This window comes from Pinus tabuliformis, chromosome 6, assembly GCF_031772625.1.
Source record: "Pinus tabuliformis cultivar Carrire ecotype Pingquan chromosome 6, CPIR1, whole genome shotgun sequence".
Classification (NCBI taxonomy): domain Eukaryota; kingdom Viridiplantae; phylum Streptophyta; class Pinopsida; order Pinales; family Pinaceae; genus Pinus; species Pinus tabuliformis.
In genome coordinates this window covers 248,945,711-249,089,889 of record NC_142292.1, presented here as the reverse complement: position 1 = coordinate 249,089,889, position 144,179 = coordinate 248,945,711, and positions in this window count along the sequence as shown.

The following is a 144,179-nucleotide window of genomic DNA, read 5'->3' as shown; positions in this document are numbered from 1 at the left end:
AGTACTCCCGAGGAGGCTTATTCTGGTAAGAGGCCTGATATTTCTCATTTGAGTATTTTTGGTTCTAACGTTTACATGCATGTGACGAAGGATGCCAGGAAGAAGCTGGAGCTCATAGCTCCCCATAACTCACAGTAGAACGAGGTTGTTGAGTGGAAGAACAGAACGATCGTGGGTGCTGCACGGGCGATGTTGCATGATCAGGGCCTACCCCTTCACTTGTGGGTGGAAGCATGCAATATTGCAGTATATGTGTAGAACCGTTGTCCTCACAGGATACTTGGCATGAGTACTCTCGAGGAGGCTTATTCTGGTAAGAGGCCTGATATTTCTCATTTGAGGATTTTTGGTTCTAACGTTTACATGCATGTGACGAAGGATGCCAGGAAGAAGCTGGAGCCGACCGCAGAGGTTGGGATATTTTTGGGGTACACTGATACACCCCATAACTATCGTGTGTATTTGCCTGGCAGTCGCAAGACTACTGTTGTGCGACGGGATATAAAATTTCAGGAGGAGAAAGCCATGAAGTGTTCGCTTGAGAGGGAGCCACACTTGCATGCAGATGAGGAGCTATTAGTTCCTAAGGATGAGCTTCAAGATGTGGATCAGCCACAGGACGAAGTCCATGGAGTGGAAGAGACCACTCATGCAGTGCCAACCATCAAAGGGCGAAAGCACATTATAGAAGCTGAGCGACTGGCTCAAGATGCAGAGAAGGTTGTAGGACCACCTACAGCTCAACGCAGACAGAGACAGTCACCTGATCGGTACACTGGATACATGGCTCTTGTGAGAAAATGTGTTGTGACTGAGCCATCCTCTTTCGAGGAAACTGTGGAGGATCCCACATGGGTAGATGCCATGGTGGAAGAGTATGATTTGATTGTTAGAAACAGTGCATGGGAGATTGTCCCAAGACCGGAAGGGAAATCAATGGTGGGTTCGAGATGGATCTACAAAGTGAAGCAGGCAGCTGACGGGAGTGTGGAGAAGTACAAGGCAAGATTTGTTGCCCGAGGCTTCTCACAGATAGAGGGGATCGATTATGAGGAGACCTTTGCACCTGTCACAAGGTATTCTTCCATACGGACGATTCTTGCTCTCTCAGCGCAGATGGGGTGGCACATTCATCAGATGGATGTGAAGACTGCGTTCCTCAATAGAGTCATTGAGGAGGAGGTGTACATAGAGTAGCCCGAAGGTTTCGAGATCTTCAACAGTGAGTCGCATGTGTGTAGGCTCAAGAGAGCACTGTATGGGTTGAAACAAGCACCACGTGCTTGGTACACACGGATAGACAATTATTTCACTGGACTTGGATTCTCCAAGAGGGAGGCGGATCCTAACCTATACCAGATTGTGGTGGAGGGTAAGTTGCTTATCATTGTACTTTATGTAGATGATTTGATTTTGACAGGTGATGAGCTGTTGATACTTTCATGCAAGGAGGATCTTGCTAGGGAGTTTGAGATGAAGGACTTGGGTCTCCTTCATTATTTCTTGGGATTGGAAATTTGGCAACGCAGTGATGGACTATTTGTTTCTCAGGGTAAGTATGCTCGGGAGATACTGGAGAAGTTCAACATGCATGGCTGCAAGCCTGTTGATACTCCTCTTCCTGGAGGTTGGAGGAAGGAGGATGCTACTTCAGCGGAGGTAGTGGATGCCACTGTTTATCGACAGTTGGTGGGGTCGCTTATGTATCTGGTCAATACACGACCCGATATATGCTATGCTGTTAACCAGCTTTCACAAGCTATGGTTAAGCCAACCAAGCTCTTCTGGAAGGCAGGCAAGCATGTATTGCGTTATCTCAGAGGAACATCAGGATATGGATTGTGGTACAGACAAGAGGATGAAGTGAAGTTGTGTGGCTTCACGTATGCAGATTGGGCAGGGAGCCTAACGGACAGAAAGAACACATCTGGAGGGATCTTCAGTATCGGGTCGACAGCAGTTTCTTGGTACAACAGGAAGCAGTGATCCGTGGCACTCAGTTCAGCAGAGGCCGAGTATATGGCAGCAAGTTTGGCTGCATGCGAGGCTATATGGATGAGGAAGATCCTGGTCGGGTTGTTCAGTTCATGCTTGGAGCCTACTGCGATTTGTTGTGATAACCAGAGTTGCATTAAACTCTCGGCTAATCCAGTATTTCATGATAAATCTAAGCACATTGACATCAGGTACCATCATATCAGAGATTGTGTGCAGCGGAGAATCATGTTACTTTCATACATTCCAACAAAGGATCAGGACGCTGATATCTTGACAAAGGCACTCACCAGGAGCAAATTCGAATACCACCGAGGCAGGATAGGGGTTGCAGATAATCTATATCTTGTTGAGAGGGAGTGTTGAAAATGCAACAAGATGATGGAGCTTAGTGGAAAGGAGTCGCCTTCACCAAGTGGGCCCGGAGGCTATTTTTGGCGCAAAGTCTATTTTTATACTATGTTTATTTTTAGACATATGGATCATGGTCTATGAGTTGCAGGATGCTATTTGTGGATGATTGGTCATGTTGGTAAAAATAGATGGACTTCTATTTTTAGACATATGGGCGGAGTCTATTTTTAGACTGCCAGGCTAAAAATAGAACAGTCGAATATTATTAGCTCTTAATAATATTTGGACTATAAACATTATCTTATCCTCTTGGAGCACTTCAGTTTGAGCTACAAATGTGGCACATGTAGCTGTCAGAAGGAAATATGCTTTTCTTATGAGTCAGTTGAGCTATTGAATGGTGGACTTCAGTTAGAACTCAAGTGATTGAGTTTGGTGGAGTTGATGGAGTTGTGTTCAGTTTGACCTGGTTGAACTAGTTGTATTTAGTCTAACTGCAGAATACACTAGTGATGAGTGATGTGAATTAATTATTAATTAATTCACTAATTATTAAATCATAAAGCAACTAAATAATACATCAGTTAACTCAGTGCATGGACAGTTCAGTGGAGACAGGTGTTAGAGGTGAGTGAAAGGGCAAGATAGTTTGTCAGTTGTGACTATAGTTGTGCATGAGATTTGCACAATCAATGGATTGAGTATTGCCAATGAGGATTGCGTGGTTCAGCCAAGGAAAATACGAGTTTGGATTAGCCATACTCATCTATTCTCATGCAGGATTGCGCAGTGGAGGCAGGCAGACAATGGAGGAGATTTGAACCTGTGACTTGATTTAGATCTGAGCTAGTTTGTGTGTAACAGGTGGAGATAGTACTGAGTACTTGCGAGGAGTATTGTACTATGTATTGTTACATGTTCTCAATCAATATAATATACAGATAGTTGGGGGTTTTCAACTGTATGCTTTCCCCGGTTACATACTGTGTTAATGTGCGCATGCGATTGATGTTTCATTGTTTTTAATTCTGCAAAATTGATGATCAACATAGAGGAGGTTATGTATTATGCATGCATTCCGCAATAGTGTATAATCAGGATAATCTCTGTGAATAAGTGTTATATTATTCAAAATTTCTACATTGATGACCAAATTTTTACAGTAAAAACAATGACCAAGAAAGATAGTTTGATACCTATTTGGGTAGCTTTTTGATATAACGAACTTTTCTGGAGATGGATTCTTTTCATTCCTTGGATTGTAGCAAGTGGAATTTTGTCTTGGATTAAGAAAATCCTCTTCTTTTGGATAATTGTAAAGAATGTCAACATATCCTTTTTGAATTTTTTCATTTAAGTATTCTCCCTTGAATTTGATGATTCACCTTTGAAACTGTTGTTGCTTTAAATGGCACCCGTAGCACAGGTGCTTCGGGAGACATAGAAAGCTTCCTAGAGACAACCTTTGGGTTGATTGTAGACCAATGCCTAGGACATATTAAAGAGAGGAGTGCATGGAATATTATCAAGAGGGGATTTCGGTTGCACTCCAATTGTCACGTAGTTTAAAAGATAATAAAAGGGGGGCTTGGTTCAATCAGCCTTCATGAAGGTAAACTCGAGCCAATACATGGGTCCAAATGTTCAGGGGGTAAATCGGGCCAAACTCAAAGAGAAATGCTTGGTTCTGGTGGCTTACACACAACAACATGCATCTTAGTATTGACGTTGCAGTAAAGTGGAGAGGAGGAAAGGGAGGAGGGAAATTGGTGCGTAGGGATGATTGCAATGCAAAATCCTAAGCCACGATGTTCCAATAGAAATATGGAAGAGGGAGGAGATGAAATAGCGACAGGAGTGGAGAGCTAGTCAAGGTTTCAGGCCATGTACTCATGGGTACATTTGTATCCAAAATCTTAAGAAAATATGTGCACATTACATGTACTTAAGTAAATATGTAGCTAACACAGGTACTGTTGCTACTTGGTAACAAATATACAATCACAAATAATAGATAAACCGATAGCTTCATCACCCTATTTGACAGAAAGAAAAACACATATGGAATGAGATTACAGAGGGGAAACATACTGCACATTGATCTGCTTGGAATCACCCGAATAGTTTCATTAATACTTGGAGGGTTCAAATAACCAATCCATTACATTCGGCAGTACATGCTACGAGTCCCTTATGAAAAATCCATTAGAACCAAATGGAACCAAATAATTTGGACCACTCAGGTGCAGAGTTCCAGAACCTTTATTCAATGTTTCTTCCTCCCTTTTATAAGGAAAGGGAGAGATTTGTAAGACAGTTACAAAATATCTTGGCCTGAGCTCTAGTTGTCTCATAGACTAGCTGTCTTAGCGTGCGAAGGCCTGCTGCCTGAATTATTACAATCGAGATTTGATTCCCTTCTTGGAAATAAACAGAAATTACATATAATAAAAAATAAAGAAAACAAAAAGATGACGGGAGGAAGTATCTCTTTGATGTTCCTATAAAACCCTTGGTTAGGCCATGTCTCTGTCATTGTGCGTCCCTCTAGCTGCTCAGCTGGTCCCTATCGCTTTCGCCTTAACTGCCCGACTTCCCCACTCTCTAAAGCTGATAGCGATCGAATGTGGTTGCCTGTTATAGGGTAGAAGTTAAGGTTGTCCTGGCAGTCCTTCATTGTGTATCTAAGTGGAGCCCCATGCCAAGCCATTAAGTCTTCCTGTGTCCCATACCTCCATTTACTCTTTGAAGACGTGTAGCGAAGCAAATCGAATTCATTTATGAGGGGATTGATGTCCCGTGTTTCTTGTTGTAGAGGCTTCCATAGGATTAGCCCATATCGCTCTCCAACTGCTCCATGTCGTCATTTAATACCTCAGCTACCAACCCATACACCGTAAACTACCCTCGACATCCCACTGAGTGGGAGAAAAATAAACATTTTAATGTTGGTTGATCTGGGCCGTTGATCTGGGCCTGTTGGTATCGCAATCGCAACACAGGAGAGGGACTTTTTAACATATTTCATAGTGCTTTCCAATGGGCTAGACCCAAAACTGTAACAAACTGCAATATTAAAATATCGCATCCATCACAATCGCAAGTCGGAAGGCGCTTCATGTAGGTTTTAACCTCGTACAGAAATTACCTGCATATGAATTCTAAAACACAGAAAATAAATAATGCGAGAGCAGAACACATAAAACACATATACACAGAGATTTTCCCCTGGATCCCAAAACCGGGACTACCAGCTTGATTTTTCATTATGTTCCTTTCGATGTTATAATACATATTTATACATGCCGAAGCATCCAATACCATGGACTAAAAACCATCGCGTCCAATACCATGGACCGAAAACCATCGCGTCTAAAAAACATGTGCGAAAATCATGCACAAAACCATAGGTGGGTCCGCCCAACCTAACATAGGGTCCAAAACCAAAATTTTCCGGGCGCTGCCCCGGACCCCATAAAGTGGGGTTACGGGTGCCCCTCAAACCCCCTGTTAACTACGTGGAAAGAATATAACACAACCCAACATTCTCCCACTTGTTGTTTTCTTTTCACAAGGGGCCACAAGAGAGCTTAGTCATTTTTCTAGCCCTGAAATACCCATTGTCTCTCTACACCAAGAGAACTTCTCAGAGCTCACAGATTTTGTTAATGCATCTGCAGTATTCTTCAAAGTGTCCACCTTTATTAGCAACACCTTTTTGTCTTCTATCATATCCCTCACAAAGTGATACTGAACATCAATGTGCTTTGTCTTTGAATGATATGCGGGGTTCTTTGCCAAGAAAATTGCACTTTGGCTGTCACAGTCTATCCTTATAGCTTCCTATACTAACCCCATACTTGAACACAGTCTCTGTAGCCAAACTGCTTTCTTACTTGCATGAGTGGCTGCCATGTATTCTGCCTCTGTAGTTGACAGTGCCACTACAGATTGTTTCTTACTCATCCAACTGGATGCACCTCCAAATAGGTTAAACACATACCCACTTGTAGATCTTCTCTGATCCAGATCTCCAGCCCAGTCTGCATCAACAAAGCCATGAATATCCAACACTCTGTCCAATCCTGGTCTTCCTTGGTAGCACAAACCATAATCACTAGTGCCACACAAATACTTGAAAACCCGCTTCACTGCTGTCTAGTGCTCCTTCCTTGGTTTTGACATAAACCTGCTCAATACTCCCACTGCATGTGCAATGTCTGGTCTAGTACAGACCATTGCATACATCAGGCTACCGACTGCACTTGCAAATGGAACACGGGACATGTCCTCTTCCTCTTCTTGTGTCTTGGGACATTGTTCAGTAGATAACCTCACACCTACACGAATAGGAACCTTCGCCGGTTTACTATCCTGCATATTAAACCTCTGCAATATTGTCTCCACATAATTCCTCTGGTTTAACCAGAGCTTCCTCTTTGCCTGATCTCTTTTAATTTCCATGCCCAAAATATAGTTTGCAGCACCAAGATCTTTCATGCCGAATTTGGAGGACAATTGGGTCTTCAAATGCTGGATAAATTCTTTGTCATTTCCAACCAACAACATATCATCCACATACAAGACCAGATAAATAACACGGTCACCAATTAATTTAAAATACACACAGTGATTTGCTTTGCTTCTGGTGAAGCCAAGTCCCCGTATAAATGTATCAAATTTCTGATACCACATCCTTGGTGACTGTTTTAACCCATATAGAGACTTCTTTAACTTACATACCAGTTCTTTCTCACCCTTCACCGCAAAGCCTTCAGGTTGGTTCATGTAGATCCCCTCTTCCAGATCCCCGTGAAGAAATGTTGTCTTCACATCCATCTGTTCTACTTCAAAATCAAAAGCAACAACAACAAATAAAAGTAATATAATAGAAGTTATCTTGGCAACAAGAGAAAAAATATCACCAAAATCAATTCCCGACACCTGGGAATAACATTTTGCTACCAACCGAGCTTTGTATTTCTCCACTTTCCTTCTGCATTTGTCTTCTTTTTGAACACTCATTTGCTGCCAATGGGTTTCCTTCCAGTGGGCAACTCCACCAGATCCCAAGCCTCATTTTTGTGCAAAGATGCCATTTCATCAACCATGGCCTCTTTCCAGAGTTTTCCATCCTCTGAATCCACTACTTCCTTCACAGTTCTGGGATCATCATCAGTAAAAGACAAAGCAAAATTTGAACAGAAAGTAGATGGACTATACCTTTTTAGCTGCCTTCTTTCTCGAACTGATCTTCTCACAGCCGAGTTTGTGGCTTTTCATCTTCTAATTCCTCCTCTGCTGTAGAGTCTGATTCTACCTCCTTTAGCTCAAACTCTATATTCTCAGGTTCCTTTGGTTGGACTTCATGTTTAATAACATATTTCACCTCTCTAAACACCATCTCGGCTGTACACAACCTTCCTTGTTACTGGGTTCCAAAGCTTATAACCCTTTAAACCATCCTTATACCCAATAAAGATGCACTTTTTAGATTTACTATCCAACTTTGTTCTTTTCTCCTTTGGAACATGTACATATGCATCACATCCAAATACCCTCAGATGTGAAAGAGAGAGTTTCTTACCAGTCCATACCTCTTGTGGAGTCTTATCCTCCAACATTGATGAAGGTGACTTGTTGACCAGGTAACATGCAGTATCCACCGCCTCTGCCCAGAATTCCTGTCCTAACCTGGCACCACTGAGCATGCTTCTTGCCCTTTCCATCAACGCCTTGTTCATTCTTTCTACAACTCCATTTTGCAGAGGTGTATATGGAGTAGTCTTCTGCCGTGCTATACCACACTTCTTGCAGAATTCTTCAAATTCCTTACTGCAAAAATTTCCACCATTATCTGTCCTCAGCACCTTTAGCTTCTTCTCTGTCTCGTTTTCCACTAGAGCCTTAAATTCTTTAAACCTATCAAAGACTTCATATTTATTCTTAAGGAAATATATCCATGTATTCCTTGAGAAGTCATCTATAAATGATACATAGTACACAGACTTACCCAGTGATGGAACCTTCACAGGTCCAAACACATCACTGTGCACAAGCTCTAATATATGTTTTGCCCTCTTACCACCAGAGGGGAAACTCACCCGATTCTGCTTCTCGTATACACAATTTTCACAGAAATCAAAATCTAGAGAGCTATTACTCATACCTTCTACCATACCTTTACCGTGAAGTATTCGAAGGCCCTTCTCTCCAATATGTCCAAGCCTTTGATGCCACAACATGGTCTTTTCTCCAGAGATCACTAGATTTTCTACTCCACTTTCAGGAACCACGAAACTGTTGCACCCATCAACAACAATGCTACCTTGCAGCTTGTACAGAGTTTCAATCCGAACTCCCCGCATCAATACCAATGCTCCCCGAACCATCTTGTAGGTATCCTTCTCGAACACTATTTTTACACCTGCATCATCCATCTTACTAACATAAATCAGATGTCTGGCCAATGCAGGAATATGCAGAATATCCGGAAGTGTTCTAACCCTTCCACCTTGCAGCTTCAACTTTACTTTTCCACGACCAATGATTCTAGCCTTCCTGTCATCCCCCAAGAAGACATCACCACCATCATATTTTTCATACTCACAGAACCACTCTCTATGGGGAGTGAAGTGAAAGGATGCACCTGAGTCAATCAACCATGCCTCATGATCTACATGTGTACTAAAAGAAGCCAAGTTCACATCCCCACCTTCATCTGAGGTGGTTTTCGCCTATGCAAAAGGTGCCTCATCAAATCCATTTCCTTTGTCAGGAGCTTTAGATTTATAGTCCCTTTTGAAGTGGCCTTCCTTTCCGCATTTCCAGCACACCACCTTTATAGGTTTTCCTGGAGATTTATATCTCCCACTTGATGACTTATTTTTGTTTCTGTTCTGGGACCGTCCTCGTACAGACAAGGCATCACCATTTTGGCTCTCCATATTTTCTCGTTTCATCTCCTCCGTCAGCAAGGCTTAGACTATTTCATCAAACTGCAAGGCAGTTGCATTGCTACCTATTGCAATAACCAGACGATTCCACGAATCTGGTAGAGAACACAACAAATTGATGCACTTATCTTCATCTAAAATTTTAATATCAACAGATGCTAACTGACTTACCACAGTATTAAATGCGTTAAGATGCTCTGTCACCTAGTCTCCATCTTTCATCCTCAGGTTATATAGCTTTTTCCGCAAGAACAGTTTATTCACTAGAGACTTAGATTGGTACAAAGTCCCTAACTTGTCCCACAAAGCCTTTGCTGTAGCTTCCCCTGATACATTCAACAATATTGAATCTGAGACACACAATCGTATTGTGCTCTTTGCCTTCTGATCCAACTTCTTCCATTCTTTATCAGACACTCCTGTTGGTTTAGTACCTGGATCTACCGCGATCCACTGATGTTTATTCACCAACAGATCCTCCATCTTGAGTTTTCACAACTCAAAACTCTGACCATTAAATTTCTCGATTTTTATCTTTCCACTGCTCGCCATCTTCTTTCACCACTAGAATCGATCTCGCAGATCTCCCACTGAACAGGGTCTACCATAGGCTCGAGCGAAACCCCTCAGCAACAAAGGCGTCCCCTTGAAGCCAAATCTGCTCTGATACCAAATGTAGGTTTTAACCCCGTGCAGAAATTACCTGCATATGAATTCTAAAACACAAAAAATAAATAATGCGAGAGCAGAACACATAAAACACATATACACAGAGATTTTCCCCTGGATCCCAAAACCGGGACTACCAACTTGATTTTTCATTATGTTCCTTTCAATGTTATAATACATATTTATACATGCCGAAGCATCCAATACCATGGACTGAAAACCATCGCGTCCAATACCATGGACCGAAAACCATCGCATCTAAAAAAACATGTGCAAAAATCATGCACAAAACCATAGGTGGGTCTCCCCAACCTAACATAGGGTCCAAAACCAAAATTTTTTGGGGCGCTGCCCCAAACCCCATAAAGTGGGGTTACGGGTGCCCCTCAAACCCCCTGTTAACTATGTGGAAAGAATATAACACAACCCAACACTTCAGTGGAGGAGAAACTTGTGACTTGTGTGATCCTCGATTGCGATATCGTAATCGGTGGGGAAGGAATTATTGCAATCGGTGGGGAGAGAACTATCACAATCGGCGAGGGTAGACAAAACTTTATTGTTGTAAGCGGGAAACTTTGCGATATGCAATATCACAATTGCAAGAGGAAAAGGGAGCTGAGAAGATATGTTATAGCAAAGGAAAAACTCTGATTGCAATTTTGCGATGTGCTCCTGGACCTCCGATATGCTTTTCTCCTTCATTTCAAAGGCAACAGAACCCCTGAACTTCAACAAGTCCTATCTTCTGATCCAGGAGCCCATTTTTGTACTTCCATATATGTTGGAAAGCTCGTTCCGAGCACTATGCAATGTAGAGGGGCTAATTTAGCTTTGGATGTTTCTGCGGCTTGGAAGATGACTGCAAACTTTACTGCTCTTTTGCACTTTGGGTGACTGAAAACACAATTTGCAGTGAGTGACAACAGAAACCCAACCTTGTTTTATCACATTGAGGTCTTTGAGTATTAAGAATAATATCAAGAGTTTGAGAGATTTTCAAACCCTTATTAGCTTGATTCAACTACTCATTTAGAGAGACAATTTCGACTTCTAGTTTCTCAACCATTTCGTCTTTTTTTTTTAGTTTGTTGTTCTAAATTTCTTCTCTCCTTTTTTCTTCTTCTTTTTCAGTTTTATGAGAAATTACTTCTTTAGTTTTTCATTTTCTTCAAAAACACTAATGAGTAATTCATCCACATTTCCTTCTTCTTCTCCATTAGATTCATCATTATTTGTGAATGCCATGAATAATACTTCACTGCTTCCAGCATGGTCATCTCCTTCATCAGCATCATCATTATCCCTTTTGAGAAGGAAAGCATTTTAAGCTAAACTTTTCTTTGTCATTTTGAATTTATATTCATTGGAATCATCTTGTTTAGAGAGGAAATTAATTTTATTTGGTCCCTTCTCGTTGAATATTTTCCTTTTTTTCTCATCCTCATCATCACTATCATTCTTGAAAGGACACTTTGCAACATAATGTCCTATTCTACCACACTTAAAACAAATGAGAGGATACTTACCATTGAGTTTGGATCCTTTCCTTATCTTCTTAACAAATTGTGCTAGTTCTATTTCATCATCGGAATCGTCACTGCTACAATTACAACTTTTCCCTTTTCTTAATACTTTTGAGGCCTTGAAAGCAACTTCTTTAGGATTTGAGATTCCTTTTCTCATTTCATATGCAATTAGAATTCCATGTAGTTCATCCATTGATAGGATATCCAAGTCTTTTATTTCTTCGATGGCACTGACTTTGGAATCAAAATGTTCTGTAAGTGATCTCAAAACCTTTTGGACAATCATTGCTTCTTCAATATTTTCACCTAAACCCGTGAGTGAATTGAACTTCATCTACTTGGAGAAAATAAGCTGCAATGTCTTCTTCATCATTCATTTTTAGGCTTTCAAATTGTCTTCTAAAAGTTTAGAGTTTTTCCTTCTTGACTTTGGTGTCTCCATCATAAATGGCAACAAGCTTGTCCCACATTTTCTTAGCAGACTCACAGTTCATCACCTTTGTAAATTTTGAATAAGAAATTCCACTTGTTATAGAATTTAGACTCCCCCCCATCTCGAACAACCCCGCTGGCACGACATAGAGACCAGATGAAACCAAGTGGGGGTGACCAAGGCTGCGAAGCAGGCAGAACCGATGTGAGAGGCAAGGCGACGCTTCTACGGAAGGACTCTAGCACTGCGCCACTAAACTCCCGCTCTGGTGTTATCACTATCATCGTAGATAATAGAGACCACAAAGTAGTTGGAGGAGCACGAAATGCGGGCACCACACCAGACTTGCCATCCCCCTGAGTGCTTGATGGAGTCAATTCGTTGTGCTGTCCCACTCCAAAGTACGACTACGAACAAAGAGGACAACCATGCAACCAACGGAGACTGTCCGAAGTCGATGAGGCCTGGTAAAGGAAGATAGCCTTGGCCTCTGAGATCGATCGTGGAAGATCAACAGACCAGAACAAAAAACCCAACGCGGATTGCAACATCGAGGCCTTCCCTGTGGTACCCGGATCCCACAGGCACTCTCGGTCCAGACACTCTCCACGTCACAAACTAAGACAAAACCTACATTCCCCCTCCGCCAAGAGCCATAGCCATTGTCGGGCATACCTCCGCTCAGAGCCACAATTCTCAAGAGTCTCCCTCCTCATCACCCAACACACAAGAATGAAGCTCTTCAGTAGTCGTAACATGCATATAACCTTGCTGCGAGTGGGCAGTCCGCCAACCTGTATAGCCTTAATTATGGCAATAGCCATGTCAAAAACATTAAGGGGCGCGTGGAGATTGGGCGAGCTCCGTACGCCGCCTTGCTGCCACACGTAGCATTGGATCCACACCCCATCAGGGAAAAGTTGAATCTCTTTATTTATGTTTTCTATTTTATGTTTATTTTTTTAATTTTAGGTTTGGAAACCTAAGGTTCTTATCAAGTTTAATTTAAGGTTCGAAAACATATGGTACTTATCAAATAATGAAATTAATTAAAGATATAATACATAAAATTTTAAATACATGATGATAATGATATCTATAAATTTAAACTTGAAAACATATAATTTTCATTAAAACAACTTAGATTTATCTTAAATCCAGATTTACCAAGGGTGTTGACAAAGTCAAGTCTAAATAGGCTTCATTATAACACATACCATGGGCAAAACAATAACGAATAATAGTAAAATATTAATTTTATTCTAATTGGACCAATTCAAAATGCTTATGTTTACATTACAACATCTCTTACATACTATATGTGAGAGCACCTCTTTTTTTTTGTAAGCTTGGTAGAACTACATCATCATCATGTCCAACATATCACCTTGATTGAGGCAAAGAATGAAATTAGTGACTTCACATCAAAGAGTGTCTTAACCGTATAAACAAATTGAAAAACACCTTTTAAAACAGTAATTAAATTAATTATAAATAAAAACTTTCATATATAAATTTAAATATTATTTATTAACCTTTAAATTATTAAATACTATATATATGATTTTAACATTAATGATCTTTAATTTTCTTTATTTAATTAATTTATTCTAATTTCATATTTTATTTTAAAATTTATATTTTAATATAATTTATAATATAAATAAATTTTCTTTTTTTAATCCGCTTTACAACTAATGTGATATTAATTATACAATTGATGTGATTTTGATATGATCCACAAAAATGAAGTTGTGAAGATCCTTTAGGTGAGATGAATCTAATCTATACATTTCTTTACCCACTTTACAACTATCAAATATTATAAGATAAACATATTCCATCCTTTTCCTTTTATCCACTCCATAATATTTCATGCTACTTTCCTTTTTCGTGCGATGCATCCAGATAAAACCTTCTTATCGACTTTAGGTCTGGTAAACATTACCCTATGCATCCAGATAAAACCTTCTTATCGACTTTAGGTCTGGTAAACATTACCCTCCACTTTCCTTTTTCTACTTTACTAACTCAGCCGCCTCAATTTCGTTGTCTCACACCAATGGAGTCTGGAAGCTATGTGCGCAGGCCAACAATTTGATATCTGCAACTTTTCTGTAAACGATTTGCAAGCACAATCTGGATTGCGTTTGTTTCTCAGGTGGGTAAAAATCCTCTGATCGAATGTATTTTGAAATGGGGGTATTCAAGACGCTACAGGGAAGCCAATCCATGATGGGGTTCTTCGTTACAGAATTGACTGGCTGGTTACAATGGCTATTTACCATTGATGCTTGAGGCAAATGAAACAGTGACAGATTCCGTTAATTTATGTCCAGATGTAGGAACCACGTGCACAGGCAATTTGGCAGTTTTCACTGCAAGTTTGTTCTGTGTGGGTGTATTCAAAACTTGACAGGGCAACTATTTTTTGATGCAGTGGTTGATTTTAAGGTTGCTTGGCTGCCTCGCGTGCTTGTCGAGTCTTTCTTTTAGTATAACTTGAATTGGGTGAAACGGTAACAGGTTCTTTAATTTTATTACAATCTGGCCGTTCCCATTACAAGTTTGATAAGAGGAAGGCTGGATCTGCAGATGTGGAGTCAATCCCACTGCATTTCCTTTCTTTAAAATCTGCAGTAGCCACTGCAGAGATATGTGAGTGCAACGCGAGACACTGTCTATTCTGGATTGCAAGTCAAGGTGATTGGACCAAGCTGCTGATCGGATCTTTCAGGTCTAGAGATAACCCGTCTAGAGCACTGGTGCGGCCTTATATGCCTTGGAAGATCACATGGCCCAGAGCGGATGATTCGGAGAAGGATTTGATGTGGCAGGGTTCATACAAGTCTTACTCAACCTTGTGGCCGGTTCAGAGTGGATGGTTTCTCTAGCTCTCTGGTAGCTAGAAGGACAGTCAGAGATTATATGTGGACAGTAACGTAATTCAGTTTTCTTTCAATGTGTTTCCAACCTGAACAGAAATAATAAGAAAATGAGTTTTCAGTTTATTCATGTAAATTATGTTCATCATCATCCGATTCATACATATTATGTATTATGAGTTATGTACCATTTTCATGTAAAGCTGAGATAACTGAATCAAAAGCATTAAGAAACATCTGACATAACTGAGATAATGTGAATATACTCTAATGGCAACAGGACATATCTATCTGCAACAAAACATGAAAGTAAGACAAAAGAAAATAGTCCAGAAATCTTGGGCATGACCTCACACTAATCTGACCCTAACATACTTATATCGGCTTATAATGACTTTTCCAATGCTAGGAGGGCTTCTCAATAATTTGTATTCAAATTTCTTTATCTTAATCAAAAGCATTTTTATTTCCTCATTATAAAAGAGCTTTCTGTCATAACTTTCTGATCAGTATGAACCATATTTGTTCTGGATGCTCTGTTTTCCACAATTATTACAAGGTAGCAGCAAGCTATTGTATTGGACTTTATTATGTTTGTGCTTATGATGGTCCAGCTGCTTCATTACATACTAGCTGCTCTTGTGCTTATGATGGTCCAGCTGCTTCATTACATACTAGCTGCTCAGTTCTGGTTTGGGTTAACTGACTTGGTCAGATACCAATTCATTGTTTGTCTTTGCTGGGCTAATAGATTACAGAAATTTACAATTAATTCAGTAGGAGATCAGTCGGAGTTTAGACTAAAATCATTATTATTGTTTTGGAAAATCTAGATCGTTATCTTGTTTGTTTGCAATTTTGGGTTATTTGATTTAGCTATTTGTTCTCCTTCAATTTGAATGATATGTTCCTCCAATATGCCTCAAATATTTTGAAGTGATTTGCGCAACTACAACTTTTTGGATTTGTTTACTGCAACGAGATAAATTCCTGTCATAAGTTTCAGTTGTCTGGAGATTCCTGTTTGGACAGGTGTTCACAAGATTTTGGTTATGGCAATTGATGTAAGTTAAAATCATTGCGATCTTTTACTTTTGCTTTAATTATGTTATTATTTATCATTTCCTAAGAAAATGGAGACCTTTCAAATTGGGGCAGGGGATATACTTTGTGATATCTCCAGTTTGGATAGTTTGCAAGGGTGTGGAATTGGGAAATAACTTGAGACACAATACGAACAGAGACTATATTACTCATCTCCACTTCAATTATCTCAATTATAATATAGGTTAATCCAAAAATACCTTTAAATCTCACTTAGAGTGAATACATATTTGAATGCATATTAATACCTATTTTCTTTTCAAAATAAAACACTTTATTGAATAATATATTTCATAGTTTTTTAAATTAGGAAGAATGCATATTTCACAGCAGTTTTTACATGTGAATAATAAAAATATGTTGCATATAGTTGTTATTTAATGTTTCTTATGTGTGTATATGATTTTGTAATTGGAAATATGATGTATTTTAACAAACCATAAAAAATGTTAATTTAATTTGGTTAAAATTTCATTTTATGATTACAAGGCAACAAAATGTATTTTTTATTCACACCTTGAACTCCAACACATCATTTAGAAATGCCTCTCATTAGAGATGCACAAGTGAGTCTTGTTACCTTAGTGATGGATAACTAATAAAAATATATTCTCAAACAAGAAAAAGAAAAAGAAATCTAACACAACTCTCAGACCTTACATAGACAAAGACATTGTTATCATTCACACCAAGATAATAAGGCAATTGATATTGATGCTTTCATTGCTTTCATAATTCAATACTTGGCTTTTGAAAATAGCATACACACAAATGAAATACTATAAATTATATGCATAGTGTAAGTCATTAATGGAATTATATACAAAGTGTAAGTTATTAATAAATGATCCATGTTTTATAAGAATATTGAGAATGATCATTTTCTCATAAATTTAAGTAGTCGTTTAATGATCATTGCATCATCTAGTAATGCTATTAAATGTGAAAAAGTAGGATGAGGACTAGCAAATACATGTGAAGAAGTACGATTGACACTAGCAAAACGAATCGACGCTATGGCCTGCAACCTTAGTTCAACTACATCTCATCATTATAATGGAAGCATGTCACTTAATATTTATATTAATTTATAAAATCACACAAAAATTATTTAGAAGGTAAACATACATATTGCTCTATCATAGTCATTTGGATCCCTGGTTTGCATGTCTTCATCTGCATATCTACAAGTTGCCATGTCCAAGTTGTAGCATCCAAGTAGTAGTCTCTAGGTGTATGTCTTAATGTTGCTATCTCTATATCATAAATTCCTTGTTGCAAGCATCGTATTACAAAGTTCTTTCCATTGTTGTAGCATCTTATTACAAAGTTTTTCCATTGTTGTAGTCATTAACACTACCATTTCTTTGACTAATATCTCACCAAAGTCTATCATGTTGTCTTGTCCTTAAAACAATGCCTTGGAAAAATTTCAAAACTAGAGAGACTTCTTCCAAAGTTCATTTCATTGCCTAGAAAAGTGACCCTTCACCTTAGGGATGCCTTCTAAAATGACCATCTTAATTATTGCCATGTTGAACCCTACACCGATCCCTTCCCATCTGCTAAGTGCAACCTAAAATGAACATGGGTGGTGGTTTCCAAATCCAATGTCTATTCATTGGCTAGCTTCAACTGAAGAATCACTTCTATCTCTGCATCCATCCATTTATTAAGTTCCTCCAAATTTTTAATTTGATCCATAATAAGATTTGGTAGCCCTTTGTCAGCCCTAAAACCCAATGCAGTATGCTCCATGCTCTTTGGCTTCTTTGTTGGTTTTGACAATCTACAATTTGATTATGTTTTCCCAAATAGTAGGTAGCTTTCATGATATCCAAATAAAATTGTTGAATGTAACTATTTGCCATACCCACATACCATAAGAAAATTCTACAACTTAGATAAAACTTTAAAGGAGTTAATAAATATCATTTGGGATAACTCACCAACCTTCCCCATGTAATATTGCTTCTTGATGTCTTCCATGAACTCCAAAATTAGTCTCTACTTCTTTCCTTATCTCCAATTATTTTATTGTCTTCATTGATGTCCTCTTAAATTAGTCCACTAGATTTTAAAGTAACTCATCATCGTTTGATTAGAAATCAATATTTGACTTTAGATAAAATAAAGCATTGCCCAATTTTTTCGCCCAATTAGGACTTGTGGTGTGATTGAAGCATTTTGAATTTAAAATCTTGACATAAGGAAATTAATGAAAGTGGATCTAAATTCATTTGATCAATAACTTCTTTAGCATTAGAAGGCTCCCCCAATTTTATTTGAATATAGATGGCCTAAGTCTCAATTGGGCTCGTCTCTCAACTACTCCTTTACTTATAACATGTTGTCCATGGAGCAACTTTCATGCTTTTCACTAGCAGCTTCAATTTCATTTTGCAACATAGCTGAAATGGTGATTGCACATCTTCAAGCTTCAACTACACATCATCACAAATTTTTCTATTGATTCCTTAGGTTGCACCATCCTTCCTAGCTTGTTCCTCAACATACAATCAATTGCATTTAAAGTGGCTTTCAAATATGGTACATCTTGATAATTTGCGAAATCTTGGTCCTCTTGTGATTCTCTTGTTGTTTAAGTATCCCACATTGCAAACATTTTGTGTCTAATATAATTTATTAAAAATTTCACCGAACTTCAAAGAGGAAGGATCACTGGAAGGATTTAACTCAATGGATCCATCCTCATTTGTATTGTTTTGACTTCATTAAGAATTTTTAATTCAAGATTTGTATGACACCTTGTATGGAAAAATATACTCAATACTGAATATGAGTTTCTATTATCATCAATGCACTTGTGTTCATGACTAGCCAACAAGTAGTAGGCGAAGTGGCCTTGCACCACTGAAACTTGAAATTAATAATATACTTCAACATAATCTTTATTGCATATCAATATTTGTGACTACAACCCTAGAATATATCTGCAACATTGACAATTTCACAAAATTTTGAAGAACAACACATCAACTTATTGAAAATAAACACACTCCTAGAATTACTTCGACACCTCCGATCTCCTAAGAATTAGAACGAAACATGTGCATTCCCCTATTCCTTATTACACTAACATTTCAAATTTTCAATCATTAATGGTAAAAAGGTATGATAGGTCACATGGAAAATAATTGATGGGTAAAAAAGGTGGTTCATTCTAATAATAGTTCATTGGCATAACCATTTTTTAATTGAGATGACGTTGAAGTCATTGTAACATGAATTCATTAGTGTCATGAGATGTAAGAAAATCATGAGATAGTCATGACATTGAAGCCATTGAAATACTATGTTTAGAATTTTGTCATGTAAATTTTTGAGATTATGTTATTGGTGGATTTGGCCACTTCATATGGGTAGTTGGACAAGTTATTTTAATGGTAACAACATAGATATGAAGAAGTTATTAAATATCTCAGTCTTCGTTAAGTGATTACTTGTCTAACACAAAGGATCAAGGTGTTCGTAAAAGTGACATATGTTGATACCTTTTAAAGAGACAAGATAACTTGTAATGATTAAGTGTAAAATAAAGCATATAAGTCCACTACATTTCCTAGTTGACTTCTAAGAAAAGTTCATAATCTCTATTAGGGTCCTATAATTTATAGGATCTCAAGGTATTTGAGTATTGTATCTTAGGAATCTTATATTGTAAATACTTGTCAATCTGCCAATGATTTCCAAATAAAAGAAAAAATAGATTAAAAAAATGAAAAGAGGGTATAAATAAGAAAAAAGAGAAAAAACAAAAATATTGAAAAAGAATGAAAAATAGAACCCCATCAAAAGAAAAACAAAAAAAGGGATAATACTGAAAGTGTTGCAAGTCTAAATGCCACTACTGATAGTTAGTTTTCTTCATCATTGTTAAATAAATATTGTGTGCATCTTGTTCAAAATGCCACAATGTCTAGCTACTTGTTTAATCATACAGTGTAATCATGGTTAAACTTCTTTAAATTTCTGTAAGTTAGGTTAGAGAATAAAGATTTGCCCAACAGTCTAATATGGGTAAATAAATAGTTAGGTAGAAAATGACATCGATTCAACTCTTTAATTTGAATCAACATAAGAAATAAGGGATAGAAATTAGATAGTTTTTATTATGTATAGAAGAAAATAACGTGGGTTTTCTAGTCTAAGTTCACCCTTTAGAAAAAATAAAATGTTAGTTTAGTTATGGGTAGGTAAATTAGTTGTTTTTATAAATATTTGCCTATGCCATTTTATCCTAAGTTAAAGGACATTGTAAAAAAGGCAAAATGTGCATGATAGGATAAAGTGCTTTATATATATATTTCACCTTCCATCTTTATCCTAAGTCAGAAAGGCAAAAACATAAAGCGCATATGGACAAAGCTTCTTTGTCATATATGGTTAATCGACAGCACTATCAAGGCATCGGGATCTGTTCCCGCTCATGATCCACGACTCGTATCATTCTTCGCCCCCCCCTCTCCATCCTTCCTTTATCGTCCAGGGGGGTTGTCCAAAAATGTTGTTTTCCTACCGGGCCCCATCCTACATGGCCGCTTCTCCCAATTTCACACCCCACCCCAGCCGAAACCACTTACCATTCACTACCCCCTCCGAAACCGCCTATCCTTTCACCCGCTTTGACGCGTCCCCACCACGACTCCCCCGCCACTCTCCTCCCACCACGTTGCCTAGCTGTTAACCATTTGAATGCACTCCTCGCAAACGAACATTCAACATTAAATTTATCCTTTCCTGGGTAACCGTTCAAATCCTAACGGTCCTACGCCATTTTCAATAGGACTTTCATAGCACTTGTTTAAAAAACTTCTGAAGCCATCACTCTCCTTCCTTTTACTGCTCATCCTGTCACTCTCCTCCCTTTTCACTGCTTATTCTCTGTAACAGCTTTGCACAACGCCCATTCTCAGAGCTTTTCCATGACCAGAACCAGACAGACATTGACAGTCCTTTGTCCCCTTCACCTTACAGTTCGTTACCCAAATAGTTTTCTCTGTTGGGTGTGGAGCTTGATTATCTTCTTTATTTATAGGTATCGCTACATTGGACCCCAATTCGTAATGTGGCACAATGCCACCTATAAAATGTTCGATGCAAGGGGGGTCCGGGGGGGCCGACTGCGATCTTTGGGAGCCCCCCCTAGCGGGGGATCGGTGGTAGCGCCCCTGAAGCTAAAAATAGATGTAAAATTGCCTTCTAAAATGTTGTAATTTCGTAGTCAATCCGGGCCGTTCATTATGCATATATCTAACGGTATAAGTTATGTTTAATTTAGGGTTTTTGGCCCTAGAAGGAAACCCCTCGCTATATATGAGGGAATTGTATTGCGTCTATGTAGATATGTATTCTGAGCGAGAAAGAGAGAGGAGATTATGTGAGAGCGAAGAGGGAATTACAACGGATCTGTTGTAGGTTGTATCTCTTCAGTTTGTTGGATAATATAAAATGAAGGAATGGTTGTTTCTCCGTGGACATAGCCCAAATTGGGTGAACCACGCATATATGTGTCTCTCTTGTCTTATGTGTTTTCAGTGTTTATATTTCTGCAATATATTTTACGTGTTCCATTGCTCTGTAATATATATTTTCTAACATTCTTGGTAAGCTCTTTGTCAATTTCCCTTACTGTTCCTTTCACTGCTACAATCATGCCTCCCAAAAGTAAAACCCAAGACAAGTCTATTAATCCATTAGTCCCTCCCTTTGTAGATTTAGATCACATCCCTTTAGCCGACAGTGATTATAGGATTAGTGAAACCCAATGTGACTGTGATTTTTTGGAATTATATTGTCGGTTGGAAGACAAACATGCAGATAAAACTGATGAAATTGGGATCTGGGAGTCCGATATTCCCCATTACATCTTCCCCTTGAGCTTCCAAGCCCCTGAGTTTACCAGAAAATGCCAAGCCTGTTATGTCCCTGCTCAAAGAGCTATCATGGTCCCATCAGGTGACATTCTCTTTACAACTACTGCCTAGTCCATTGACCAAATGATGTTAGCATCCCCTGTGGAAAATACTACTCCTTTCTCCTTAGAAGCCCTCGCCTAGCGTTATCAGAAGCTGGATTTCTTGCCTGAGAATGCCCAGTTACCTAAGAAGAATCCTCCATACCCTTCCTCCATCTTCCCTGATCAATCCAAGCAAATTATATCCATGATTTCCTATATTTTGGGTTATTATTCTGATCAGTGGGTAGATGAGCCCATTTTAGGTTTCCTCTCCATATTTTCAATAGACAGTAAGCCATCCATTGTGTTCAATTTCAGTCAATTCTTGGGTGAAAGCATTCATGAGAAATTTATAAAGTTTCCCACAAAGTAGGTGTTTAATTACACCTCCATTTTAATCTATATGTTTCTTTACTATCAGGGAGATAAGTTAAATTTTGCAGTGCAGAAACTTGATGATGCAGGAAACCAACAACCAGTGATCTTTTGGACATCATTGGTCATGAAAAAGCAACAAGAGTTCTCTTACAAACAGTTTATTGAGGATTTTTTTCACCCAACCATGAACATCCTTAACAGTTCAATACAACCCAGAATCAATGAACACATCAAGAGAATTTTGCATCTAACAGATCATGCGAAGACTGGGGATTGGTATTTATACCAAAAATATACAGAAATCAGAGTTTATGGTTGTGAATTGGCACCATACAAACTCCCCAAATACCTCCCAATGAGGATTTTTTCCCTGGAGTATATTAGACATATGTTAAATTTTGATGACATTCATTTTGTAGTGGCCAAGAAGAAATCACAGTTTCATATAAAGACATAGGTGGGCCCATTTGTATGTAATACCAGGACAACAGGGGAAGAAGCAGACAAAATGCTTAAAGAAATGAAGTTCAGCCTAAGTTTTACATGGTCTTATGACCCTTGTGGCATTATTTCAAAGCTAAGGGTAGAGAATAAAAGTTCTCCCTACATCCATACTTCAAGGCTTGAAATAGAAAAGTATGCTAATAAGTTGGAATGGACAAAAAACACCTTACAAGAAGCTGAAGAACAACTCTTTTCTACTTCCAGTTTGCAGACTCCCACTCCTCGGGAGAAATCAAGCAAAATACAAAGAGAGGAGGGATCATCATCAACCATTGGAAGTGAAGCCAAAGATTTCAGGATCAGTTACAGGAAGAGGACAAAATTGACTCCTAAGACGAATGTGGACAAAGAGACAGAAGAGCAGGTTGCCATCATAATTACAGATTCACCACCTGCAAGCAACAAATTTGTAACATATCCCACAGGAACTTCATCATCACAAGGTCAGAAGGAAACATAATTAGAATCTCAGAATGTCCAAGGAGGGCAGGAAAAAACAGTTTTTGATAGGTACAGGGAGATTAAGCTTAAGAGTGAGATTCTTAAAAATAGTATCTATAATTAGTTTTGGAAGTAGACCTCTAGCTCATAGAACAGGTTGTTGTTAGTCTTTGACACAAAGCATGGGAAGATGCAAATGGATTTTCTTTAAGCCCAAATTCCACAGCCAAAAACAACAGTAGATTACAGGAGCACTACATTTGAGTTCGACACCAAAGACATTCATCCCATTGATCAAATGGAAATGCACAAGAATGCTGGTGAGATGATATCTTCTACATTAACTAACACTGCTATGTCATTGTCCAAGTTGCAGGTTTCATTTGCTAATGTTCAATCTCAGTTGAACATGGAGAAGGTGTCCTCCTTAGCAAAGGATAACATGATCAAGTCTTTGGAGGATTTGATGGTAAAGATAGGGTATTATCCCAAGGATGTCAATGTTGTAGAAGAGATCATCAAAAATAAGAATCTGGACATTGCAACATTAAGAAAACAACTCAAACTGCCAGCCACCGAGGACCCATTGACCAAGGACATAGAAGAAAATGAGGCACAGAAGGCTGACATGATGAAGCTGATTATAGAAAAAAACATACGGATTAGATAGATGGAGGCCGAAATGGAGAAGATGATAAAGGAGAAAGAATAGAGTCAGAGGATGGCTATTGTCCCCTTGGATGCCATACCCATTTCTCAGCTTTCAGCAATAGGAACAACAACTGCAACCACATCTTCCACTCATACTGCAAGTGTTGAATAGGTGACCAAGACACTGGAGAACATGTCCATCTAGTCAAAAGAGATCAAGACTTTGCAGGATCAGCTCAAAGCTTTAGAAGTACAGAAGGCCAAAGCTGAAGCTTCTCATGTTACTAAAATGCAGAAATCACAGAGATTGTTGGAGAAGTTGCAGAAGGTAGAAAGGGATACCTCAATTGGTTAGACCTTGGCCCAAGCCAAGGAAACCATTTGGATGAATATTCTAGATTCTATGAATGAGATTTGGCCATCTATCCAAATCATCTTTGAGCAGAAGGAATTGATAGTAAAAGCTACAAAAACTATTGTTCAGGGAAGGGAGAAGCTTGGAGACATGCCCACAGAAGCCTCCAACATTATCAGATTCCTGAATTCTAAGTCCAAATATGAACTTGAAGAATTAGGAATCAGTGACAGAACTGCCACTATTTTGGAGGTGAAGAAAGTCTTGACTAAGAGGAACCTTATTGATTAGTTGGAAGAAAGAAGTGAAACATTGGAGCTGGGAGTAAACAGGTGCTACAACAGAATTGAAGCACTAATCTAGAAAGGATTGCCCAACATTTATGTAATAAATGATAAATTGATCACTCAGGAAGACTATGTCCTGAAGATGAAGGAAATGGCCAGAAGTAGTATCAAGTTCATTAGGATAAAAGACAATATGATAACAAAGGAATTTTTAGAAACCATGTCAAATGATTGCCACATATAGAATGAGCTAAAACATGTTTTTACTGTGAAGCCAACTTTTTCCAAATACAAAGAGGTAGATGAAATTTATCGGAGGGTGATTAAATTGACCATGCCCGATGAAAATAGATGGGAAGAGCTTTGTGATTTACTATACAAAAGAGTAATTCAGGTGCAGTAAGACAACGACCAACACATCATCCAGCACGACAGTCAGCACACCAATGCAACACATTTTCATGTTGACTCAACAACCGAATCCACCAAAATAGAGCCACCTTTCCATCCATCTGTCTACGTGGCCTATTTTTCTGCCATAGATAAATCATTGATCCGGATTTAAACTAGAACGCAACAAATTATAGAGATAACCATAAACACAGATATGCAGTGGAAATAATACTTCATTTCATTAATGTAAAATACTGAGATATGCTTACAAATAGAAAATGGAAATAAACAACTAGGGCGATGGTAGCTTATCTTTGAGAAGAGATGTGGTGGCTACATGCCTCTAAACTGTGTGACAATGAGGCTCGAAGGCTTATTTACTGTTGAGAAACAATGGAAAACCCTTCACATCCTAAAACCTAAACCTAGAAGATGAAACACCAAATTGTGGGCCCCGTTTGGGTAAATTGGTACATCAATTTCCCGAGGTCGTAACTTTGGCATACGATCTCCGTTTGACGCGTACAGTAGCTCGTTAAAAAGATCTATCTGAGCACTACAACTTCGAGAAGATGTTGCCCCCATATTTCCCAAAAAAACGTCATTTAGGGCCTCAAAACGGCTCCGGAAGTTCAGGACCCGAAAAACCGCTAAAAATAGTAAGTTGTGCTATAATTAAGGAAACTGAAAATGCTGAGAGAAACAATGGTGGGGGTTTAGGAGGACTTGGCAGGTGGCCACCAATATCCACCTAGATCATTCCTCCCCCCTTAGGAAGCAATGGTCCCCATTGCGTTGAGTTCCTCCATGAGATGAGGAAACTTTTGATGAACTTGGTCCCTGGTGAGCCACTTGCCCTGGTGAAGGAGTTGGCTTGCATTGACAACTCGATACAGTTGGATATTCTATTGGCGAGTTTTCTAGATCTGTGTGTCCATGATTCGATTAGTTGCAACTTGTTCCATGCAATCTGGATTTAATTCTGTGGGTGTGAGCTGTTCTGCAATGTCAGATGTGTCTAGTAATGGTGGAAAGTATGGCCGAAGGCGGTTCACATTGAACACTGGGTGCAGGCCAAGGAATGGGGGAATGCTGAGCTCAAATGCATTGTCTCCCACAGCCTTAGTAATGGTGTAAGGACCATATCGGAGTGGTCTCAGTTTGCGATAGGCTCCAGTAAGGTGTTCCTATTGCAAATGCAACCAGACTTTGTCGCCCACCTGAAACTTGTGTGGCACCCGATGTTGATCATGTCGTTGCTTGTACTTGGCATTTGATTTCTCTAGAATGTCATGGACCTGTTGGTGAATATGTTGGATGTGATCAATGAAGCTAGTTGCCTTGTCTGTTTCGGACTAGACATGAGCTGAATCTGTGTGAGTAGATGCAAGTGGCATGGCCACATCAATGGGGCATAGTGGCTGGAATCCCAAGCCCACCTAAAAAGGGCTCTGGCCAGTCGAGCTGTGAAGAGCTTGGTTGTAGCTGTGCTGAACATAGGGGAGGCTCCTCGTCCCATGTGCCTGGATGCTTTGAGTTGTACATGCGCATAATGTGTACAATCATCCTATTGACAACCTCTATCTGGCCATCAGTTTGAGGATGGAAGGCTGTGGACTTAGTGAGTTTGGTGTCCAGCATTGACCAGAGACTGGACCAAAATGTACTGAGGAACCGACTGTCCCGATCTGAGATGATAGACTATGGGATCCCAAAGTGCACCCACACTCGTTCAAAGAAGAGTTTAACAATGGCTTCTGTTGTGATATTCTTCTTGCAGGCCACCATAATGGCCATCTTCAAGAACTTGTCGACGACCACAAAAACACAGTCATTTCCATGCTTAGTGGAGGAAGGCTTGACATGTAATCCAATGGAGATGGATTCCCAAGGTCGACTAGGGGTAGGAAACGGGGTATAGAGGCCTTGCTTCTTGATGGTCGGTTTGGAAATGGCGTAGGCAGTACATGATCTGATGTACTTCCCGACATCCTATCGAAGATTCAGCCAATAGAAATACTTTTGCAGTACTGCCACCATTTTCTCGACCCCGAAATGCCCAGCAGCCCGACTATAATGTGCTTCCCAAATCATCTTGGCACGCTCGCTTGAAGGAACACAAAGGTGACCCAGGTGGCATAACAAGGCATCCTAGAGGTGAAAATCTAGAACATGCCAACCCTCCAAGAGTGTTTGGTATGTGTGGCCGAATTCTGGGTCGCTTTTGTAGAGAAGTGGCCAATTAGAAGTCTCGTGCCCACAAGAGTTGAGCACGGTGGTTAACGCCATGATCGATGGTCGATTGAGGCAATCTGCAACATTATTGGTGCTGCCCATCTTATACTTGATATTCAAATGGAACTATTGCAGGTATGTAGACCACTTCTGATGGTGATCATTCTGTGTTGGGTCCTTATAATACTAGTGATTACCCCATTACTATTGTAGTTATACCCCTTATTTATATTGTTGTGCCCCCATTACCCCCATATTGTTATTAATGTTCCCATAGAATCCCTCTATTGTTATTTTTGTGGCTTTATATTATTATTGTTAGGTCGGCTGGATTATATTGTGACTCCATAGACTCCTATATATAGAAAGGAGGTTTTGTCATTTGAATCATCCAAGAATTGTTCATTCATGTAATGTAAAGGAGGTTGCCCCCTCGAAGAGGCTGAATACTAAGGCGTTGATCTATCTTTTCTATCTTTTCTTGAGCTGGTTTCATAACATTTGGTATCAGAGCTTTGGATTCTAGGGTTTCGCTACTCCAAACAGGTCATCGTGGCATTTTCGCTATAACTTTTTTTCTATGACGTTTCAGAAGTAAAAAAAAAAACCCATTTGAGAAGAAATCACGCTGAACCTTGGGTCCAAATTTCAGAGCTTTTCGCGTGATATTTGCGGAGATATGATCTCAGGAAGTTGGTCTTTTTGCAGACTCCTGAATTACACTCAAAACAGGTGACCTGGGGAAAATCGTCATAAATTTCTTTCTGAGCATTGGATTGAAATTTCGTAAGAAGGTACAGAAAGAGGATGGACTTTAGTTTTCTTTTATATATTTTTCAGAGTCAAAGGTTGAAACAGTGACACGTGGCACTTCATACAAGTTCACTCTACTGAACTAGTCTATAATCAGGTCACTGCGGGAGATTGTGCATAACTCTTTCTTGGAGAATCGAATTTGGTTCAGACTAGTGGCATTGGAAAGAGGACACAGAAGGATACTACAGATCACAATTTCAGAACTGGATGATTCGAAATTACAAAGATACATCAGATTCAATATCAGGCTTCTACAAAGTAAAAAAAGGTGTGTAGTTTTTATTTTTTATTTTTGCATAAGCTTGGTTTGAAGGAATTCAAAGGGCCTAGTAAAGCATTATTATCGGTAACTGATGCCCCGAGGAAAGAAAATGCAAACACCTAGTAAGGAACCTGAAAGCTCTAGCATGACTCATGAAGAAGAGGAAGAAATGCTACATGATATATCAAAATTACAAGAACAAGTGCAACAAATGTCACGCTCACAAAAGCTAACAGATGCTAAGATAAATGGCGTGGAATCTAAGATAAAGGGCATGGAAGCTAAGATGGACGATTTGAAGATAGATTTGAAGATAGATTTGAAGAAATACATGGCAAATTTGAAGACAGATTTGAAGACAGACATGGCAGATTTGAAGACAGATTTGACAAATTTTCTACAAGAGATACTTACTAATGGTGAAAAGGTTGTAAAGGAAACTCATGATGTGAACAAAAGTAATGTTAATCATGATTCCATAGATTCTAATGTTGGATCGAAGACCCACCATATTCCAAAAATCGATATGAGGAAGTTTGATGGCAAGGATCCCGCCACATGGATATTACAGATGGAGCAGTTCTTCGATCTCAATAATGTGCAAAACACACAAAAGGTACGTATGGCAACTTTATATTTGGAACCAAATCAGAATGAAGATTGAAGAAATTCCGAAAACGGCATTTAGAACTCATGAGGGTCATTATGAATTTTTGGTCATGCCTTTTGGCCTTACCAATGCACCTTCAACATTTCAAGGTTTGATGAATTCAATTTTCAAACCATTCCTTAGAAAATTTGTGTTAGTATTTTTTGATGATATACTTATCTACAGCAAGTCTTGGAAGGATCATGTTGAACATGTTGACAGGGTGCTACAACTATTGGAAGAGAAACAATTATATGCCAAAAGATCCAAATGTTTCTTTGGAGTCCAGGAGGTGGAATATTTGGGTCATATTGTATCTCATGAAGGAGTTAAGGTAGACCCTACCAAAATTAAAGCCATTAAGGAATGGAAAATCCCCACATCCATAAAGCATTTGCGCGGATTTCTTGGGTTGACAGGGTATTATCGCAAGTTTGTTAAGAATTATGGGAGAATAGCAGCACCTCTAACGACATTATTGAAGAAAGATGCATTTTCATGGACTACGGAAGCAACAAAGGCCTTTGAACATCTTAAAGAGGCAATGTGCCAAGCACCGGTCTTAGCTACACCGGACTTCACAAAAACCTTTATTGTGGAATGTGATGCTTCAGGAAATGGAATTGGTGCTGTTCTAATGCAAGATGAAAGACCCATTGCTTTTGAAAGTCGTCCAATCAAGGGAAAGTTTCTAAGAAAAGCTATTTATGAGAAGGAAATGTTGGCAATACTCCATGCACTTAAGAAATGGCGACCCTACCTAATGGGAAGACACTTCAAGGTAAAAACAGATCATGATAGCCTTAAATACTTTTTAGAACAAAGATTATCCTCTGAAGAGCAACAAAAGTGGGTCACAAAGATGTTGGGTTATGACTTTGAAATCATCTACAAAAAAGGGAAGCAAAATGTGGTGGCAGATGCACTCTCAAGGAAGGATGAGGATGTGGAAGCATTGTTGTGCGCTATTTCTATCATCCAACCAGATTGGATAAATGAAGCAAGGGAGGAATGGAAGAATGACGAAGAAGTGTGGGAACTTATTCGAAAGCTACAACAAGATTCCAGTACGTCTGATACATTTAGCTGGAAAAATGATTCGTTATGGTACAAAGATTGCTTATACCTCTGTAAGAATTCCCAGCTAAAACAAAATATTCTTATGGAATTGCACACTTCTCCCTTAGGAGGGAACTCAGGATTTTTAAAAACTTACCACAGGGTTAAGAAGGATTTTTTTTGGGATGGCCTTAAATCAGATATTCAAAAGTTTGTGGCAGAATGTTTGGTTTGCCAACAAAATAAAGTTGAAACAATTAAGACACCGGGTCTATTACAACCTTTATCCATTCCAAGCCAACGTTGGGAGGAGGTATCAATGGATTTTATCACAGGTTTACCCAAGTCTGAGGGAAAGAGTGTCATCATGGTGGTAGTTGACAAAATTACCAAGTATGCACACTTTTGTGCATTATCACATCCATTTAAAGCCAGTACAGTTTCTACTGCATTTATGGAAACAATTCAAAATCTACATGGAAACCCAAAGATTATTGTAAGTGACAGAGATCCCATTTTCACTGGAAATTTTTGGACACAATTATTTTCTTGTCTTGGTACTCAGTTAGCTCATAGCTCATCTTATCATCCTCAATCTGATGGGAAAACTGAGATAGTAAACAAATGTTTGGAAGGATATCTTCGTTGCTTTGTATCTGATAAACAAACACAATGGGTCAAATGGTTGCCTCTGGCTGAATGGTGGTATAACACTTCCTTTCATACAGCAACAAAAATGACCCCATTTATGGCACTTTATGGGTATCAACCACCATCCATCACATCATATTTAAGAGAAAATTCTAAGGTTCAGGTAGTGGAACATCACATCGAACATCAACAACAAGTCCTCCAACTCTTAAAGGATAACCTCGTGTTGGCACAGAATAGAATGAAACAACAGGCAGCTCAACATCGCAGTGAAAGAAGTTTTGATGTACGTGATTGGGTATTCCTACGGCTACAACCATATAAGCAAATGTCCCTCAAGCAAGTTAAGAAGGATAATAAATTATCACCAAAGTATTATGGTCTGTACAAGGTGTTGCAAAAGATTGGTACTATGGCATACAAATTGGAGCTTCCTGCAGCTTCTCGATTGCACCCAGTTTTCCATGTTTCATGCTTAAAGAAGGTTATAGGCGACAAGCTCCCAGTTCAAACAATATTGCCAGAACTTGATGAGGAAGGAAAAATTATATTGGAACCGGAAGCAGTTATAGAAACAAGAACTCGACAGCTACGAAATCGATCAATTTCAAAGTACCTTATCAAGTGGAAGAACTTATCCGTTGAAGATTCCACATGGGAGGATGATAATTTTATGCAGAAGTATCCTGAACTACTCAAGCACTGAGGACAACACTTTTTTGAAGGAGAGGGGCATGTTGGGTCCCTATAATACTAGTGATTACCCCATTACTATTGTAGTTATACCCCTTATTTATATTGTTGTGCCCCCATTACCCCCATATTGTTATTAATGTGCCCATAGAATCCCTCTATTGTTATTTTTGTGGCTTTATATTATTATTGTTAGGTCGGCTGGATTATATTGTGACTCCATAGACTCCTATATATAGAAAGGAGGTTTTGTCATTTGAATCATCCAAGAATTGTTCATTCATGTAATGTAAAGGAGGTTGCCCCCTCGAAGAGGCTGAATACTAAGGCGTTGATCTATCTTTTCTTGAGCTGGTTTCATAACATTCTACAATTTCCCTTGGGTCTGTATGAACTGCAGTGGTCGGTGGTCTATGTGGATGATTGTTTTCTTCCCCAAAATGTAATGCTTCCATTGTCGGCAAGCCTACACAATGGAATATATCTCTTTGTCATAAGTGGGATACTTCCGCACTGTGTCTGAAAGTGTTTCACTGTGATATGCCACTGGATGCCTATGTTGAGTAAGGATTGCCCCAATAGCATAGTCAGAGGCATCTGTCTCAACCTCAAATGGTTGTTTCAAATCTGGTAACGTGAGCACTGGTGCCATGCAGAGGCGATCTTTCAACTCTGTGAATGCCTTCTATTGAGATTCAGACCAAAAGAATTTTGCTTTCGCTCCTCCCTTGGCGACTTGACTCAAGGGCCAAGTGATATGAGAAAACCCCAACACGAACCTGCGCTAGAAGTTGGAAAGACCTAGAAAGCTGCGAAGCTTTATCAGAGTGGTTGGAGATGGCCAATCTCGAATGACTTGGATCTTGGCTGGATCCACATGCACCCCCTGTTCATCAATAATGTATCCCAGATACTGAACCTGGGTCATGCCAAAAGTGCATTTCTCCAAATTGGCACATAGCTTGTGTTGCCGCAGTGTTTGGAGAACCTGCCGGATGTGGTGGAGGTGCTCTTCCCAACTCTGGCTGAAGATCAGAATGTCATCCAAGTATACAACTACAAATGAGTTGGTGAATGGCCGCAAGATGTCATCCATTAGCCTCATGAAGGTTGCAGGAGCATTCGTCAATCCGAAAGGCATAACCAACCATTCGAAAAGGCCCTCCTTGGCTTTGAAGGCAATCTTCCACACATCAGAGGGTTCGATTGGTGCCTGGTGATATCTTGACTTCAGATCGATCTTGTTGAAATATTTTCCCCCTTTAGTTGGTCTAGGAGGTCATCAATCCGCGGGATCGGGTACCTATTACAGACAGTGATCTTGTTTAGCACCCGATAGTCAATACAAAGTCTCCAAGTCCCATCCTTCTTCTGTACCAACACGATCGGGCTCCCACAAGGCGACGAACTCAGACGGATGTGACCTTTCTATAGCAGCTCCTGAATCTACCTCTTGATTTCATCGTTCTACAGAAGGGAGCCCCGATAAATTGGTCCATTGGGTAGCGGCACACCTGGGGTCAGATCGATGGAGTGCTTGACCTAACAGTGCGGGGAGCCCTTTATCCACATCTGGGAGTGGAAGAGACATTCCTCCTCCTCTGGATCTTCGGGTTCCTCCTTCTGTATCTTCGTGGTGGCAACGGTGGCGTTGGGCTCCGCATTGATAATCTGCGTCCCTTTGTCGTTCCCCTTGTCAGGTTCTGACTTAGAGTCGGAACATGCATTTGATTCTGAAACCTTTAGCTCAGCCACTAGTGACTTCTTGGCCCGACACTCACTTGTGTTGTGAGTGGAGCTCTTATGGAACTCACACCATTTTCCCGTGTCCTTTTTTGGCTTCGCGGCGCTGTTCTTTCTTCCAACTTTGGCGGGTTGTCTTGGGCTGCCCCGCCTTGACTTTGTCCTTTGTTTTGTGGTTTAGGGGCACCTTTCCCTTGCTTCAGATTCGCAGATCCAAAGTCTCGCTTCTTCTATTTAAACTTCTGCTCGACCTTGACGGCATATCAGTATGCTGTGTCGAGCGAGGAGATGTTCAAGAATTCTATTTCTTCTTGGATGTACTTGTGCAGGCAGCTGCGGTATTTGAGTATCAAATGCTACTCCAAATCCTTGATACCCAACTTTATGCGAAGGGTATGGAAAATATTGGTGAACTCTAGCACGTCTTGGTCCCTTCCCTACCGCCGTGATCCACTTTATGTATTGATCCTCATAGCTTCCGACAGGGTAGTACTGCTCCTTGATGGCATCCTGGAATGAATTCTAGGTGGGTGCGACCGAAAATAGTGAGCTAGTATTTTCATCCATCTGCTCGCAGTAGGTTTCCCACTAGTCCTTGACGTGGGGGGATGCTTTGAGAAGAGCGAAAACAACCTTTTCCCGACTCGAAAATTCATGAACAGAAAAATAACCCTCTAGCAGATTTAACTATTTATCTACAACATCTATGTCTATTTAACCCTCGAATATGGGGATTTCAAAATTAACTTGTACCTTAAAGGGCATGGCGTTTCCAGAGTAGCTGCTGGAAGCCTATGCGTTGCTTCTGGGTAGCCGCTAAAGGATCTGGGAAAAGCTGTCCATCATCACATTCCTTTGTCGCTTGAGGGCTTCTTCGAGCAAGATTTTGATAGGATCTCCTGCCCCCTCGTCTTTCTTCTCATTCGCCATGGGAGGCCATCGAGATTTGCGAGGCTGGTCTTGCAAAGGTTCGACCAGTTCAAGCCCTAACTCATTATATGTCGACCTCGTTGGGGACATGCAAAGAAGAACAGAGAAAAAGCAGACCGCTCTGATACCACTGGTCCGGATTTAAATAGGAACGCAACAAATTACAGAGATAACCATAAACACAGATACGCAACGGAACTAATACTTCATTTCATTAATGTAAAATATTGAGATATGCTTACAAAAAGAAAATGGAAATAAACAGCTAGGGCGATGGTAGGTTATCTCTGAGAAGAGATGTGGTGGCTACATGCCTCTGAACTGTGTTACAATGAGGCTCAAAGTCCTATTTATTGTTGAGAAACAATGGAAAACCCTTCACATCCCAAAACCTAACCCTAGAAGATGAAACACCAAATTGTGGGCCCCGTTTGGGTAAATTGGTACATCAATTTCCTGGGGTCGTAACTTTGGCATACGATCTTGATTTGACGCGTACAATAGCTCGTTAGAAAGATATATCTGAGCACTACAACTTTGGGAAGGGCAACATCCCTTGTTGCCCCCAGATTTCCCCAAAAAATGTAGTTTAGGGCCTCAAAACGGCTCCGGAAGTTCAGGACCCGAAAAACTGCTAAAAATAGTAAGTTGTGCTATAACTAAGGAAATTGAAAAGGCTGAGAGAAACGATGGTGGGGGTTTAGGTGGATTTGGCAGGTGGTCACCAATATCCACCTGGATCAATCATATTGTTTGTAACTAGGCTAATAATACACCATCGGTTTTGACAATGTTTTTTGTAATTATTTTGTATAAATACTTCACTGTTTGAAGTATTAAGTGTTGATTTCTTAATCTAATTTCCTCTGCATATTGTAATTTTTAAAGTGTTGGAGCATCAATATTACAAGGACCTTTCACAGGATTCATGTGGTGTACCAAATGGTGATGTGTTTCTTTTGTTTATTTGTTCAAACATTGTGTTTTCTTTCTCTGTTATTCTGAATATATGAATTATTTAACAGAAACTGTGATGAATAGGATTTGTTATTTAGAGCACCCTATTATGGATGTTAATAATTTTCATGTTTTCCACTGAAGTCCAATTAAGGAATTCTTAATTGCTCCTTAATTTCCACTGAACCTTACACTTCTGTTATTTCATAGTCCATTTAATTTATGAAAAGATCCAAATAGTGCAACCTAGCTTGCCCTGTGAAAATTCCTCTAAAAATTTGATGCCAAATCCAGTTTAATCTATAGACTCCATAGCCCAATGGAATTATAACAGTTAAATCAACCAAACCAATTAAATCAAAACAATCAGTACAATCATAACTAGCCTAAAATTCATATAAAACAAAGCTAAATTTAACAAAGAGATCCCTCTCTGAAGCTGGTAGGGCTAGATCCCAACTTCCAAAGTGGTTTTGATGTTGTCCTATGTGTTTACTCCCTCAACCTGAAAAATACAAAACGGCAACATAGTGGCGACCATTCTGGGGAAGAAAACCCTTTAGAATAAAAAGTCATCATTCTCTGGTATTTAATGAGTATTTCAATTAAACAATTTTTTTATTATAATAATGAAATACATGATTTGAGGTTGTTATCTTGTATATATTTGAGTGTGTTTTTAATTTTGATTTTATTATTTGTGTGATGAATTTTAATAGACCTGGCTTCCAAAAGAATTTTCACTAGAGCTCACCCTGGGATAGCTCACCCTGATCCCAACCCTATTGAATTCATAGATAATCCAGAGAAATTGGTGAGAAAGAAATTTTTTTCAAAGAGTCAAGGTAGTACTGTGCTGCGTGACAACAGAGGTAAGGGATCTACCTATGTATGACAGGTTGACAACAATGGATGAATTCCTGAACAAATTTGAAAGCACATTGCTGGAACATCAGCGGTTCAATGCTCTGAAATGGGCACTGCACGCAACGCCCGCAAGGTGGTGGGGTACGCATCAAAGAAGCTTTGGGGACTGGCGCGGATGCAGAAGGATGATGCTTATATGATTTGGAAAACCCCAAATACGAATGAGAGCCAGTTACGAGGGACAAAACAGTTTGTGCACCCACCTTTCTCGATGGATACAGATGTATGGCACACAGCCAGCACAAACACACACCACTCCCAAAATAGAAAACAGGAACAAAACACAGCGGTAGTAAAAACGAAGCGCATAAAGATTATCCGTAGAGACGCGTTTGACCGGGTGTGCAAAGTGTTGAACAGGGTCCACCAGGTGAAACACACTGACTGGGACCTGCGCGCACCATCGGTTTGATGGGCCTATAGGACCATGTGCAAAACCCTAACCGCGAGAACAATTCCAAGGCTACGGAATGAAGCAGGGACCATAATCTCTAAGGAGCATGCAAAGATGAATCCGCATGTAATAGCGCCCATAGATTTGACAGTGCGTGAATCCCAGAACGAAGAAATAACACAGCTACGCGAAGCAGAACACATAAGACTTCAAGAATCAATTTGACAGGGAAACTTTAGACTTCGCAAACTTGAAAAGGACTCGGTATGGCTAAGGGAGAAAAGCATTTTAATGGACGCAGAGGTCAAGAAGCTGGAAAAAAAATAAAGGAAGCATTTCTCGTCGAAAAATCGAGGATGGTAGGGCAAGGTGCGTACAGTCATACTGACAAATTGGAAAGCTATCACCGAGAATTGGTTAATCTGCTGCCATGGCTAGGACCGCATATCACCAAATGTAGTAACCAGGGAAGCGCATTACAAATAGCAGCGCCCGCAGCGCCGATCGCCACAATGACATATGAGGATTTTCCGCAGACTATGCTGGAGGGTGGGATGGAGCCCCGCACAGGTGGTGCGACCACCTGACTAGCCATAGGAAGAACAGTCTTAGCGCTCGAGGTAGCTGAAAGGGAGCTCGGGACTATAAATTATTCTGCTTGGGAGCTGCGCACCCTTAGAGGTGCGTGCAAGAACAGAATGTCACAGGGTTCGCGCCCACACATGGAAGGTTGCGCTACCGCGCAGGTTAGCTGGGAAGTGACCTTTGGTGTCATTGTCCATGATGGGATGTCCGATTTGAGGCTAATTGGAGCGGGGGGCGGGCATTTAAGACGCGATTTATGGGCAATATTTGAGAAAATATGCTGCCAAGAGAGCATTGATGGCCCGAAATTGGGGGGAACGGCCGCATTTGAATTCAAAAGGCACTATAAAACTCAAAAGGCTAGCCACCGAACAACACTTGGTCATTTGAGCATTGAGCAGAGCACAAAGTGTTGAGAGCCGAGCAATAATAGAGCCCCTGAGTTCGCGAGAGACAAAATACTGTGTAGAAATGATGACGACGACTAAGGATGGGTTGGGAATTGAGGAAGGAACCGCCGGTGAGGCCGTGTAGACCCACATGGTACAAGATGTTCCCGAAGGCGCTGGGGTTGTGTCAGAAATCCTCAAATCACCCTAGACGCCGAGACCAAAGAAAGATAAGCAAGCAATGGGACCAATACGTATGTCCCCAAGGAATCCGCGGCATAGTAAGTTATCAATGGAAGAAAAAGGAAAGGTAGTTACCATTGAAATAGATGAAGAGGAAGAAGACTTGCAGGCCCTGATTGCCACCGCAGAGGAAGAAGAAGACGTGGAGGAAGACATCCAACCACTGCACTCTGTAGCAAAATTGCCCGCTTATGTCCCTCCATGGAAAGGGAAAACCAAAATGCCGAAGGATCTGGATGCAACGAAGAGTGCACTCCAGACCCCGCTCCTCCCCGATGGAATTGTCTTTGAGGGCTCGCACCAAGGTCGCGTGCCCACTGTTAGAGTCGGTCTAGTAGCCCTCCATCAGCGATCAAATCTCTTTGCATTTGCATAAGTAGGTGTCTCATCAGTGTCAATTTTTGCATTCCATTAGGCATGCCATAACCCTGATGGAGGAGCTGATGTCTTTGTCCCCCTCTTGGCATTGCTGGATCAAAGTCATTTCAGTCCTTAATCTCTTTCAAGCTTGTCTTGTCTTGTCTTGAGGTCAAATTCCTAGGTCTAGGGTTTTGGTCAAGTTTGTTTACAAGGTCATGTCTCTGAAGGTCAATAAGTGCTCAGCAAGCCAGAGGGATGATTTTAAAGGTGTTTCTTCGCAAATTTCTATCTTGTACAGTTAATTTTCACCTTGGATTTAAAAACCCTGTTTTTAAAGCCAAGGTCATTTTTCAAATTTTTGTAAAAGTGGTGAAATTTCAAAAGGCTTCCAAGGACAGCATGTAACCCTGGCTCCCTTGCCAAGATCCCTCAGATGCTATCCCTGCAAAAAGAATCGAGCAAAAGCATTAAATCAGTCAATTTCAGGACAAAGGAAACCATAAAGTCAAGTTTATAAAGTGTCATGGAAAAACATTATAACGTGGGTTTGGGCATGAAATTAATTCAAATCAAAGTTATAAAAGCCCAATCTCCCTCCATAGACCCTCATTGTGTATCTAAGTCATTTGCAAGAGAGATTGGGTGAGAGATTGGACGAGTTTGTGAGATTGACAGGCGCGTGACCCGTCAGCGCCATTCCAGCAGTGTAAATTTATAACGAGCGCGACCCGTCAGAGGTGCGCGACCCGTTGGGTGAGGCACACGACCCGTCAGCGCCCTCTTTGTAAAACTGCCTGCAAATTCACTAAGGAGCCATAAATCGCCAAAATTCGTAAGGTAGGCCCTCAATCTTAAACAATTCTTGCTTGCCATGGTTAAAGGAAATCATGATTGCATTCTCAAAGGCCTTTATTTGCAAATGAAAAGCTCCACTTTGCTTTGGTTTAAAGTTGTCCAAATGGCAGTCCATGTCATCATTCAGCTGAGTGTATCATGATTCAGAGGGTTGTCATCATCATATTAGGTTCCATTGGGTCATGTTACACCTTGTTCATGCTTCAGTTGTGCCTAGGCAAGGTCATTTCCCTCTCCTAGGGTTTTGAAGCCAATTTCTCTTGGACGGTCAAATCATCGGCAAAACTTGTATCCTGATGTTCATACACCTTCCCCTATCCTTAAAGTACCTTATCAAACACTTCCCATCCCTCAGATCCGCCAAATTCCTCATTTTTGCACAAACCCTAGTTTCTAGCTACAACCTGGCAATTTTCTAGGTTTGGCCTGTGTTTTGCCCTTTTGGACCCCTTCCCCTCACTCAATCTCTGAGATTCCACTTTCCCCTGCTTCCTAACATCCCTCCCTACTTCCAAAAATTTCCCCAAGAATTTAGAAGCCCCCTATCCCCTTCATTTCGCTTCATTTCGACAAAATTCCTTGTTTCACACATCGGGACAAGTCGCACTCAAAAGATGTTTCAAAGGAATAAAAGATGAATTTTGGAAAACTGAGAGAGGTTTTTGTCCATAACATGCCAAAGAAGAAAAACCTCCTTCACTTTTTGCACAGGTGTCATGGTTTTAGAGAAATGTCAAAAGTACAATCGCTGGATCAAAGGCGGTTGACCAAGGCACTAAAACGGAGAAAGAGGCCAAATCCCCTCCGTATCTTGGCTGAGGCTTCACTCAAGGACCAAGGCACTAAATAGCCCAGCCAAAACACAAATCCCAAGAAATTTTGAGAATTTTGGGTGAATTTTGGCATTTTTAGGCAATTTGCAGGTTTTTCCCATTAACGGGTCTCACCCCCCGCGCAACCCTTCATCATGGCAACTCAGTTTGAAAAAAACTCAGCATTTCCAGTTTTTTCATGCAAAGTTACACATGCTCATGGATGGACTTTAGATTTGGTGAAGTTTTGGGCCTCCAGAAAGTCAAAAAACTAGCAAAAAATGACTTTCTGCCACTTTTTTGAACGACAGAAAGCAGTCTTGGGAGATTTGATTTTTGATAGAGCAAATGAACTCCAAATTCAAAAATTCCAGTTGGGTTGGAAAGTAGACTCATAGACCTTTCCAAAAAGCCTACTCTTTCTCAATTTTGACACCTGAAAGTGCCCCAAAGATGGCTCCAAAGGTGCGCGACCCGTCAGGCAGGGGCGCGCGACCCGTCAGGCAGATTTTGCCAAAATGCACTGTACAGCTCAGAAAACGCAGATTTGACCCAGTTTGACTTTTTGGGGTGAATTATGATTCTCTTTGATGTAATTATTGTACTTTTATGACACTTTTACTCTTATGTAACTCTTCTAGAAGATTCGTTCATGAAAAGGGTGAAAATTAAATGAATGAATTGGTTTCCTAGCTTATAGAGGCAAGTTGTTTTGACTGCCTAGTTTGTAGTGCTTAGTTTAGAAGTGGTTGAAACAGCTCCTAGGATAGTGAGATCGACCCATGGAGGCAGGGAAAGAGGTTAGATCATCTATATTATGTACTTTCTTGCTCATTTTCATGGCTGGACTCTTGAGGGATAAGCTTTCATTGTATTATTCACTGTATCTCTGCAATTTTTGGCTAAGGAAGACCAGGGTTTTGCAGTCCTCTTTGGGATTCTTGTGGACTCATGTGTTGATGGTGTGCTTCTCAATGTACTTGTAAGCTTTTTATGTGATTCATTTCCTTTCTTTTACTTCTGCACATTAAACAAATGAAGTGTTAAAGTAAGAAATCATGCCTGCCATGCTCTGCTTTTAAGTTTGTTTAATTTCAATGTTTTCTTCTGTCTAAAGAGAATTCAAAGTTATTGTTTTCTCTCTTTAGCTCTTCGTCTTTCATTCCTGACCATCCACCTCAGTTAAAGGCATCAACGCTATCTCCTACCTCGCCCCAAGGAACCCCCTGCAGAAACTGTGTCCAATCCCCGCACCCAAAATTGCCCTCTCCTCAATTTGCCACCAAAAACCCAAAAAACCCCAAATCAACCCTTTTGATCAGTTTACTAGCCTAATATCAGTGTTACCTTGTTGGTCATCTCATCCATTGAATATTTTACTGAGATAGACCGGAGAGAGCCTTCTCCTGCCCCGTAGGGCTAGCTACGAGGCTAAATGGTTTGGTGTTGCCTTGAGGTTTACCTTTCTCAGCCTGAGGTGAAATTTCAAGCGCTAACACCCACCATGAAATTTGAAGACTGGATCCTCGCGGACAGTGAGAATTTCCCACATTTAGAAACGACGAATTTGATGAAGCAGAATACGGAGGAGCCAGTGATAACATTAGAGTCGCGAAAATGGCTGCGCGGTGTGGAAAAGGCAGGGTTGCTACATTTGTTATGGATACCACATTTCCACCGCACGCCCATCACCATTTTCGTCATCAGGCAGCTGCTCAGCCTGGTGCATGATGGGTATCTATGGCTGGAGGAGCATATTCCCATCACAACGGACCTCATCCACCAAATTTCTTGGCTACCTGTAAGGGAAAGGACCCTGCGACGATAGTCGAGAAAAGCAACGATTTGGCTCTCACAGAGGCCATGAAGGCAAAGTATAAGCTGGAGAAGAAAACGAGGGTTATGATATCACTAGTATCAAGGAAACAGGGGTGTGCATAGCCACCCAACTCCTGGCCGGAAAAGTGATGAGAAAATGTCATGCCAGTGGTTGCGTTGGCTGAGCAGTGTGAGAAGGGGGTTTAGTTAAACTGGGCCAAGTTCCTCTGTGAGGAGTTTTTGATAAGCTATTGCGAGGCCTGGGAGTATGGTAAGACCTTCCACTACGCATGGTTGCTCTTATCCATCTTACTGGTAGCGAGAGAACTACCGGAGGATAGTCAGTTCCCGAACATTGACCGGGACTTACTAGAGGCCGCGAAGTATGCTTCGCTCTGGGCCACCAAGGATGCAAAACGGATTCGCAATACAGAAATTTTCTGGGTGCTCATGGAGGCGAGCATCCGAATGTGGATCAACAGGAGTTCGCGCCTGTCACCGACGATGCAAAATAGCCTGCAAAGACTTCAAGGCAGATATGCACAATATATACATCAGGGCGTGAAAGGATCCGGCACAGTAGTGGACAAAGCTACCATTTATCCCCACTAACGATTCAATCTTTATAGTGTTAGAGACATGGCATCCCGAGTGGCGATTGAAGGAAATAGAGAAGGAGACAGCATAGAAAAAGAAGGATGATGCCAAGCTGCGCATCACCCAACTGGCCAAGAGAAGATGGAACGAAAAAGTGACAGCTGAGGTAAGAGCAGCCCGTGAAGCGGCACAGGAAGCCGCGGAGCAGAAGAAGGTCGCAGAAGCAGCAACAAAAGCATAGACAACAGAGGCCGCAATGGTACAGGCATAGGACGGCCAAACAATGTACTTAGGACAGGAGGTAGAGGACACAGAAATAATAGAAGGGAGTGCGGAACCAAGAACTGCATCCACACAACTCAAATGGCCGTGCATTATAGAGAGAGCGGGTCCAAGAAAGAAGGTCAAGGCCTCAAAGCTATCCATTGACCCAATCACCTTAACTGAAGGTGATCTCCATGACATCAGCGAGACGGTCCGTGATGTCACCAACAAAGCACTCTAAGAGTTTATGACGGAGCACCAGAGTGTGTTGGGGGCCCTCAGGATGCAGCTGCAGGAGTTAAAGGTGTGGCCCCCTCAGGAAGGTATCCTGTTTACCTATGTCGTAGCGGGCACTTCAACAATAGAACAGATGCTGCATGCGAGGATGGCCAACATAATAGTTTTTCCACAGGGAGTGTTAGTATTAGTAGATGCGATGGATCAAATGAAAGTTGGCATGATGAAGGGCCTTGACCTTAATCTAATTGCCCTTTCCCGGGAAACACTATACTAGCTACAAGATGGAATAACAATAGAGTTGCACGCTAGGGAGAACCGTGCGATCCAAGTTCTTAGTGAACAAAATATCAATATGGAGTAGCTTAGCTTGCAACATAATGAGTTGGTGTCCCATAACCAAAATTTGGTACAAATGGTAGATGATTCTTGCCGACGCGTCCCAGAGCTGGCTATCACAGTTGATCTACCGGTGGAAGTGCGGATTCATAGTTTGGCAAGTGGAGTTTGCGATGCGAGAGAAGAGGCAATAAAGGTTTAGCTCGAGATGAACCTTCAGATTGTCGAGCTGCAGTTGAAGGCGCAGCCTTCCACTCCCACGGAAATGAAAGAACAACATGCCAACGCTATTACAACAGGGTTGGAAGAGATTGGAGGTGCAGTGCGTGACTACGCCAACATGTTGGAACAGGTGCTTGAGGTCCTCACGACATTGCACGAGGACCCCAACATCCAGCGGCATGAGACCGAGGCATGCGAACTCCAGCAACAATATGACAACATCAAAGGGATTGTACAGACAATAGTCCTTACTCAAATCCGTTCTCAAAACGCGCGTGCCATAAGGAAGCCGTTCTCAAAGCGTGCGTCCAACCTTGGATTGAAGAAGCCTTCAAAATCATGGTAGACATTGAAGGAAAGCTCACGTAGCTTCAAGGGATGCACGAACAGATGCAACAACATGCCGGAAACAGAGGGTTTAGAAGGGAGAATGTAGCAGGTTCAGCAAGCAGCAGCTCAGTGCGCTGGAGACATCCAGACCATTCAGGACCAGCTGGAGGGACTCCGCGCCAAGATCCTCATGCCAACCGAGTGACTCAAGGGCGAGTCACGATGTTTATGTTGGGGGCCTGTTGGGCATGGAATCCCCCCACAACATATTTTGGGGCTTAAAGCCTAAGTTTTGAGTTGTTATTATTCTAAAAACTACGTGAATTGCAGGTGCGGAGCACAAATTGTTTGTTAGAGTCATAGGACTGCCCACCCCAAGTTTTGAATGTAGTGTTGGCCTACCCATGGTCTGCAGACCATGGGATTGTATAAATAGAGCGAGGCTCTAAGTTGTAAAGAGGGAAGTGAGCAAACAGATGGAGTTTGTAAGATAACGAGCATAGAGTAAGAATCTAAATGTCTTGGGCCATAGTAGTAGGAAGAGGCTCTGTAGTTGAGTGCGCAGAGGCCTAGTAGAGTCCGCAGCTGAGTGCATGGACCCTTGCAGTTGAGTGCACAAGGCGGAGTCAAGTCTGTAACCAAAGAAGAAGAATAATAAAAGAAGTTTTATCTGAATTCCGTGCATCTGTTCTTATGTTATTTCCTATTTGATATCATTTGTAATTATACTATTTATTTATTGCGCGTAGGTATATGAATGGTGAATATTGTTAAGTATAACTGGAAGCATATAGATAAGCTAAGTTGGTCAACTAATACCGGGTTACTAATAAGGATTTGGGTAATAACACTATTTGGGCCCCGAGTAGGGTTGTGCAAGGGCAACATCGCAGGCTGCGAGGTACTGATAAGTGCGCATAGCAACATGTGTGCAGGGTCAAACCGTGGACCACTTGAAATAATCAGACATCTCTAGGGTGCATAAACATGGTTTTAGCACCCTCCCATACTACTTCAGGTGAGACCGCAATCCGCGCTTCGCAAACTGTTTCCAAAAGGGCCAATAGTACCGAGATTTGTTTGGCTAAATCACCTTTGAACCTGGGTCAGGCCCCTACAAGCCTGTCATGCGGAAAGAGTCAATTTTGCGGACAAAACTGACCTCCCTAGAAGCTAAGGCTTTCTAGTGACAAACAAGACAATCAAGCACTATCTTTCCCTAAATATGCATTTAAAATAAAAGCAACTAGGTGTTCAAGTCTTACCTTTAGTCCAACGTTGTTTGTAGCAGCCAAGCCTCTCCGATCCAGATGAGCTCCTTCTCCTGGAAGCCTGCATTCACTAACAAGCAAACGATTACATAGCACCTGAATAACTCATATAATAAAACATATTCATCATAAAGACCAAGGAGTTTATGAAACAAATTATATATAACAACTTGTTGAGAAAAATGAACTCAATTGTATTAATTGGAAACAAAAGAAACTTTACAACCAGTGCCTTGGTGTTGTGCAGGTCCCTCCCAGGGTCCAGCAAGAGTTCTCCTTTACTTTGATCAGCTCACCCACTTCCAAATGAAGCTAAGAAAGGATGGGAATCTCTCCTCTCAAGCTCTAAAAGGGAGTCCTAATTTCAGCAGCATCTACCCTTAGGAATGTTCAGCTTTCAACCTCTCCTCCCTCTGGCCCAATGCCTGTATTTATAATGCTTTGGAGGAAGTTAAATAGGTCCACCATGAATGGGATAAGCCCCTCTTTCAAAGGGATAGCTCCCCTCTTCATGGGATAAGTTCCTCTTTCTTTGGGATGCATGAACCATCTGGAGGTGCTCAATCGACGTCAAACCATCTTCTAGAATGCTTTAGAATCGACCACAAGTAAGTTTTTTGAAGTAAAACTTGCGCCTTTTGACCTTTACAAGAGTACGCACCCACCCCTTTACAGATAGAGCGTACAAGTACGCATGTATTATGTACTTGAGGTGCTTACACGCAGGTAAGGGTCGGAGAAACTGCGTAACTAGAGTTATATTGATTTTTAAAGACTTTCTCTCTTTTTTGGAGTTTGACATGAGGAGCAGAGGTATAAGACTTGCCAAGGAGGACAGTATGACTATTGATGGAGCCATACTAACTGAAAATAGTCATGGTGACAAATTTTAGTGTAACAGATTGCCCCCTAAAGTGCGAGGTCTGTAGTAGATTAGGGTTTCATATCATCTAGGAAGGGTGAAGCACTTTATCATTTTGAGGATTATCTTGTGGAGAGCCCAGTCGGAACCTGCAAATATTCAACACAAAATACATATATGAGATCATATCATCGCTGAGGTAGGCATTCCCATACTCAGATTGAAAACTTTAACTAACAAACTAACTACTGCTCTGATATAGGAATGATTTCGCAGTACATCATAATCATAGACACATGTAGACACAGTATGGACGTAGCCATCTGTTTATAATTAGTCTACTATATAATGAATACAAAACTCCTTGCAGCCTGGATGGCGAAAACTAGATCCAGGGTCTTCATTTCTACTTCACGAAATAGTACGATTCTATCCATGCGAATAAATGAGTTGATGTCGAACATGGTAGAAACCACTTGATTACCAGTCAATGATGTAAACTGTTAACAAGTGTGAGAGAGACCACCAGTGATGTCAATGGTTCTCAAAGTACCCAGTACAATCCATGAGATGTGAATGAATGTGTTGATGTCGAACATGTCACGGAATCCTTCGATCGAAAGTCAATGATGTAAACTGTCGTCAAAGGCGAGAAACCTGCCATTGAGGCATGCAGATTTCAAGGTACTGATGATTCCTAGATCATCTTTCTAGATAATGTGCTGATGTCGATAGAAAGCGATCCGTTGCAGGCAAGCCCACAACACGAAATCATAGATCAAGTTGAAGAAATGTAGCTGTAAGGACTGACTCAGGGATGGTCAAGATGGATGACAGATATTTTGCAGATGAATGGTTTATTTGCAGTGACCTCTTGAACACATAACGACACAACAGATGGCTTGGTGACAATTGACCCAAAGATAATACCCGGAAACCGGTTGAAGACTTTCAATGTGGTTTGATCAACTATTAGGCAAAGGATTTCCAAACCCAGGTGAATGAAAAGTGTCGTGTTCAAGAGTGGTGATAAGGTTTTTCTGAGACAAAGGATAACAAATAGGCTCATTTTTCTCTCTTTTCCCCCACCATTTCTAGCAAGTACCTCTTTATTTTTTACAAGCTTGAGGAGGATAACATTTGCTTGATTATAAGCTCATCCTTCGGATGAGTCCAACTTAGTTTAGATTCGAACCCTAAGAAGGAGTGGTCCGTTCCTGTTTGTAATCGAACAGGTCCTTTATTGTGAAATTTTAACGAGTCCAGTATAGGAGAAACTCGACGTTTTTCAATTTTAGAGAGTCTGAAAAACTTAAGAAGACTCCAGGGTTGACCTTTTTCGTAAATTTGTGTCTCCCAAACCCGAAAAAGTATAAAATAATACTTGAGAGAACCGCTTGATCTTTACGACCAAGGAGTACTTTCATGATTAGTGTCTCTGATCTGAAAAGTAAAAAGCGATCAAGGACACGTCGTTTTATTTCCAATATCGAATTTGAAACGAAAAAAATCCGGCTATCTTTTCATGTTTTTACGGTCAGAAAAGGGCTGTAAGAGGACCGTCTTTTAATTCCGTTTTAACGAGTGTAAAAGAAACGCTCGGCAATATTTTCATGTTTTAGGAGTCAGAAAAGGGCTTAAAAATGACTCTGATGTTTTTGTTTGTAAAAAATGACAATTTTCCCTGAAAATCCTTTATCCTGCACAAAAACCAACACATTACTCATACCTGTTGAAGATAGATAAAAATACTTTGAAAAATACCTTTTCATGGTGAAAAATAAACAAATTTACCATTTATTTACCCAAAAAACCTATAAAAAGGGCTTTTACCAATTCATTTTTACCATTTTACTGTTGAGGAGAGAAAAAGGGCTTTTGGCAAGAAACTTCCCGTGGACATTGCGGAGAATCCGACCGTTGAAACCGAACGCCGTCTCTTCCAGGTAATTTTCAACATCCTCCTCTTCAATTTCATCCATTTAGAATTCTTTTTTAGGCCCTAGATTTCATTTTTTGGAGGTTTTGGGGTTTCAAGAACCGCCTCTCGGCGTACGCAGGCACCACACTAGGGACCCGCGTACCCCGACATTTTCTCAGTTGGAAAAATGTCAGGGGTACGCACCTTGCCTTCAGAGACCCTGCGTACCCACGCTCTGTTCCTAAAGGTGGGGTGCGTACTCCGCGCAACAAGTTTTTAAACCCCAAATTCTCCAAAATGGACCAAAAACTTTTGATTTTATGAGCTCTAATGGATGTTTTCTGGTGTGTAGATTGTTCACCATGCTTGATTGGCGCGAGAGAGAGCACAAAGATGTTGATTTGGCCGCCATTAATCATCAACCGTCAATTGATGCTTTGAAGGCATGCGACCTTTATAAATACTGGGCCATACCTGGCATGAGGGCCCAAGTGAGATTTCTAGAGTGGCTGGTAGAAAGATGGAACGTTCAGGACCAGTGTTTTTATATTGGAGGGCACCAGCTTGAGATGGAGCCCGCAGATATCTACTTTCTCACTGGTTTGCCCAAGAGAGGCGAACACTTGACTCTGTTCGGGACTAGGCCGGGTGGCCAGTCCATCGCTAGTCTCCGATTAGAGTGGTGTAACACTCAGTCTCAGGAGAAGGGGATAGAGATCAAAACTATATCCCGTCCTGAACTTATGGTGATTGCTTTTATAGTTACCAGACTTTGCGAGGCTGCCGCTTTACACATTGCCACTGGAACCCAGATGCGGATGGCGATTGATTGCTATCGAGGTACCATTTTCAACTGGTGTGATGCTGTGTTGGCCAATGTAAAAGGCCAACTTACTAGAGCCAAAAACGGACAGCTAAAGACTTTTGGTTATGGGCCTTTAGTTGTGAGTTTTGGCTTAGAGAGGGTTCCGATGCTGATCCCACAGCAGCTCACTGTTGGTGTTGGGCTTCCTCGAGAGCCCAAATTGATGCGATGGGTTGCGATTATGGCCCGTCATCCTGATGAGGGAACGGAGGTTGTTCGATTTACTCCGGAGTACTTTCACTGGTTAGAAGACCAGGTCTTTTCTATACAGGATTTTCCTTATGCCGGAGTTGATTTTCGTGGAGATCCGGACATGGTTCTTCCACCGGGAGAACAATGGGATGATACAGGTAACTTCATTTTCCACAAGTTTTTTAAACTATCTATTTTTTTGTTTGTTTTTATATCGTCTCAAAACTGATAGTAATAATTTTCAAAATGCAGATGTAGGCCCACGACGTCCAGCCAATCTCCGACCTTTCGAGAGGAGACTACCAGTTGCAGCGGCACCGGCCCCATAGGACGAGGCCACAAAGACTTTAGCTAAGTTGGAAAGTGACCTAGAGCGTCTTACAGCAGATATACCGGAGACTACCATAGATGATATTCCTATCAGGCTTCAACGCTATGTAGTCGGGGTCCCAGGACCTTTTAGGAGGTTCTTGTGTAGGGTAGCTCGTGCAGTGGTGTCATATAGAGATCATCACCAGTGATTGGATGGTCGTTTTGTAGACACATGTGACATTTTGGTTTTTTGTACTTATCATTTTTGCTGATCATAAGGTGTTTTTCAACCTATGATCGAAGACGATGTATTTTTTGACACACTCCTATATATGTATATCATGATTACCGGCTTATCTTGTAAATCATGTTATGGAATGGTTTTAAATTTACATGTATGATTATTGCAAATGTCTATTTAACATTCGAGAAGCAATTGCATCTGCTAATGTATTTAAAGACCTTGGAATATGCTGATATTCAATGTAATCAAATTCACGTTCCAAGAGACGCACTCTCAAAAATAACCTTAATAACACTGGATTTCTGATGGCATAGACTCTATTAAGCTGTAATACAACGAGTTCAAAATCTAACCTCACTATCAAACTCCGAATCCCAAATGAAATAGATTCAGACAATAACTCAATCACTGCACTGTATTCGGCAATGTTGTTTGTTGTTTGACCGAGGCTTACCCCATGCATAGATACTAACTCGTCAGAGGGCGAATAGATAACCCAAGCTGTGGAAGAGATATTCCGTGTACTACGACAAGCACCATCAGCGAAACCAATGTATGTTTGGAGAGGCATCGACACCTGCAATATCAAGAGTAAAACCGAGATAAGCCAGAATAATGATGAAAAAAACACACTCTCTAGGCTAAGCACACTGTCTATACTGACAAACACACCAGCTAGAAAGAAAAACTAACCTAACTAAGAATCTCCATACCCATATTTTAAGCATAATACCTCTTTAGGTAAAGTCCATTTCTGGGTTTACCCAAAGAGTCCCCGTCAAAGTCTACCAGCTCATAGGCCCCTCTTGCTAGCTTTCGCTTGACAATATAGGGCCCATGCCACATACGAACGAATTTTCCAGCACCTAATTTATCATTAGCTTGATCATATAATAACACTAGGTCTCCTTCCGAAAAATTTCGAGGGGTCACATTTCGATCATACTGAGCTTTCATACGTTTTGCGTGAGTCTCGATCGCCAATGCAGCATCACGTCAATTCTCATCTAATTGAGATAAGTATAATAAACGCTTTTCCTCTTCGGAAGTAGCTGGAAGTAACTCGATGGCCATTTGCAGTGACGGGATTTTGCATTCAATGGGTAGCACAGCTTCCAAACCATAAACTAGTTGGAAAGGAGTGAACCCTGTTGATGTTTTCACTGAGGTTCAGTACGCCCAAAGCGCTGAAAATAACATGTTGTGCCAATTCAACCGATGAATACCAATGATTCGTCGGATCATGATAACTAAAACTTTGTTGATGGACTCAACCAGACCATTCGCTTGTGGATAATAAGGAGTTGAACTATCATGACGCAAACCAAGCTGGCCTGTAAGTTCTGTCATCATAACGTTTCGAAAATGACGCCCATGGTCAGTGATTATCGCTTGTGGGACACTGTTGTGGGGAAAAGTATCCAACACGGAATGACCCTATCCCACTCTAAGGGTGATAGTTCCTTAGCAACAACTGAAGCAAAGCTATCTAAAGTTACTTCTTTATGACATACAAGAGATGAAAGGAAGAGATCCACTTACCGATGTCTTGCGCAAGTGGTCGATCCAATCTCCTCTATTTTCCGCTCGCTCCTAGCTCCAAGTCTTCTCACGAGCCCAGCTACACGAGATCCTGCGAACAAGACAAGAAAAGGAAACTACAAGAAGCATGCATTCATAATTGATTCAAGGATTAGCATAAATCAAATACGCAAGTAAGACAACACACCATTGAAACACATGCGAATAGAAGAACCTCAAATGCTTTATTAATATAAGGAAGTAAGGTTCAGGCGGTGATACAACCGTGAGAGGTCCAATCCAGCATCACCTTCCCGACGGAAAGAAATCTCCTCTTCACCTCCCTCAAGCAATCACCCAATACTCTCAACTGTAAACCAACAACAATTCTTTGCACAAAATTCCGCCCTCCAGATCTCATGGGACGAGATCCTTATATAGAGTTTTGGAGTGAAGATAAGTCAGCTTGATGTGTGACTTGTTGTCCTCTTCAACTCCAATTGTTCTTCAGTCCTTGAGTCCACTCGGAGTTTCTACCTTCCACTTGGAGTTTTAGAACCTCTTTACTCATCATTAGGCGAATCTTCTGATCCAAGTGTCATTTTGGAAGCTTCCTGGGCACTGGCACATTGAGAAAAGATTCCTCCACATGTCAAAGTACGCCCAGCGTAGGTAGCCTTTGTTGCACTTGCTATGCAGCGCAGGTACACCATAGAGCTTTTGACATTCAGCGCAGATGCTTAGTGGAGCAGCTGCTTTGATCCAAAATTGACCTGTTTTTGAGTGTTTTTCAGTGGAGAACTGATCTGAAGTGCTGTGGTTTGCTGACCTTGTTCCTCTAGGGGTAGGAACAACATGTTTAGGGACTTTGGATCCCTTAGATTATTGACATTTCATGCTCCGTGCTGTAAGGCACAAAAATGTCTATAACAGTTGCCCCCTAAAGTATGAGGTCGTTTAGCGGGTGAAATGCTTTATTAGGAGGATCCAAAGTTCATTCAATCGTTGGGAGGTGACCTGTAACAAAATACAATACAATACATTATCTTTTCATACTTTCTTTTCATGATCTAGCTGATGCGGGCATTTCCCATGCTCAGCTTTATAAATACATTTGTTGTACATAAACAGACGATCGTCTGATAATAGACTGATAATTCTCTGCTTTTAATTATCATCCTTTTAGTAGGATGATCATCTGCTGCACATGTCTATGTTTTTATCTCCTGAATATATATCGCAGCCCGGATGGATGAAACTAGATCCAGGGTCTTCAAACTTGTCCGATCTTCACTCTAGTACAAGTCGATCCATGTGAGAATTTCTTGAAGTCGAACATGGAAAGACATCGCTTGATTACCAGTCAATAATGTAAACTGTTAACAAGCGCGAGAGGAATCACCGATAATGATGATGACCCTCAAGGTACTGCAGCACAATTCACGTGGCGTGAATATAGGATCTGACGTCGAACACCACGCAAAGTCTCCTGGTCGAAGGTCATTAATGTATACCTATCGCCGGAAGTGAGAAACTTGCCATTGAGGCATGCAAGCTTCAAAGTACTGAGGGGGTGTTCCTAGATCAACTTCTTGGATAGTGAGCTGATGTCGACAAGAAGTGATCCGTCAAAGGAGGGCCTTAATGAATCCCACATCAGTGACACGGAACGGAGCTAGTGATGATGGTGAAAACAATCTGTGAAATATGATTCAGGGTGGCGGTCATGGAAGGATGAAAGATGATGTATGGTAGTGGATGGGACTCGGTTGACACTTTCTGAATGACATCTCTTGAACATATAACGACACTGATGTGATGGATCGGTAGCATTACCCCATGTATGGATGGTATGGCGAGACCATGGTGAAGGGACCGGTGAATGATAATAACCCAACCCGATATTTACGGAGGCAAAAGTGTCATGTTCAAGAGCGACTTGCTACCATTAAGCTTTGAGGTTCTTCCCAATTTTTCCCCAGTCATTTCTGACCAGTACCTCTTTATTTTTGTCAAGCTTGAGGAGGATAACATATGCTTGTTCTATAACCTGCCCTTCGGGCAAGCCCATCGCTATGTTTTTAACGAGCTTAACGATAGGGAAACTCGTTCTCGTCTAAAGACAAGTTTGTCACTATCTAATATTTTTAACGAGCCCAGCGACAAAGACAACTCGGTCCTTTTCATTTTTAGAGAGTCTGAAAAGGGTACATAAAGTGGACTCCAGGGGTCCTTTTTCGTCATCTAATCCCTTAAGTCCGAAAAAGTATAAAACAATACAGAAGGGATGAATGTTCGATATCTTTATCGAGCCGAACTAGACAAGCGCTCGATCTTTTTGTGCAATAATCCCTCAGGTCCAAAAAGATTAAAATCTAGAGGAGGGATAGCTCTTCCGGTCCTTTTAACGAGCTGGAAGGCCAAAACTCGGCAAACTTTTCATATTTTACGAGTCAGTGAAAAGAGCTCAAAGAAGACTCGTATTTTGAGGAACGAGTGATAAACAGGGATAGCAGCAGATTCCAGTACAGGTTGGAATTTTCCAATCACGGCAGTGTCACAAGGATGGCTAGGTGAAATCACTCTTCGCAGCTGTTCCTCAAAATAGGTAAACAATCAAGTGGATGTGAATGATCGGCCAAATGAAAAGTGGAGGTGACGGTGCACAAACACGACCAAGGCTTTTATGGCTGATGAATTTACGGTCTCAAATGGTTATTTACCGGTTCATTTTTTCTTGATGAGCTTGAACTCTGGGGGAAGCTTGCTCACAGGTGCATTTATTTTTTAACGAGCATGAACTCTTGCTAAAACTGCAAACGAGCATGAACTTTGCCAAAACTGCTGCATTTATGAGCATGAACTTTGCCAAAACTGCTCGTGTTTATGCATGCCCCCAGCATCATAATGACGCATGTCAAAGGAGGGTGCCCCCCAAGCTTCATTGCATTCAACTTGGTGGTTGGAATGAAGGTTTACCTTTGAATTTTGAAAAGGGGATTTGTTTCATTTTTTAATGAGGTTGACACAGTAAAAGAACTATCCTCATGACTCCTTGTTTCATTTTTTAACGAGGTTGACACGAGATAAGAACCGTCCTCGGGGCCCACTGTATTTACAGTATTTCCATTAGGGCGATGATCCATGTTGACAAAATATTTAGGAATCTTTCGAATCCGTTGGATATAGAAGATTTCATATTGTAGGTTTCCACTGTGGCTACTTCCGCCAGATTACCCGCCGGTGGTAGGGCAAAAGTACCCATTAAGGCAGGGTCTTTTAGGAGACCTACTCCAATATTTTGGAGCGACTGATTACTTTCATGGATCATTGTGTTGCTTCCCGTAACTTGGGAACTGTTGGGGAGAAATGTTTGTTGGTCGACTATTGTAATTTTTCCTTGAAAAGGAAATACAATCCTCCTGAAGTAGGTCGACACAACTGCAGCCATGGCATATATCCAAGGCCTTCCCAGTAGGATGTTGTAATCGAGGTTTCCGTCGATTACTTCAACATCAACTTCTACTGTTTTGCCCCCCAGTTCAACTTGCAAGTTACTTAAAATCCCGTATGGAGTGTATGATCGTCCATCAAATGCTTTTAATGTCGTTGACGATTTCGACAAGGGTGGTGAGCCTAAATTTTTCCAGCAATTCATCAACATAAGACATGTAGATGCCCCCTCATCAATAATTGTTCGATGAATAGTTTTGTTGAGGGCTTTCACTTGAATAAGGAAAGCTAGTTGAGCTGGTAACTGCGGGTCATATCCATTATGATCAAAGGCCACAAGATTGGAATCCATTGGGCCGATCCCACCTATGGCTGATAATAAAGCTTGCTCTTGGGAGGTGCAATTTTGTGCTACCTCAAGTGTCGACATAGCGGACGACGATTGAGCCAGGTCCTCTATTATATTATAATCCTGTGTTATTTTTTCACGAGGATTAAATGTCGATTTGTGTACTACTCCCTTTGGCGACTTTATCATTGGTTTAGGAACGATGGGTGGCTCAACTTTGGTCAAAGTTGTTGTTGAACTACTAGGTTGTTTATTTGCCTTGTTGTTCAACTGCTTTGGATTCCTGTAATCTTTATTCCTTGTCAAAGCATTATTCTGCTGCTTTGAGGTAGACAACATAAGCACTTGGGATCGGGAAGTATTTTGATTAGCAACCAGATTTTGTCTTGGATTAGGAAACGGATCAGTCAATACTGCTGGGGTTTTTGAACTCTTGAAGAGTTTCTTAACTTCAGCTATATGTGGACAATCTTTCGTCCAATGATCCTCATCGCATATATGACACCCTGTCGGGGGTTTCCCTTTCCTTTTCTTTTTCTTCTTGCCCCCTGGTTGCTTCAGTTGTTTGCTCTTGTCGGTCGACATGGCATTTACTTCTGAGGCAAGAAGTTCCTCATTTGCATTTTGACTAGAGATTTTGCGTTTGCCAGTCACGCCATTACTGGCGTGAGAGTTAGTATTTGATTTAGGAGGGGGAGGAATTGAAAATTCAGGTCTAGGGGCGTCAGGTATTTTGTCGTAGAGCGTGCCTGACTGAGTATATACTAAGTCTAAGTATTGAGCACGAGCAATGACTTGCTCGTCTGTTACGACTCCTCCCTTGGCCACATCTTCCGTTATAGCTGGAAGTAACGACTTTATAAACCATTCAGCTAACAGCTGATCGGGAACGTAAGTTTTCACCATCCTACGACGACGTCGCCACTCATGTATATGGTCAGATATGTGAGTGGCCGTTTTCTGTTTGAAGTTGGTAAGGAGTTCTGTTTCCGTTTCATACCTTGTCGGTAATTGAAAATGGGTTAAGAAAGTCGTGGCTAAGGAGCTGAAATTGTCGAAAGAGGCTCTTTGCAATTCAATGTACCATTTAGCCGCTGGACCTGTCAATGTCCTCTGGAAGAGGCGAAGTCTTATCGAATCATCGTTTAGAGTGTTCGATGAACACCACAGATGAAAAGTCATGACGTGATTCGACGGGTCTTCACCTGGATTTCCATTGAATTTAGGAATGTCCGATGGAAGTTTATGCAGAATTGCTGGCCACCAAGGGGCATAAGCAATTGGATCATTCGTCAGCCGGTTTAGATCTGGTAATTCTAGAGTTGCTACAAAGGGCAACTGTTGGTTCAGGTTAGGCGAAGCATATCCAGGATAAGATGGTATCGCCTGAGCAATGGGTCTTTGCAGACCAGCATAATGCTGACAACTTTGACGAAGTTGATGGGCATAACCATTATAGCATGGTTGCCCATTACTTACAAAGACTTGTTGCTCAGGTCCTTGATATGATTGCTGGAATGGCGGTTGTTGAGATTGAACCAGCTCTGGTTGTTGGACCATTTGCTGTTGACCAATACTGGATGATTGACCAAGATGAGGAGTCACAGTACTTGTTTGAGCCTGAGTCGCTCCAGATAAGGAGGCACTACCCTAAGATTGTGATTGAGCCGCTGAGACAAGAGGTTGTTGTATTACAACAGGTAGCGCTTGTACTTGCGACGCATTCGCCATAGCAGGTGTGGTGGTAATATTCGACGCAGGGTGTACTGGTTGCATTGAATATACAACTCCTGGTTGTTGGGGCAGTATTGGTACCCAACCGCTGGATGTAATTCCAGTTTGACCTGAACCTTGTTGTAAACTCCCATATGGTTGTTCTCCGGGAGGGAACAATGAAAAAGCATACTGCCCTCCATATGGTGGAAATCCAGTACTTAAAGGGTAAATTGGCCTTTGAAGACACATTGGATCAGTTTGTTGAGTTTCAACATAAGAAGTACCAGATGATAATCCGGATGAAGAAATAGGAACTAACCATATTGTCGCCCCCGATTGGACTCCGGCTTGTTGTTGACAATTTGCCGGGGCAGATGGTATACCAGCGAACATCGTTGGAGTAGCAGCAGGAGGTTCTGCTGCTGCTGTGTCAGACGACACAGTCCTAGATGTCGACGGTTGTTCAGACATATCTAGTCTATCCAAAAGCTTTCTTAGCGATTCTACAAGAACTTACGATGCCAAAAGACTAACTTCGAAGATCAACGCAGGAATAGGAGGTGATTATGTTCCGTTTAAAATGAATTTTATTATGACGACGCTTTTAGACACAACTTGCTTTTTCACTTTTTAAGAGTCGAGAAAAAGCTAAAGATGACTCTAGTCTCCTTCGATGTATTAACGAGCCCGAAGTGACAAATGCTCGGATGGACTTTTTCAGTTATAGAGTTTGAAAAAGGCCAAAAGAAACTACTCTGGAGTTCTAGGCAGAGGGTGTGCCAAACCTTTCGCGAAACCACAGAATACGTTTTACGGTACGAGTGGTCGATCTTCGTGAATGCTGTGTTCACTGCATCGCGATCAGTAGGGCGGCCGACACGGCTTCCTATGGATAAAGGCTTTGTTCCTATAGGGGTCTCCCAATATACGCGACGGTACGCGGGAGCACAAGTCCGTATTAGTGCTATCGTCCCTCAGGAGGAATCACCCACCTTCGTAGAGATCGACAGTCACTATGTTTAACGACGCCGGAACACGTCTCTACCTAGACCTCTACTGTGTTTCGTTATGTTTCAAAGCGTTGTTATGTAAATTCAGTTCGTTTTAGGTTGATCTTGCTTAGCAGTTTGCCTTTATGGATCACCACGTGATGTATGATACAACTCCTAAATGCAGTCTAAGAATGATAAGCAAGCTTTTTCAATTCTTTCAACTTATGAAAATCTTAACTACTGAGGGAAAAGAAAGACATCATCTTTTCAAACAGATCATAGAGCACACACTGATGCACTTTTCCTAAATCGACATGCAAACTGTCAAAATGCACATGCACAATGCAAGTATTTCTTTTCTTCTTCCTTAATGTTGATGTATTACAAAAAGAAAGCTGTTGTATAATTTCGAATTCAATTTCAAGTGAAAGAAAACAAGTTTTTGTCCAATAATCAAAAGAACACCTTAAGATTCACTCGTTTCAACACAAGAAATACTGAAATCCAAACCATATAACGAAAGCAAATGCTCAAGCAGCTATGAACAACAATAAACTAGCTCTTAGAATCACAATGACACTTTATCACAGGTCTAGATCCAAGAGGCCACAGCAAGACTAGTTCACTTTCGCTATGGGAAACTGTGAATGAAAGTAAGAAATACAATAAGAACAATCACGGTTTCTTCACACAACTGAGGCGGAATGATGGCAAAGAAAGATAGTTTCAGATGAGTATACAGGTTGACAACAGGCTGCAAAAACAATACTGAAAACTGGGCAACAGAAGGCAGGGAACCCCAGTTGCACAATGCAAAACTGGTTCAGCGCAGGTAAGACACTGTCAGTTTGACATTCAGCGCAGGTAGCCTTCACTGCAGCTGCACTGAAGAGAAAACTCTCGTCTCTCTTTGGTTCCGGGTCACAGATTGCTCAAAAATCAACTGTTTTTGGCCAAATCAGAGGTTATCAATCAAGTATACACTAGAGGATGATTAAAGGAAGATGAACACTATCACAAAGAGCTAATAAGAGTCCTTGTGGATTAGCTCTTCAAATCATAAACATGCCCAAAACTGAGCTAGAGTAGCTGCCCTCTACTTTGCCTTTGAAGGATTCGAATGCAGTTCGATTCGGTACTCCCTTTGTTTAAGAAATGAATAGCAAGAAACACAAGCTACCAACAAGACACGATCCCCAGTGGAGTCGCCAGTCTGTTGTGGGGAAAAGTATCCAACACGGAATGACCCTATCCCACTCTAAGGGTGATAGTTCCTTAGCAACAGCTGAAGCAAAGCTATCTAAAGTTACTTCTTTATGACATACAAGAGATGAAAGGAAGAGATCCACTTACCGATGTCTTGCGCAAGTGGTCGATCCAATCTCCTCTATTTGCCGCTCGCTCCCAGCTCCAAGTCTTCTCACGGGCCCAGCTACACGAGATCCTGCGAACAAGACAAGAAAAGGAAACTACAAGAAGCATGCATTCATAATTGATTCAAGGATTAGCATAAATCAAATACGCAAGTAAGACAACACACCATTGAAACACATGCGAATAGAAGAACCTCAAATGCTTTATTAATATAAGGAAGTAAGGTTCAGGCGGTGATACAACCGTGAGAGGTCCAACCCAGCATCACCTTCCCGACGGAAAGAAATCTCCTCTTCACCTCCCTCAAGCAATCACCCAATACTCTCAACTGTAAACCAACAGCAATTCTTTGCACAAAATTCCGCCCTCCAGATCTCATGGGACGAGATCCTTATATAGAGTTTTGGAGTGAAGATAAGTCAGCTTGATGTGTGACTTGTTGTCCTCTTCAACTCCAGTTGTTCTTCAGTCCTTGAGTCCACTCGGAGTTTCTACCTTCCACTTGGAGTTTTAGAACCTCTTTACTCATCATTAGGCGAATCTTCTGATCCAAGTGTCATTTTGGAAGCTTCCTGGGCACTGGCACATTGAGAAAAGATTCCTCCACATGTCAAAGTACGCCCAGCGCAGGTAGCCTTTGTTGCACTTGCTATGCAGCGCAGGTACACCATAGAGCTTTTGACATTCAGCGCAGATGCTTAGTGGAGCAACTACTTTGATCCAAAATTGACCTGTTTTTGAGTGTTTTTCAGTGGAGAACTGATCTGAAGTGCTGTGGTTTGCTGACCTTGTTCCTCTAGGGGTAGGAACAACATGTTTAGGGACTTTGGATCCCTCAGATTATTGACATTTCATGCTCCGTGCTGTAAGGCACAAAAATGTCTATAACAGACACCAAACCTAGCAATTATATGATTGAACACGAAAATTGCAGCTGTCTTGCCGTCTGCCTCGAATGTAGGCATCGCCTCGGCCCACTTAGTAAAATAATCTACCGCAAGGATGATATACGCATGCCCCCTGGTCGAGTGAGGGTTACATATAATAAAATCGATACCCCATTTGGCAAAAGGACCAACGGCAATTATAGGGTGGAGAGGAGCAGGTGGAGCGCGCATCTTTCGATCAAACACCTGACAGTTGTGGCATTTTCGGACCGCAGTAATACAATCTTTAAACAAGGACGGCCAGAAGTAGCCAGCGCGCAATATCTTTTGGGCTGTGGCATACCCAGACATATGACCGCCACACGCTCCAGAGTGACAGTCATTCAAAACCCTTTCAACTTCCTCATGTGTTAAGCAACGTCGAAAAACCAAGTCCGCCCCACGGCAATAAAGAGTATCTCCAATAATTCTGTATTTTTGGGACTGGAATCGAATTTTCCGACGTTCCGACTTTGAAACTTCGGGCCGAAAGGATTGGGTCTGGAGATAGACGATGATATCCCCATACCACGGATCTAAAGTGCTGATTAGAAACAAAGATTCATCCGCAATGGGCTCCTCTGCCATAGTTTCCGTGTCAGCACGCGGGAAGTCACACATTAACTCCGCGAAAACTAAAGATTTCTTAGACTTAGATTTCTCAAACTCGAAGTCGAACTCCTGCAGGATAACAATCCATTTAGAGTACTTGCCCCCTAGCAATTGTTTGGTCAAAATGTAAATCATAGGGTTGCAATCCGAAATGACTGTAGTTTTACGAAGTAAAATGTAGTGACGAAAACGTTGGACAGCTTGAACGGCTGTCAAGGCCAATTTCTCCACATGTGAATATTTGAGTTCAGTTGGATTTAACGTCCGACTAAGGTAATATATCACATGTTCCGTTCCGAATTCGTCTTCCTGAACTAAGACCATCTCAATGGTGGAATGAGTAGCGGCGAGGTACAAAAAGTAATCCTGGTTGTAGTTGGGAGGATGCAACAACGGTGCATGGGTCAACGTGTGTTTGAGTGCATCAAAAGATTTCTGAGCTATCTCATCCCAAGAGAATTGACGTTCTGTTTCAACAACCGTGTAAAACCCTTTGTAACCTCGGTGTAGTTAGGAATGAATCGTCGTAAAAAGTTTGCTTTCCCCTGCAAGTTTTTGGAGTTGGCGAAGACTCAAAGGAGGAGGCAATTTGATGATAGCTTCTACCTTCGAGGGATCGACGCGAATGCCGGCTTTCGAAACTACAAAGCCTAGCAATCGTCCCACTTCTATATAGATGACACATTTGTGTGGGTTCAACCGAATACGATAATGCCTACACCTCATGAAGATTGCTCGTAAATGGACAAGGTGATCAGCTCGATGTAACGAATGAGCAGGCAAATCATCGAGATACGGTTGCATAATGTGTTTGATGTCATGAAACACATAAGACATCGCCCTTTGAAAATTTGCTCCGGCATTCTTTAGTCCAAAAGGAAATTTGCAATAAGCAAATGTCCCCCATGGACAAATGAAAGCCGTTTTCGGTTGATCGGCAGGTAGAATATTGATTTGATTGTAACCGGAAAAACCGTCCATAAAGGAAAATATTCCGCTGCCGGCACAATCATCAATGATTTGATCGATATAGGGTGTTGGGTAGTTGTCCTTTGGACAAGCTCGATTAATGTCCCTATAATCGATGCATATTCTTATTGTTCCCTGTTTTTTGTTAACCGGAACAATATTCGATATCCAATCCGTTAACGGGATTGGATAAATGAAACCTGCTTTCAACAGTTTTTCAACTTCTGCTTTAATTGCAACCGTTTTTCTTGGGTGAATCTGACGCAAACATTGCCGGACGGGTTTAGCGTCCGGGTAAGTCTTGATCTCATGAACAACAATCGCGGGATCAATTCCTGGCATTTCCTCATAGGACCAGGCAAACACGTCATGAAATTCTTGAAATAGGGCCTTGTATGTCTGAATTTCGTCATCTGTACACGAGGCACCTATATGAATGTTTTCAACAATTCCGGGCTTAACTGAAATGTCAATGGGAATAGTTCGAGAGATGTTTCCCAAATTCAGCTCTGAATCAGGATGTTTCGTGGGATTCTGAGCTTCCTTGACATATTCAGCTGTAAAAATTGATGAGAAATCATTTTCAAAACGATCATCCTTAGGTAAAAACGAAGATCTATGATGGAGATCCTCCCATGGTAAATCGTCTACACAGAGGACTTCACGAAGTTGCTCGTCAGATGACACAACTTCGAGAAACGCTATTAACTCCGAGGTTGATGTGAAAAGTGATTCCTCACGGACCACATTCATTTGGTCGATTTCAGTTGAACGTGGGTCGGTAAAAGACTGCACGGCTTCATAGGCAATTTCATATGGACTCAAAGGCATAGCATCACCAAATGAGTCTATCTCAGATTCAGAAGGAACGATCCAAGGATCATCATAAATAATGGTGTCTGATGTAATCATATGAATGGATGCAAATGAAGACAATGCGTTGATAGGAGGAAAAGGAAAAGTTCCCATTAAACCAGCATCTTTAACTAATCCTACTCCAACATCCTTATAAGGGATAATCGTTTTACCGACATGCTGAATACTCTCTGAAGAGGATGGGTCGGATGAAAAGTAAGCCAGCTAGTCTATTGTTACGATCTTTCCATTATGTGGGAACTTTATTACTCGGAAGACCGATGATACGACCACTGTCATAGCGTAAGTCCAACTTCGACCCAAGAGAAGGTTGTAGTCTAGAGGGGCATCAACCACTTCCACATCTAGACTAACGGTTTTTCCTTCAACCCCTATAGGCAAATCCTGTAGAATGCCAAAAGGATGAAACCCACGGCCATCAAAGGCCTTAAGAATTATCGGGGATTGATTTAGTGAAGGAGAACCAAGCGATCTCCAACACTGTATCAACATAATACACGTGGAAGCTCCCTCATCAATTACAGTCCGATGAATAGGTCTGTTTTTTACTATCACTGGGATCTGGAAAGCCATTTGATGAGGCAAACACGGTGTACTATTTTCTAGATCAAAGATTATTAGGTTCAGGTCCTGAACATCAACAGCTCCTATAGCCGACAAAAGTAATTTACGCTGTGCTGGGCATGATTGCAGCACTTCCAAAGCCGACATTGCCGAGGGTGAAACAGCTAAGTCCTCAACAATGTTATAATTCTGGGCCGCTCTCGCATGTGGATTGAAAGCAGACTTTCGAAGTATACCCTTGGCGGACGGTTTGATTACTAAGTCCAGGTTAGGTTTCTCGATCTGTAGTGGATCGGAACCGGGAGCTGAGGTTGATGGATTAGAATGAGAAGATTCTGCTTCTTTGCCATCAACAAGACTTTTACTACCATAATCTTGCGATCGAGTCGCAATCCTTACATGAGACATCATCAAAATGGGTTCTTCATTGGCACTCGAGGAAGAACCTATCATTTTTCTATCTTTTGGAAATGGATCCTTCAAGACAGCAGGAATTTGGGAACCTTTGACGATCTTCGCAACCTCTGCTCGATGAGGGCAGTCTCTTGTAAAGTGTTCTTCTTCACAAATAAGACATGGATAACGAGGTTTGTGCTTTTCATCATTGGATTCCGCCTTTTCAGTTTTATCCTTTGGAGTTTTATCTGCTTTATTCTTCTTCTTCCCTTTCTTATTTCTACCGGATTTTGATTTAGCCGTAGATGACTCTACAGCGTGAATATCGGCAGAAACCTCAGCAGAAGAATCTCCTGTCGGGGAGTCTGGTAAGGTTATAATAGGAGAAGAATTCTTTGAGGATTTCTTCTTGCTTTTAGTGTTTACCGTACCAATCATGCCATCAGCGGCATGAGATCCCGAAGGAGTTGCAGCGATTTGATTTGACTTGGGAAGATCTGGGATTTTTTCGTGTAACGTACCTGACTGAGTATAGACTAAGTCAAGGTACTGCGCTTGAGCAATCACTTGCTCCTCAGTAACTACTCTGGCCTTAGCTACGTCTTCAGTAATCTTCGGTAACAATGATTTAACAAACCATTCAGCTAAGATTTGGTCCGGGATAAAAACTTTCACTAACCGCCTTCGACGTCTCCATTCATGAATATGATCGGAAATATAAGTGGACGTCGATTGCTTTAATGAAGTTAGTAACTCCGTGCCATTATCATATCTGACTGGCAACTGAAAATGAGTTAAAAACGAGGTAGCTAACTGGCTAAAATTATAAAAAGAGGCCTGTGGTAACTCAATATACCACTTGGCCGCAAGACCAATGAGAGTGCGCTGGAAAAGACGTAAGCGGATCGAATCATCCGAGATAGAATTAGAGGCACACCAGAGGTGGTAAGTCATCACATGATTCGACGGGTCCTCTCCAGACTTACCTTCGAACTTGGGAATGTCACTGGGCAACTTGTTCGGCATTGGCGGCCAAAACGGAAGATAATTAATTGGATCTTTCGTTAGGCGCGACAAGTCTGGTAAGTCCAAAGTTGCGATAAACGGTAACTGTCGATTAGGATCCCTAAAACTCTGGGTCACGAGACCAGTCCCAGGAGGAGGATATCCAGGATAACTTGGAATAGGAATCGCGTTCGGGATATTGTATCCTCCCGGAAAACCAGGATTAACCGGACCGTACTGGGGTTGTTGTGGTTGGTGATAAGTGTACCCAGGATACGGTTGATACTGGTAAACTGGCTGCTGGACAGCAGGAGCGAATTGGTACTGTCCCTGGTACGGTTGATAAGTGAATTGTGGTTGACTTGTGAGAACCGTACTTAAACCAGGTTGTCCTACAGGCATATGAACCGTAGTTTGAATCGTAGATCCAGACGATGGTAAGGATGTTTGAGGAGTAGATACAGGAACAGTAGAAACTGGAGCTGTCGATACTCCAGAAGTAAGTGGGGTAGATTGAACAGATGTTGCGGCAGTTGCAGCAGTCGTTTGAGATGGAGTACGAGGCGAAATAGGCCCAGACTGAGAAACTAACGAAGGTACAGAAGTTTGAATATTAGACTGGACTGGTTGCTGGGGTGAACCAGAAACTAAGGGTTGTCCAGTTTGAGATGACAACTGTACATTTGGCTGCAACACCTGTTGAACTTGTGATGGATCCCACACTATGTTCATTCCGGGGTATTGACCCATAACAGGTTGAGGATATTGAGATCCATAACCGGATTGAGGGTAGGATTGATAATTGAAAGGTACATTTCCCATACCTTGAACATAAGATTGACCTTAGGGTGGTTGGAAACCTTGGTTCGAGTACTGACCTTGGGGTAGATACCCTTGAGGCATGTACTGATACTGGGGTTGACCTTGAGGTATAAATTGATACTGAGGTTGACCTTGGGGTACATATTGAGGCTGGGTTTGACCTTGAGGAATGTACTGCACCATGGGTACATACTGTCCTTGAGGTTGCCCCCCAGACACAATTTGTGTACCTTGAGGTTGCCCCCCAGGCGTTAATTGAGGCTGCCCCCCAGGCGGTAACTGGCCACCTTGAGGTTGAGAATTGGGAATAGAACCTGACATCATGAGAATGTTTTCTACGCTCAACGGTTTATTACCATTGTTTCCAGTTAATAACCCATGTTCAATGGGTTGAGGAGATGCTCCTGCAAAAGTACCAGAAAGTGACTGATACCCAGAGGGAACAGAAGGACTGCCGTACAAAAAGGATTCAGGCGATTGAGTAAACATGGACGACTGACCCGACATATTTACAGGAGTATAAATACCCCTAGGTGGATAAGGAGCATGAGGTGGTGAAAAACTTAACCCTGAGTTGTCCAAATAATTAGTTAAAGAAAGATACCAAGTAGTACTTCTAGGTGGACTGTAAAAAATTGATTCACGCTCCCTTAGATCAATAGTAGGTTGATTTTCAGGGATAGGGATGCCTATTTCTTCTTCCGGAGCAAGTTCTTCAATAGCTATCAAACCAGAAGGAAGATTTTCGGTGATTACTCTTTCTACCCTAGGTGAATTAGGAGAACTAGAAGTTGGAGAGACTAACCCCGATGTTGGAGTAACAGATTCAGATATCTCAGGTTCTTCGCCTATATCACTAGTAGATGAAAAACTACCAGCAAGTTCAGAAACCGAAACAGTTTCAGGATTATAACCTGTTTCTAGAGTTTGGTAATCAGGATGAACAACCAACGAAGACTCTCCTTCTTCAGGTGATCCTACTTTACTGCCACTAGGAGTTACGAGGACTTTCAAACCTTCGTAATGACCCGGGACGTCTTCAGGAGGTTGGCCCCGAAGTCTACGGGACTTCCTCAACAAATCGGCCACGGTTACAATCTCAGGAGACTGGCCCCGAAGTCTACGGGACTGTCTCGATAATTCAGCCACAGTTAAAACTTTTAACTACTGCACACGCAAACAAAGTAAAATCTCAAAGCAAACTGCCTAAAGTCTCTAAAGAACCAAACAAATTCGAATCACACGCCTAAAGAATCTAGGGCGTCAAACCACACACAAACAATAACTTTCCGGACCGAAAACACTAGTTGGTGATGAAATCCAACATCGCAGAATTCAGTACAGAAGTGGCGGGTGGAACAGTTACCCCGACAACCTGCTTAATGAATAGACTGGCACAAGTTCCTCCACTTTAACCGTCTCGAGTGAAGTGAACCCCCCAGAAAATCCAAGTGAGTCTAGCCGACGTCTGCTCCAGGTACAGTGGGATCTTCCCTCCACCGTCACCTTAGGAAGAATCCTAAAGATAATAGTCACTAAGGTCACCAACAACAACAAATATACCTGGGGGAACAGTCTACGATCCGATACACACGCAAGGGCAGAGTAGCAAGCTCAATCCCCTTGCCGGCTCCTTGACAATAATCCAAGGTTTACCGACAAGTGACCCCAGGCTCCTCGACAATGGTTAATCCGAGGTTTACCGTTTGTAGTACGTGCATATCTGGCGTCGTTCCCAATGAAGGAGGATTGATCCCCTCACTGGTTCGGACACGATCTCGTGCTTCTCCTTTAAGAGGAGCTTTCCTAGAGCATAAATGTAACAGTTGGATTTATCTTACCGCAAGATAAGCTACTTTTTTGTTTTTACTATCTTGGAGAGTTAATTACTCTCCTACTCCAAGACACTAGCCTGATCTATGTTGGTGTATCAGAGCCCTAGTAAATAAAAAGTTACTAAGTTAATTTTACTTTAAGCGTTAATTTTTATGGCTTTTCTTTAGGACAAAAGGTAGCGGAGATGAAACTGATGGTGTGTAGACTCGACTCAAATCCACTAAAAAGATGCACCTAGGATGAAACAAAACAATCTTTCCTTTTCAATGAATTCCCTAGCTAAGAGAGTTGGAGAATGCAAAATTTATAAAGACAACTTTCTTCGCAATGAAAATCAAAGAAACAATCTCTTTATCTTTTCCAAAGCACACAACACATGACCACTAATTATTTCACAAAAACTTCCTTTTTCTTTTCAAAGACTTCAAACGCTACTAAAACAAACTTTCTTCAAAAGAGATTTTGTATTTTTCCTATTTTAACAAAGCATGTAAAACTACTTAACAAAAATCAATTTTAAAATCTATGAAAATCTAAAAGAAATTTATCTCAAAGCAAATCTAAGAGAAATTTACCTAAAAGCAAATCTAAGAGAAATTTACCTAAAAGCAAATCTAATGAGGTAAAAGTCTACAAAATATAATTCCAGGATGTTTTACTCGGTTACAATTCAACCAAGGACTAATTCATGCAGAATCATAAACCAGTCAAAAACAAAAATAAAAAGTTTTTGTTCTTTTTCTTAAGAATGAAATTCACAGCTTAACAAACAAGCCTTCTCGAAATTCCGCAAAGAGACAACACAACGGTAGGTTTCTCAAACAAAGGTGATTTTACGAAAGGTCTAACTCCTAAGAAGACTGAAAAGACCAGGGATATCCAAGGTTTTTACAACTTCTACAGCCAGAGTCACTACAAGACCAATACAAAAATCAAACCTAGGGCTAGAACTTCTATGAACTTCACTAAAACCCTTGATGCTAATGAAACAAGCTTAGATGAAAACTTTTGACAGGTAACCAGTGGATCTAGGCAGTAATAAACAAGCTATAAACAAAATCTAATAGGTAAAAAGGAAAAAATGGAAATTTTCTAAACTTTTGACAGGGTACGCAGGCAGCCTGTTTGCACAGGTGCGGCCACGCTCTGTGTACAAAGCAGAAGTGCGTACAGGTACGCACTGTGCTTAACACAGAGGGTGCATACTACTCTCAAAAACAAGAAAAATAAAAAAACTAACTCAACCCTAAGCTATTCCACCCAAATTCACAGTCAATCAGTAAAAAACTAGAAAGAAATCGACTTTTCTCAAATCAAAGTATCAATCAAAAGAGAAATCAATCAAATCCATGGATTCCCTAGCGGAGTCGCCATTTTGTCATGCGGAAAGAGTCAATTTTGCGGACAAAACTGACCTCCCTAGAAGCTAAGGCTTTCTAGTGACAAACAAGACAATCAAGCACTATCTTTCCCTAAATATGCATTTAAAATAAAAGCAACTAGGTGTTCAAGTCTTACCTTTAGTCCAACGCTGTTTGTAGCAGCCAAGCCTCTCCGATCCAGATGAGCTCCTTCTCCTGGAAGCCTGCATTCACTAACAAGCAAACGATTACATAGCACCTGAATAACTCATATAATAAAACATATTCATCATAAAGACCAAGGAGTTTATGAAACAAATTATATATAACAACTTGTTGAGAAAAATGAACTCAATTGTATTAATTGGAAACAAAAGAAACCTTACAACCAGTGCCTTGGTGTTGTGCAGGTCCCTCCCAGGGTCCAGCAAGAGTTCTCCTTTACTTTGATCAGCTCACCCACTTCCAAATGAAGCTAAGAAAGGATGGGAATCTCTCCTCTCAAGCTCTAAAAGGGAGTCCTAATTTCAGCAGCATCTACCCTTAGGAATGTTCATCTTTCAACCTCTCCTCCCTCTGGCCCAATGCCTGTATTTATAATGCTTTGGAGGAAGTTAAACAGGTCCACCATGAATGGGATAAGCCCCTCTTTCAAAGCGATAGCTCCCCTCTTCATGGGATAAGTTCCTCTTTCTTTGGGATACATGAACCATCTGGAGGTGCTCAATCCACGTCAAACCATCTTCTAGAATGCTCTAGAATCGACCACAAGTAAGTTTTTTGAAGTAAAACTTGCGCCTTTTGACCTTTACAGGAGTACGCACCCACCCCTTTACAGACAGAGCGTACAAATACGCAGGTATTATGTACTTGAGGTGCGTACACGCAGGTAAGGGTAGGAGAAACTGCGTAACCAGAATTATATTGATTTTTAAAGACTTTCTCTCTTTTTTGGAGTTTGACATGAGGAACAGAGGTATAAGACTTGCCAAGGAGGACAATATGACTATTGATGGAGCCATATTGACTGCAAATAGTCATGGTGACAAATTTTAGTGTAACAAAGCCAACACATGTATTATCACATCACATAAGCATTATAAATGAAATTCATGCATAACATGTCAAGATGTAGTAACTGGAAACAAAGACACAGCATTGCAGAATACTTCTCTTTATTGATATTTTCAAGTAATTACAGACTCTATCCGCCCTATGCACGCAATTGCAGGGGTCTGCGCACTCAACTGTGGACTTCCACCCTAGGCCTCTGCGCACTTAGCTGCAGAGCCTCTACCTATCCTACGAATTGAAACTTAGACTTCTTACTTCAAAGCTATGACTATTTGATTCCAACCATGACTCTAAAACTACTTAGAGCTTAGCTCTTTTTAAACAATCCCATGGTCCGCGGACCATGGGTAGATATTTTACTTCTGACTTTACTTTACAAAAATAAGGGCGGACAACCCTTTATCACTCATGACACCTTTGCACTCCGCGACCACAAAATGCAGAGAATTTACTATTTTATGACAAAATTCGACCCAAAACATGAGCTTTTAGCTCGAAAACTGTTCTTGGGAGATCCCGTTCCTAATAGCCCCCCAACACAAACACGGTGACTCACCCTCGAGTCACTTGGCAGGCGCAGAGATCTTTGCACGAAGACCTTCCAGTTTGACTCATATGACCGCAACCTCGGCAGTGCATTGAGTTGCCACCTACTTCGCATCTTCGACCATCTGTCTGTCATTTCTCCTGAACTGTCGGCCTGAAGCTTTTGCTAAGTCGTAAGCTTGCCTTCAATAGATCCTGTCACCGTGTAAGCCTCATCTAGCCAGGGCTTCAGTCGTGCCTTCAACACTGCTTCCTTGTGCAGCGCTGCATCCACCTGTTCCTTCAGCTGCTTGGAATCCTGCAACTTGGCTAGTCTTTGTGTCAGCGCGACAGTTCGCGCTATGCCCTTAACCTTATCATAGTGCTGTTGTAGCTCGCGCGCTTCCGTCTCTAGTTCTTGTACATTGGGGTCATCCTACAAGCTTGTCAGGACCTCAAACGATTGCTCAAAAAGTTGCGTGTAATCTGCTTATGCACTATCCACTGTCACTACTGCTTCTATGACAGTGGTCTCCCACTACTCCTTCAACTCCAACTTAAACCTTGCCATCTTAGCATGAGTGTCATGTACGCCATTGGCCAGTTTACGGATGGGCACCTCGACTGGCTCCTCCTCAGGAATGGCCAACTCTAGGACCATGCGGCATGCCTCCTCGACGACCTGCATAATGCGCTTGCTTTGATTGGTTGCCTCGGTCTCAGCGGTGATGGCAGAATCTCGCCGTAGTGCCATCTGCTCATTATTGATCAGTTGTTCACTAATCACTTGGAGGGCGTGGTGCTCACGCGCCCTCAATTTTGCAATGACTCCATCCTGCAAGAGGTGGAGTGCTTCACGTGGGAGCACTGCTAGATTCAACCCTACTCCATTTAGGGTGCTAACAGTGGGACTGTCAGCTTTGTTCTCTGTGGTCAGTGTTCCATCAGGCAACACTATCACATTGGAGGCCTTCGCGCACAACATCTCGGCAGCTTCTGAAGTGCCGATAGCTAGGCTGGTAGACACCATGCCAGCCTATGACACGCAGGTCTGCATCTCTTGCAACCCTGTCTGGATAGCCCCCAATATTATCTGCTACTACTGCTCAATTGGTTGTAGGGCCTCCGCGGTGACATCCCTTACTGTGTCACCGATGTTGTGTAGATCACCCTCTATTAGCGTGGTAGGGTCTAGTGTTGTCTTGGTAGCCTTTGATTTCTTCCTGGACCCTCCTTTCTCCTGCTCCCTTGGGCACTTGATGCGAGTGGACATATCCTGTGGGTTCGCACCCTGTTGTTCTATCTCCTCCTCTGTCTTAGGTGAAGGTGACCTCGCGCCTTTGTCAGATCCTCGCTCTGTCCCACCTCTTTGCTTCACTGTCTGCTGCGTGGCCTCGCGCTCTCCCTAGGCCTTATCAACGGCCTCCTTTTTCCTCTTTTCGACCAGCTGTGTCATCTTAAGCTTGGAATCCTCCTTCTTTATTTGCGTGGAATACTTTCTCCCTCCCACTGCCAAGTTTGTTGTAGCATGCCACTCTGTCGGCCATTGATCAAATACCACATCAATGACGTCCTCCGTTGCTAGAAAAGGCAAGTCGTACCATTTTTGCATAGGTTCCTTCCACGCGCTGATGGATACATGATGGAAGTCTACTTTAAATTCTGCGTAGCCCTGCAGGTTGGCGTACATCGTAGGCGACAGTCGCGGTTTGCGATTGATGGCCATGCGGATATTCATCTTCATTAAGATCCAGAAGATCTTGCTGTCCTTGACTCACTGCGTATCCTCGGTCGCCCACATCAAAGCGTACTTCGCTGCTTCTGGGAGGTCTGGCGTGACTGAAGGGAACTGGCTATCCTCTGGCAGCTCCCATGCTACCAGCACAATTGACAGCAAGAGCCACGCATAGTGGAACATCTTACTGAGCTCCTGCACTTTATGGCAATTCTCCAGGAACTCACCGTGAAGGTAGTCTGACTAGTTGAACTAGACTTCTTTGGCGCACTGGGCTGGTAGCGCGATGACAGGTGCTGGCACCTCATCGGCGTGACACTTCCTCATCACTTTCCCTTCTAGAATCTGCGTAGCTACCTTTACAGCAGGGTTGCAGATGCTGGATATAGCATATCCACATGGCTTCTTCACCAGTTTAAACTTTTCTTTCATAGACTCCGCGAGGGCCTGCTCACCACCTTTTTTGCCAAATATGATGGCCAGATTCTCTCCTATATACGGCAGTCATGTTATCTTGTGAATCAGTCTATCCGTGATGGGTATTGGCTCCTCTAGCCATAGACACCCAACATGCACCAAGCACAGCACCTGCTTGATGACCAATACTGTCACGGGGGTGCGGTTGTATTGCGACACCCAAAGCAGGTTGAGAAACCCTGCCTTGTCTACTCCTATGAGCCACCTCCGCGGATCCAATGTGTTCATTCCAGTGTTTGTATCGATGATGCGGCGCATTAGTTGCTTAGTCACCAGGTGTGGGAACTTCTCGTGATCAGCCAAGTCCCAGTCCTCAAGTTTTAGTAGCAGCACCCGTGCCAAGTGCGGTCCCTTGAAAACAATCTCATCCGGCAGCAGAGGGGTTTGCAAGGGGGTCTTGCTCTCATCGATGTCTTTCAACACCTTGGTCTTGGGCTTGCGCGGAGGGACATACTTAGGCAACCAAGTAATAGGGTTAGCACCCTGGGCTTCAACCTCCTCCACTTCAACTCCCACATCCTCATCATCCATCGAGATGTCTTCGATTTCTTCCTCCTCCGGCTCCAAATTCATGGATTTTCCCTTCTCCTATGCGGTGGGCATCAGTGGGTTTCTTCATGGCGATGCTTGCACTGGTATGGCAAGCTGCTTGCCCTTCTTATCCTTCACAGTTTCCTTGGTTGGGGTCGGCTTTTGTCTCGGTGTCCTCAGTGATTTAGGGACTTTGGCTAGAACTTCAGCGACCTCTGGAGCAACTACTTCTGCCTCCATCTCGACTTCCGGCACCGACTCCTCGACCTTAGTATCTATAGCTTTTGTGGGTGCCAACATAACGCTTTCCAACAGTGCTTGCGACGTCTCTAGTAAGTTTGAAAGTGTTGGAGTCTCTTTCAAAACCTCGAAGAATTCTCGGTTCATGAGTGCCTAAGAGCTCAACAACTCAATTCTCAAAATGCCAAGTGTTTTTCGTTGGACAACCACTTGAAATTTATAGGGCATTTTGAATTCAAATCCGATTGTTCCCCCCAATTTTGGTTCATTAATGTCGAATAGGCAGTAGATCTTCAAGGATCTGACCCATAAATTTCGTCTTAAATGCCGGTCGCTTGCTCCATTTGGCTGCATTTCTACTGTCAAATCATGAACAGTGACTTTAACGGTCACTTTTCGGCCGACTTACGCGATTTCCCCCTGGGTAGCGCAGCTGCCTTCGCACTACCGCAAACCCTGTGACACTTCCTTGCTTCACATAGTCCTCAAATCGTACAGCTCCCCAACCCGGGTAGTGTAGTTTATAGTCCCGTGCCTCCTTTCAGCTGCCTAGAGCACTAAGACTATGCGGCCTTCCTCTAGTCACATGGTCAAATCACCGATGTATGGCTTCAACCGATTGCTATTCACCTTTCCTGGGAAGGGTTCTCCATTCAATTTGACTAGTTGTACCGCTCCTCCATCAGTAATTTCCTTAATGACATAGCGCCTTAACCAATGCATTCTGAACTTCCCTGGAAATTTATGAAACTTGTTGTCATATAACAAAACTAGGTCATTTACCTTAAAGGTGTGCAACTTAATGTTCCGATCATGCCTTGCTTTTTCGCACTGCTTTTGGACCTGTTGGTGAAATCCAGCTATAAATATTTCTTCCTCAAGCTCGTCCAGCTGTGCGAGCCTTTCCTCCAGGGCTCCACGACCCGTCATACCCTGAGCGCCACTATGTGCAGACTAGGCACAATATATTCCATAGGCATTACCACTTCAACACCATAGACAAGCCTAAAGGGAGTTTGTCCAGTCAACTTCTTGCATGTCGTCCGATAAGCAAATAGTACTATAGGTATGTATAGGTCCCAATCACTTCGCTGAGTGTTTCAAAACTTGGTCAGCATGTTCTCCAACACTTTATTGAATGCTTCCACTGTCTCGTTAGCCTGTGGGATCAGGCATGCTCTTCTGGTGATATACCTGGAATTCCTTTATTAGCGCGCTGATCATCTCATTCATAAAGTGCGTACCGCGATCACTCATCAAGATCTTTGGACAGCCAAATCGCGTTAGCACATACTCAAAAAGGAACTTTGCAGCAGTCGTGCATGTGCAATCCTTCACAGGCTATGCCTCTAGCCAACGAGTTAAATACTCTGTCGCGGTGATAATGTACCTCGCCCCTGTTTTTCCTTGGGGATGACTGGGTCCCACAAAATCTATCGCGCATTTCTCAAAGGGTTGCAATGTCATCTATGGATTCAAAGGCATCTCATCCCTCTGCCATGGCCTGCCAGTCCTTTGACACACATCACACGCCTTGCAATACGCTTTTGGGTCCTGATGGAGGGTTGGCCACCACAACCCTGTGCGTAGAATCTTCTGTGTGGTCGCTCTCCCTATGTAATGTCCTCTCACGGAACCCCTATGAGCATCCACAAGGATGCTGCTTCTTTCAAACTCGGGTACATACTTTCGCAATATCTCATCAGACCCAATTTTGTACAGATGCCCAACAATGACGGAAAAATCTACCGCGCACACCACTAACTCCTTCTATTGGACGTTGTATCCTTCTGTGGCAGTTCCTATCGTTAGGAAGTGTATTATATCCTCAAGATGACCATCCACGATGCGTACTGCAAATAGTTGCGCATCAGGCAATCCCTCCTCCAAGTTAGTGGGATCTTCTGCTGTTTCGATGAACGGCAGATGGTCTGGTCCCGTGTTCAGTCATCCAGGCTTCACAATAACTTCAAAATCATACTCTTGGAACAATAACAACCACTTGCAGATACTCCCCCCCAACATAGGCTTATTGACCAAGTATTTCAGCATGGAGTGATCTGTATACATCTTAAAATGGCCACCCAGCAAGTAGTGTCTAAACTTCTGGAGCGCATATACCATAGCTAACCATTCGCGCTTAGTGGTGGAATAGTTCTTCTCCGCCTTGGATAACCTCCTTCTTGCAAACACTATAGGATTTTCCAAGTCTCCCCCACCAACGTTTGTTAGTACTACTCCCAGCGCTATACACGACGCATCGACATGTACATGAAACTCCTCCTTCCATTCTGGGAATACTAAAATCAGTGCGGTGACCATATTTTCTTTCAATACATCCAAGCTCTTCTTACAGTCCTCATTCCAGCAGAATGTGACATCCTTCTTCAACAACTTCTCCATAGGTGCAGTGATCTGGGCATAACATTTGATGAACTTTCTGTAATATCCTATATGTCTAGGGTAGCGCGTAGCTGTTTCACACTCCTCGGTGCTTCCAAGTTTAGTATCACCGCGATCTTCGTGGGATCTACCATTAGTCCCTGCCTGCAAACCACATGACCCAGCAGGGTCTCGAAAGGAAAATAAAACATGCACTTCTTCAGATTGAGCATGATCTGGTATCTTCAACAAGTATATAATATCAGGCGTAAACTGGCGACATGGCATTTCACCAGCCCAAACACAGTGTAGTCATCAAAGTATTCTTCCAGGAACTTATGAATAAATTCCTTGAATGCAGCAATGACTATGCGCGAGAAAATCACAGGGGCATTATTCAATCCAAATGGCATTATAGTGTACTGGAAACACCCCCACTCAGTCGTGAAGGTCGTCTTGATCCTATCCTCCAGTGCAATTTTGATTTGGTGGTACCCAGAGAACCCATCAGTGAAGGAATATGCTTCCTGTCCACCTACATTGTTCAACACTTCATTCGTGAACAGAGTCGGGAAAGGATCATGTACGCAAGCGTCATTCAACTTTCTAGATCCACGCATATCCTTATTTCATCCTTTTGCTTCTTCTCCTGTACCACCATTGGGCTTACCTAGTCAGATTCTTCCACAGGATCAATGATGCCTACCGCAGGCATATTATCTAGCTCTAAGCGGACCTTCTCCTTATACTTCGAACTGAGATGGTAAGCTCTTTGCTTGACCAGCTTCGCATCGAGTTTCTACGTGATCCTCATAACACCTAGGTTTCTGATTATCCCTTTTAGATCCGTAAACTTGGTAGGGAATAAATCCTGGTATTCACGGAGTAATTCAGTGACCTTATCCATCGTCGCGTCATCCTAGTAGTCTCTAATCTTCGTGAATTTAGGATCTGCCTCCGTAATAATGTTTAGTTGTTTTGTTTTTAGCGGCGCGGTTATATTAGGATTCTCAATCTGCAGTCCTTCAACCTCGCAGTGGCCTTCTGTTTTAGGGATGTTAACCTTTCGTGGATCCTCATCTTCTTCTTCAGTGGTTACGTTATAGCATTCTAACGCGTGACTTAGCTGAGTAGCCCATTCAGGCTGAATCAAGTCCAAAGGATCTTGTGGTATCCTAAAGATTGTTGCTTTCACCTCTTGTAGTGCCTCATCAATACAATCAAACCCGTCTTCAAAACTAAATGTCATTATGAATCATTCACACAGAGTATCCCATTCACCTATACCATGGCAAAGCTCTGTTTCTACGTACTAATTCATTGGGACGACATCCAGGGTGTGATAGAACAAGTACAGCCATTTAGGTTTGGGCTTCTCTCCATAAGCCTGAGCCCATTTGGCCAAGTGTGCGTGTGGGTCATCCTACCCATCATACTTGGTTGTCATTCATACCTTCGGCTTCCCAAAGTGTGTTCTCATCATCCTCCTACGTTTGCGCCAATCATCAAAGCTTCCCTTATGTGTACCCCACCATCTTACGGGCGTAGCGCGTAGTGCCCAATCCAATGCCTAGAAGCGCTGCTTTTCTGGTACCTCCCTCTCAAATGCATCCAAAAAGATATCTACATCATTCAAGCCATCATAAGTGGTTAGATTTCTTACCTATGACGACACGCAGCGCAACGACCGGGTCACCATGTTACAACTCAGTGTAGTTACTTCATGTAACCGATTCTGCCATTGTTCTAATTCTTCATCAGAGTTCGAAGTACAGGAACTCTCGTGATCCCATGTAATTCATCCATTTGCTGTTGGATTCACCCAATATTGGTCTCGTGTTGTTATCTTATAGATATAGCGCATATTGTCATCTCGCTCATAATCGCAGATTGGTTCAATATAGCGCAATCCTTCAGCAGGATCTAGGGCTACTATTACGCGTAGCGATTTCTTCTCAAATATCATCTTTCTCTTCTTTAGGTTGATTACCCTGTTCATATCAGTAGCCCAATCAATTCCCAAGAGCACAGGATAGGGGTTGTTGTCATCCATAATTTCTATTACTTCAAAGTCAGCCAGCGTGCTTGCACCTTCAATATCTACAATCACCCCTTGCAGCCGCCCCATGGGGATGATCTTTTGTTGGTTCACCATCCTTAACTGAATCAAATACCATTGCAGCGCGGGTCTCCCCATCCGTTCCCAAGTCTGCTTCAGTAGGACGTTCACATCTGACCCCAGGTCCAAAATAACATGATCCATTTCATACTCTCCTATCTGCGTGTTCAGCCTCATCTCTCGTCCCATCCTTGTTTTATGCTTACCAATCTTTCATACTATGTGCGGCTCACCCGAAGCGTTTCCGACGCATCTATTTATGAGCTCCTGTAACCCCTTCATAGCCTTACTATCGCACAATAACTTCATGCAGGTCTCCAGGAAGGTTGTAAGCATAGAAGGGTCCATCTTCAGATTGGGCTTATCCTTGCTTCCCGAGGTGGGGGCCTCAACAAAGCTCTTCTTTGCTTCCATGAGTGTTTCACGTGCGCGCTCCAAATCGAACTCAGCCTCCTTCACCAGAGCCTTGTGAACCCATGTACCGTCTTTGGGTTGTTTCCCCTTATCAGCTCCTATTGTGATTCCACTTTGGAGCACTATATTCATGTTTAGATATTCTTCGCATGGCTCAGACCTCATCATCTATAGGTTCTAAGTCAGCTAAGGTGGTAGCGCCCCTTTGTCACGTATCCTTGCTATCAACGTAGGATAGTCTTCCGTTTCATGGTCAAACAGGGTGAAATGTTTGCACGACGGCCGTGTTGGGTTAGTGCAATAATAGGCATAATGTCCTCATCCTCCGCAATTGTAGCAGATCAACTGTCCCTGACCTCTGCTAAGTCCTCCTCTGCCTCGGCCTCGTCCACAACCTTGAAAACCTGTCCGCGCCATCCCCGCGCTCTGGTCAGGGGGCCGTGTTTCTGCCTGAACCCTATAGGCAGGAGTTCTATTCATCATTAGTTCATAGCTTCTACAATTATGCTCATCATGTCCTACCAACCTACAGAAGTTGCAGAACAGTTGCTGCAGTGTTTGTACAGACTTCTGCAGCAAATGATAGTTATCCATGGCATGTTTTCCTACTACCTGACATATAGCATGTTTTCCTCTATTTTGTGTTGATGCGGGGATGCTTTCCACATGGTTATTGCATAAAACATGAGATGGATGGATTCATCAACATAACTGAGCTCATTCAACCTTTTGTTTGATAGATAATTTTTTTTGAACAAGATAACATATGGAAAATTCATTATTGTTGGAAATATTGAGAGGGGTGTGAATCAATATTTCTTATACAATTGTTATTTTTAGCCAGTTAAATTTTTTCACAAAATGAACCAAAAAAAATGATTTTATTGAAAATCGTAGAGGACACCAATCCTCTTTTACAATAATTACAAGTTAGAAGAATTATTATAGTGTTCCAACCCTAGGGACACTAATCCCAAACCAAAAAAGCTTAGTTTAGGGCTCCAACCCTAAGGAAACCAATCCTAGACAAGAAAATTTAATATTCAATTTGAAAAATACTTCAAAGTTGACTCTTCACAATCCTTTAACCACAGGTCTTCACAACATACAAATTATACTCACCGGTCTGCAATCTCTAATGTACAGGTAGTCTTCAATGATTCAACAATAATTACCGCATCTTCCTCAAGCCTACAAATTCTTGTGGCTACAATAGATCCACCGAAGAGAACACAAATGCTCATTGATCTTGTCGAAGCCTTTACCACAAATTCACACAATAACTTTGAATTGAAAAAGAATCCAAGCGTCTATGATTGCGCTGACACATATTTCATCACAAAATACTACACAATGGACACCATCTTCTTTGTTCCTTACCCTTGTATCAAAAACATTTTTGTGAATAAATCACAAGACTTCACTATCACTGTTCCTGCTTCTTACAGATCCAAAAATTTAAATAATCTGTCACAAATTCAAGAGATTTTTTGACAAATTTGTAAGAGATGTCTCTTGCGGATCTTTAAATAGGTACGTGGCTTCATAGTTTTAGACCAAATAAGAGTTTTGAATCCCAGGTCCGCAGTGCTCTGATGTACAAATTTGTGTTTCATGATTTATTGAACTCCTTTTCCAATGTGTTACTATCAAAGATTCTAAAATATTTTCTGAAGCACTACTACTAAAGATTCTAAAATATTTTATTGAAGCAGGTCTTCCTTTCCATAATTCATATGGAATTTTCTTACTATTTGTTCGAAGTTGATCTCTATTAAAGGTGTACACTACTGTCCCAATTGCTTCTTTCCAAAATTTTGGCCTGCAAATCAACTGCAAGCAATGATGTTCTTTCCATTTCTTGTACAATTATGTTCTTTCTTTGAACCACTCCATTTTGTTGAGGGGTTCTAGCAACAAAAGGTTCTCTTTTGATTCTATGTGTTTCACAAAATTCATTGAATTATTTTGAAGTAAATTCTCCACCTCTATTTGTTCTAAGACACTTGATTTTTAAGTCCTTTTCATTTTCCACAAGATCTTTGAAAATTTTGAAACTTTAAAGTGTTATATCTTATGAAAAATACCCATGTCATTCTAGTATAATCATCTATAAATACTGCAAAATACCTTTCCCCTTGTAAAGCTGGAGTTCTGGTTGGTCCATATAAATTTGCATGTATGATTTCCAAAGGCTTTGATGTTGAATATTCCTTGGTTTTGAAGCTGATCCTTGTTTGCTTACCATGTTGACATGGTCCACATATAATCTTTTCAGGTTTTGGAATTTTGGTTAAGTCTCTTATAGCACGTGTTTTGCCGATTTTAGTTAAATTTTCGAAATTTAGATGTCCCAATCACTTGTGGCATAATCAGATTTCATCTATTTGACTCATGTATCATTTGTCTTCTTGAATTTTACTCAAAATATATATGTTATCTAAAGTTCTTACCCCTTTTACTACAAGTTTTCTTGATGGAGATTTTCTTATCTCACAATCCTTTGCATTAAAAATAATGTCATGTCCTTGGTCATAAATTTGGCTAACACTTAGAAGATTGTGCTTGAGTCCTTCAACGAGTAGTGAATTTTTTGCTTTTCCTTTTCCATTAATAACAGTCATTATCCCTATACCAATAATCTTAGCAGATCCACTTCCAAAAGATATGTTTCCATCCTTTTTATTTAGCGAGAGAAACTTCTTTTGATCACCTGTCATGTGTCTAGAACATCCACTATTTACAAACCATTGATTTTCATTACTTTGTGCACATAAAGCTAGACCACACTGATCTATAGTAGATTCATTTCTTTTCGAAACTTTCTCCTTTGGCATAAGTGGACAATTTTGTTCATCATGAACCAAATTATTGTATTTAGAGCATTCTAGACTATACTTATACAAGGGATCAAAATGATTATAGCTTTTGATCTGACTTTGTTCTCTTGAACCAACCAACTTATTTTGATAATTGGTCTTATATCTTCTTGAACTATTAACCTTAAAAATGTTGCAATGATTAGCTTGATGACAAAATTTTTTACAGTAAAAACAATGACCAAGAAAGATAGTTTGATACTTGTTTGGGTAGCTTTTTGATATAATGACCTTTTTTGGAGATGGCTTCATTTCATTCCTTGGATTGTAGCAAGTGGATTTTTGTCTTGGATTAAGAAACTCCTCTTCTTTTGGATAATTGTAAAGAATGTCAGCATATGCTTTTTGAATTTTTTCATTAGTATTCTCCCTTGAATTTGATGATTCGCCTTTGAAATTGTTGTCGCTTTAAATGGCACCCGTAGCACAAGTGCTCCGGAAGACATAGAAATCTTCCTAGAGACAACCTCTGGGTTGATTGTGGACCAGTGCCTAGGAAATCTTAAATAGAGGAGTTCATGTAATATTATCAAGCAGGGCTTTTAGTTGCACTCCAATTATCACGTAGTTTAAAAAGATAATAAAATGGGGGCTTGGTTCAATCAGCCTTCATGAAGGTAAACTCAAGCCAATACATGGGTCCAAATGTTCAGGGGGTAAATCGGGCCAACCTCAAAGAGAAATGCTTGGTTTTGGTGGCCGACACACAACAATATGCATCTTAGTATTGACGTTGCAATAAAGTGGAGAGGAGGAAATAGAGGAGGGAAATTGGTGCGCAGGGCTGTTTGCAATGCAAAATCCTAAGCCACAATGTTCCAGCAAAAATATGGAAGAGGGAAGAGATGAACAAGCAACAAGAGTGGAGTGCTAGTTAGGGTTTCAGGCCATAGACTCGGACACATTTGTATCCAAAAGCTTAAGAAAATATGTGCACATTATAGGTACTTAAGTAAATCTGCAGCTAACACAGGTACTGTTGCTCCTTGGTAACAAATATACAATCATGAACAAGGGATAAACCGACAGCTTCATCACCCTATTTTAGAGAAAGAAAAAAACATATGGAATGAGATTATAGAGGGGAAACATACTGCGCATTGATCTACTTGGAATCACCCAAATAGTTTCATTAATACTTGGAGGGTCCAAATAACCAGTCCATTACATTCGGAAGTACATCCTATGATTCCCTTATGAAAAATCCATTAGAACCAAATGGAACCAAAGAATTTGGACCACTCGGGTGCAGAATTCTAGAACCTTTATTAATTGTCTTTTCCTCCCTTTTATAAGGAGAGGGAGAGCTTTGTAAGATAGTTACAAAATATCTTGGCCTGAGCTCCATCTATCTCACATAATAGCTATCTCGGTGTGCAAAGGCTTGCTGCTCGAATTATTACAATCAAGATTTGATTCCCTTCTTGGAAATAAACAGAAATTACAGAATAATCAGAAATAAAGAAAACTGAAAGATGATGGGAGGAAGTATCCCTCTGTTGTTCTTGTGAAACCCCTGGTCAGGCCACGTCTTTGTCATCCTGCATCCCTCTAGCTGCTTAGCTGGTCCTTGTCTCTTTCGCCTTAACTACCCGACTTCCCCACTCTCTGAAGCTGATAACGATCGAATATGGTTGCCTCTTACAGAGTAGAAGTGAAGGTTGTCCTGGAAGTCCTTCGTTGTGTATCTGAGTGGAGCCCCATGCCGAGCCATTAAGTCTTCCTGAGTCCCATACCTCCATTTACTCTTTGAAGACGTGTAGCGAAGAAAATTGAATTCATTTATGAGGGGATTGTTGTCCTGGGTTTCTTGTTGTAGAGGCTTCCATAGGATGCTCTCCAACAACTCCATGCCATCATTTAATACCTTAGTTGCTGACCCATATGCCGAAAAATACCCTCGTCGTCCCAATAAGTGGGAGTGAAATAGACATTTTAATGTTGGATTATCTAGGCCATTGGTCCGGGTCAATTCAATCTAGGATGTTGATCCAGGTTGATTCTATTCGGGTTGTTGATCCGAGTTGATTCAATCCGGGTCGTTGATTCGGGCCTGTTGGTATCGCAGTCGAAACACATGAGAGGGCCTTTTTAACATATTTCATAGTGCTTGCCGATAGGCTGGACCCAAAACTGTAACAAATTTCAATATATAAAATATCGCATCCATCACAATCGCAAGTCGGAAGGGGCTTCGGCGGAGGAGGAACTTGTGACTTGTGCAATCCCCAATTGCGATATCACAATTGGCGGGGGAGGAATTATCGCAATCGGTGGGGAGAGAACTATTGCAATTGGCAAGGGGATATAGAACTTACGATATCGACGGAGGAGGGATTTATTATTTTTGCGATCCCCGATTGCGATATTGCAATTGGCGGGGTGAGGAGTTATCACAATCGGTGAGGGGAGACAGAACTTTATTACGGTAAGCGGGAAACTTTGCGATATGCGATATCGCAATCGCAAGAGGAAAAGGGAGATGGGAAGATATGTTATAGCAAAGGAAAAACTCTGATTGCAATTTTGCAATTTTCTCCCGGACCTCCAATATGCTCTTCTCCTTCATTTCAAAAGAAACATAACCCCTGAACTTCAAAAATTCCTATCTTTTGATCCAAAAGTCCATTTTTAGACTTCCATATACCGTTGGAAAGCTCATTCCGAGCACTATGCAATGGAGAGGGGCCGATTTAGCTTTGGGTGTTTCTTTGGCTTGGAGGATGACTGCAAACTTTACTTCTCTTTTGCACTTTGGGCGACTGAAAACACAATTTGCAGTGAGTGACAATAGAAACCAAGTCCTGTTTATCACATTGAGGTCTTTGAGTATTAAGAATAATATCAAGAGATTGAGAGTTTGAAAACTCTTGTTAGCTTGATTCAACTACTTATTTAGAGAGACAATTTCACCTTCTAGTTTCTCAACCATTTCGTCTTCTTTTTTTTTAGTTTGTTGTTCAAAAATTCTTCTGTCCTTTTTGCTTCTTCTTTTTCAGTTTTGTGAGAAATGACTTTCTTCTTTAGTTTTTAACTTTCTTCAAAAGCACTAATGAGTAATTCGTCCACTTTTACTTCTTCTTCTTCGTCATATTCATCATTATCCCTTTTGAGAAGGAATGTCTTTTTAGTTGAACTTTTCTTTGTCATTTTGAATTCATATTCATTGGAATCATCTTGTTTAGAGAAGAAATTATTTTTATTTGGTCCCTTCTTCTTGAATATTTTCCTTTTGTGTTCATCTTCATCATCACTATCATTCTTGAAAGGACACTTTGCAACATAATGTCCTATTCTACCACACTTAAAACAAATGAGAGGATACTTACCTTTGAGTTTGGATCCTTTCCTTAGCTTCTTAACAAATTGTGCTACTTTTGTTTCATCATCGGAATCATCACTGCTACAATTACAACTTTTCCCTTTTCTTGATGCTTTTGAGGCCTTGAAAGAAACTTCTTTAGCATTTGAGATTCCTTTACTCATTTCATATGCAATGAGAATTCCATGTAGTTCATCCATTTGTAGGATATCCAAGTCTTTTATTTCTTCGATGGCACTGACTTTGGAATCAAAGTGTTCTGGAAGTGATCTCAAAACCTTTTGGACAACTGTTGCTTCTTCAATATTTTCACCTAAACCCTTGAGTGAATTGGCAACTTCATCTACTTGGAGAAAATAAGCTGCAATGTCTTCTTCGTCATTCATTTTTAGGCTTTCAAATTGCCTTCTAGCAGTTTGGAGTTTTTCCTTCTTGACTTTGGTGTCTCCATCATAAATGGCAACAAGCTTGTCCCACATTTTCTTAAAAGACTTATAGTTCATAACATTTGTAAATTTTGAATAAGAAATTACACTTGTTATAGGATTTAGACTCCCCCACCTTGAACGACTCCACTAGCGCGGCATAGAGACCAAATGGGGGTGACCGAGGCTGCAAAGCAGGAAGAACTGAGGTGAGAGGCAAGGTGATGCTTCTGCGGAAGGACTCTAGCACTGCACCACCGAACTCTCGCTCTGGTGTTACCACTGTTGTCGTAGATAATAGAGATCACAAAGTAGCTGGAGGAGCACGAAAATGTCAACACCACACCGTCCTTGCCATCCTCCTGAGTTCCTGATGGAGGCAATTCGTTGTGCTCTCCCACTCCAAAGTCTGACCACAAACAAAGATGACAACCATGCAACCAGCAGAGGCTGTCCCAAGTCGATGAGGCCTGGTAAAGGAAGCTAGCCTTGGCATCTGAGATCGACTGTGGAAAATCAACAGACCAGACCAGAAAACTCAACGCGGATTGCAACACCGAGGCCTCCACCGTGGTACCCGGATCCCACGAGCACTTCCGGGCCAGGAACTCTCCACGTCGTAGACTAATACAAAACCTACATTCCCCCTCTGCCAAGAGCCATAGTCATTGTCGAGCAGACCTCCACTCAGACCCACAATTCTCAAGAGTCTTCCTCCTCATTGTCCAACACACTAGAATGAAGCTCTTCACTCGTTGTAACATGCATATAACCTTGTCGCGAGTGGGTAGTTCGCCAACCTGCATAGCCTTAATTATGGCCTTAGCCATATAAAACACATTAAGGGGCGCGTGGAGGCAAGGCGGGCTCCGTACGCTGCCCTGCTGCCACACGTAGCATTGGATCCTAACCCCATCCGGGAAAAGTTGAATCTCTTTATTTATGTTTTCTATTTTACGTTTATTTTGTTTAATTTTAGGTTTGGAAACCTAAGATTCTTATCAAGTTTAATTTAAGGTTCGAAAACATATGGTTTTTATCAAATAATGAAATTAATTAAAGATATAATACATAAAATTTTAAATACATGATGATAATGATATCTATAAATTTAAATTTGAAAACATATAATTTTCATTAAAACAACTTAGATTTATCTTAAATCCAGATTTACCAAGGGTGTTGATAGAGTCAAAGTCTAAATAGGCTTCATTATAACACATACCATGGGCAAAACAATAACGACTAACATGGAAATGTTAATTTCATTTTAATTGGACCAATTCAAAATGCTTATGTTTACATTACAACATCTCTTATATACTATATTGGAGAGCACCTATTTTTTTTTAAGCTTGGTAGGACTACATCTTCATCATGTCCAACATATCACCTTGATTGAGGCAAAGAATGAAATTAGTGACTTCACATCAAAAAGTGTCTTAAGAGGTCGCAATCTATCCAAAACCTCATAGACAAATTGAAGAACACCTCTTAAACCAATAATTAGATTAATTATAAATAAAAACTTTCATATATACATTTAAATATTACTTATTAACCTTTAAATTATTAAATACTATATATATGTGATTTTTAACATTAATAATCTTTAATTTTATTTATTTAATTAATTTATTCTAATTTCATATTTTATTTTAAAATTTATATTTTAATATGATTTATAATATAAATAGGTTTTCTTTTATTTTCTTTATCCACTTTACCATTAATGTGATGTTGATCTTACCTTGTTTACAATTGATGTTGTTTTGATATGATCCATGAAAGTGAAGATCTAAGTCTAATCTATATGTTTCTTTACCCACTTTACAACTAGCAAGCATTATAAGATAAGCATATTCCATCCTCTTTTCTTTTTATTCACTCCATAATATTTCATGCTACTTTTCTTTTTAACATCAAAGAGTGTCTTAACAGATCGGAATCGATCCAAAACCTCATAGACAAATTGAAAAACACCTTTTAAACCAATAATTAAATTAATTATAAATAAAAACTTTCATATATACATTTAAATATTACTTATTAACCTTTAAATTATTAAATACTATATATATATATATATGTGATTTTTAACATTAATAATCTTTAATTTTCTTTATTTAATTAATTTATTCTAATTTCATATTTTATTTTAAAATTTATATTTTAATATAATTTATAATATAAATCGGTTTTTTTTTTATTTTCTTTATCCACTTTACCATTAATGTGATGTTGATCTTACTTTGTTTACAATTGATATTATTTTGATATGATCCACGAAAGTGAAGATCTAAGTTTAATCTATACATTTCTTTACCCACTTTAGCATATTCCATCCTCTTTTCCTTTTATTCACTCCATAATATTTCATGCTACTTTTCTTTTTGGCTCCATAATATTTGATGCTATTTTGTTTACAATTAACGTTATTTTGATATGATCCACCAAAGTGAAAATCTAAATCTAATCTATACATTTCTTTACCAACTTTGCGACTAACAAACATTATAAGATAAACATATTCCATCTCTTTTCTTTTTATTCACTCCATAATATTTCATGCTACTTTTGTTTTTCGCACGATGCATCCTTATCCTCCACTTTCCTTTTCCTACTTACTCATCCGCAACAATTTGGTTTTCTCCCACCAATGGAGTCTGGAAGCTATATGCGCAGGCCAACAATTTGATACCTGCAAGTTTTCTGTAAACGATTTGCAAGCACAATCTGGATTGCTTTTGTTTCTCAGGTGGGGAAAACTTCTCTGCTCGAATGTATTTTGAAATGGAGGTATTCAATGTTCCAGGTGGATGTTGGTGGCCACCCACCTATCCCATTTGGACCCCCACAACTGTCTCTTTCAGTCTTTTCAGTTTCCTAAATTGTAGCACAGTTTACTATTTTTAGCAGTTTTTCGGGTCCTAAACTTCCGGAGCCGTTTTGAGGCCCTAAACGACGTTTTTTTGGGATTCTAGGGCAACATGGGTCCATGGATCGATGTTGCTTCCCAAAGTGGTAGTACTCGGATAGATCTTTCTAACGAGCTATCGTACGCGTCAAACGGAGATCGTATGCCAAAGTTACGACCCCGAGAAATTGATGTACCAATTTACCCAAACGGGGCCCACAATTTGGCGTTTCATCTTCTAGGGTTAGGTTTCGGGATGTGAAGGGTTTTCCATTGTTTCTCAACAATAAATAGGCCTTCGAGCCTCATTGTAACTCAGTTCGGAACAATTCAGAGGCATGTAGCCGCACATCTCTTCTCAGAGATAGCTACCATCGCCCTAGCTGGTTTATTTCCATTTCTGGTTGTAAGCATATTTCAGTATTTTACAGTAATGAAATGAAGTATTATTTCCGCTGCATCTCTGTATTTATGGTTATCGCATCTCTGTATTTATGGTTATCTCTGTAATTTGTTGCGTTCCTGTTTAAATCCGGATCAGTGGTATCAGAGCGGTCTGCTTTTTCTCTGTTTTTCTTTGCATGTCCCCAACGAGGTCGGGATATAAGGAGTTAGGGCTTGAACTGGTCGAACCTTTGCAAGACCAGCCTCGAAAATCCCGACGGCCTCCCATGGCGGATGAGAAGAAAGACGAGGGAGCAGGAGATCCTATCAAAATCTTGCTCGAAGAAGCGCTCGAGCGGCAAAGGAACGCGATGATGGATAGCTTTGCGCAGATCCTTCAGCGACTACCCAAAAGCGACGCATCGGCTTCCAGCAGCAACTCTGGAAACGCCACGCCCTTCAAGGTACAAGTTAATTTTGAAATCCCCATCTTCGATGGTCAAATAGACGCAGATGCAGTAGATAAATGGTTAAATCTGCTAGATGGGTATTTTTCTGTTCATGAATTTTCAAGTCGGGAAAAGATTGTTTTCGCTCTTCTCAAAGCAGCTCCCCACGTCAAGGACTGGTGGGAAACCTACTGCGAGCAGAAGGATGAAAGTACAGGCTCACTATTTTCAGCCGCACCCACTTGGAATGACTTCCGGGATGCCATCAAGGAGCAGTACTACCCTGTCGGAACCTATGAGGACAAATATATCAAATGGACCACACTGCGGCAGGGACGAGACCAAGATGTGCCGGAGTTCACAAACATTTTTCATACCCTTCGCACACAGTTGGGTATCAAAGATTCTGAGCTGCATCTGGTACTCAAATACTGCGGTTGCCTACACAAATACATCCAGGAAGAGATGGGGTTCTTGAACATCCCCTCACTCGGCACAGCATACCGATACGCTGTCAAAATCGAGCAAAAGTTCAAACAGAAGAAGCGAGACTTTGGATCTGCAAATCCGAAGCCCAAAGGACAAAGCCAAGGCGGGGTGACCCAAGACAACCCGTCGAAGCCGCAAGAAAAGAACAACACCACGAAGCCGAAGAAGGACACAGGGAAGTGGTGTGAGTTCCACAAGAGTCCCACTCATAACACAAGTGAGTGTCGGACCAAGCAGTCGTTGGTGGCCGAGTTGAAGGCTTTCGAATCAGAGGCATGTTCCGACCCTGAGCCAGAACCCGAAAAGGGGAATGGCAAAGGGAAGCAGATCATTGATGCGGATCCCAGCGCCACTGTTGCCACTGCCAAGATCCAGAAGAATGAACTTGTAGATCCAGAGGAAGGGGAGCGTCTTTTCCACTCACAGATGTGGGTGAAGGGTTCGCCGCTACAATTCATTGTCGACAGTGGCAGCCAAAAGAACCTGGTTTCAGAAGAGGTCGTGAAGCGGTTGGGCCTACCGACTACACCACACCCACAGCCATACAGTATCGGGTGGCTTCACGAAGGACGAGATATCAAAGTTCGCCAGAAATGCCGCCTTCCCTACAGCATCAAGCCCTTCACAGACGAGGTATTGTGTGATGTTACACCTCTGGATGTTTGTGATGTATTATTAGGCCAACCATACTTGTGGAGGCGACATGCTGTGTATGAGTCCAGGCCTCGTGCTGTCATTATTTCTTTGAATAATTCATTATACAGGATACCGGAGGTAGCCCCACCTACTGCCACATCTTTGATCACCGCTAAGAAAGGCAGCAAGCTCATCTCACAGACCAGGAAATTCATATGTCTGGCTCACTTCCAAAGTAAGGGGAAAATCGTTGCTACATCCATGACCCCTGCAAAGGGTTCCTCCACGCAGCAGCAGCAACAAAGGGATACGGTCATGACAAAACACAAGAACAACTTCTCCTCACCCACAGGGGTACCACACAAGTTTCAGGTGGGCGACAAAGTTTGGTTACATCTGCAGAGAGAACGCCTTACCAGAACCCATCAGAAACTCAGGCAACTCCGACATGGTCCTCACAACAGTACCAAGGCTATGGGCAACAATGCTTTGAAGCACAGCATTCCTCCATTCCTTCGCTTGCACCGAGTATTCAATGTGGACCATCATCGACCATGCTTCCCACCATCACTGGACACATCAGAGATTGCAGGACAAGTTCAGCAGATGGAGGAACTCAACGCAATGGGGACCATTGCTTCCTAAGGGGGGAGGAATGATCCAGGTGGATGTTGGTGGCCACCCACCTATCCCATTTGGACCCCCACAACTGTCTCTTTCAGTCTTTTCAGTTTCCTAAATTGTAGCACAGTTTACTATTTTTAGCAGTTTTTCGGGTCCTAAACTTCCGGAGCCGTTTTGAGGCCCTAAACGACGTTTTTTTGGGATTCTAGGGCAACATAGATCTATGTTGCCTCCCAAAGTGGTAGTACTCGGATAGATCTTTCTAACGAGCTATCGTACGCGTCAAACGGAGATCGTATGCCAAAGTTACGACCCCGGGAAATTGATGTACCAATTTACCCAAACGGGGCCCACAATTTGGCGTTTCATCTTCTAGGGTTAGGTTTCGGGATGTGAAGGGTTTTCCATTGTTTCTCAACAATAAATAGGCCTTCGAGCCTCATTGTAACTCAGTTCGGAACAGTTCAGAGGCATGTAGCCGCACATCTCTTCTCAGAGATAGCTACCATCGCCCTAGCTGGTTTATTCCCATTTCTGGTTGTAAGCATATTTCAGTGTTTTACAGTAATGAAATGAAGTATTATTTCCGCTGCATCTCTGTATTTATGGTTATCGCATCTCTGTATTTATGGTTATCTCTGTAATTTATTGCGTTCCTGTTTAAATCCGGATCATTCAAGAAGCTACAGGGAAGCCAATCCATGATGAGGTTCTTCATGGCTGGTTACAATGGCTATTTACCATTGATGCTGGAGTCAAATGAAACAGTGACAAATTCCGTTAATTTATGTCCAGAAGTAGGAATCACGGGCACAGGGAATTTGGCAGTTTTCACTGCAAGTTTGTTCTGTGTGGGTGTATTCAAAACTTGACAGGAGAACTATTTTTTGATGCAGTGGTTGATTTGAAGGTTGCTTGGCTGCGTCGCGTGCTTGTCGAGTCTTGCTTTTAGTATAACTTGAATTGGGTGAAACGGTAACAGGTTCTTTAATTTTATTACAATCTGGCCGTTTCCATTACAAGTTTGATAAGAGGAAGGCTGAATCTGCAAATGTAGGAATCACGTGCACAGTCAATTTGGCAGTTTCCACCTCCTTCATCACCCCTTCAATCTCCGCCTCCCAAACGCTGCACTTCATCAGGGCACTCAGTTCCGACTTGGATATTTTGCGGTCGCGGTTGGTATTAATATGAATATACTCTAATGGCTCCAGGACATATCTATCTGCAGCAAAACATGAAAACAAGACAATAGAGTAAGGTCCAGAAATCTTGGGCATGATCTCAGACTAATCTAACCTGAACATACTTCTATAGGCTTATAATGATCTGGACTTTTCCAATGCTAGGAGGGCTTCTCAATAATTTGTATTCAAATTTCTTTATCTTAATCAAAAGCATTTTTATTTCCTCATTATAAAAGAGCTTTCTGTCATAACTTTCTGATCAGTATGAACAATATTTGTTCTGGATGCTCTGTTTTCCACCATTATTACAAGGTAGCAGCAAGCTATTGTATTTGGACTTTATTATGTTTGTGCTTATGATGGTCCAGCTGCTTCATTACATACTAGCTGCTCAGTTCTGGTTTGGGTTCACTGACTTGGTCAGATACCAATTCATTGTTTGTCTTTGCTGGGCTAATAGATTACAGAAATTTACAATTAATTCAGTAGGAGCTCAGTCGGAGTTTAGACTAAAATCATTATTATTGTTTTGGAAAATCTAGATCGTTATTTTGTTTGTTTGCAATTTTGGGTCATTTGACTTAGCTATTTGTTTCTTCTTTAATTTGAATGATGTGTTCCTGCAATATGCCTCAAATATTTTGAAGTGATTTGCGCAACTACACCTTTTTGGATTTGTTTACTGCAACGAGATAAATTCCTGTCATAAGTTTCAGCTGTCTGGAGATTCCTGTTTGGACAGGTGTTCACAAGATTTTCGTTATGGCAATTGATGTAAGTTAAAATCATTGCGATCTTTTCCTTTTGCTTTAATTATGTTATTATTTATCATTTCCTAAGAAAATGGAGACCTTTCAAATTGGGGCAGGGGATATACTTTGTGATATCTCCAGTTTGGATAGTTTGCAAGGGTGTGGAATTGGGAAATAACTTGAGACACAATACTATTTCGCTCAATGAGAACAGAGACTATATTACTCATCTCCACTTCAATTATCTCAATTAATCCAAAAATACCTTTAAATATACATATTTGAATGCATATTAATACCTATTTTCTTTTCAAAATAAAACACTTTATTGAATAATATATTTCATAGTTTATTAAATTAGAAAGAATGTATATTTCACAGCAGTTTTTACATGTGAATAATAAAAATATGTTGCATATAGTTGTTATTTAATGTTTCTTATGTGTGTATTATTTTGTAATTGGAAATATGATGTATTTTAACAAAACATAAAAAATGTTAATTTAATTTGGTTAAAATTTCATTTTATGATTACAAGTCAACAAAATGTATTTTTTATTCACACCTTGAACTCCAACACATCATTCATCTAGAAATGCCTCTCATTAGAGATGCACAAGTGAGTCTTGTTACCTTAATGATGGATAACAAATAAAAATATATTCTCAAATAAGAAAAAGAAAAAGAAATCTAACACAACTCTCATACCTTACATAGACAAAGACATTGTTATCATTCACACAAAGATAATAAGGCAATTGATATTGATGCTTTCATTGCTTTCATAATTCAGTACTTGGCTTTTGAAAATAACATACATACAAATGAAATACTATAAATTATATGCATAGTGTAAGTCATTAATGGAATTATATACAAAGTGTAAGTTATTAATAAATGATCCATGTTTTATAAGAATATTGAGAATGATCATTTTCTCATAAATTTAAATAGTCATTTAATGATCATTGCATCATCTAGTAATGCTATTACATGTGAAAAGGTAGGATGAGGACTAGAAAATACATGTGAAGAAGTAAGATTGACACTAGCAAAATGAATCAACGTTATGGCTTGCAACCTTAGTTCAACTACATCTCATCATCATAATGGAAGCATGTCACTTAATATTTATATTAATTTATAAAATCACACAAAAATTATTTAAAAGGTAAACATACATATTGCTCTATCATAGTGATTTGGATCCCTGGTTTGCATGTCTTCATCTGCATATCTACAAGTTGCCATGTCCAAGTTGTAGCATCCAAGTAGTAGTCTCTAGGTGTATGTCTTAATGTTGCTATCTCTATATCATAAATTCCTTGTTGCAAGCATCGTATTACAAAGTTTTTTCCACTGTTGTAGCATCTTATTACAAAGTTTTTCCATTGTTGTAGTCATAAACACTACCATTTCTTTGACTAATATCTCACCAAAGTCTATCATGTTGTCTTGTCCTTAAAACAATGCCTTGGAAAAATTGCAAAACTAGAGAGACTTCTTCCAAAGTTCATTTCATTGCCTAGAAAAGTGACCCTTCACCTTAGGGATGCCTTCTAAAATGACCATCTTAATTATTTCCATGTTGAACCCTACACCAACCCCTTCCCATTTGCTAAGTGCAACCTAGAATGAACATGGTTGGTGGTTTCCAAATCCAATGTCTATTCATTGGCTAGCTTCAACTGAAGAATCACTTCTATGTCTGCATCCATCCATTTATTAAGTTCCTCCAAATTTTTAATTTGATCCATAATAAGATTTGGTTGCCCTTTGTCAGCCCTGAAACTCAATACAGTATGCTCCATGCTCTTTGACTTCTTTGTTGGTTTTGACGATCTACAATTTGATTATGTTTTCCCGAATGGTAGGTAGCTTTCACGATATCCAAATAAAATTGTTGAATGTAACTATTTGTCATGCCCACATTCCACAAGAAAATTCTACAACCTAGATAAAACTTTAAAGGAGTTAATAAATATCATTTGGGATAACTCACCAACCTTCCCCAAGTAATATTGCTTCTTGATGTCTTCCATGAACTCCAAAAGTAGTCTCTACTTCTTTCCTTATCTCCAATTATTTTATTGTCTTCATTGATGTCTTCTTAAATAAGTAACTCATCATCATTTGATTCAAAATCAATATTTGACTTTAGATAAAATAAAGCATTGCCCAATTTTTTCGCCCAATTAGGACTTGTGGTGTGATTGAAGCATTTTGAGTTTAAACTCTTGACATAAGGAAATTAATGAAAGTGGATCTAAATTCATTTGATCAATGACTTCTTTAGCATTAGAAGGCTCCCCCAATTTTATTTGAATATAGATGGCCTAAGTCTCAATTGGGCTCGTCTAGCAACTACTCCTTTACTTATAACATGTTGTCCATGGAGCAACTTTCATGCTTTCGAATAGCAACTTCAATTTCATTTGCAACATAGCTGAAATGGTGATTGCACATCTTCGAGCTTCAACTACACATCATCACAAATTTTTCTATTGATTCCTTGGGTTGCACCATCCTTCCTAGCTTGTTCCTCAACATACAATCAGTTACATTTAAAGTGGCTTTCAAATATGGTACATCTTGATAAATTGGGAAATCTTGGTCCTCTTGTGATTCTCTTGTTGTTTAATTATCCTACATTGCAAACATTTTGTGTCTAATATAATTTATTAATAAATTTCACCAAACTTCAAAGAGGAAGGATCACTGGAAGGATTTAACTCACTGGATCCATCCTCATTTGTATTGTTTTGACTTCATTAAGAATTTTTAATTCAAGATTTGTATGACATCTTGTATGGAAAAATATACTCAATATTGAATATGAGTTTCTATTATCATCAATGCACTTGTGTTCATGACTAGCCAACAAGTAGTAGGTGAAGTGGCCTTGCACCACTAAAACTTGAAATTAATAATATACTTCAACATAATCTTTATTGCATATCAATATTTGTGACTACAACCCTAGAATATATCTGCGACATTGACAATTTCACAAAATTTTGAAGAACAACACATCAACTTATTGAAAATAAACACACTCCTAGAATTACTTCGACACCTCCGATCTCCTAAGAATTAGAACGAAACATGTGCATTCCCCTATTCCTTATTACACTAACATTTCAAATTTTCAGTCATTAATGGTAAAAAGGTACGATAGGTCACATGGAAAATAATTGATGGGTAAAAAAGGTGGTTCATTCTAATAATAGTTCATTGGCATAACCATTTTTAATTGAGATGACGTTGAAGTCATTGTAACATGAATTCATTAGTGTCATGAGATGTAAGAGAATCATGAGATAATCATGACATTGAAGCCATTGAAATACTATGTTTAGAATTTTGTCATGTAAATTTTTGAGATTATGTTATTGGTGGATTTGGCCACTTCATATGGGTAGTTGGACAAGTTATTTTAATGGTAACAACATAGATATGAAGAAGTTATTAAATATCTCAGTCTTCGTTAAGTGATTACTTGTCTAACACAAAGGATTAAGGTGTTCGTAACAGTGACATATGTTGATACTTTTTAAAGAGACAAGATAACTTGTAATGATTAAGTGTAAAATAAAGCATATAAGTCCACTACATTTCCTAGTTGACTTCTAAGAAAAGTTCATAATCTCTGTTAGGGTCCTATAATTTATAGGATCTCAAGGTATTTGAATATTGTATCTTAGGAATCTTATATTTTAAATACTTGTCAATCTGCCAATGATTTCCAAATAAAAGGAAAAATAGATTAGTGAAAAGAGGGTATAAATAAGAAAAAAGATAAAAAACAAAAATATTGAAAAAGAATGAAAAAAGAACCCCGTCAAAAGAAAAACAAAAAAATGGATAACACTGAAAGTGTTGCAAGTCTAAATGCCACTACTAATATTTAGTTTTCTTCATCATTGTTAAATAAATATTGTGTGCATCTTGTTCAAAATGCCACAATGTCTAGCTACTTGTTTAATCATACAGTGTAATCATGGTTAAACTTCTTTAAATTTCTGTAAGTTAGGTTAGAGAATAAAGATTTGCCCAACAGTCTAATATGGGTAAATCAATAGTTAGGTAGAAAATGAGATTGATTCAACTGTTTAATTTGAATCAATAGAAGAAATAAGGGATAGAATTAGATAGTTTTTATTTTGTATAAAAGAAAATAATGTGGGTTTTCTAGTCTAAGTGCACCCTTTAGAAAAAATAAAATGTTAGTTTAGTTATGGGTAGGTAAATTAGTTGTTTTTATAAATATTTTCCTATGCCATTTTATCCTAAGTTAAAGGACATTGTAAAAAAGGCAAAATGTGCATGATAGGATAAAGTGCTTTTTATATATATTTCACCTTCCACCTTTATCCTAAGTCAGAAAGGCAAAAGCATAAAGCGCATATGGACAAAGCTTCTTTGTCATATATGGTTAATTGACAATGTTGTCAAGGCATCGGGATCTAATCCCGCTCATGATCCACGACCTGTATCATTCTTTGCCCCCCCCTCCATCCTTCCTTTATCGTCCAGGCGGGGGGGGGGTGTTGTCCGAAAATGTTGCTTTCCTGCCAGGCCCCATCCTACATAGCAGCTTCTCCCAATTTCACACCCCACCCCAGCCGAAACCACTTACCATTCACTACCCCCTTCGAAACCGCCTATCCTTTCCCCCGCTTTGACATGTCCCCACCACGACTCCCCCGCCACTCTCTTCCCACCACATTGCCTAGCCGTTAACCAATTGAATGCACTCCTCACAAACGACCATTCAACATTAAATTTATACTTCCCTGGGTAACCGTTCAAATCCTAACGGTCCTGCGCCATTTTCAACGGGACTTTCATAGCACTGGTTTAAAAAACTTCTGAAGCCATCACTCTCCTTCCTTTTACTGCTCATCCTGTCACTCTCCTCCCTTTTCACTACTTATTCTCTGTAAACTGACAGCTTTGCACAACGACCATTCTCAGAGCTTTTCCATGACCAGAACCAGACAGACATTGATAGTCCTTTGTCCCCTTCACCTTACAATTTGTTACCGAAATAGTTTTCTCTGTTGGGTGTGGAGCCTGATTATCTTCTTTATTTATAGGTATCACTACATTGGACCCCAATTCGTAATGTGGCGCAATGCTACCCGTAAAATGTACGATGCAAGGGGGATCCAGGGGGGGTGACTGTGATCTTTGGGAGCCCCCCCGGCGGGGGATCGGTGGTAGCGCCCCCGAAGCTAAAAATAGATGTAAAATTTCCTTCTAAAATGTTGTAATTTCATAGTCAATTTGGGCCGTTCATTATGCGGAGATCTAACGGTATAAGTTATGTTTAATTTAGGGTTTTTGGCCCTAGAAGGCAACCCCTCGCTATATATGAGGGAATTGTATTGCGTCTATGTAGATCTGTATTTTGAGCGAGAAAGAGAGAGGAGATTGTGTGAGAGTGAAGAGGGAATTACAACGGATTTGTTGTAGGTTGTATCTCTTCAGTTTGTTGGATAATATAAAATGAAGGAATGGTTGTTTCTCCGTGGACATAGCCCAAATTGGGTGAACCACATATATATGTGTCTCTCTTGTCTTATGTGTTTTCTGTGTTTATATTTCTGCAATATATTTTACGTGTTCCATTGCTCTGTAATATATATTTTTTCTAACATTCTCGGTAAGCTCTTTGTCAATTTCTCTTACTATTACTTTCACTGATACAGTCATGCCTCCCAAAAGCAAAACCCAAGATAAGCCTATTAATCCATTAATCCCTCCCTTTGTAGATTTAGATCACATCCCTTTAGCTGATAGGGATTATAGGATTAGTGAAACCCAATGTGACTGTGATTTTTTGGAATTATATTGTTGGTTGGAAGACAAACATGCAGATAAAACTGATGAAATTGGGCTCTGGGAGTCCAATATTCCCCATTACATCTTCCCCTTGACCTTCCAAGCCCCTGAGTTTACCAGAAAATGTCAGGCATGTTATGTCCCTACTCAAAGAGCTATCATGGCCCCATCAAGTGACATTCTCTTTACAATTACTGCCTAGTCCATTGACCAAATGATGCTAGCATCCCCTGTGGAAAATACTGCTCCTTTCTCCTTAGAAGCCCTCACCCAGCTTTATCAGAAGCTGGATTTCTTGCCTGAGAATGCCCAGTTATCTAAGAAGAATCCTCCATATCCTTCCTCCATCTTCCCTAATCAATCCAAGCAAATTATATCCATGATTTCCTATATTTTGGGTTATTATTCTGATCAGTGGGTAGATGAGCCCATTTTAGGTTTCCTCTCCATATTTTCCATAGACAGTAAGCCATCCATTGTGTTCAATTTCAGTCAATTCTTGGTTGAAAGAATTCATGAGCAATTTATAAAGTTTCCCACAGAGCAGGTGTTTAATTACACCTCCATTTTAATCTATATGTTTCTTTACTATTAGGGAGATAAATTAAATTTTTCAATGTAGAAACTTGATGATGCAGGAAACCAACATCCAATGATCTTTTGGACATCATTGGTCATGAAAGAGCAACAAGAGTTCTCTTACAAGCAATTTATTGAGGAATTTGTTCACCCAGCCATGAACATCCTTAACAGTTCAATACAACCCAGAATCAGTGAAGAAATCAAGAGAATTTTGCATCTAACAGATCAGGCAAAGACTGGGGATTGGTATTTATACCAAAAATACACAGAAATCAGAGTTTATGGTTGTGAATTGGCACCATACAAACTCCCCAAATACCTCCCAATGAGGATTTTTGCCCTGGAGTATATTAGACAGATGTTAAATTTTGATGACATTCATTTTGTAGTGGCCAAGAAGAAATCATAGTTTCGTATAAAGACATAGGTGGGCCCATTTATATGTAATACCAGGACAACAGGGGAAGAAGCAGACAAGATGCTTAAAGAAATGAAGTTCAGCCTAAGTTTTACATGGTCTTATGACCCTTGTGGCATTATTTCAAAGCTCAGGGTAGAGAATAAAAGTACTCCCTACATCCATACTTCAAGGCCTGAAATAGAAAAGTATGCTAATAAGTTGGAATGGACCAAAAACACCTTACAAGAAGCTGAAGAACAACTCTTTTCTACTTCCAGTTTGCAGACTCCCACTCCTCAGGAGAAATCAAGCAAAATACAAAGAGAGGAGGGATCATCATCAACCATTGGAAGTGAAGCCAAAGATTTCAGGATTAGTTACAGGAAGAGGACAAAATTGACTCCTAGGACAGATGTGGACAAAGAGACAGAAGAGCATGTTGCCATCATAATTACAGATTCACCACCTGCAAGCAGCAAATTTGTAACATCTCCCACTGGACCTTCATCATCACAAGGTCAGAAGGAAACATAATTAGAATCTCAGAATGTCCAAGGAGGGCAAGAAAAAACAGTTTTTGATAGGTACAGGGAGATTAAGCTTAAGAGTGAGATTCTTAAAAATAGTATCTATAATCAGTTTTGGAAGTAGATCTCTAGCTCATAGAGCAGGTTGTTGTTAGTCTTTGACACAGAGCATGGGAAGATGCAAATGGATTTTCTTTAAGCCCAAATTCCACAACCAAAAACAACAGTAGATTACAGGAGCACTACATTTGAGTTCGGCACCAAATACATTCATCCCATTGATCAAATGGAAATGCACAAGAACGCTGGTGAGATGATATCTTCTACATTGACTAACACTGCTATGTCATTGTCCAAGTTGTAGGTTTCATTTGCTAATGTTCAATCTCAGTTGCAAATGGAGAAGGTGTCCTCCTTAGCAAAAGATAATAGGATCAAGTCTTTGGAGGATTCGATGGTAAAGATAGGGTATGATCCCAAGGATGTCAATGTTGTAGAAGAGATCATCAAAAAGAAGAATCTGGACATTGCAACGTTAAGAAAACAACTCAAACTGCCAGCCATCGAGGACCCCTTGACCAAGACATAGAAGAAAATGAGGCACAGAAGGCTGACATGATGAAGTTGATTATAGAAAAAAACATACGGATTAGACAGATGGAGGCCAAAATGGAGAAGATGATAAAAGAGAAAGAATAGAGTCAGAAGATGGCTATTGTCCCCTTGGATGCCATACCCATTTCTTAGCTTTCAGCAACAGGAACAACAACTGTAGCCACATCTTCCACTCATACTGCAAGTGTTGAACAAGTAACCAAGACACTGGAAAACATGTCCATCCAGTCAAAATAGATAAAGGCTTTGCAGGATCAGCTCAAAGCTTTAGAAGTACAGAAGGCCAAAGATGAAGCTTCTCATGTTACTAAAATGAAATCAAAGAGATTGTTGGAGAAGTTGCAGAGGGTAGAAATGGATACCTCATTTGGTTAGACCTTGGCCCAAGCCAAGGAAACCATTTGGATGAATATTCTAGATTCTATGAATGAGATTTGGCAATCTATCCAAATCATCTTTGAGCATAAGGAGACAGCTAGAAAATGGAAATAAACAGCTAGGGCGATGGTAGCTTATCTCTGAGAAGAGATCTGGTGGCTACATGCCTCTGAACTGTGTTACAATGAGGCTCGAAGGCCTATTTATTGTTGAGAAACAATGGAAAACCCTTCACATCCCAAAACCTAACCCTAGAAGACGAAACACCAAATTGTGGGCCCTGTTTGGGTAAATTGGTACATCAATTTCCCGGGGTCGTAACTTTGGCATACGATCTCCGTTTGACACGTACAATAGCTCATTAGAAAGATCTATCTAAGCACTACAACTTTGGGAAGGGGTTGCGCCCAGATTTCCCAAAAAAACGTCGTTTAGGGCCTCAAAACGGCTCTAGAAGTTCAGGACCCGAAAAACTTCTAAAAATAGTAAGTTGTGCTATAATTAAGGAAACTGAAAATGCTAAGAGAAACAATGGTGGGGGTCTAGGTGGACTTGGCAGGTGGCCACCAATATCCACCTGGATCATTCCTCCCCCCTTAGGAAGAAATGGTCCCAATTGCGTTGAGTTCCTCCATGAGATGAGGAATCTTCTGTTGAACTTGGTCCTTGGTGAGCCACTTGCCCTGGTGAAGGAGTTGGCCTGCTTTGACAACTCGATACAGTTGGATATTCCGTTGGTGAGTGTTCTTGATCTGTGTGTCCATGATCCGATCATTTGCAGCTTGTTCCATGTAATCTGGATTTAATTCTGTGGGTGTGAGCTGTTCTGCAATGTCGGATGTGTCTAGTAATGGTGGAAAGTATGGCTGAAGGCGGTCCACATTGAACACTGGGTGCAGGCCAAGGAATGGGGGAATGATGAGCTCAAATGCATTATCTCCCACAACCTTAGTAATGGTGTAAGGACCATATCGGAGTGGTCTCAGTTTCCGATAGGCTCCAGTAAGGCGTTCCTTTTGCAAATGCAACCAGACTTTGTCACCCACCTGAAACTTGTGTGGCACTCGATGTTGATCATGTCGCTGCTTGTACTTGGCATTTGATTTCTCTAGAATGTCATGGACCTGCTGGTGAATATGTTGGATGTGCTCAATGAAGTTGGTTTCCTTGTCTGTTTCGGACTGGACATGAGATGAATCTGTGTGAGTAGCTGCAAATGGCATGGCCACATCAATGGGGCATAGTGGCTGGAATCCCAAGCCCACCTGAAAACGGATATGGCTAGTTGAGCTGTGAAGAGCTCGGTTGTAGCTGTGCTGAACATAGGGGAGGCTCTCGTCCCATGTGCGTGGATGCTTTGATTTGTACATGCGCATAATGTGTACAATCATCCTATTGACAACCTCTGTCTGGCCATCAATTTTGAGGATGGAAGGCTGTGGACTTAGTGAGTTTGGTGTCTAGCATTGACCAGAGACTGGACCAAAATGTACTGAGGAACTGACTGTCCCGATCTGAGATGATAGACTATGGGATCCCAAAGTGCACCCACACTCGTTCAAAGAAGAGTTTAGCAGTGGCTTCTGCTGTGATATTCTTTTTGCAGGCCACCATAATGGCCATCTTCGAGAACCTGTCGACGGCCACAAAAACACAGTCATTTCCATGCTTAGTGGAAGGAAGGTTTGACATGTAATCCATGGAGATGGATTCCCAAGGTCGACTAGGGGTAGGTAGCGGGGTATAGAGCCCTTGCTTCTTGATGGTCGGTTTGGCAATGGCGCAGGCAGTACATGATCTGATGTACTTCCCGACATCCTGTTGAAGATTCGGCCAATAGAAATACTTTTGCAGTACTGCCACCGTTTTCTCGACCCCGAAATGCCCAGCAGCCTGACTGTAGTGTGCTTCCCATATCATCTTGGCATGCTCGCTTGAAGGAACACAAAGGTGACCTAGGTGGCATAACAGAGCATCCTGGAGGTGAAAATCTAGAACATTCCAACCCTCCAAGAGTGTCTGGTATGTGTGGCTGAATTCTGGGTCACTTTTGTAGAGAAGTGGCCAATCAGAAGTCTCGCGCCCACAAGAGTTGAGCACGGTGGTTAACGTCATGATCGGTGGTCGATTGAGGTAATCTGCAACATTATTGGTGCTGCCCTTCTTATACTTGATATTCAAATGGAACGATTGCAGGTATGTAGACCACTTCTGATGGCGATCATTCTACAATTTCCCTTGGGTCTGTATGAACTGCAAGGGTCGGTGGTCTGTGTGGATGACTGTTTCCTTCCCCAAAATGTAATGCTTCCATTGTCGGCAAGCCTGCACAATGGAATACATCTCTTTGTCATAAGTGGGATACTTCCGCACTGTGTCTGAAAGTGTTTCACTGTGATATGCCACTGGATGCCCGTGTTGAGTAAGGACTGCCCCAATAGCATAGTCAGAGGCATCTGTCTCAACCTTAAATGGTTGTTACAAATCTGGCAACGTGAGCACTGGTGTCGTGCAGAGGCGATCTTTCAACTCTGTGAATGCCTTCTGTTGAGATTCAAACCAAAAGAATTTTGCTTTCGCTCCTCCCTTGGTGACTTGACTCAAGGGCCAAGTGATATGAGAAAACCCCAACACGAACCTGCGGTAGAAGTTGGTAAGACCTAGAAAGCTACGGAGCTCTGCCAGAGTGGTTGGAGATGACCAATCCCAAATGACTTAGATCTTGGCTAGATCCACATGCACCCCCTGTTCATCAATAATGTATCCCAGATACTGAACCTGGGTCATGCCAAAAGTGCATTTCTCCAAATTGGCACATAGCTTGTGTTGCCGCAGTGTTTGGAGAACCTGTCGGATGTGGTGGAGGTGCTCTTCCCAACTCTGGCTGAAGATCAGAATGTCATCCAAGTATAAAACTAAAAATGAGTTGGTGAATGGCTGTAAGATGTCATCCATTAGCCTCATGAAGGTTGCAGGAGCATTCGTCAATCCGAAAGGCATAACCAACCATTCGAAAAGGCCCTCCTTGGCTTTGAAGGCAGTCTTCCACACATCAGAGGATTCGATTGGTAACTGGTGATATCCTGACTTCAGATTGATCTTGCTGAAATATTTTTCCCCCTTTAGTTGGTCCAGGAGGTCATCAATCTGCGAGATCAGGTACCTATTACAGATAGTGATCTTGTTCAGCGCCCGATAGTCAATACAAAGTCTCCAAGTCCCATCCTTCTTCTGTACCAACACGATCGGGCTCCCACAAGGCGATGAACTCGGACGGATGTGACCTTTCTGCAGCAGCTCCTGAATCTACCTCTTGATTTCATCATTGTCCAGAAGGAAGTGTGGATAAATTGGTCCATTGGGTAGTGGCGCACCTGGGGTCAGATCGATGGAGTGCTTGACCTGACAGTGCAAAGGAACCCCTGCGGGGGAAGGTGAATATGTCCTCGTACTCCTCCACGACCTTGTCCATCTATAGTTGTCATGCGGAGGGGCCATTTCTGGAGGTCATGGCCATCGTCTTCTTCTTTCCTTGAGGGTGTATCATCAGGAAAACAAATTTCCTGGTTTTAGAAATGAGCTTACTGCATTGTTTTTCAGTAATGAAAGAGATGGCGGTAGGTGGTGCTACCTCTGGTATCATGTACAACTTATTTCCCAATGTAATAATAACAGCACGGGGCCTTGATTCATACACAACATGTCGCTTCCACAAGTATGGTTGTCCTAATAATACATCACAAACTTCAAGGGGAGCAATTTCACACAATACCTCATCCGTGAAAGGCTTGAAGTTGTATGGAAGGTGACACTGCTGGCTCATGCGAAGATCCCGTCCTTGGTGAAGCCACCTGATGGTGTATGGTTGTGGATGTGCTGTGGTCAGTAAGCCCAACCGCTTCACAACCTCTGCCGAAATGAGGTTCTTTTGGCTCCCACTATCGACAATGAACTTTAGTAGGGAGCCCTTTATCCACATCTGGGAGTGGAAGAGACACTCCTCCTCCTCTGGATCTTTGGGTTCCTACTTCTGTATCTTCATGGTGGCAACGGTGGTGTTGGGCTCCACATCGATAATATGATTCCCTTTGTCATTCACCTTGTTAGGTTCTGACTCAGAGTTGGAACATGCATCTGATTCTGAAACCTTTAGCTCAGCCACCAGTGACTTCTTTGCCCGACACTCACTTGTGTTGTGAGTGGAGCTCTTATGGAACTCACACCATTTTCCCATGTCCTTTTTCAGCTTCACGACGCTGTTCTTTTCTTCCAACTTTGGCGGGTTGTCTTGGGCTGCCCCGCCTTGGCTTTGTCCTTTGTTCTGTGGTTTAGGGGCGCCTTTCCCTTGCTTCGGATTCGCAGATCCAAAGTCTCACTTCTTCTGTTTAAACTTCTGCTCGACCTTGACGGCATATCGGTATGCTATGCCGAGCGAGGAGATGTCAGGCATTCTATTTCTTCCTGGATGTACTTGTGCAGGCAGTCGCGGTATTTGAGTATCAAATGCTGCTCCGAATCCTTGATACCCAATTTTGTGTGAAGGGTATGGAAAAGATTGGTGAACTATAGCACGTCTTGGTCCCTTCCCTACCGAGATCCTCATAGCTTCCGACAGGGTAGTACTGCTCCTTGATGGCATCCTGGAATGAATTCTAGGTGGGTGCGGCCAAAAATAGTGAACTGGTATTTTCATCCTTCTGCTCGCAGTAGGTTTCCCACCAGTCCTTGACGTGGGGGGCTGCTTTGAGAAGAGCGAAAACAATCTTTTCCCGACTCGAAAATTCATGAACAGGAAAATAACCCTCTAGCAGATTTAACCATTTATCTACGACATCTGTGTTTATCTGACCCTCAAATATGGGGATTTCAAAATTAACTTGTACCTTAAAAGGCGTGGCGTTTCCAGAGTAGCTGCTAGAAACCGATGCGTCGCTTCTGGGTAGTCGCTGAAGGATCTGGGCAAAGCTATCCATCATCGCATTCCTTTGTCACTCAAGGGCTTCTTCGAGCAAGATTTTGATAGGATCTCCTGCCCCCTCGTCTTTCTTCTCATCCGCCATGGGAGGCTGTCGGGATTTGTTGGGCTGGTCTTACAAAGGTTCGACCAGTTCAAGCCCTAACTCCTTATATGTCGACCTCGTTGGGGACATGCAAAGAAAAAAGCAAACCGCTCTGATACCACTGGTCCGGATTTAAACAGGAACGCAACAAATTATAGAGATAACCATAAACACAAATATGCAGTGGAAATAATACTTCATTTCATTAATGTAAAATATTGAGATATGCTTACAAATAGAAAATGGAAATAAACAGCTAGGGCGATGGTAGCTTATCTCTGAGAAGAGATGTGGTGGCTACATGCCTCTGAACTGTGTTACAATGAGGCTCAAAGGCCTATTTATTGTTGAGAAACAATGGAAAACCCTTCACATCCCAAAACCTAACCCTAGAAGATGAAACGCCAAATTGTGGGCCCTGTTTGGGTAAAATTGGTACATCAATTTCCCGGGGTCGTGACTTTGGCATATGATCTTCGTTTGATGCGTACAATAGCTCGTTAGAAAGATCTATCCGAGCACTACAACTTTGGGAAGGGAAACATCGGTCCATGGACCCAGGTTACCCCCAGATTTCCCAAAAAAACATCGTTTAGGGCCTCAAAACGGATCTGGAAGTTTAGGACCCGAAAAAATGCTAAAAATAGTAAGTTGTGCTATAATTAAGTAAACTGAAAATGCTGAGAGAAACAATGGTGGGGGTCCAGGTGGACTTGGCAGGTGGCCACCAATATCCACCTGGATCAATCATATTGTTTGTAACTAGGCTAATAATACACTATCGGTTTTGACAACGTTTTTTGTAATTATTTTGTATAAATACTTCACTGTTTGAAGTATTAAGTGTTGATTTCTGAATGTAATTTCCTCTACATATTGTAATTTTTAAAGTGCTAGAGCATCAATAATACAAGGACCTTTCACAGGATTCATGTGGTGTACCAAATGGTGATGTGTTTCTTTTGTTTATTTGTTTAAACATTGTTTTTCTTTCTCTGTTATTCTGAATATCTGAATTATTTAACAGAAACTGTGATGAATAGGATTTGTTATTTAGAGCACCCTATTATGGCTGTTAATAATTTTCATGTTTTCCACTGAAGTCAAATTAAGGAATTCTTAATTTCTCCTTAATTTCTACTGAACCTTACACTTCTGTTATTTCACAATCCATTTAATTTATGAAAAGATCCAAATAGTGCAACCTAGCTTGCCCTGTGAAAACTCCTCTAAAAATTTGATGCCAAATCCAGTTTAATCTATAGACTCCATAGCCCAATGGAATTATAATAGTTAAATCAACCAAACCAATTAAATCAAAACAATCAGTACAATCATAACTAGCCTAAAATTCATATAAAAACAAAGCTAAATTTAACAGAGAGATCCCTCTCTGAAGCTGGTAGGGCTAGATCCCAACTTCCAGAGTGGTTTTGATGTTGTCCTATGTGTTTACTCCCTCAACCTCAAAAATACAAAACAGTAACATAGTGGCGACCATTCTGGGGAAGAAAACCCTTTAGAATAAAAAATCATTATTCTCTGGTATTTAATCAGTATTTCAATTAAACAAATTTTTTTATTATAATAATGAAATACATGATTTGAGGTTGTTATCTTGTATATATTTGAGTGTGTTTTTAATTTTGATTTTATTATTTGTGCGATGAATTTTAATAGAGCTAGCTCCTAAAAGAATTTTCACTAGAGCTCACCTTGATCCCAACCCTATTGAATTCGTAGATAATCTAGAGAAATTGGTGAGAAACAAAAGTTTTTCAGAGAGTCAAGGTAGTACTACGCTGCGTGACAATAGAGGTAAGGGATCTACCTATGTATGATGGGTTGACAATGGTGGATGAATTCCTGAACAAATTTGAAAGCACGTTGTCGGAATAGCAGCGGTTCGATGCTCTGAAATGGGCACTGCGCACAACGCTCGCAAGGTGGTGGGGTACGCATCAAAGAAGCTTTGGGGACTGGCGTGGATGTAGAAGGATGATGCTTATACGATTTGGAAAACCCCAACTACGAATGAGAGCCAGTTACGAGGGACAAAACAGTTTGCACACCCACCTTTCTCGATGGATACAGATGTATGGCACACAGCCCGCACAAACACACACCACTCCTAGAATAGAAAACAGGAACAAAACGCAGCGACAGGAAAAACGAAGCGCGTAAAGATTATCCATAGAGACGCGTTTGACCGGGTGTGCAAAGTGCTGAACAGGGTCCACCAGGTGAGACGTACTAACTGGGACTTGCGCGTACCATTGGTTTGATGGGCCTATAGGACCATGTGCAAAACCTTGACCGCGAGAACAATTCCAAGGCTGCGGAATGATGCAGGGACCATAATCTCTAAGGAGCATGCAAAGATGAATCCACATGTAATAGCACCCATAGATTTGACAATGCGCGGAGCCCGGAACGAAGAAATAACACAGCTATGCAAAGCAGAACACATAAGACTTCAGGAAGCAATTCGACAGGGAAAATTTAGACTTCGCAAACTTGAAAAGGACTAAGTACGGCTAAGGGAGAAAAGCGTTTTAATGGACGCAGAGGTCAAGAAGCTAGGAAAAAAGATAAAGGAAGCATTTCTCGTCGAAAAACCAAGGATGGTAGGGCAAGGTGCGTACAGTCATACTGACAAATTGGAAATCTATCACCGAGAATTGGTTAATTTGCTACCGTGGCTAGGACCGCATATCACCAAACGCAGTAACCAGGGAAGTGCATTACAAATAGCATCACACGCGGCGCCGATCGCCACAATGACATATGAGGATTTTCCGCAGACTATGCTGGAGGGTGGGATGGAGCCCCGCATAGGTGGTCCGACCACCTGACTAGCTGTAGGAGGAAAAGTCTTAGCGCTCTAGGCAGCTGAAAGGGAGCGCGGGACTATAAATTATTCTGCTTGGGAGCTGCACACCCTTAGAGGTGCATGCAGGAACATAATGTCACAGGGTTCGCGCCCGCACATGGAAGGTTGCGCTGCCACGCAGGTTGGCTGGGAAGTGACCATTGGTGTCATTGTCCATGATGGGATGTCCGATTTGAGGCCAATTGGAGCGGGCGATGGGCATTTAAGACGCGATTTATGGGCAATATTTGAGAAAATATTCCGCCAAGAGAGCATTGATGGCCCGAAATTGGGGGGAACAACTGCATTTGAATTCAAAAGGCACTATAAAACTCAAAAGGCTAGCTAGCGGACAACACTTGGTCATTTGAGCATTGATAGGTTGAGCAGAGCACAGAGTGTTGAGAGCCAAGAAATAATAGAGCCCCTGAGTTTGCGAGAGACAAAATACTGTGTAGAAATGATGACGACGACTAAGGATGGGTTGGGAATTGAGGAAGGAATTGCCGGCGAGGTCATGCAAACCCACATGGTACAAGATGTTCCGGAAGGCGCTGGGGTTGTGACAGAAATCCCCAAATCGCCCTAGACGCCGAGACCAAAGAAAGATAAGCAAGCAATGGGACCAATATGTATGTCCCCGAGGAATCTGCGACACAGTAAGTTATCAATGGAAGAAAAAGGAAAGGTAGTTACCATTGAAATAGATGAAGAGGAAGAAGACTTGCAGGCCCCGATTGCCGCTGCAGAGGAAGACATCCAACCACTGCACTCTGCAGCAAAATTTCCCGCGTATGTCCCTCCATGGAAAGGGAAAACCAAAATACCGAAGGATCTGGATGCAACGAAGAGTGCACTCCAGACCCCGCTCCTCCCCGATGGAATTGTCTTTGAGGGCTCGCACCTAGGTCGCGTGCCCACCATGAAATTTGAAGACTGGGACCTCATAGATAGCGAGAAGTTCCCGCATTTAGAAACGGCGAATCTGATGAAGCAGAATACGGAGGGGCCGGTGATAACATTAGAGCCGCGAAAATGGCTGTGCAGTGTGGAAAAGGTTGGGTTACTACATTTGTTATGGATACCACATTTCCACCGCACGCCCATCACCATTTTCATCATCAGGCAGCTGCTCTGCCTGGTGCATGATGGGTATCTATGGCTGGAGGAGCCTATTCCCATCACGACGGACCTCATCCACCAAATTTCTTGGCTTCCCTGTAAGGGAAAGGACCCTGCGACGATAGCCAGGAAAAGCAGCGATTTGGCTCTTGTAGAGGCCATGAAGGCAAAGTATAAGCTCGAGAAGAAAAAGAGGGGTTATGCTATCACCAGTATCAAGGAAAAAGGGGTGCGCGTAGCCACCCAACTCCTGGCCAGTAAAGTGATGAGAAAATTTTGTGCCGATGAGGTACCAGCGCTAGTGGTTGCGTTGGCTGAACAGTGTGCGGAGGGGGTCCAGTTCAACTAGGCCGAGTTCCTCTGCGAGGAGTTTTTGATAAACTGTTGCAAGGCCCAGGAGCAGGGTAAGACCTTCCACTATGCGTGGTTGCTCTTATCCATCTTACTAGTAGTGAGAGAACTACTAGAGGATAGTCAGTTCCCGAACATTGACCGAGACTTACTAGAGGCCACGAAGTATGCTTCGCTCTAGGCCACCAAGGATGCGAAACAGATTCGTGATACGAAAATTTTCTAGGTGCTCATGGAGGCGAGCATTCGAATGTGGATCAACAGGGGGTCGCGCCTGTCACCGACGATGCACAATAGTTTGCAGAGTTTTGTAGACTTCAAGGCGGATATGCACAATATATACATCAGGGCGTGAAAGGATCCAACACAGTAGTGGACAAAGCTACCATTTATCCCCACTAATGACACAATCTTTATAGTGTTAGAGACATGGCATTCCGAGTGGCGCACCCTTGATTTGAAGGAAATAGAGAAGGTGACAGCATAGAAAAAGAAGGATGATGCCAAGCTGTGCATCACCCAACTGGCCGAGACAAGGAGGAACGAAAAATTGACAGCTGAGGTAAGATCAGCCCGTGAAGCGGCACAGGAAGCCACGGAGAAAAAGAAGGCCGCAGAAGCAGCAGCAAAAGCACAGACAACAGAGGCCAAAATGGTACAGGCATAGGAGGGCCAAGCAATGTCCTCAAGATAGGAGGTAGAGGACACAGAAATAACAGAAGGGAGTGCGGACGCAAGAACTGCATCCACACAACTCAAATGGTCGTGCATTATAGAGAGAGCGGGTCCAAGAAAGAAGGTCAAGGCCTCGAAGCTGGCCATTGACCCAATCACCTTAACTGAAGGTGATCTCCATGACATCAGCGAGACGGTCCGTGATGTCACCAACGAAGCACTCTAAGAGTTTATGACAGAGCACCAGAGTGTGTTAGGAGCCCTCAGGATGCAGCTGCAGGAGTTAAGGTGCGGCCCCCTCAGGAAGGTATCCTGTCTACCTATGTCGTAGAGGGCACTTCAACAATAGAATAGATGCTGCGTGCGAGGATGGCCAACACAATAGTTTTTCCAGAGGGAGAGTTAGTATCAGTAGATGCGATGGATCAAAGTTGGCATGATGAAGGGCCTTGACCTTAATCTAGCTGCCCTTTCCCAGGAAACGCTATACTAGCTACAAGATGGAATAATAGCAGAGTTACGCGCTAGGGAGAACTGCGCGATCCAGGTTCTTAGTGAACAAAAGATCAATATGGAGTAGCTTAGTTTGCAGCGCAATGAATTGGTGTCCCAGAACCAAAAGTTGGTACAAACGGTAGATGATGCTTGCCGACAAATCCTAGAGTTGGCTATCGCAGTTGATCTACCGGTGGAAGTGCAGATTCACAGTTTGGTAACCGGAGTCTGCGATGCTAGAGAAGAGGCAACAAAATTTCAGCTCGAGCTGATTGTCGAGCTACGGTTGAAGGCGCAGCCTTCCACTCCCACGAAAATGAAAGAACAACACGCCAACGCTATTACAACAGGGTTGGAAGAGATTGGAGGTGCAGTGCGTGACTTCACCTACATGTTGGAACAGGCGCTTGAGGTCCTCACGACATTGCAGGAGGACCCCAACATCCAGTGGCTAGAGACTGAGGCACACGAACTCCAACAACAGTATGATAACATCAGAGGGAATGCGCAGACAATAGTCCTTACTCAAAGTTGTTCTCAAAACGCGCGTGCCATAAAGAAGTTGTTCTCAAAGCGCGCATCTAGCCTTGGATTGACGAAGCCTTCACAATCATGGCAGACATTGAAGGAAAGCTCACGTAGCTTTAGGGGATGCATGAACAGATGCAACACAACATGCCGAAAATAGAGGGTTCAGAAGGGAGAATGTAGTAGGTTCAGCAAGCAGCAGCTCAGTGCGCTGCAGACATTCAGACCATTCGGGACTAGCTGGAGGGACTCCACGCCAAGATTGTCGTGCCAACCGAGTGACTCGAGGGCGAGTCACGATGTTTGTGTTTGGGGCTTGTTGGGCATGGAATCCCCCCACAACATGTTTTGCGGCTTAAAGCCTAAGTTTTGAGTTGTTATTATTGTAAAAACTACGCAAATTGCAGGTGCGGAGCACAAATTGTTTGTTAGAGTCATAGGACTGCCGCCCCAAGTTTTGAATGTAGTGTCAGCCTACCCATGGTCCGCAGACCATGGGATTGTATAAATAGATCGAGGCTCTAAGTTGTAAAGAGGGAAGTGAACAAACGGATGGAGTCTGTAAGATAACGAGCATAGAGTAAGAATCTAAATGTCTTGGGCCATAGTAGTAGGAAGAGCCTTACAGTTGAGTGCGTAGAGGCCTAGTAGAGTCTGCAGCTGAGTGCGTGGACCCCTGCAACTGAGTGCACATGGTGGAGTTGAGTCTGTAACCAAGGAAGAAGAATAATAAAGAGAAGTTTTATCTGAATTCTGTGCATCTGTTCTTATGTTATTTCCTATTTGATATCATTTGCAATTATACTGTTTATTTACTGTGCGTACGTATATGAATGGTGAATATTGTTAAGTATAACTGGAAGCATACAGATAAGCTAAGTTGATCAACTAATATCAGGTTACTAATAAGGATTTGGGTAATAACACTATTCGGGCCCCGAGTAGGGTTGTGCAAGGGCAACATCGCAGGCTATGAGGTACTGATATGTGTGCATAGCAACGTGCGTGCAGGGTCAAACCACAGACCACTTGAAATCATCAGACATCTCTAGGGTGCGGAAACCTAGTTCTAGCACCCTCCCATAATACTTCGGGTGAGACCGCAATCTGTGCTTCGTGGACTGTTTCCGAAAGGACCAGTAGTACCGAGATTTGTTTGGCTAAATCAACTTTGAACCTGGGTCAGGCCCCTGCAAGCCAACACATGTATTCGCACATCACATAAGCATTATAAATGAAATTCATGCATAACATGTCAAGATGCAGTAACTGGAAACAAAGACATAGAATTGTAGAATACTTCTCTTTATTGATATTTTCAAGTAATTATAGACTCTATCCTCCCTATGCACACAATTGCAGGGGTCCGCGCACTCAACTGCAGACTTCCACCCTAGGCCTCTATGCACTTAGCTACAGAGCCTCTACCTATGTTATGACTTGAAACTTAGACTTCTTACTTTAGAGCTATGACTATTTGATTCCAACCATGACTCTAAAACTACTTAGAGCTTAGCTCTTTTTAAACAATCCCATGGTCCGCAGACCATGGGTAGATATTTTAATACCGAATTTACTTTACAAAAATAAGGGCGAACAACCCTTTATGACTCATGACACCTTTGCGCTCCGCAACCACAAAATGCAGAGAATTTACTATTTTATTACAAAATTCAACCCAAAACAGAGCTTTTAGCCCGAAAACTGTTCTTGGGGGATCTCGTTCCCAACAGCCCCCCAACACAAACATGGTGACTCGCCCTCGAGTCACTTGTCAGGTGTGGAGATCTTTGCACAAAGACCTTCCAGTTCGACTCATATGACCGCAACCTTGGCAGTGCACTGAGTTGCCGCCTGCTTCGCGTCTTCGACCATCTGCTCTGTCATTTCTCCTGAACTCTCGGCCTGAAGCTTTTGCTAAGTCGTAAGCTTGCCTTCAATAGATCCTGTCATCGTGTAAGCCTCATCCAGCCAAGGCTTCAGTCATGCCTTCAACACTGCTTCCTTGTGCAGCGCTGCATCCACCTATTCCTTTAGCTGCTTGGCATCCTGCAGCTTGGCTAGTCTTTGTGTTAGCGCGACAGTTCGCGCTGTGCCCTTAACCTTATCATAGTGTTGTTGTAGCTCGCGCGCTTCCATCTCTAGTTGCTGTACATTGGGGTCATCCTGCAAGCTTGTCAGGACCTCAAACGATTGCTCAAAAAGTTGCGTGCAATCTGCTTATGCACTATCCACTGTCACTACTGCTTTTGTGACAGTGGTCTCCCACTGCTCCTTCAACTCCAACTGAAACCTTGCCATCTTAACATGAGTGTCATGTACCCCAGTGGCCAACTTACGGATGGGAACCTTGACTGGCTCCTCCTTAGGAATGGCCAACTCTGGGACCATGCGGCATGCCTCCTCGACAACCTGCATAATGCGCTTGCTCTGATTGGTTGCCTTGGTCTCAGCGGTGATGGCAGAATCTCACTGTAGTGCCATTTGCTCGTTGTTGATCAGCTATTCACTAATCACCTGGAGGGCGCGGTGCTCACGCACCCTCAATTCTGCAATGACTCCATCCTGCAAGAGGTGGAGTGCTTCACGCGAGAGCATTGCTAGATTCAACCCTACTCCCTTTAGGGTGTTGACAGTGGGCCTGTCAGCTTTGTTCTTTGTGGTCAGTGTTCCATCAGACAGCACTATCACATTGGAGGCCTTCGCACGCAGCATTTCGGCAGCTTCTGAAGTGCCGATAGCCAGGCTGGTAGACACCATGCCAGCCTGTGACGCGCGGGTCTGCAACTCTTGCAACCCTGTCTAGATATCCCCCAATATTATCTGCTACTGTTGCTCAATTGGTTGTAGGGCCTCTGCGGTGACATCCCTTACTGTGTCACTGATGTTGTGTAGATCACCCTCTGTTAGCGTGATAGGGTCCAGTGATGTCTTGGTAGCCTTTGATTTCTTCTTGGACCCTCCTTTCTCCTGCTCCCTTGGGCACTTGATGTGAGCGGACATCTCTTGTTGGTTCACACCGTGCTGTTCTATCTCCTCCTCTGTCTCAGGTGAATGTGACCTCGTGCCTTTGTCAGAGCCTTGCTCTGTCCCACCTCTCTGCTTCACTATTTGCTGCATGGCCTCGCACTCCGCCTAGGCCTTATCAACGGCCTCCTTTTTCCTCTTTTCGGCCAGCTGTGTCATCTGAAGCTTAGCATCCTCCTTCTTTCTTTGCGCGGAATACTTTCTCCCTCCCATTGCCAACTCTATTGTAGCATGCCACTCTGCCGGCCATTGATCAAGTACCACATCAATGGCATCATCCGTTGCCAGAAAAGGCAAGTCGTACCATTTTTGCCCAGGGTCCTTCCACGCCCTGATGGATACATGATGGAAGTCTGCTTTAAATTCTGTGTAGCCTTGCAGGTTGGTGTACACCATAGGCGACAGTCGCAGTTTGCAATTGATGGCCATGCGGATATTCATCTCCATCAAGATCCAGAAGATCTTGATGTCCTTGACTCACTACGCATCCTTGGTCGCCCACAGCGAAGCATACTTCGCTGCTTTTGGGAGGTCTGGCATGACCGAAGGGAATTGGCTATCCTCTGGTAGCTCCCATGCTACTAGCACAATTGACAACAAGAGCCACATGTAGTGGAATGTCTTGCTGAGCTCCTGCGCTCTGTGGCAGTTCTCCAGGAACTCATCGTGAAGGTGACTATTTGAACTAGACTCCTTCAGCGCACTGGGCTACTAGCGCGATGATAGGCACTGACACCTCATCGACGCGACACTTCCTCATCACTTTCCCTGCTAGAATCTGCGTAGCTACCTTTACATCAGGGTCGCAAATTCTGGATATAGCATATCCACATGGCTTCTTCACCAGTTTAAACTTTTCTTTCATAGACTCCGCGAGGGCCTGCTCACCACCTTTTCTGCCAAATATCATGGCCGGATTCTCTCCTATATACAATAGTCATGTTATCCTGTGAATCAGTCTATCCATGATGGGTATTGGCTCCTCTAGCCATAGACACCCAACATGCACCAAGAACAGCACCTGCTTGATGACCAATATTGTCACCCGGGTGCGGTTGTAATGCGACACCCAAAGCAGGTTGAGAAACCCTACCTTTTCTACTCCTCTGAGCCACCTCCGCAGATCCAATGTGGTCATTCTAGTGTTTGTATCAACGATGCGGCGCATCAGCTGCTCAGTCGCTAGGTGTGGGAACTTCTCGTGATCAGCCAAGTCCCAGTCCTCAAGTTTTAGTAGCAACACCCGTGCCAAGCGTGGTCCCTTGAAAACAATCTCATCTAGTAGCAGAGGGGTTTGCAAGGGGGTCTTCCTCTCATTGATGTCTTTTGACACCTTGGTCTTGGGCTTGCGTGAAGGGACATACTCAGGCAACCAAGTAATAGGGTTAGCACCCTGGGTTTCAACCTCATTTCAACTCCCACATCCTCATCATCCATTGGGATGTCTTCGATTTCTTCCTCCTCCGGCTCCAAATTTATGGATTTTCCCTTCTCCTGTGCGGTGGGCATCAGTGGGTTTCTTCGTGGCGATGCCTGCACTGGTATGGCAGGCTGCTTGCCCTTCTTATCCTTTGCGGTTTCCTTGGTTGGGGTCGGCTTTGGTCTCGGCGTCCTCGGTGATTTAGGGACTTCGGCTAGAACTTTAGCGGCCTCTGGAGCAACTACTTCTGCCTCCATCTCGACTTCCGACACCGACTCCTCGACTTTAGTATCTATAGCTTCTGTGGGTGCCAACATAATGCTTTCAAATAGTGCTCGCGACGTTTCTAGTAAGTTTTAAAGTGTTGGAATCTCTTTCAAAACCTCGAAGAATTCTTGGTTCATGAGTGCCTGAGAGCTCAACAACTCAATTCTCAAAATGCCAAGTGTTTTTCGTTGGACAACCACTTGTAATTTATAGGGCATTTTGAATTGAAATCCAACTGTCCCCCCCAATTTCGGTTCATTAATGCCGAATAGGCAGCAGATCTTCAAGGATCTGACCCATAAATTTCGTCTTAAATGCCGGTCGCCTGCTCCATTTGGCAGCATTTCTACCGTCAAATCATGAACGGTGACTTTAATGGTCACTTTCCGGTTGACTTGCGCGATTTCCCCCTGGGTAGCCCAACTGCCTTCGCACTACCGCGAACCCTGTGACACTTCCTTGCTTCACATAGTCCTCAAATCGTACAGCTCCCCAACCCAGGTAGTGTAGTTTATAGTCCCGCGCCTCCTTTCAGCTGCCTAGAGCGCTAAGACTATGCGGCCTTCCTCTAGTCACATGGTCGGATCACCGATGTATGGCTTCAACTGACTGCCATTCACCTTTCCTGGGAAGGGTTCTCCATTCAATTTGACTAGCTGTACCGCTCCTCCATCGGTAATTTCCTTAATGACATAGGGCCCTAACCAATGCATTCTGAACTTCCCTGGAAATTTATGAAACTTGTTGTCATATAATAAAACTAGGTTGTTTACCTTAAAGGTGTGCAACTTAATGTGCCGATCATGCCATGCTTTTTCGCATTGCTTTTGGAACTGTTGGTGAAATCCAGCTAGAAATCTTTCTTCCTCAAGCTCGTCCAGTTGTGCGAGCCTTTCCTCCAGGGCTCCATGATCCGTCATACCCTAAGCGCCGCTATGTGTAGACTAGGTAGAATATATTCCATAGGCATTAACACTTCAACACCATAGACAAGCCTAAAGGGAGTTTGTCCAGTCAACTTCTTGCATGTCGTCCGATAAGCCCATAGTACTATAGGTATGCATAGGTCCCAATCACTTCACTGAGCATTTCAAAACTTGGTCAGCGCGTTCTCCATCACTTTATTGCTTCCACTGTCTCATTAGCATGTGGGTGATCAGGCATGCTCTTCTGGTGATATACCTGAAATTCCTTTGTTAGCACGCTGATCATCTCATTCAGAAAGTGCGTACCGCGATCACTCATCAAGATCTTTGGACAGCCAAATTGCGTCAGCACATACTCAAAGAGGAACTTTGCTGCAGTCATGCCTATGCAATCCTTCACAAGCTGTGCCTCTACCCAACGAGTTAAATACTCTATAGCGGTGATAATGTACCTCGCCCCTATTTTTCCTTGGGGATGACTGGGTCCCACAAAATCTATCGCCCATTTCTCAAAGGGTTGCAATGTCATCTATGGATTCAAAGGCATCTCATCCCTTTTCCATGGCCTGCCAGTCCTTTGACACACATCACACGCCTTGCAATATGCTTTTGAGTCCTGATGGAGGGTTGGCCACCACAACCCTGTGCGTAGAATCTTCTGTGTGGTCGCTCTCCCTGTGTAATGTCCTCCTACGGAACCCCTATGAGTGTCCGCGAGGATGCTTCTTCTTTCAAACTCAGGTACATACTGTCGCAATATCTCATCAGACCCCATTTTGTATAGATGCCCAACAATGACGGAAAAATCTGCCACGCGCACCACTAACTCCTTCTATTGGACGTTGTATCCTTCTATGGCAGTTCCTGTCGTCAGGAAGTGTATTATATCCTCAACATGACCATCCGCAACACGTACTGCAAATATTTGCGCATCACACAATCCCTCATCCAAGTTAGTGGGCTCTTCTGTTGTTTCCATGTGCGATAAATGGTCTAGTCCCACGTTCAGTCGTCCAGGCTTCACAATAACTTCAAAATCATACTCTTGGAACAATAACAACCACTTGCAGATTCTCCCCCCCCCCCAACACAGGCTTATTGACCAAGTATTTCAGCATGGAGTGATCTGTATACATCTTAAAATGGCCACCCAGCAAGTAGTGTCTAAACTTCTGGAGCGCGTATACCATAGCTAACCCTTCGCGCTCAGTGGTGGAATAGTTCTTCTCTGCCTTGGATAACCTCCTTCTTCTGAACACTATAGGATTGTCCAAGTCTCCCCCACCAATGTATGTTAGTACTGCTCCTAGCGCTATACACGATGCATCGACATGTACATGAAACTCCTTCTTCCAATCTGGGAAGACTAAAATCAGCGCGGTGACCATCTTTTCTTTCAATACATCCAAGCTCTTCTTACAGTCCTCATTCCAGCAAAATGTGACATCCTTCTTCAACAACTTCTCCATAGGTGCGGTGATCTGGGCATAACCTTTGATGAACTTTCTGTAATATCCTATATGTCCTAGGGTAGCGCGCAACTATTTCACACTCCTCGGTGCTTCCAAGTTTAGTATCACCGCGATCTTCGTGGGATCTACCATTAGTCCCTGCCTGCAAACCACATGACCCAGCAGGGTCTCGAAAGGAAAACGAAACATGCACTTCTTCAGATTGAGCATGATCTGGTATCTTCGACAAGTATATAACATCGGGCGTAAAATGGTGACATGGCATTTCACCAGCCCAAACACAGTGCAGTCATCAAAGTATACTTCCAAGAACTTATGAATAAATTCCTTGAACGTAGCAATGACTACGCACGAGAAAATCACAGGGGCATTATTCAATCCAAATGGCATTATAGTGTATTGGAGACACCCCCACTCAGTCGTGAAGGTCGTCTTGCTCCTATCCTCTGGTGCGATTTTAATTTGGTGGTACCCAGAGAACCCATCAGTGAAGGAATATGATTCCTGTCCACCTACATTGTCCAACACTTCATCCGTGAACAGAGTCGGGAAAGGATCATGTACGCAAGTGTCATTCAACTTTCTGAGATCCACACATATCCTTATTTCATCCTTTTGCTTCTTCTCCTATACCACCATTGGGATTACCTAGTTAGATTATTCCATAGGCTCAATGATGCCTGCCGCAAGCATATTATCTAGCTCTAAGAAGACCTTCTCCTTATACTTCGGACTGAGACGGTAAGGTCTTTGCTTGACCGGCTTTGCGTCGAGTTTCAACATGATATTCATACCACCTAGGTTTCTGATTATCCCTTTTAGATCCATAAAACTGGTAGGGAATAAATCTTAGTATTCATGGAGTAATTCAGTGACCTTATCCACCGTCGCGTCATCCCAATGGTCTCTAATCTTCGTGAATTTAGGCTCTGCCTCCGTAATAATTTTTACTTGTTTCGTTTTTAGCAGCGCGGTTATATCAGTATTCTCAATATGTGGTCCTTCAACCTCGCGGTGGCCTTCTGTTTTAGGGATGTTAATCTTTCGTGGATCCTCATCTTCTTCTTTAGTGGTTACGTTATAGCATTCCAACGCGTGACTTAGCTAAGTAGCCCTTTCAGGCTGAATCAGGTCCAAAGGATCCTATGGTATACTAAAGATTGCTGCTTTCACCTCTTGTAGTGCCTCATCAATACAGTCAAACCCATCTTCAAAACTGAATGTCATTATGAATCCTTCATGCAGAATATCCCATTCACCTGTACCATGGCAAAGCTCTGTTTCTATGTACTAGTTCATTGGGACGACATCCAGGGTGCAACAAAACAAGTGCACCCAATCAGGTTTGGGCTTCTCTCCATAAGCCTGAGCCCATTTGGCCAAGTGTGCGCGTGGGTCATCCTGCCCATCATACTTGGTTGTCATTCATACCTTCGACTTCCCAAAGTGTGTTCTCATCATCCTCCTACCTTTGTGCCAATCATCAAAGCTTCCCTTATGTGTACCCCACCATCTTACAGGCGTAGCGCGTAATGCCCAATCCAACGCCTAGAAGCACTACTTTTCTGGTACCTCCCTCTCAAATGCATCCAAAAAGATATCTACATCATTCAAGCCATCATAAGTGGGTAGATTTCTTACCTCTGACGACACGTAGCGCAACGACCGGGTCATCATGTTACAGCTCAATGTAGTTACTTCATGTAAGCGATTCTGCCATTGTTCTAATTCTTCATTAGAGTCTAGTGCAGGAACTCTCGCGATCCCATGTAATTCATCCATTTTCTGTTGGATTCATCCAATCTTGGTCTCGTGCTGTATCTTATAGATATAGTGCATATCATCATCGCTCTCATAATTGCGGACTGGTTCAGTATAGCGCAATCCTTCAGCAGGATCTAGGGGTACTATTACGTGTAGCAATTTCTTCTCAAATATCATCTTTCTCTTCTTTAGGTTGTTTACCCTGTTCATATCAGTAGCCCAATCAATTCCCAGGAGCGCAGGATAGGGCCTGCTGTCATCCATAATTTCTATTACTTCAAAGTCAGCCAGTGCGCTCGCACCTTCAATATCTACAATCACCCCCTACAGCCGCCCCATGGGGATGATCTTTTGCTGGTTCACCATCCTTAACTGAATTAGATACCATTGTAGCGCGGGTCTCCCCATCCGTTCCCAAGTCTTCTTCAGTAGGACGTTCACATCTCACCCCAGGTCCAAAATAACATGATCCATTTCATACTCTCCTATCTGCGCAGTCAGCGTCATCTCTCGTCCCATCCTTGTTTTATGCTTACCAATCTTTCATACTATGCGCAGCTCACCCAGAGCATTTCCGACGCATCTATTTATGAGCTCCTGTAACCCCTTCACAGCCTTACTATCGCACAATAACTTCATGCAGGTCTCCAGGAAGGTTGTAAGCATAGAAGGGTCCATCTCCTGATCGGACTTATCCTTGCTTCCCGAGGTGGGGGCCTCAACAAAGCTCTTCTTTGCTTCCATGAGTGTTTCACGTGCGCGCTCCAAATCGAACTCAACCTCCTTCACCAGAGCCTTGCGAACCCATGTGCCGTCTTCGGGTTGTTTCCCCTTGTCAGCTCCTATTGTGATTCCACTTTGGAGCACTATATTCACATTTAGATCTTCTTCGCACAGCTCAGACCTCATCATCTGTAGGTTTTGAGTCGGCTGAGGTGGTAGCGCCCCTTTGTCACGTATCCTTTCTATCAGCATAGGACAATCTTCTGTTTCATGGTCAAACAAGGTGCAATGTTTGCACGACGGCTGTGTTGGGTTAGTGCAATCATAGGCATAATGTCCTCATCCTCTGCAATTGTAGTAGATCAATTGTCCTTGACCTCTGCCAAGTCCTCCTCTGCCTTGGCCTCGTCCGCAACCTTGAAAACCTGTCCGTGCCATCCCCGCACTCTGGTCAGGGGGCCGTGTTTCTGCCTGAACCTTATAGGCAGGAGTTCTATCCATCATTAGTTCATAGCTTCTACAATTATGCTCATCATGCCCTACTGACCTACAGAAGTTGCATAACAGTTGTTGCGGTGTCTGTACAAACTTCTACAACAAATGATAGTTATCCATGGCATGTTTTCCTGTTACCTGACATATAGCACACCACAATGCAGGCCCTACACTCAATACTTCTTGAGCTGTGGCCTCAGAGGCAACGATCCCCCGCCTGCAATGTAGTTCACAAAAACTTGGCAATGGTCTTTTTCATGCCCTTGACCCTTGCATTTCAGGTACCATACTTCTTCGCGCACTTGTGGTCGAGCTGTTCTGTCCTGCTTCAAGCTTTGCATCTTGAGGAAAATATTTTTCAACTACGCATGGATCTTCTGCACCCCCAGATTTGGATTTTTCATTGGTGTTTCATGTAGTCTCATTGCAATCTCCAAGGCCTCGACCTGAGTCGTTATTTTCTGTTGTGACAGCGCAACCCTTAAGTGTGGTAGGAGCGAAGCCATAAACCATTCGCGATGTTGTCCATCTGTTAAGTTCATATTAGCTTCACAGATTTTACAATTCAATCTCTAATCTAATTCCCAAGGTGTCTCGCTTGGCTGCATCGTGATTTCCTTGAACCCCACAATTGACTGTGCCTCAGATTTTGGCCTACTGAATTCTCTAAACAGTGCTGTCTAGATGTCTGCCACTCCAGCATTCAGGTTATCATTAGAGTAATTGATATACCAGGTTAGCATTTGATCCTGCAGAGCACTAACCAATGTCGCCTTCTTCATGTGATCGTCTGTAATGCCCTGAGCTTCCCATACAACTTTCACGACGAACCAGAACTGGTTCGGGTCCTCATTTCCCAAGCCTTTGAACAAAGGAAGCTTCACTGAATTTTCCATACTGAACTGCGGTGGAGGTGGAGGTGGTATGGGTGAAGTCGCTGGTGATGGTGGTGAAGTTGGAGGTGGTGTGGGTGGAGGTGGCAATCGCAGAATTCTTGTCTTATTAACTGAATATCACTTCGTGGAGAAACCTGCGCTACTCCCTCTTCGTCACCTCGCGAAGGTGAAATCAATGGACTATATTCAAGACCCTTTCTTCCTTTGTTCCTGTAAGTTTTTCCACTTCGCGTAGCTCCAAACATCAAGGTAGCTGCATAACCTGCTTTTCACACAATAACATTTTAATCCAAGTATTCAAAGATTTCAAGTACTTACCTCGCGGTCCTTTGAAAAAGTGTCGCTCCGCCTCGCTGTAGATGACTGAGGTATCGACCGCGAATTCAGTTACAAATCCTCCTATGATACGATTGAGCCAATGATTGACAACGCGGGTGATCTTATCCTCAGATGCTTCCAATCTCTGTACTAGCTCCGGGGTCCAAACAATAGGACCGTCAAGTTTCCACCTTCCTTGGCTATCTGCTAGCTTCACGATCCACTCGTATAGCTCAACCGGAAAGGAACAGAAAAAGATCTCGTGGATCTCTATATATAGGTACCTATCCAGCCACTGTTCCTTTGTTAGTTGCGGGTTTCTGTTCTCCTGTGCCACGAATTTGTGGATCTTCCTATCTAACCAGTCTTTGATCTCTTTCTTAGTTGGATTCTAGTGATACAACATCACACGTCTCTTATGTAGATTCCGGTCCCGGCAATAGAACCATTTGTTGGCTTGTTGGGGCTTGTCCTAGGTTTAGCGTTAGTTAGCCAAAAAAATCCCTACACTACTGGCCCTTTCGGCATCAGCCTGCAGGGCGTGGACCGAAGTCTCACCCGAACCAGTATGGGGGGATGTTGGAACCAAGTTTCCGCACCCTGAGATGGTCGTGATGTCAATTTATTCCTTCTATTCCTGCCTTCGCACAGGTCACTTAGTTCTAGGGCTTGCCAGACTAGCCCTCTATTTCGACCGTCAGTACCTTCGTGAAAAGGTGAGATTGACCTTCACGCAGCCCTAACATGTGGCTCAGGTACTTTTGCACTGCTAGGGCAGCATACTGTGCAGATTCCCAAACTAGTATAAGTATCTTACTTATCTTATTAAACAATCATAGTTAGCACCACGTAAACAGATGTTCTTACTTGCGTTCACTTAACCAACGTAATTACATGTATTCGTGCATCCCATAAGCATTATAAATGAAATTCAGGCATAACATGTCAAGATGTAGTAACCGGAAACAGAGACACAGAATTGTAGAATACCTCTCTTTATTGATATTTTCAAGTAATTACAGACTCTATCCGCCCTGCGCACACAGTTGTAGGGGTCCGCGCACTTAGCTGCAAACTTCCACCCTAGGCCTCTGTGCACTTAGCTGCAGAACCTCTACCTATGCTACGACCTGAAACTTAGAATTCTTACTTTAGAGCTATGACTATCTGATTCCAACCATGACTATAAAACTACTTACAGCTTAGCTCTTTTTATACAATCCCATGGTCCGCGGACCATGGTTAGATCTTTTATAGCCGACTTTACTTTACAAAAATAAGGGTGAACAACCCTTTATGACTCATGAAACCTTCGCACTCTGCGACCACAAAATGAAGAGACTTTACTATTTTATTACAAAATTTGACTCAAAACATGGGCTTTTAGCCCCAAAATTGTCCTTGGGGGATCCCATTCCCAACACCTACATTAGTGATAATGGTTATAGTTATGTAGGAAAAGTGCAATTGCATGAAGGGATAAGTATTGTTTGTAGTTCATATTTCCAGTAACAAAGGGAAGGAAGATGAAGATGATGAAGTCATGAGGAAGTATCATGTCTTGTAGTAGTTTCAAGATGTGTTTCTTGCAGAGATTCCAGAGTTGCCTCCTCATAGAGAGGTGGAATTTTATATTTGGTTGATGTCGAGAGTAGCACCAACATCTAAGCCACCGAACAAGATGAGCACTCTAGAATTGGTGGAACTGAAGTTGCAACTTAAAGAAATTATTGACAATGGATACATAAGGCCAAGTGTATCTCCTTGGGGTGCACTAGTGTTGTTTGTAAAGAAGAAGGATGGTACTCTCAAATTATGCATTGATTACAGGAAGTTGAACAAGTTGACTATCAAGAACAGGTATCCATTGCCGCAAATTGATGATTTGTTTGATCAGTTGAATGGAGCTGCAATGTTTTCGAAGATTGATCTAAGTTCATGATATCACCAGGTGCGCATCAAGGAATAAAAAATCTACAAGACTACATTCCGTACAAGGTATGGATGCTATGAGTTTCTGGTGGTTCCTTTTGGTCTTATCAATGCTCCAACCACCTTCATGTGTTTGATAAACAATGTGTTGCACCCTTATCTGAATAATTTTGTGATAGTATTATTTGATGATATATTGGTATATTCAAAGAATGAGGAGGGGCATGCAGAGCACATGACAACAATGTTGATATTGTTGAGAAAGCATCAGTTGTATGCCAAACTCAACAAGTGCAGTTTCTTTTAGTCTTAGATTCATTATTTGGCACATGTTGTTTCAAAGGAAGGGATAATAGTGGATTCAGAAAAGATTAAAGCTATCATGGAGTGGCCAACTCCTAGGAATGTGGATGAGGTCATATCATTCATGGGACTAGCATATTATTATACGAGGTTCATTAGGAACTTCTCTTAAATTTGCTATCCTATTACATCTTTGTAGAGGAAAGGGAAAAAGTTTGAATAGATTGAAGAGTGTGCAAATAGTTTTGAACAATTGAAACATTTTCTTACAAATGCTCAGGTCTTGAAGATTGCAGATCCTAACAAGGAGTTTGTGGTTTGTACAAATGATTGTAAGGAAGGACTTGGTAGAGTTTTGATGTAAGAAGAGCAAGTGGTTTGCTATGAATCAAGGAAGCTGAATCAACATGAGAAAACTATGTGACTTGTGATCTTGAGTTGGAAACTATCGTTCATGCATTGAAGATGTGGACACATTATCTCCTTGAAGGAGGTTTGTTTTGATGAGTGATCATAGTGGGCTCCGGTACTTGTTTGACCAACCCAATTTGAATGCCAGATAAGCTATATGGTTGGCTACCCTCAGGGAGTTTGATTTTGAGATCAGATACATCAACGGAAAAGAGAGCAAGGTTGCAAATGCTCTTAGTAGGAGAGTGCAGGTGAACCATATTTCAACTATGAGATCTTATGGGAAAAAATTGCAGGAGAATATCTTACATGTTAGGCAACATGATGAAAGGTATCAACAACTGAAGAAGATATTGCAGCAATAGGGTGAAGGTGACAGGGATGAGGAGTATCACCTCACAACATATGGCTTGGTCAACTTCAAGAATAAGATTTATGTGTCAGATAACAATGAGTTGAAGGAACTTATCTTGAGAGAGTTTCATGTCAAGCCATATTTAGGCCACCCATGATATCATAAGACTTTGAAAATTGTTAAGAAGTTCTATTATTGACCAAATTTGAAGAAAGAGGTGGTTGAATTTGTTGCTAGGTGTTTGGACTATCAGTACGTGAAAGTTGAATGCAAGCATCTAGCTGGTCTATTGCAACCTATTCTAACTCTAGAATGGAAATGGGAGGTCATTTCCATGGACTTCTTTACAGGATTTACAAGGTCATTGAAAAAAAATGGTTCCATCATGCTTATGGTTGATAGGTTGAGCAAGGCAGCTCACTTCATCACAGTGAAGTCTACTAATTCACCTAGTGAGGTAGCTCAGATCTTCATCAGGGAGATAGTGAGGTTGCATGGAGTTCCCAAGAAGATTATATTAGATAGAGATACCAAGTTCACTTCTAGGTTTTGGAAGGAATTATTTGCATGCCTGGGGATAGAGTTAGCTTTTAAGCAGCTTATCATCAACAAACATATGGAAAGTCAGAGACGTTTAACAAGATTCTTAAGGACATGTTGAGGATGTATGTCATGCATCAGTAGAGGAAGTGGGAGAAGTATCTTCCACTGATGGATTTTTATGATAACAATGGGTATCATGAATCCTTGAATATGAGTCCATTTGAAGCTCTCTACGGGCAGAGTTGTAATACTCTTATCAACTGGAGTGATTCAGTGAATAAGGTGTTGATTGGACCAAATATGTTGGTTGGGATAGAGCAGGAGATGCATATTATTAGAATGAATTCGAAGGAAACACAAGACATACAAAAGAGTTATGCGGATCAACATAGAGAATTCAAGAAGTTTTTGGTTGGGGAGCATGTGTATTTGCACATCAAACCCAAGAGGATCTCCTTGAAGATTAGGTCATGTGCCAAGCTAGCACCTCAGTATTGTGAACCTTTTGAGATCCTTGAGAGGATTGGACCAGTGGCCTACAAACTTGCATTTCAGCCAATAATGAAAGTCCATGAGTTTTTCCATGTTTCATTGCTTAAGGGATATGTGCAGGATGTTGATCATGTGATTGATTGGTCTATATTGCAGGTGGAACTAGAGGGAGAATTTCAACCATATCTTTAATTCATATTGCAGTGGAAGAAACTCATGCTCTGAAAGAGAGCTATAAAGTTGGTTAAAGTGCAATGGAAGCACCTTAGACTCGATGAAGCTACATGGGAGATGGTTGATTAGATGCAAACATTATATCCTTTTCTATTTTCCAGTTGAGGCAAATGAGTTTTTGATATATATATATATATATATATATATATATATATATATATATATATATATAGATATAGATATATATATATGTCAGTGTAAATATCGCATCGAGCTGAGTTATAAAGCTCTGCTAAGTAGTATGTTTGTCATGTTTTCAATAGTTTTCATTGAAAATACTACAACGAGCTATGTTATAAATCTCCAATAAGCGATATGTTTTTCTAGTCATAAGTGTAATCAAATGCTGAGGACAGTGTTTCCCCAAGGGGGAGGGGTTTATAACAACCCCGAGTTAATTTTTCATGTAAACAAAGTTGAACCAAGGTCACGAGACACGTATTCCAAGTTGAATGGATGGAAAAAATTATAGTGGACATCATTTGTGGTTTATTAATGACTATGGAAATTGGCAAAGGCATTGTAAAAGGAAAATATGTAATAAATGATAATTTAACACGAGAAATAAAGGAAAATAGGAGAAAAGGAAGATGAAGAGACAAAATTATGCATGCAAGGGAAATTAGAGAGAAAATGAAGGAATTGAAGAAAAAAGGAAAAAGGAAAGGAAGCGAATAAACATCAATGATAAAAAGGCATCAGAGAAACAATTGACAACTTTTGACAATTTTTGGCTCAGTTTTCATTCATTCTAGCTCTCTTACACTCTTGCACACTTAGAGCATTATTGGAGCATCCTAGCATTCACTTGGACTTGGAGAGAAGCAAGCAAAGGAAAAACAAAGGAATTTTGGGTAGCGGAAAAGAAGGTTAGATCAAGAACTACAACCAAAGTTCATTGCATGTAATAGGTTGGATGTGTGATTTCCTTGCCGAGATTTAGATGAATGGTACATGCATGTGGTTCTTTGGGTTCTTTGCTATCATTGACATGAGATTTACCTAGATTAACAAATATTTTGGCATTGCCTTGCCATTTCCTGGATAACCATTGATGTAGTGGGTTCTTGATTTTGGTTTAAGCTTTAGATGGCTGGTAAACTTTGGATCCTAATGAGGTGGTCTCAGGAAATTCCCAAGGGTTAAGGGTGGAGATGGGCTTTCTCTTGGAACTATTGGAAGATAGGTGGGGATAGGAAAATTCCTCTAGGTATGGTGAAGAAATTTGGAAGCATCCAAACTTGTTGGTGTGAGTGATTTCTAGATGGGTTAGGTGAAATCATTGTGGCTAAGGGACCTCTAGAAGTCCTTGTTGGTTCTATTTTGATTTACCCATATGATCCCACATTCATGTTTAGAATATGGCACAGGGGTGATTGGCTAAAAGAGAGATTTTTTTCAACCCAATCTATGGTCGGGTTGTACATGGAAGTCCCTAACTTGGTTCGAATTTACATAGTTTTATATAAAATATTTCCTTATTGTGATCTATGAGCACATGTAATGGTTATTGTGTTGATCTTATGGCTAGTTTTTCATGGATTTTATTCTAGTTATATACTAGTTGCATGCATGGTTGAATGATGTGCTCTTACTATGGATATTTTTCATGATTTGATTAGTTATGGAATGGTTAATGTATGCATGGACTAACTAGTGTTGTTGCAACTAGCTTGAGAGGGCATTGAGCCTTCTTGATGATTCTCTGATGAAGTTAAGAAGATCATGATCATATATGCATTCATGACCTGTAGTTACTATGTTTACTACATGTTTGATGAAATGTTTATCATGTGACTGGCATGTTTGAGCAAGTTCTAGCCTTAGTATTCATTATACATACTTGTTGTCATTCTAGAATGAGTTTTGAAGAGTTCTGGGTGGTACTGGGTAGTGGCTTGTAGGCTAGCCCTGAAAAAGTGGCACAAATCTCGCAACCACACCCTCCGACTGGAGAATTTCGGTTATAATCACATGGAGGGAAGCTTATGCACGCAGTTGAAGCCTTCCAACCACATGCACAGTGGGTCAAGTGTGCGGTTGGGGTTTAAAGCTTGAGAAGGGAAAGTTCCAATTCATGGATTGATCACTAGTGGTTGTTGTCAGTCATTTGGGTGATCTAGTGTCCCTGAGGGATGACAACTTGTTTCCAGTTAGTAGACCCCACTTCCATAACTAGAACTTGGAGGTAAGGTCACATCATAGTAACACTCAAGTCATGTTTACCATGGATAGCTTGTAAAAATGGGTAAATGTGGGATTGAGTGGTTACAAGTGGGTTGAGTGTTTGCCTTACAACATTGGGCAAGTATGTTTACCATTCAATTACATGTGATGACATGTGGGAATGGTAAATGGGCCTCAGGTTTCACCATGGGCCAGGTGGGGTTCCTAACAAGATTCCAAGTGACAACTTGGTAGATTGGTGACCCAAGGGTTTCACCATGGATCAGGTGGGGTCCTTGACAAGACTCCAAGAAATGACTTGGATATTGGCGACTTTAGGACTAGTGGGTAGCTAGTTCCTCTATTTGGTTTTGATGCGGGGATGCTTTCCACATGGTTATTGCATAAAACATGAGATGGATGGATTCATCAACATAGCTGAGCTCATTCAACCTTTTCTTTGATAGATAATTTTTTTTTTAACAAGATAACATATGGGAAATTCATTATTGTTGGAAATATTGAGAGGGGGGTGAATCAATATTTCTTATACAATTGTTATTTTTAGCCAATTAAGTTTTTTCACAAAATGAGCAAAAAAAAAATGATTTTATTGAAAATCGTAGAGGACACCAATTTTCTTTTACAATAATTACAACTTAGAAGAATTATTATAGTGTTTCAACCCTAGGGACACTAATCCCAAACCAAAAAAACTTAGTTTAGGGCTGCAACCCTAAGGAAACCAATCCCAGGACAAGAAAATTTAATATTCAATTTGAAAAATACTTCCAAGTTGACTCTTCACAATCCTTTAACCACAGGTCTTCACAACATACAAATTATACTCACAGGTCTGCAGTCTCTAATGTATAGGTAGTCTTCAATGATTCAACAATAATTACCGCATCTTCCTCAGGCCTACAAATTCTTGTGGCTACAATAGATCCACAGAAGAGAACACAAATGCTCATTGATCTTGACGAAGCCTTTACCACACATTTACACAATAACTTTGAATTGAAAAAGAATCCAAGTGTCTATGATTGCGTTGGCCCATATTTCATCACAAAAGACTACACAATGGACACCATCTTCATTGTTCCTTATCCTTGTATCAAAAAAAAATTTGTGAATAAATCACAAGACTTCACTATCACTGTTCCTGCTTCTTACAGATCCAAAAATTTAAATAATCCATCACAAATTCAAGAGATTTTTTCACAAATTTGTAAGAGATGTCTCTTGCAGATCTTTAAATAGGTATGTGGCTTCATAGTTTTAGACCAAACCAGAATTCTGAATCCCAGGTCCGCAATGCTCCGATGTACAAATTTGTGTTTCATGATTTATTGAACTCCTTTTCCAATGTGTTACTACCAAAGATTCTAAAATATTTTACTGAAGCACTACTACCAAAGATTCTAAAATATTTTATTGAAGCAGGACTTCCTTTCCATAATTCATATGGAGTTTTCTTACTATTTGTTTGGAGTTGATCTCTATTAAAGGTGTACACTACCGTCCCAACTACTTCTTTCCAAAATTTGGCCTACAAATCAACTGCAAGCAATGATGTTCTTTCCATTTCTTGTATAATTATGTTCTTTCTTTGAACCACTCCATTTTGTTGAGGGGTTCTAGCAACAAAAGGTTCTCTTTTGATTCTATGTGTTTCACAAAATTCATTGAATTATTTTGAAGTAAATTCTCCACCTCTATTTGTTCTAAGACACTTGATTTTTAAGTCCTTTTCATTTTCCAAAATACAAAATAGTGCAAAATACCTTTCCCTTGTAAAGCTAGAGTTCTGGTTGGTCCAAATAAATTTGCATGTATGATTTCCAAAGGCTTTGATGTTGATATTCCTTGGTTTTGAAGCTGATCCTTGTTTGCATACCATGTCGACATGGTCCACATATAATCTTTTCAGGTTTTGGAATTTTGGGTAAGTCTCTTATAGCACATGTTTTGCTGATTTTAGTTAAATTGTCGAAATTTAGATGTCCCAATCACTTGTGCCATAACCAGATTTCATCTATTTGACTCATGTATCATTTGTCTTCTTGAATTTTACTCAAAATATATATGTTATCTAAAGTTCTTACCCCTTTTCCTACAATTTTTCTTGATGAATATTTTCTTATCTCACAATCCTTTGCATTAAAAATAATGTCATGTCCTTGGTCATAAATTTGGCTAACACTTAGAAGATTGTGCTTGAGTCCTTCAACGAGTAGTTAATTTTTTGCTTTTCCTTTTCCATTAATAAGAGTCACTATCCCTTTACCAATAATCTTAGCAGATCCACTTCCAAAAGATACGTTTCCATCCTTTTTATTTAGCAAGAGAAACTTCTTTTGATCACCTGTCATGTGTCTAGAACATCCACTATTTACAAACCATTGATTTTCATTACTTTGTGCACATAAAGCTAGACCACACTGATCTATAGTAGATTCCTTTCTTTTCGAAACTTTCTCCTTTGACATAAGTGGACAATTTTGTTCATCATGAACCAAATTATTGTATTTAGAGCATTCTACACTATACTTATACAAGGGATCAAAATGATTATAGCTTTTGATCTGACTTTGTTTTCTTGAACCAATCAACTTATTTTGATAATTGGTATTATATATTCCTGAACTATTAACCTTATAAACGTTGCAATGATTAGCTTGATGACCAAAATTTTTACAGTAAAAACAATGACCAAGAAAGATAGTTTGATACCTGTTTGGGTAGCTTTTTGATATAATGACCTTTTCTGGAGATGGCTTCATTTCATTCCTTGGTTTGTAGCAAGTGGATTTTTGTCTTGGATTAAGAAACTCCTCTTCTTTTGGATAATTGTAAAGAATGTCAGCATATGCTTTTTGAATTTTTTCATTAGTATTCTCCCTTGAATTTGATGATTCACCTTTGAAATTGTTGTCGCTTTAAATGGCACCCATAGCACAAGTGCTCCGGGAGACATAGAAATCTTCCTAGAGACAACCTCTGGGTTGATTGTAGAACAATGCCTAGGGAATCTTAAAGAGAGGAGTGCATGCAATATTATCAAGAGGGGCTTTTAGTTGCACTCCAATTATCACGTAGTTTAAAAAGATAATAAAGTGGGGGCTTGGTTCAATAGGCCTTCATGAAGGTAAACTCAAGCGAATACATGGGTCCAAATGTTCAGGGGGTAAATCGGGCCAACCTCAAAGAGAAATGCTTGGTTTTGGTGGACGACACACAACAATATGAATCTTAGTATTGACGTTGCAATAAAGTGGAGAGGAGGAAATAGAGGAGGGAAATTGGTGCGCAGGGCTAATTGCAATGGAAAATCCTAAGCCACAATGTTCCAACAGAAATATGGAAGAGGGAAGAGATGAAAGAGCGACAGGAGTGGAGCGCTAGTCAGGGTTTCAGGCCATATACTCATGGGCACATTTGTATCCAAAAGCTTAAGAAAATATGTGCACATTATAGGTACTTAAGTAAATCTGTAGCTAACACAGGTACTGTTGCTACTTGGTAACAAATATACAATCATGAACAAGGGATAAACCGATAGCTTCATCACCCTATTTTAGAGAAAGAAAAAAATAGATGGAATGAGATTACAGAGGGGAAACATATTGTGCATTGATCTACTTGGAATCACCCAAATAGTTTCATTAATACTTGGAGGGTCCAAATAACCAGTCCATTACATTCGAAAGTACATCCTATGAGTCCCTTATGAAAAATCCATTAGAACCAAATGGAACCAAAGAATTTGGACCACTCGGGTACAGAATTTTGGAACCTTTATTAAGTGTCTTTTCCTCCCTTTTATAAGGAGAGGGAGAGATTTGTAAGACAGTTACAAAATATCTTCGCCTGAGCTCCATCTATCTCACATACTAGCTGTCTCGGTGTGTGAAGGCTTGCTGCCCGAATTATTACAATCGAGATTTGATTCCGTTCTTGGAAATAAACAGAAATTACAGAATAATTAGAAATAAAGAAAACTGAAAGATGATGGGAGGAAGTATCCCTCTACTGTTCCTGTGAAACCCCTGGTCAGGTCACATCTTTGTCATCGTGCATCCCTCTAGCTGCTTAGCTGGTCCTTGTCTCTTTCACCTTAACTACCCCACTTCCCCACTCTCTGAAGTTGATAGAGATCGACTGTGGTTGCCTGTTACAGGGTAGAAGTGAAGGTTGTCCTGGAAGTCCTTCGTTGTGTATCTGAGTGGAGCCCCATGCCGAGCCATTAAGTCTTCTTGAGTCCCATACCTCCATTTACTCTCTGAAGACATGTAGCGAAGAAAATTGAATTCATTTATGAGGGGATTGTTGTCTTGGGTTTCTTGTTGTAGAGGCTTCCATAGGACGCTCTCCAACAGCTCCATGCCATCATTTACTACCTTAACTGTCGACCCATATGTCGAAAAATACCCTTGTCGTCCCAATAAGTGGGAGTGAAATAGACATTTTAATGTTGGTTGATCTGGGCCATTGGTCCGGGTCAATTCAATCCCGGATGTTGATTCGGGTCGATTCAATTCGGGTTGTTGATCCGAGTTGATTCAATCCGGGTCGTTGATTCAGGCATGTTGGTATCGCAATAGAAACACATGAGAGGGCCTTTTTAACATATTTCATAGTGCTTGCCGATAGGCTGGACCCAAAACTCTAACAAATTGCAATATATAAAATATCGCATCCATCACAATCGCAAGTCGGAAGGGGCTTCGGCAGAGGAGGAACTTGTGACTTGTACAATCCCCAATTGCGATATCGCAATTAGCGGGGGAGGAATTATTGCAATCGGTAGGGAGAGAACTATTGCAATCGGCGAGGGGATATAGAACTTACGATATCAACAGAGGAGGGATTTATTATTTGTGCGATCCCTGATTGCGGTATCGCAATTGGCGGGGTGAGGAGTTATCACAATCGGTGAGGGGGGACAGAACTTTGTTACGGTAAGCGGGAAACTTTGCGATATCACAATTGCAAGAGGAAAAGGGAGATGGGAAGATATGTTATAGCAAAGGAAAAACTCTGATTGCAGTTTTGCAATTTGCCCCTGGACCTCCAATATGCTCTTCTCCTTCATTTCAAAGGCAACATAACCCTTGAACTTCAAAAATTCCTATCTTCTTATCCAAAAGTCCATTTTTAGACTTCCATATACCGTTGGAAATCTCATTCCGAGCACTATGCAATGGAGAGGGGCTGATTTAGCTTTGGGTGTTTCTTTGGCTTGGAAAATGACTGCAAACTTTACTGCTCTTTTGAACTTTGGGCGACTGAAAACACAATTTGCAGTGAGTGATAATAGAAACCAAGCCTTGTTTTATCACATTGAGGTCTTTGAGTATTAAGAATAATATCAAGAGATTGAGAGTTTGAAAACTCTCGTTAGCTTGATTCAACTACTTATTTAGAGAGACAATTTCGCCTTCTAGTTTCTCAACCATTTCGTCTTCCTTTTTTTTAGTTTGTTGTTCAAAAATTCTTCTGTCCTTTTTGCTTCTTCTTTTTCAGTTTTGTGAGAAACGACTTTCTTCTTTAGTTTTTCACTTTCTTCAAAAGCACTAATGAGTAATTCATCCACTTTTACTTCTTCGTCTCCGTCAGATTCATCATTATCCCTTTTGATAAGGAATGTCTTTTTAGTTGAACTTTTCTTTGTCATTTTGAATTCATATTCATCGGAATCATCTTGTTTAGAGAAGAAATTATTTTATTTGGTCCCTTCTTGAATATTTTCCTTTTGTGCTCATCCTCATCATCACTATCATTCTTGAAAGGATACTTTAAACATAATGTCCTATTCTACCACACTTAAAACAAATGAGAGGATACTTACCTTTGAGTTTGGATCCTTTCCTTAGCTTCTTAGCAAATTGTGCTACTTCTGTTTCATCATCGGAATCATCACTACTACAATTACAACTTTTCCCTTTTCTTGATGCTTTTGAGGCCTTGAAAGCAACTTCTTTAGGATTTGAGATTCCTTTTCTCATTTCATATGCAATGAGAATTCCATGTAGTTCATCCATTTGTAGGATATCCAAGTCTTTTATTTCTTCGATGGCACTAACTTTGGAATCAAAGTGTTCTGGAAGTGATCTCGAAACCTTGTGGACAACCGTTGCTTCTTCAATATTTTCACCTAAACCCTTGAGTGAATTGACAACTTCATCTACTTGGAGAAAATAAGCTGCAATGTCTTCTTCGTCATTCATTTTTAGGCTTTCAAATTGTCTTCTAAAAGTTTGGAGTTTTTCCTTCTTGACTTTGGTGTCTCCATCATAAATGGCAACAAGATTGTCCCACATTTTCTTAAAAGACTCATAGTTCATAACCTTTGTAAATTTTGAATAAGAAATTCCACTTGTTATAGAATTTAGACTCGCCCCCACCTCGAATGACTCCACTGGCGCGACATAGAGACCAGATGGGGGTGACCGAGGCTGCGAAGCAGGAAGAATCGAGGTGAGAGGCAAGGCGATGCTTCTGCGGAAGGACTCTAGCATTGCACCACTGAGCTCTCGCTCTAGTGTTACCACTGTTGTCGTAGATAATAGAGATCACAAAGTAGCTGGAGGAGCACGAAAATGTTGACACTACACCGGCCTTGCCATCCTCCTGAGTTCCTGATGGAGGCAATTCGTTGTGCTCTCCCACTCCAAAGTCTGACCACAAACAAAGAGGACAACCATGCAACCAGCGGAGACTGTCCCAAGTCGATGAGGCCTGGTAAAGGAAGCTAGCCTTGGCCTCTGAGATCGACTGTGGAAGCTCAACAGACCAGACCAGAAAACCCAACGCGGATTGCAACACCGAGACCTCCACCGTGGTACCCGGATCCCACGAGCACTTCCAGGCCAGACACTCTCCACGTCGCAGACTAAGACAAAACCTACATTCCCCCTTTGCCAAGAGCCATAGCCATTGTCGAGCAGACCTCTGCTCAGACCCACAATTCTCAAGAGTCTCCCTCCTCATTGCCCAACACACTAGAATGAAGCTCTTCACTCGTTGTAACATGCATATAATCTTGTCGCGAGTGGGCAGTTTGCCAACCTGCATAGCCTTAATTATGGCCGTAGCCATATAAAACACATTAAGGGGCGCGTGGAGGCCAGGCGGGCTCCATACACTGCCCTGTTGCCACACGTAGCATTGGATCCTAACCCCATCGGGGAAAAGTTGAATCTCTTTATTTATGTTTTCTATTTTATGTTTATTTTGTTTAATTTTAGGTTTGGAAACCTAAGATTCTTATCAAGTTTAATTTAAGGTTCGAAAACATATGGTTTTTATCAAATAATGAAATTAATTAAAGATATAATACATAAAATTTTAAATACATGATGATAATAATATCTATAAATTTAAATTTGAAAACATATAATTTTCATTAAAACAACTTAGATTTATCTTAAATCCAGATTTACCAAGGGTGTTGATAGAGTCAAGCTAAATAGGCTTCATTATAACACATACCATGGGCAAAACAATAACGACTAACATGAAAATATTAATTTTATTTTAATTGGACCAATTCAAAGTGCTTATGTTTACATTACAACATTTCTTACATACTATATTGGAGAGCACCTCTTTTTTTTTAAGCTTGGTAGGACTACATTTTCATCATGTCCAACATATCACCTTGATTGAGGTGGAGAATGAAATTAGTGACTTCACATCAAAGAGTGTCTTAACAGATCGTAGTCTATCCAAAACCTCATAGACAAATTGAAGAACACCTCTTAAACCAATAATTAGATTAATTATAAATAAAAACTTTCATATATACATTTAAATATTACTTATTAACCTTTAAATTATTAAATACTATATATGTGTGAGATTTTTAACATTAATAATCTTTAATTTTCTTTATTTAATTAATTTATTCTAATTTCATATTTTATTTTAAAATTTATATTTTAATATAATTTATAATATAAATAGGTTTTCTTTTATTTTCTTTATCCACTTTACCATTAATGTGATGTTGATCTTACTTTGTTTATAATTGATGTTATTTTGATATGATCCACAAAAGTGAAGATCTAAGTCTAATCTATACATTCTTTACCCACTTTACAACTAGCAAACATTATAAGATAAGCATATTCCATCCTCTTTTCTTTTTATTCACTCCATAATATTTCATGCTACTTTTCTTTTTCACATCAAAGAGTGTCTTCACAGATTGCAGTCTATCCAAAACCTCATAGACAAATTGAAGGACACCTCTTAAACCAATAATTAGATTAATTATAAATAAAAACTTTCATATATACATTTAAATATTACTTATTAACCTTTAAATTATTAAATACTATATATATATATATATATGAGATTTTTAACATTAATAATCTTTAATTTTCTTTATTTAATTAATTTATTCTAATTTCATATTTTATTTTAAAATTTATATTTTAATATAATTTATAATATAAATAGGTTTTTTTTTATTTTCTTTATCCACTTTACCATTAATGTGATGTTGATCTTATTTTGTTTACCATTGATGTTATTTTGATATGATCCACGAAAGTGAAGATCTAAGTCTAATCTATACATTTCTTTACCCACTTTACAACTAGCAAACATTATAAGATAAGCATATTCCATCCTCTTTTCTTTTTATTCACTCCATAATATTTCATACTACTTTTCTTTTTCCTGTGATGCATCTGGACAAAACCTTCTTATGGACTTTAGGGCTGGTAAACATTGGAGTTGTCTTTAGTAAGACTTTTTGGAGATTCCGGTGATGGAATCCGGCAGAAAAAATTGAGGTTAAATTTTGATTTGTATTATTTAAAATGGTTGTTTAACTGCATATTTGGATTCAGCACCCTGAAAAACCTCTGGTAGGCTTTGATTGTGCAGAAATTAACTATCAAACTTGCGATTTCAATAAATTGCCACCGGATTTTGACTGAAAAAACCCACCGGAAAAACTTCCAAAAAAATCTCTTTAAAGACAACTTCTAAACGGTATCCTCCACTTTCCTTTTTCTACTTACTCATCCGCCTCAATTTTGTTTTCTCCCACCAATGTAGTCTGGAAGCTATATGCGCAGGCCAACAATTTGATATCTGCAACTTTTCTGTAAACGATTCGCAAGCACAATCTGGATTGCGTTTGTTTCTCAGGTGAGGAAAACTTCTCTGCTCGAATATATTTTGAAATGGGGGTATTCAAGAAGCTACAGGGAAGCCAATCCATGATGAGGTTCTTCATTACAGAATTGACTGGCTGGTTACAATGTCTATTTACCATTGATGCTGGAGTCAAATGAAACAGTGACAGATTCCGTTAATTTATGTCCAGATGTAGGAATCACGGGCACAGGCAATTTGGCAGTTTTCACTGCAAGTTTGTTCTGTGTGGGTGTATTCAAAACTTGACAGGAGAACTATTTTTTGATGCAGTGGTTGATTTGAAGGTTGCTTGGCTGCCTTGCGTGCTTGTCGAGTCTTGCTTTTAGTATAACTTGAATTGGGTGAAACGGTAATAGGTTTTTTAATTTTATTACAATCTGGCCGTTTCCATTACAAGTTTGATAAGAGGAAGGCTGAACCTGCAAATGTAGGAATCACGTGCACAGGCAATTTGGCAGTTTCCACCTCCTTCATCACCTCTTCAATCACTTCATCAGGGAACTCAGTTCCGACTTGGATATTTTGCGGTCGCCGTTGGTGTTAATGTGAATATACTCTAATGGTTCCAGGACATATCTTTTTTTCAAAAGAAAAAAGCCGGATGTAATTATATTAAGATGATATAATTGATCGAAATACAGTTGTCTCCGTGGAGACATGTTACTGATTGTGTGCGGTTCCAGGACATATCTATCTGCAGCAAAACACGAAAACAAGACAATAGAGTAAGGTCCAGAAATCTTGGGCATGATCTCAGACTAATCTAACCTGAACATACTTCTATACTTCTATAGGCTTATAATGATCTGGACTTTTCCAATGCTAGGAGGGCTTCTCAATAATTTTTATTCAAATTTCTTTATCTTAATCAAAAGCATTTTTAGTTCCTCATTATAAAAGAGCTTTCTATCATAACTTTCTGATCAGTATGAACCATATTTGTTCTGGATGCTCTGTTTTCCACAGTTATTACAAGTTAGCAGCAAGCTATTGTATTTGGACTTTATTATGTTTGTGCGTATGATGGTCCAGCTGCTTCATCTGGACTTTTCCAATGCTAGCAGGGCTTCTCAATAATTTTTATTCAAATTTCTTTATCTTAATCAAAAGCATTTTTAGTTCCTCATTATAAAAGAGCTTTCTATCATAACTTTCTGATCAGTATGAACCATATTTGTTCTGGATGCTCTGTTTTCCACAATTATTACAAGTTAGCAGCAAGCTATTGTATTTGGACTTTATTATGTTTGTGCTTATGATGGTCCAGCTGCTTCATTACATATTAGCTGCTCAGTTCTGGTTTGGGTTCACTGACTTGGTCAGATACCAATTCATTGTTAGTCTTTGCTGGGCTAATAGATTACAGAAATTTACAATTAATTCAGTAGGAGCTCAGTCGGAGTTTAGACCAAGATCATTATGATTGTTTTTGAGTTGTTTGATTTGATTTACTGAACTTGCCTATTTTCTTCTTTAATTTGAATGATATGTTCCTTCCATAAGCCTCGAATATTTTGAAGTGATCTGCCCAACTATAGCTTTTTGGAGATTCCTGTTTGGGCAAGTGTTTACAAGATTTTGGTTGTGAGAGATTTTTCAGCGAAAATCACATGGAGTACCATTTGTCGACGCGTTTTAAACCAACTAGTGTGGTTCATCATCAGGACAAGTTAAAATCATTGCGATCTCTATTACTTTAATTATGTTACTATTTATCATTCCCTAAAAAAATGGAGACCTTTCAAATTGGGGTCAGGGGATATACTTCTTTTGTGATATCTACAGTTTGGATGGTTTGCAAGGGTGTGGAATTGGGAAATAACTTGAGACACAATACTATTGCGCTCTATGAGAGCAGAGACTATATTACTCATCCCCACTTCAATTATCTCTATAGGTTAATCTAAAATACCTTTAAATCTCACTTGGAGTGAATAAGATTTGAATGCAAATCAATGACTATTTTCTTTTAATAAAACACTTTATTGAATAATATATTTCCTAGTTTTTTAAACTAGGAAGAATGCATATTTGACATTTATTTTAATTTAGGGCAGTTTTTATCTGTGAATAAAAAAATATGTTGCATATAGTTGTTATTTAATGCTTCTTATGTGTGTATATTATTTTGTAATTGGAAATATGATGCGTAGTATGATCAAACTTTAACAGACCATAAAAAATGTTAATTTAATTTGGTTAAAATTTTATTTTATGATTACAAGACAACAAAATGTATTCTTTATTCATACCTTGAAAACCAACACGTCTTTTATTTAGAAATGCCTCTCATTAGAAATGCACAAGTGAGTCTTGTTACCTTAATGATGGATAACTAATAAAAACATATTGTCAAACAAGAAAAAGAAATCTAACACAACTCTCATACCTCATATAGACAAAGACATTGTTATCATTCACACAAAGAGAATAAGGCAATTGATATTGATGTTTTCATTGCTTTCATAATTCAATACTTGGCTTTTGGAAACGACATGCATACAAATGAAATACTATAATTATATGCATAGTGTAAGTCATTAATGGAATTATATACAAAGTGTAAGTTATTAATAAATGATCCATGTTTTATAAGAATATTGAGAATAATCATTTTCTCATAAATTTAAATAGTCATTTAATGATCATTGCATCATCTAGTAATGCTCATACATGTGAAAAAGTAGGATGAGGACTAGCAAATACGTGTGAACAAGTAAGATTGACACTAGGAAAATGAATCGACGCTATGGCCTGCAACCTTTGTTCAACTACATCTCATCATCATAATGGAAGCATGTCACTTAATATTTATATTAATTTATAAAATCACACAAAAATTATTAGAAGGTAGTAACATACATATTGCTCTATCATAGTCATTTGGATCCATGGTTTGCATGTCTTCATCTGCATATCTACAAGTTGCCATGTCCAAGTTGTAGCATCCAAGTAGTAGTCTGTAGGTGAATGTCTTAATGTTGCTAGCTCTATATCATAAATTCCTTGTTGCAAGCATCTTATTACAAAGTTTTTCCATTGTTGTAGCATATTATTACAATTTTTTTCCACTGATGTAGTCATAAGCACTACCATTTCTTTGACTAATATCTCACCAAAGTCTATCATGTCGTCTTGTCCTTAAAACAATGCCTTGGAAAAATTGCAAAACTAGAGAGACTTCTTCCAAAATTCATTTCATTGCCTAGAAAAGTGACCCTTCACCATAGGGATGCCTTCTAAAATGACTATCTTAATTATTGCCATGTTGAACCCTACACCGGCCCCTTCCCATCCACTAAGTGCAACCTAGAATGAACATGGGTGGTTGTTTCCAAGTCCAATGTCTATTATTTGGTTAGTTTCAACTAAAGAATCACTTCTATCTCTGCATCCATCCATTTATTAAGTTCCTCCAAATTTTTAATTTGATCCATAATAAGATGTGGTAGCCCTTTGTCTGCCCTGAAACTCAATGTAGTATGCTCCATGCTCTTTGACTTCATTGTTCGTTTTGACGATCTACAATTTGATTATGTTTTCTTGAATAATAGGTAGCTTTCACAATATCCAAATAGAATTGTTGAATGTAACTATTTGTCATGCCCACATACCACATGAAAATTCTACAACCTAGATAAAACGTTAAAGCAGTCAATAAACATCAATTGGGAAAACTCACCAACCTTCCCCAAGTAATATTGCTTCTGGATGTCTTCCATGAACTCCAAAAGTAGTCTCTACTTCTTTCCTTATCTTCAATTGTTTTATTATCTTCATTGATGTCCTTTTAAATTAGTCCACTAGGTTTCAAAGTAACTCATCATCGTTTGATTCAAAATAAATATTTGACTTTAGATAAAATAAAGCATTGCCCAATTTTTTCACCCAATTAGGACTTGTGGTGTGATTGAAGCATTTTTAATTTAAACTCTTGACATAAGGAAATTAATGAAAGTGGATCTAAATTCATTTGATCAATAACTTCTTTAGCATTAGAAGGATCCCCCAATTTTATTTCAATATAGATGGCCTAAGGCTCAATTGGGCTTGTCTCTCAACTACTCCTTTACTTATAACAAGTTGTCCATGGAGCACCTTTCATGCTTTCCAATAGCAGCTTCAAATTCATTTTGCAACATAGCTGAAATGGTGATTGCGTATCTTTGAGCTTCAACTACACATCATCACAATTTTTTCTATTGATTCCTTAGGTTGCACCATCCTTCCTAGTTTGTTCCTCAACATAAAATAATTTGCACTTAAAGTGGCCTTCAAATATGGCACATATTAATAAATTGGGAAATCTTGATCCTCTTGTGATTCTCTTGTTGATTAAGTATCCTACATTGTAAGCATTTTGTGTCTAATATAATTTATTAAAAATTTCAACAAACTTCAAGGAGGAAGGATCACTGGAAGGATTTAACTCAGTGGATCCATCCTCATTTGTATTGTTTTGACTTCATTAATAATTTTTAATTCAAGATTTGTATGACATCTTGTATGGAAAAATATACTCAATATCGAATTTGAGTTTCTATTATCATCAATGGACTTGTGTTCATGACTAGCCAACAAGTAGTAGGCAAAGTGGCCTTGCACCACAAAAACTTGAAATTAATAATCTACTTCAACATAATATTTATTGCATATCAACATTTGTGACTAAAACCCTAGAATATATCTACAACATTGACAATTTCATAAAATTTTGAAGAACAACACATTGACCTAGTGAAAAGAAACACACTCCCAGAATTACTTCGACACCTCAGATCTACTAAGAATTAGAACGAAACACGTGCATTCCCCTATTCCTTATTACACTAACATTTCAAATTTTCAATCATTAATGGTAAAAGTGTATGATAGGTCACATGGAAAATAATTGATGGGTAAAAAAGGGGGTTCATTCTAATAATAGTTCATTAGCATAACCATTTTTTAATTGAGATGAGGTTGAAGTCATTGTAACATGAATTCATTAGTGTCATGAGATGTAAGAGAATCATGAGATAGTCATGACATTGAAGCCATTGAAACACTATATTTAGAATTTTGTCATGTAAAGTTTTGAGATTATGTTATTGGGCCACTTCATATGGGTAGTTGGACAAGTTCTTTTAATGGTAACAACATAGATGTGAAGAAGTTATTAAATATCTTAGTCTTCGTTAAGTGATTACTTGTCTAACACAAAGGATCAAGATGCTCGTAAAAGTGACATATGTTGATACCTTTTAAAGAGGCAAGATAACTTGTAATGATTAAGTGTAAAATAAAGCATATAAGTCCACTACATTTCCTAGTTGACTTCTAAGAAAAGTTCATAATCTCTTTATTGATAAAGAGAAGTTTGGGGTATATGTTTGATGGTACCCAACACCTCATGCTTAGAGTTTGAGTTTGTAATTGAAAAGTGACAATGAATTTGCATATTTAAAATGAGGCCAAGTCATGGCATTGGCATGTCCATATAGTTTCCCAAACCAATGTCATAGGTATTTTGTTGGAGATTGTCAACATTCCAACATTCATGCAAATATTATCAAGATTAACACAAAATAGATGTAAGGAACACTATTAGGTCCCTATAATACTAGTGATTCCCTCATTAATATTGTCATTGTATCCCTTATTGTTATTATTGTGCCCCATAGAATCCCACTATTCTTATTTTTGTGCCTTTATATTATTATTGTTAGGTCGGCTTGGTCATATTGTGACCCCTTAGACTCCTATACATAGAAAGGAGGTTTTGTCATTTGTATCATCCAAGAATTTTTCATTTGTGTAATGTAAAGGAGGTTTCCCCCTCAAAGAGGCTGAACTCTAAGGCATTGATATATCTTTCCTATCTTTTTGTGAGCTGGTTTCATAACATTTGGTATCAAAGCTTTGGATTCTAGGGTTTTGCTGCTCCAAAAAGGTCATCGTGGAATTTTTGCTATAACTTTTTTCTACGATGTTTCAGAAGTGAAAAAAAATTCCATTTGAGAAGAAATATTGATAAACCTTGGGTCCAAATTCCATATCTTGTCTCACTATATTTTTGGAGATATGATCTGAGGAAGTTAGGGTTTTTGCAAGCTCCAGAATTTCATCTAAAACAGGTCATCGTGGAATGTTCGCTATAATGCTTTCTCTACGAAGTTTCAGAAGCTAAAAAAAAACCCATTTGAGAAGAAATCGGTCTGAACATCGACTCCGAATTTCAGACCCTGTTTCGCTATATATTCGGAGATATAATCTGAGGAAGTTAGGGTTTTTGCAGACCCTCGAATTACATTCCAAATAGGTAACCTTGGGAAAATCATCATAACTTTCTCTTTGAGCATCAGATTGAATGTTCATAAGAAGTTGCAGAAAGAGGACGGATTGTAATGTTTTGGGTACCATTTTTAGAACCTAAGGTTCAAACAATGACCCGCGGCACATCGTACAAGTTTGCTCCACTGAACAAGTCCATAATCAGGTCATCGTGGGAGATTTGGCATAACTCTTCATTGGAGAATCCAG